The 121,896-nt window shown below is 40.5% G+C and overlaps 1 long non-coding RNA gene across 7 annotated transcripts; it reads right to left on the bottom strand.

The window, feature by feature from the left end:
- Positions 1 to 1,163: 1,163 nt before the first annotated feature.
- On the bottom strand, positions 1,164 to 109,275 carry LOC142456857 (uncharacterized). Of its 7 annotated transcripts, none has more exons than XR_012786107.1 (5): positions 109,063 to 109,275; positions 70,100 to 70,238; positions 27,614 to 27,743; positions 3,775 to 8,019; positions 1,164 to 3,540 (listed from the first exon to the last, which is right to left on the bottom strand). It is a non-coding gene; the product is annotated as an uncharacterized LOC142456857 (long non-coding RNA). The 7 variants fall into 7 exon arrangements; XR_012786106.1 differs by lacking the exon at positions 27,614 to 27,743 and adding an exon at positions 21,328 to 21,471; XR_012786108.1 differs by lacking the exon at positions 27,614 to 27,743 and having other exon boundaries at positions 1,165 to 3,540; positions 3,775 to 3,902; positions 4,269 to 8,019.
- Between the last annotated feature and the right edge of the window lie 12,621 nt (positions 109,276 to 121,896).

Below are 121,896 nucleotides of genomic sequence, written 5' to 3'. Positions count from 1 at the left end.
CAGGAGAAGCTCACTAGTTTAAGGCCTCTCCTTTAAAAAGCACAGTTAGGGGAGGAGATAGATGGGAGGGCAAAAGTATTCAATATTTAGTTGGCACTTCAATGGAATAGGAATTTAGGGACACATTCACTCCTTGGTCTGTAGGGTAAGGATGAGAGGAAAGAAGTAAACCTGTTTCCAAAAAGATATACACTCTGTGGGACTGTTTTGTTACACTTCGTTTTTTACCCAACTCAACAATTGTTGATGCCTACTCACAATGACCTAGACAGACAATTGAGACAATGAACCAATATATGGGTGGGTTGAGGTTTGTTCTTTAGGGGGTGGTGGTGGTGGGGTGGTTATTTTGCCTCAAGTCTGGGTTTGAGCCCCATCTCTCTAGTGCAGGGGTCCTCCAACTATGGCCTGCTGGCAACATGCCACCTGTCGAGGATATTTATCCAGGCAGCGGGTGTTTATGCCCCATTTTGTTTTTTACTTCAAAATAAGATCTGTGCAGTGTGCATAGGAATTTATTCATAGTTCTTTGTAAACTATAGTCCGGCCCTCCAACAGTCTGAGGGACAGTGAACTGGCCCCTGTTTTAAAAGTTTGAGGACGCCTGCTCTAGGCTATAGTACTTTCAAAATGGCATGCATTGTCATCTTCCTTTTAGATGTGGAAAAGCTTTGCTGAAAGTCCTGGGTTCAAACTCGGTTATAGAGTTTCAGTTCTTGGTTCTCCTTATCTCGCATAAACTGAGCTCTGATCAATTATGGTATTTGGTTTTTGTCCCATAGCCCAACATGCTCAAGATTGATTCTCTCTAATCTTTCCTGATTACAAATCCATTTCTGCTCCTTAGAGATATTCACTTTGATTTTGGCCCCAGCTATGTCTTTTGTATTTTTCCTTTTTACATGTTTGTTTGTATATGTTTGGAGTGAAAGGTATATGCCAAGAAAGTGTTATCCCATGACACCTAAAACCATCAACAAAGTGTGATTTGCCAGAGTGACTAAAAGCAGCCTGTCCTATTCCCAGACCTCATTTCCCCAATGTCTTTATAGGGCAAAGTTTACTTCTTCCTTTCTCTACTTACGAACTGTAATTCTTCTATCTGAATTGATCTAATAGAAATCATCCTATGTATCATTATTAGACCATTGTTATATGTTTATTAAGATTGGTGCTTGGTATCTTATGTACATCATCTTTTCTTCTTAACAGTTTTGCAAATTCCTTGAGTACAGAGATCCTAGATTTTGTGTTTCTTAGTAACTGGAAAGCAATAGATATTTGACTAACAAAACTTGTTTTTTACATAGTGTCCTATATTTGGTATGCTGTTCTGCAGTTCTTTTAGAAATGTCTTTTTCCTTTTTAATCATTTTAATTGGGGGCTCATAAAATTCTTTTTAAAATTGTTTTATTAGGGGCTCATACAACTCTTATCACAATCCATACATATATCAATTGTGTAAAGCACATTTGTACATTCTCATCATTCTCGAAACATTTGCTCTCCACCTAAGCCCCTGGCATTAGCTCCTCATTTTTCCCCTCCCTGCCCACTCTCCTCTCCCTCATGAACCCTTGATAATTTATAAATTATTATTTTGTCATATCTTGCCCTGTCCAACATATCCCTTCTCCCACGTTTCTGTTGTCTATCCCTCAGGGAGGTGGTCACATGTTGATCCTTGTAATTAGTTCCCCCTTCCCAACCTACCCTACCTCCCACCCCCCAGTATCGCCACTCACAACACTGGTCCTGCAGGGATCATCCACCCTGGATCCCGTGTGTTTCCAGTTTCTATCTGTACCAGTGTACATCCTCTGGCCTAGCCAGATTTGTAAGGTAGAATTGGAATCATGATAGTGGGGGGCCAAGGAAGCATTTAGGAACTAGAGGAAAGTTGTATGTTTCATTGTTGCTACATCGCACCCTCACTGGCTTGTGTCCTCCCCAACACCCTTCTGTAAGGGGATGTCCAGTGGCCTACAAATGGGCTTTGGGTGTCCACTCTGCACTCCCCCCACTCATTCACTATGATATAATATTTTGTTCTGATGATACGTGATACCTGATACCTTCGACACCTTGTGATCACAGGACTGGTGTGTCTCTTCCATGTGGGCTTTGTTGCTTCACAGCTAGATGGCCACTTGTTTACTTTCAAGCTTTTAAGACCCCAGATGCTATATCTTTTGATAGCCAGGCACCATCAACTTTCTTCGCCACATTTGCTTATGCACCCATTTGTCTTCAGCGATCGTATCAGGGAGGTGAGCACAGAAAGATATGATTTTTTTGTTCTTTGATGTCTGATAACTGATCCTATCGGCACATCGTGATCACACAGGCTGGTGTGCTTCTTCCATGTGGGCTTTCTTGCGTCTGAGCTAGATGTCCGCTTGTTTACCTTCAAGCTTTTAAGACCCCAGGTGCTATATCTTTTGATAGCTGGCCACCACAAGCTTTCTTCACCACATTTGCTTATTCACCCACTTTGTCTTAAGTGGTTGTGTCAGGAAGGTGAGCATCATAGAATGCCAATTTAATAAAAGAAGATATTCTTGCATTGAGGGAGTACTTGACTGGGGGCCCAAAGTCCTTCTGATACCTTAATACTAAACCTATAAATATATGCACATAGATTTATTTCCTCATCTTCATATATAAATAGATTTGCATATGTATATGCCTTTACTTAGACCTCTATATATGTCCTTTGCCTCCTAGTTGTTAACATCACTTCCTTTCCCCCCACCTCCCCCTCTCCCATGCCCTCCCAGAACTATTGGTCCCATTGTTTTATCCTCCAGATTGTTCATCCAGCCTATTTAGACAGACCTGCAGAGATAATAACATGCACAAAAACAAAACAGAGCAAAACCAAGCAACAATATACAACAACAACAAACCAAATGACAAAAAACAAAACAAAAACAAAGCACAACAAGAAAAAAAACTTGTAGTTAGTTCAAGGACTGTTTGTTGGCCTTTAGTTGTGTTTTCCAGTCCAGTCTGTAAGGGCACCATGCCCTGGCCCCAAAGTCCACCTTCAGCATTCCCTGGGGACTTCGTTATTCCATTCCCTTCCTGTTCTGTTTCACCTCCTTAGTGTTTTGCCTCAGTGTGACGGGATCATATCAGATGCAATTCCTATGCTGTGTCTCCGGTGTTGTCCTTTGTAGGGCTATGGGTCAGTGAGGGACGTCATGTCTCCTAGTGGGGCCGGCCATGTGGTCCTCTCTGTGGACTGCTCTAATCGGGAACATCGTCCTCAAGGCCTGGTGGGCCAGGATGTGCTCCACTCTCTCCTCCTCCCCCTTCATCTACTCCCATGTGCTCCGATTAGATTTGTCCCTCTCCCGGAGCTGCAGATTCAATGCTGTCCTTTGAAATAAATTCTTCTGGGGGGAGGGGCAGGTGTCCACATAGTAGTTGGGATTGGGGCTGGCCCCTCAGACCTCTCTATTGGTTCCCTGCTTCATGCCAGCATGTTGCATTCACATCTTGGAGCATCAGGTTGAAGTCTGGTCCCTCTTTCCCTGTGGAGATATAAAAAATACCCTCCTCTTGGGTGGGTTAGTGCCCTGTTCCCCTGCTACCCATTCTTTCTTTCTTTTTCTCCCTTTCTCCTCCCCCCCTCGTTTTAAGTTGGTTACCATATATATCCCTGGATTTGGTCTGGCCACTGCCACATTACCTGGTCCTCACCCCAGAAATGTTTGTATTCAGTAGCTTTTCCCCTATGTCCCTTTTGCATATTTTTAAAAGCTTACCTCAGTGGATTCATGTTGTACTTGTCCTTTTGTGCTTAGCTGACTTTGCTTACTATAATTTCCTGCAGTTCTTCCCATGCGGCAATGTGCTTCATATGTTCATCAAAGCTTTTTAGCAATGCATCGTACTTCATTGTATGTATATACCAAAGTTTAAAAAAAATAATTTTATTGGGGCTCATACAACTCTTATCACAATCCATACATACATCAATTGTGTAAAGCACACTTATACATTCATTGCCCTCATCATTCTCAAAATTCACTTTCCACTTGGGTTCCTGGAATCAGCTCCTCATTTCCCTTTTCCCTCCTCCTCCCTCATGAATCCTTACTAATTTATAAATTATTATTTTATCTTATCTTACACTGCCAGGCGTCTCTCTTCACCCACTTTTCTGTTGCCCATCCCCAGAGAGGAAGTTATATGTAGATCCTTGTGATTGGTTCCTGCTTTCTAGCCCCCCCTTCCCTCCTGGTATCACCACTCTCACCACTGGTCCTGAGGGGTTCATCTGTCCTGGATTCCCTGTTTCCAGTTCCCATCTGTACCGCTGGGCATCATCAGGTTATCCAGGTTTGCAAGGTAGAATAGGGATCATGATAGTTGAGGGGAGAAAGCGTTTAAGAACTAGAAGAAGGTTGTGATTTCATTGTTGCTACACTGAACCCTGAGTGACTCATCTCCTTCCCACTACCCCTCTGAAAGGGATGTCCAGTTGTCTGTAACATTGAAATGTGTCTCCTGTAGGCAGCAGATTGATGAGCTGTGTTCTCTAAGACAGTCTGCTAGCCTCAGTCTTTTAATGCCTGAGTTCAGTCCATTAATATTCAAGGTTATTATTTCCACCTCTGGACTCTGTGATGTTATCTTATACCTTTTGTGTTGGGTGTTTTCCTACTTTCCTTTCTCATTAGTGTTTTGTGTGTGTGTTTGTGTGTGTGTATCATTCTTGACCTCTTTCCACCCTTAAGCCAATGCTTTCTTGGAGGCTGTTTTCTCTTTGTTCCCCTCTGAGTGAGGTTTTCTACATGGTGGGCTCTTATTTATGCTTGGTGAGTGCTATTTTTCAGCCCATACTGGGTTGACAAGGACCTTTTGTAGGGCTGGATTTCTTCTAATGTATTCTTTGAGTTTTTCCCTGTCCAGGAAGACTTAATTCTCCATCTATCTTGATAGATAATATGGCCGCATAGAGTATTCTTAGGTGTATGTTACTTTCTTTCCTTTTTTGGAATATGTTACTCCACTCTCTCCTCTTCTTCATAGTGACTGTTGATAGGTCTGAGAATATTATTTGGGAGCCTGTATATGTGATTGCATGTTTTTCCCTAGCTGCTCTCATGATTTTCTCCCTTTCCTCATTGTTGGGTAGTGTAACTATTATGTGCACGGGTGACTTCTTGGGATTCAATCTAGCTGATGTTCTTTCAGCCTCCTGAGTAGATGCCTGGTTTTCATTCATTAAACTGGGGAAATTTCTTTCAAGAATTCTCAGATGACTTCTTTCTCATGTCTTCCTCCGGTAATCCAATTATTCTGATGTTGTGCCTCTTCATAGTGTCAGACATAGTTTTTTGGTTTTCTTCAGTTTCACTGATAATCTTATTAAATTTGGTTTGCATTTGGTAAAGTCTGTTTGGCTGTCCTCTAGGTGACAGTGCAGTTCTCTGCTTTCTCCAGTCAATTTTTGAGTTCTATGATTCTGCTACTAGTTTTGTTATCTCCTCCACAAGCTCTTGTATTTCCCTTTGGTGTAAGGGCTTTATCTCCTTTATCATTTCATCCTTTTTCTGTATTGTTTCCCTCATATCCTGTATAACTCCAAGCAGAATTCTGAAAATTTCTTTCTGTGGTATATCAATGTCTGCCTCTTTTATGCATGCTGTTAGGTTCAGGACATCTTCTTGACACTGCCTTTTGTTTATCCTGTTTTTTCATTGAGGTCATTGGGGCTTATTGCTTTTTTTGTGTGTTGTTTTAGAGGAGCCAGATGCCATTTTCCAAGAAGTTGAAATGCACAAGCTGTTTCTGGGAGACTCGGAGGGATGCTTCTTCGAACTGCCTGCAGCTAATTTCACTATGGAATTGGCCTACCACATTATCCTCCTGTGCCTTCACCCTTTCCTTAGTCAACCAGTATTCTTTTATTTGGAGGACAGGTTGGATGTTCCTCTCAGGGGATGCTAGTTGGGTTATTGTGGACCCATGAAGATGGTGCTGTACTGGGTGATCTCACAAGAAGTCGTGATGATGTGGCCCACAGCAGCTTGGGGTGCTACAGAGGGCATGCGGGGGTTCCCACTGCAAGGGTGTGCCACAGAATGCTGGTGGTTTGCCTGCTTTGGTGTAGAGCACTGAGAATGGTGAGCTGAATTGCTCTGGTCAGGTAAATCACTGCAATGGTTGGCCAGAGGTTCCTGCTGCAGTGTGGAACATTGGCAAGTGTTAGCTGAGCTGCTGTAGGCTGTGTGAGACACTACGGCAGGTGGCAAGAACTTCCTTCAGTCACGCGGGACCACGGAGGATGGATAAGAGCACCCCTCGCCACACAGGCAGGAATTCTCTGGGCAGAAGTTGGGCAGAATATCCCCTGGTAGAGGACAGGTGGGCTTTCCCCAGCCTTGGGCTACTCTGCACATGGTTTAGCTCTCCCAGCTGGTTGGGGTGCAGGCGTAATGCCCTTGGCTAAGGGCGTGGTCTGGTGGAGGGCAGTGGCATGTGAGAGAAAATGGAAGAGACAAAGAGGAGGGAATAAAACTAAGCCCGCTGAGATGGTGGGGATAGATAAAAGAGAGGGAAATAAAAGTAATAATATAGCTGATCCCTAAGCCATGACCATGGGGCTACAAAGGTTTAATCCCTGTCCCGAGACAGTGGAAAGCTGTAGTTGTGTTGAGATAAACCCCTGCGCGATCTCCAAATGATCCCGGCTCCAGCCGGGATATTGGCGAGGCTAAGGTAAAACCCTAGCCAGCCTCCACTGTGGTAAACCAAAAGCCCCCATCCCTTGAAAACCTTGTCGATATGCCTACTTATCTTTACTATGCTCCTCCTGCTATCCAGCAGTGTTGAATTTCCCTCTTAGTAACTCGCCTGTGCTGATTTCTGCAGTCCCTCTGGTATGTTTCACTCAGTCGCCATCTTCCTTCCTTTTCATTCTTATTCAACTTAAAATTCATCTGCAAAAATGTCATGTGTATCTGAATTCTAGCTGTGTTTTGATTTTGTTTCAAATTGCAGTAACCTAGTCATAGTATGTCTATAACTAAGATAGTGAAATTTTGGAGCATTTGCTTGAATAGTTATTTTATTCATTGGATAATGACTAGGTTTTCTTCATTTTGTTTTCTCATTGGTTATTCTCCAGGCAACAAAAAATGCTGGAAGATGAGCATTTTCTATACAGGAAACAGCAATGCAACTCTTGAACAACACAAATAATGTTTGCATGTATTTCTTCACAGAACTCATAAGCATCACCTCAACAATGTTTTAGTGTGATTATTATCCCAACTTATTGAGGCTTAATTTAACTATATAAAAACTAAAATATTACTTGAGCAAAATCAGTCCTATTTAGATTTGCTTATTTCCCCACCTTTAATCACTTAAACAATTATTAGAATGTATTAGTTACTTTCCAATATTTTAGGGCAGACCATGAAGATTAACAGCAGGAATGTTTGAGTTTTAATTCTACCCAGCATTCTTCCTTTAGCCAGTGATGCCTTCATTCCCATTTTGAAGACTAAAGAAATGACTAATGTGTTTACCTACTCTATAGAGCAAAACACAGACATACATACCTTCCAACAGATTTACTTCTGGAAAGAAATTCCCTGGTGATCTTGAAGGTCTTGCTCCTGCCCTATGATGTTGCATAATTGATTAAATATCAATGCGTTTCTCTGGGTTGACTGTAGAAACAAAATCATAGATACTCATATGTGTGTAAGAGAAAACTTCATATCAAAGAGCAATTATACATTAAGAAAAGATCCCAGCCAGGTTCAGATCAAGTCCATAATTCTGATGTTACCCCATATGTCAATACTAGTCCATAAATTCTTCTTTAGAGTTACGCAGCCATGCAATGGCGCCAAATGCAGGAATATCACAGGCCAGTGGTGGAAATTCTTGTGGATCCAGTAGTAGTGGAAGTATCTCAGCACTGGCATGGGTTTCCCCATGGCTCCTCCAGCTCCAGGGTTCTGTCTCTATCAGCATAGCTCCAAGAATGTCTAAGAAGCAAGTCAAGCAGAGAGTTTGTCAGTCCTCCAGTGAGCTATTAATTTCCTTTGCTCCTCCAACTGAGGTCATCAAACTGTGGATTTCCTGATTGACAGCTTAACTCCACTCCCCCACTCTTATTAGCCTCAAGTTGACACCAGATTACGTAACTACCACAACCAATAAAAAAATAGTTTTTATTGTTTTCCATTTATTTAACTCGTGTTAGTCCTTGTTCTTGCAAACTTTCCAGCATAACTCTCTTTCTAAGGAAATTGCTAACCATGATTGTATTCCAAGAAGTTGCAAGATAGATCACTGAAGCAACAGTAGTTGGTGACTTTTACCATCATCCCATATTGATATCACTTGCATTGGAATGCAGCCACAAATAGATTTAGTGTCAAATCTGGCATTAACCCTGTTCCTCCTTTAATATAAATTGCCCAACCAACAGTGGTGCCCATTACATTATTGCCCTGTGAAAATTATAAAGAACAAATAACCCCCAAAAGGACATACTTAATATTTCACTTGTACTTCCTGAACCAACATTTCTCATAGTGGTCTCTGCAATTTCTTTAACATCTAAAATTTAAAATGTATATATTTTGTGTCCATACTAAAATATATAGCTATTGTGACCATGGAGTATTTTATTCAGATATGAGTTTACTATTCATTATTTATGCAGAAGTTATTGTACAAAATAACATCAGTTATTTGCAAGAAGAACTCAATTAATATCATGGACACCATGCTCCATTTTGCTTTCAAGTCTAAACAATAATGTTGAAAACCAGAAAAGGTATTTCACAGTGCATAAACATTTCAGATGACATAAACACATTCTAAATTCCATGCATCTAAAAGGTTTCAGAAATTTAGAAAATTTGTTCTTTAGTGGCAATAAATAAATTCTTTGTTTTTATGCTTGAGTCCATTGTTTCAGCCACTGTCAATTTATCTCATTGACAGTCTTCCTCTTTTTGCTGCCCCTCCACTTTACCAAGCATGATGTCCTTCTCCAAGGACTGATCTCTCCTCACAATATGGCCAAGGTATGTAAGATGAAGTCTCAGCATACTCTAAGGAGTACTCTCGCTATACTTCTTCCAAGACATACTTTTTTGTCCTTTTAGCAGTCCATGGTACTTTCAATATTCTTCTCTAGCACCAGAAATCAAATACATAAATTATTTTTATTCCTTATTCAATGTCAATCTTTCAGATGCATTTGAGGCCATTGAAAATACCATGGCTTGAGTCAGGTGCACTCCAGTCCTCACAGTTACATCTTTACTTTTTAACTCTCAAAATAGGGCTTGTACAGCAGATCTATCCAATGCAGTGGGCCATTTAATCTCTTGAGTGTTGATTCCATGAACATTGATTGGGGATAAAAGCAATTCCAAATCCTTGACAACTTCAATCTTTTCTCCATTTATCATGATGTTACTTATTCATCCATTAATGAGGATTCAGGTCTTCTTGACATTGAATTTTAATCCATGCTGAAGGACAGCCTTGATCTTTATTGGCAAGTGCTTCAAGCGCTCCTTGCTTTCAGCAAGCAAAGTTATGTCAATTGCATATCATGGGTTGCTAATAAGCTTTCCTCCGATCTTTGATGCCATATTTTCTTCATATAATTCAGTTTCTCTTATTAATTGCTCAGTATACAGATGGAACAACTATAATGAGAGAATACTTACCTGACAAACACTTTTTCTGATTTTACACTAGTAGTATTCCCTTGTTCTTTGCACAACTCCCTCTTGATTCATGTAAAATACAGTGTTCTGGAATTCCCATTCTTCTCAAGGCTATCCACAGATTTTTATGAGCTTCCCAGACAAATGCCTTGGTATTGTCAATAAAACATAAGCATACATATTTTTGGTCAGATTCATCTGACATCAGTAATATCACTGATTCATGTTCTCTTCTGAACCTTGTTGGAACTTAAAGTAGCTCCCTGTCAATGCGGGACTGCAGTTGATATTGCATAATCTTTAGGAAAATTTTATTTGCATGTGATATCAGTGACATTGGTCTACATTTTTAGTATTCTATTGGATCACCTTTCATAGGAAAGAGTACAAAAATGGATCTCTTCCAGTCAGTTGGCTAAGTAGCTTCTTCCAAATTTCCTGGCACAGATGAGTAAGAGCTTCTAATGCTTCATCAGCTTTTAAAAACATTTCTACTGTTATTCTATCCCTTTCTGGAGCCTTGATTTTGACTAATGCCTTCATTTCAGCTTAGACTTTTTCCTTCAGCACCATTGTTTCTTGCCCATATGTTACAAATGGTTTAATGGCTACTAGTTTAATGGCTGAAATGGTTTAATGGCTACAAGTTCTTTTTTGGTACAGTGACTGTTTTTTATTTCCATCTTCTTTTGATGCTTTCTGATCATGTTATATTTTGTCCATAGTATAGCTTGGGGATTGACTTTTTTATATCAAGTTCTTTTAGTTTAAGATATGCTGAGCAAGTTCTTCATGTTCAGTTTTCTATTTCTGCGGCTGGGCACATATCCTTATATTTTTTACTCTGTCTTCTTGAGCTGCCCTTAGAAATTTTCTGTTAAGATTTTTGAGTTCATCATTTCTTCCATTTGCCTGAGCTCTCTATGATTGAGAGCATGTTTCAGAGTCTCTTCTGACATTAACTTTGATTTTTTTTCTTTTCTATTTTTATTTTAAATTTCTCAATCAACATAAATTCCATCAAAACCTGGAAACTTTGGTAATCTATAATACCAGTAATTTCATTCATCCATGCAGAATAAAGGATTCTGGAAATTGAACAATGCCTCGGCAGGTTTTTACATTATTAACAGAAGGAAAATGGGTGCACTTTAAGATTTTTTTTAAGTTAAAGATATAAAAAGTAGTCAGAAAGAGCCAAACTAGGACAATAAGCTAGGTGTCTAAATATTTTACATCAAAACACTTGCAAATTTACCTTTGTTTAATAAAAGAAATAAGTAGGAACATTGCTATGACGGAGAAGGACTATGGTGAAGTATTCCAAGACTTTTTTTCCTGCTAAACATCTGGCTTTCTTAAAGTAATGTCACAATAAACACGTTACCATTCTTTGACCCTCTAGAACAGTGGTTCTCAACCTTTCTAATGCTGTGACCCTTTAATACAGTTCATGTTGTGATGATCCCCCAACCATAAAATTATTTTTGTTGCTACTTCATAACTGTAATTTTGCTACTGTTATGAATTGGGTAACCCCCAAAGGGGTCATGACCCCCAGGTTAAGAACCACTGCTCTAGAAAATCAACAAGCGAAATAACTTATCAAAAACAAAATAAAACCCAAAACTATTGCTACGACCTTGATTCTGAACAGTTTCCCTTAGCTTTGACCAGACTACTTTTGTCATTTGGAAATCATTCTTTTGATGATTCTTTGTCTTTGGGGTTGTACTAATATCACCACATATTATCTTTTGCTACAATTCTTTCAAGAAATGCTTCAGTCCCAAGATCTCAGTTATTTAAAATTCCCACTGAAACCTCTGCTCTTCACTATAACTTCTTTGGTTATCAAAAATTTGGTCCACATTGAGCAGAAAATTTACTCACTTTTAATTTTTCAATCAGAATTTTGTAAGCTGAACCCATTGATGTGTCTATGGTATTTGCGATTGTTTCTTCTTTTTATATTAGACATCTTCAATTAAGGCACTGGTAAGAATACTGCTTCATCCAAAATTGATATGGATTGTCTGCCATTGTGGACATTCTCTTATGTTTTCCCCTTCTTAAAACCTGACATTCATTTGTAAAGTGCTGAATTCCTTGAAAGCACAGTCTCCTAAAACATTTTGCAAGACATTAATGAATTCACTATTCTTCCACCTAAGATTCACCATAAATTTGATGTTTGTTCTTGTTTAGATTTTAGCAGAATTTATGTTATTCAAATAGGGGATCTTTTAAACTGATACATTATCATTTGTACCTCAAAAGAGACCCTATTCCAATGTTTTATAACAAGTTAGACAAGTTTATTTTGCTATGTAAACATAATTTTGTTATTTTGCAATACACATTCTCCATGAACTTTTGCACACTCTTTTTATGATACATGAACTTAGAGAACCCCAAATGTCTTTTTCTCATGTTTGTTTGCCAAACCTTCCCAATGTTACTCAGGTTTCTAGATATTGTCTCCTTAATCATACTTTCCATAATTAAATGTTGTTTTTTTGTTATTTTAAGATATCCTACGATGCCAGCACATTATTCTTTCCAAGAACTTGAGTGCATCAATACAGAACCATGTACACATATTTTAGTGCATGTACACCATCAAGAACATATTTACATTGCTAAATGTCTGGTAACTCAAATAAGCAGGCAAGTCCAAAAAGCATTAGTCTACCACAGGTTTTTAAAGCTAAATGTGAACGTTCAGAAAATTAGAGTGTTAAAAACTGGTATGCACACACAAGGTATTAGGAAATATCATCATTATGGGTTACTATACGTAAATATGAATTCCAACTCAAAACCCCAAAGAGGCTTGGTAGCGTGGCAGGTTATTAGTTGGCCTGCTTACAATTCAGTCAGCACTTCCAAAGCCTCAGCCATTTCTTGCAGGATGAGAATGTCTACTCCCATAAATATTCAGTTTCAGGTTTACTATGAATTGTAATTAACTTGATGTCAGTAAATTAGTGACTCATCACCCCATGGTATTAGTTCATGTTAAATTTTTTAATGGATTCAAAATATTTGGAAATGGTTTGAGGATCTTGAATGACTTCAAACTGGAGTAAAGTTTTCCAATTCTAAGTTAAATGACTACACTCATTTCCCTCCGTTTATTTGTCTGAAAACCCAACTCTTCTGCATTCAGTTCAATTTCATTTACGTTCCTTCCTTGTTTCCAGATATAGAATGAAGGTAGGGAATTGACTAACCCCATCCCCTTTCCTTTACTGGGCATTTTGTGCAAATAATATCCAGTACAACACAATGTCCTCAGAAGGAATCTCCACACTACATTATGTGTATCCTTCAATGATAAACAACTCTCTCTCTCTCTCTTTCATCTTCTCCCTCTCCCTCTCCCTCTCTTTTTCTCTCTCTCACACACAGACACACACGCATAGTCAGGAAAACAGTATTTTTTCCTGGACAAGCAGCACCTTTGTGCCAAGGTCTAGGTCGGTATAAAAAAAGAACTTCAATGTCAAGAAAGTGATTCACAATTCAATGGGAAGTAGGTGGGTGAGTAGGCCCTTCCTGGGCTGATGACAGGGTTTCATGTTCACTTTTGACAGTGAGCATAGGAGGGTTCCATATGTTTGTTAGGTAGCAGAGTCCGGCTTCAGCTTTTGGAAATGTTTCTACCCAAAACTGCCCCACCCCTGATAATTTTAGAATTTAAGGATCTCTCTTTTAGGCATATTTCTAGGTGAATCATAGAGAGATAAGTATATTTCCAGTTTCTTAGTAATGGACAAGAAGAAATTAATCAAATCAGTGGGACTATATTTTAAGAATCAACGGCACTTTTTCTGAGTATTCCACAGAAGGAAAAAAATATTATTCTGCTTCCACAACCCTGGGCTGTCAGTGACTTCTTCTTCAGGGTGTATCATTTCTAAATTTACTGAATTATTAATTAGTTGAGTTAATCCCACATGTGCATATCATGAAAATTTTATTTTCATATATATTTATTTGTGTCCAGAAGTCTGCTAGATCCTTGCTGACTGCTGCAGTGGAGACTATCACATAATCTCCGGCTCACTAAGGAAGAGCCTATTCTACCCTAATTCTGCAACTTAATGAGATGGAGATGGTCTGGTCTCTCCTCTCCCCTTCAATTAATGCATTTCTTGGGGGGATAATAACCTCCAAGTAGATAGCTTTAGAATATATATTCAGTCCTTGCTTATATGAATAAAAAGAATTGTCTCTAGAGGAGCTAATGCTTTCTTATCAAACAATAAGGATTATGTAACTGATCATATATCCTTTTTTGTTTCAACTGTAAAGGGTCTTAAAGACAAATTTAACCATGTTTTAACCACGTAGGCCCATATGACCTGTGTATTTCCATTCCTTTATTCATGCTCATATTTTTCTTTATTAGTTTGATTTTAGTCCTATATTCATCATATACTATAAAAATGAGGTCAAGTATGAATTAATAATAAAAATAGAACAGTACTTGGAGTTACAAAAATATATAAGATTGTTTCAGTTCAGTGAACAACACCCAGAGCCTAAAGAATTTTTTGATTAAAGGCTCTAGAATGGCCAGAAAAAGAATTCAGAAAAATGATATTTAGGCTACTTTAGCAAATGGAGCAAGAGTTTCAGGGGGTATCAAAGAATAGAAAAACTAGAAAACTTACATTAATAATAGAAAACTGGAAAGCTTACATTAAATTGAAATACAAAAGGTAAATAATAAAATTAGACAACACTTTAAAAGAAAATAATAATAGTGTTAGTCTGTGTTGACTAGAGAAACAAATTCATAGACACTCATGTGTGTACAAGAACGAGCTTTATCTACAAGAGCAGTTGACTATTGAGAAAATATCCTAGCCCAGTCCAGCTCAAGTTCATAAGTCTGATATTAGCCCATATGTCCGATACCAATGTATAAATTCCTCTTCAGATTGACACAGCACATGCTATGACACTGAATGCAGGAAGATCACAGGCCAGTGGGTGGAAAGTCTTGTGGGTCCAATGGCAGTGTAAGCATCTCAGGGCTGGCATGGCTCTCTATGTAGCATCTCTAGCTCCAGGGCTCATTGCTCCATGTGTCTTGTCATCAGAAATACCAAGCACAGAGTCTATGTGACCCCCCTCCAGCAAGCTATTTATCTCAATAGTGCCTCCAGATGAGGTCATCAAGCTGTGACCTGATCGACAGGCTAAACTCCACCCCTTCACTCCTGATACTTTACTTTGGCAACAGATTATGGAACTACTGCAGTAATACAATTGAAGAAATGAACAGTTGAATTAGCTACCTTGAAGACAAATTGCCCAACTCCAATATATGATAAGAATAAAAACTAAAATAGCAAAGGAGTCTGAAAAATATCTAACAATTATGTAGGACACCATCAAGAGGAACAACTAGTTTCTCATTGAGATTCAAGAACAGGAAGAAATAATAATCTACAGGAAAAAATAGTATAAGAAATTATGAGAAAAAAATTCCTTAAGAAATTTTCATAACAGAGAATAAAATAACTGTAAAGGAAACTAAGAGAACCCCCAACACAATTTGATCTAAAAAAAAAAAAAGAAATCACATAGTCAAATGTTCCAATATCAAGGTCAGTGGGAGAACCTTGAGAGCAAGTAGGGAAAAAAGGAAACATTTTCAGCAGAATTATTCCTTAAATATGAGAGAGGAATAAGGGTATTCCCATACAAGAACAAATTCAAGGACGCTGTCAAACCAACATTACATAAAATAAAAAAGGAGTCCTCTCTGGACAGCAGTACAGTGTATACTAAACACCACCCAGAAATCAACTTACATAAAACAGTATCCAAAAGAGCAAATCCCTGTTAGCCTTGTGACTATCTCTATGTTCTTTTTTGTGTGGTGTTTTTCTATACAAGATAAAAAGGATAAGCAATCTTATGGAGACAGCAACTGGACTGACAATTCCTGGGGCCCTGGGAGGGAGAGAGGCAGGTGGAGGTAAGTGGTGAGCCAACAGTGATGGGTACAGGAGAGTACTAAGTATTCTAAAATTTATGGTAAGGAGGCTGGAGCCTTTCTGGTCATGTTTTATCAATCGAATTGTATTAGAGATGAATTAATGAGAGTTGAATGATGGGTAAACATGATAGTAGGGAATGAAGAGAAAAAAAGATGAAAGAAGAAAAAATCTATGTATACATGAAAATATATAAATATATGTATGCTTGCTTACATTTGTATCGGGGGTGCCCCTATAGAAAGTGGAATTGCACTAGGTGGAACAGAGTTTTGTAATTTACATTTTTTCCCCCCTGTTAGGTGAGCATTGAGCAACTCACTCTAAGTTAGTGCACCAAGTGGCTTCTCCTGGAAAAGCTTTCTCTTTGAATTTTTTCTTTGTGAATTTTCAAGTTTATCTTGAATTTTTTTGTGAAAGCAATTTCTCTTGAGCCTTGTTTTTGTGATGGACGATGTAAGTAAGTGCGCTAATGGGAAATTTTGTTTCCTGTCCAGGAAAAATGCAACAAACCTGTTGTGATTTTGAACACAGCTTACAAGAACAACATTATGAGAAAAACTCAAGTGTATGCATGAGTGGTTTTTTCGTATAAAAGGGGTGAGATATTGATTGATGACAAACCTCATTCTGGATGTCTGCCAACTTTCCAAACATGAAAATGTCGACTCCTAATGCATTTGGAATTTGTTTCACCAGGTCAGACTATTCATCAAGCTTTCTATTTAAAGATTCTGAAAAGATTGTGTAACAGTGTGTGACAAAAAAGGCCTGACGTGGCAGGTGAGAGACTGGTTTTTCCACCATGATAATTCACCTGCTCACACAGCCATCTTAGTGCAACAGTGTTGGCAAAAAAACAGCATACCTTTCTTGCAGCATACACATTACTCTCCTGACCATGCTCTGTGTGACTTCTTTTTGTGTCTGTGAATGCAGAGGGGCATGAAAAGACTGCGATTTGACAACATAGAAAAGGTGAAGACAAAAATGAGGGAAATTCTGTCAGCCATGCAAACATATGAGTTTGAAAAGTGTTTCTAAGAATACAATCACAGATTTGACAAATGTATTAAGTGTAATGAGAGTACTTTGAAGGTGATAATGCTGTTTTGTAAAAAAAAGTTTAAATACATGGCTTTGAAGAAAATATTCCATTTGTTTAGGGTGTGTATATATATATATATATATACATATATATATGCAACAAGGAAGCAGATGGACTTTGTGCTTGTACATAAATCAAACCAAGAATGGTTTGTTCTAATAATGTGGCATTGTATGATACTCACATCCTGACACAATTGCTGAAGACGAAAAAGGTACATAAGCAAATGTGGTAAAGAAAACAATGGTGCAATCCCTCTGTTAAGTATTTATTCTAACAAAAAATAAGAGTCAAAACATGAACATAATATGTAGACATCAATGTTCATCATAGTGCCATTCACAATGGCAAGAAGATGGAAATAACCTAGATGGCCACCAACAGAAAATGGATTAAAAAAAACATTGGTACATACTACAATGGATTATTATAAGGCTATTTGTTTTACTTTTTAATCATATAATATTTGCATATATTCATTTGTATATTTAAGGTTGATCAGTACAGAATAGTTAAGTTACATAATCCTGTAGAAACAGCAGCAGGAGTTATGGTTCCCTGAGGATACAGAAACAGAGGGTGATGCAGGAACATCACAGGTTGGTGAGTGCAAAGTTTTATGGATCTAATGGTTGGTGGTGGACGCACTCCGGGGCTCATGCAGGTCTCAGTACAGCTCACAGGCATGAAGGAGAAGGCAAAGAGACAGAGTGACCCAACTCCAGTGAGCCATTTATCTCGATAACACTTTCAAATGAGGTAAACAAATTGCGACTTGATTGACAAGCTAAACTCCACCTATATCTTCTTACAGATGCCATGTTGGCACAAAATACCTATCAGTCAGTGTGCCTGACCCAAGCCATGGTATTTCTCATTGCCTTATAAGTATATGAAAATTGGATAGTGAATAAGTAAGACTAGGCATTTGAATTATAATGCCAGAGAATGAAAGTACCATGGAGTGCTAACTGAAAAAACTGGTCTTTCTCAGAACAGCCAGATTTTTCGTTAGAAATAAGGAAGGCACAGGTCTGTCTGAATAGGACAGGCTGGATGAACTATCTGGAGGAAAAACAACGGGACCGACAGTTCCAGGGACAAGGGAAAAACATGGGACCCCAAAGGGTAGAGAAGGGGGAGTGGCAGGCCTGGTGGGAAATGATCAAGGGTAAGGTTGCTTAGAGAAGAGGTATACTCTAGCCCAGGTGGCAATGAAGCATGGTAGTAGGGCAGGAGGAAGGTCAAGGGAGATGGAGGAAAGAGCTAGGAGTCAAAGGGCATTCATGGAGGTCTAGACAAAGACATGGACATGCAAATATATATAGGAGGTTGGGGAAATAGATCTTTGTGTCTATATTTATAGGTCAAGTATTAAGGTGGCGGAAGGACCTTGGGCCTCTACTCAAACACTCCCTCTATGCATGAATACCTTCTTTTATTAAATTGGAACTCTATGATGCTCACTCTCCCGACACAACAGCTGGAGCCAACATGGGTGAACAAGTAAATGTGGTGAAGAAAGCTGATGGTGCCCGGCTATCAAAAGTGATAGTGACTGGGGTCTTAAAGGCTTGAAGATAAACAAGCGGCCATCTAGCTCAGAAGCAACAAAGTCCACATGGAAGAACACACCAGCCTGTGTGATCGAGTGGTCCCAAAGGGATCAGTTACCAGGCATCAAAGAACAAAAAATCATATCATTGACTGCACACCTCCATGATAGGATCGCTGAAGACAAATGGGTGCATAAGCAAATGTGGTGAAGAAAGCTGATGGTGCCCGGCTATCAAAAGAGATAGTGTCTGGGGTCTTAAAGGCTTGAAGGTGAACAAGCGGCCATCTCGCTCAGAAACAAATAAGCCCACATGGAAGAAGCACACCGGCCAGTGCGATCACGAGGTGCCCAAGGGACCAGGTATAAGGCATCATGCAAAAAAAAAAAAAAAGATATAAGTGTGTGTATGTATGTGTATTTATGTGTATATGTATATATGTATGTGTATATATATATTATATTAAATGAAGGGGGAAGTGCAGAGTGGAGACCCAAGGCCCAAGTGTCAGCCAATGGAGATCCCCTCATAGAGGGGCTTAGGAGAGGAGATGGGTTAATTAGGGTGTGAGGTAGTATCGATGAAGAACACAGCTTTCCCCCAGATCCTGGATGCTTCCTCCCCCCAACTACCATGATCCGAATTCTACCTTGCAGGGCTGGATAGGACAGAGGCTGTACACTGGTACATAGGAGGGTTGGAGATACAGGGAATCCAGGGTGGATGATACCTCCAGGACCAAGGGAGTGAGGGACGATGCTGGGAGAGTGGAGGGTGAGTGGGTTGGATAGGGGGAACTGATTACAAGGAGCCACATGTGACCTCTTCCCTGGGAGAGGGACAGCAGAGAAGGGGGGAAGGGAGACCCCGAATAGGGCAAGATATGACAAAATAACGAGGTATAAATTACCAAGGGCATATGAGGGAGGGGGGAAAAGGGAGGGAGGGGGGAAAAAAAAGGAGGACCTGATGCAAGGGGCTTAGGTGAAGAGCAAATGCCTTGAGAGTGTTTGGGACAGGGAGTGTATGGGTGTGCTTTGTACAATTGATGTATGTATATGTATGGATTGTGGTAAGAGTTGTTGGAGTCCCTAATAAAATGTAAAAGAAGAAAAAAAAAAAAGAAAATGATTAGGGCAAAATATGTACAGATGTGCTTTATACAATTGATGTATGTCTATGTATGGATTGTGATAAGTGTTGTATGAGCCCCTAATAAAATGTTTAAAAAAAAAAAAAAAAAAAAGAAATAAGGAAGGCAAGACTTCATCTTACCTACTTTGGACATATTGGGAGAGACCAGTCTCTGGAGAAGGATATCATGCCAAGTTAAGTGGAGGGGCAGTGAAAACGAAGACCCCTGATGAGATGGATTGACACGGTAGCTGCAGCAATGGGCTCAGGCATAAGAACAACTGTGAGGCTGGTGCAGAACTGGGCACTGTTTTATTCTGTTGTGCATAGGGTCACTATGGGTCAGAACTGACTCAATGGCACCGAACAACAACAGCAATGATAATAGCTTAGTTTCAAATACCACAGGTTAGAGTTTCTTTCCATTGTCATTTCCTTCTTTTCTGCACCACCATCATATTACTCTGGATATATACATATACATACATGTATATACATGTACATACACTCTCACTCACATGTATATATTCTGCATTCCTATTTGTATAAACATGAAATTATTCAATGTGAAATGGGCAATATTAACGAGACAAAACTGTGCTTGTAGTTTATATTTTAATTCTGAAGAACCTAAAGCTACCTTCAAGGGTAAACAGACCCTATGGATTCTGCAGAGATCTTGCAAGTGATAAAACTAAATGGATAACTAGTTGAGAGCCAGGGTTCTGGCGGATATGGAGAGAGACACCACACAATGAGGAAGGAGAGAGATAACTGGTGGTGATGATCTGATGAGGAATTTCCATTGAGTGAGAAAGTGAAAACAAATTAATAAGCAACAAACTTGTGATGCTCATTAATCATCCTCTGGCTATATATTAGTGATTTCTTATAATAAATTGTACTAATATTCCTTCACAGGTTAATAGCTTCATTAAAATCTTGATGTGGCAGTTACATAATCTCCTGTCAACTTGAGCGAAGGTAGGGAGTCTAGCCTGTCAATCAAGTCATAGCCAATGAGACCACTGTGTGGGCATGGCCTTCTCCAGAGGATTCTGGCGGCTCCTGTCTTTCTCCCTGGAGAAAGGACATGCACAATTTCTTTGCCTTCCCTTTCCTGCTGTTGAGACATGTGGAGACTCATAACAGTGCTGAGAGGCTTCCACTGCCACTGGACCCATAAAACCTTCTACTCCCTGGCCTGTGAGTTTCCTGCATTTGGCATCATTGCATGTGTAGCGCGAGTTGAAAGAGGATTTTTATGGACTTGTATTGGACATCTGGACTAATATTGGACTTATGGAGTTGATCTGGACTAGATCGGGATATTTTCTCAATATACAATTGTTCTTTTTTATAAAGCTCTTTCTTATACACTTATGAGTGTGTATGAATATGTTTCTCTAGTCAATGTAGACCTAACTTAAACATCTGAATAGTATACTGTCATATTGGAAAAGGATTCCTGGATTGGTTAAAAGAGCTCCTAAAAGATATAGTGAAGGAAAAAAAAAGTGAAACTCTTCTTTCTAGTGACTTTTGTAACAAGGCCAGAGATATTTAATTTACCTCCTAGTCTATTTTCCAGAGATATTTAATTGTGAATTCATCAAAATTCAGTTTTTCCCACTTTTCACATATTTTAGAAAAATTGATTCTTACCAGCATGTAACCCTGAGTTTGGCAACAGACAATCTTCTTTGAATTCAATGTCTTTACAACACCATTTAAAAATTGCTTAACTTTGTTTTGTTTTGTTACCCAAATGACATGGACACCGACCCACCCTATGTTCTCTTCCATTACCACAGAGGCTATGTTGTCCAAGACCGGATTCTCAACCTCTTCTGCACAGGGCAGAGCCCAGTCTCACCAGCATGGAAAAGTTTCTGGCAGGATTCCAAGGACAGGGATGTTATCCTTGTCCCAGCTGGAAAAGAGCAAGTTGAGATTGGATCCTGAAGTATTATTATAAGTCACCAATTTCTTATGTCAGTAATGAGAGAATCACAGAATCTCCATTAAATGAATAACACAAGGACCAAATGTCTCAGCACAGATCACATTTCATAGGAAACTGATAACCAGATCCTTTCCCACCCAAGCAATTACAATTTCACACCCAAGCAATTACAAATAAAATAACCTCTTTCCTGCTTCCAAATCTCACATACCCTTATCTTCAATGAAATAAAAGTTGAATTTGTACTTACTTGTCTAATCCCTTCCTATATAACTTTGAATGTCTTTTCCCAAATTATGGGTATTCCTGGAAATCAAATAATGATGTAGTTGCATACAATAACCACAAAGTGCTCACTAATTTTTCTTCCCTAATATCCAAAACCAAACTTACTGCCATTGAGTCAATGCTGACTCAAAGCCACCTCCTGTGGGTTTCTGAGACTGTAACAGTTTACAGGAGTAGAAAGCTCAATCTTTCTCACTTGGAGTGGCTGGTGGTTTTGAACTGTTGACTATGAAGACCCAACTCATAAACACTCCATCACCAGTAATGCCTAAAAATTTAACAAGTATATGAAGGGAAACTGGGCATAAGGCATATTTCTTATCTATGCAACACAATGCTAATTTTGTTGCTACATTATATATAGTCAGTTTTAACTCATAATGGCTTCGTGAACAACAGAAGAATAGAACAGATCCGTCCTTCCACATCCTCACAATTGTTGCTCTTTTGGGGCACATATTGAAGACACAATGTCAATACATCTCATTAAAGGTTAACCAGAATGAAACACTGCCTACTCCTGCGCCATCTTCACCAATTTTCCTACAGCTGGTCTCGTTGCAGCCACAGTGTCAATCCATGTCACTGAGACCTCCCTCTTTTTCTCTGACCCTCCACTTTCGCAAAATGGTGTCCTTCTCCAGAGACTGGCCTCTCCTGACACTATGTCCAAAGTAGGTAAGATGAAGTCTTGCCAGCCTTGCCTCTGGCCGTGCTTTTTCCAAGGCAGACAGTTTGTCCTTTTAGCAGGCCTTGGTACTTTCAGTGCTCTTCAGCAGCACCATTAAAATGCACTGTTTTGGGGGTTTCTTTTTAGTCTTCCTTTTTTCAAGGTCCAACTTTCACATGCTACGAGGTCATGGAAAATACCAAGGCTTGAGTCAGGCAAAGTAACCTCCCTTCGTTGAGTTCTCAAAGTCACCTTCCTTCTTTTCAAAAGTTTAAAAAGGTGTCGCACAGCAGATTCACCCAGTGCAAAATGTCTTTGGATCTTTTGACTTCTGTTTCCATGAACAATGATTGTGGATCCAAGCAAGACAGAAGGCTTGACCACTTCAGCTTGTTCTCATTTATCATGATGTTACCTATCAGTCCATTTACAAATTTTGGTCTTCTTTACATTGAATTTTATTCCATACTTAAGACTACAAGCTTTGATCTTAATTAGCTAGTGCTTGAAGTCTTCTGCAGGTTCAGCAAGCAAAGTTGTGTCAGTATGCTCTTGAAGCCAAAAGTTGAATCATATTAGAGAACAAAGCTATGTTGATACTATTTGTGTTAGGTACTACCAGATTGGTTAGAACTGATAGCAACTCCAAATACAATAGCACAAAATATCACTCAGTCTTCACAGTATATGAAAATGATGTTTTTGTAGATTATATTGTTGGGTTCCAAGCAGAAATGTTATCTTGGAAAGGCAGTAGCAATAACTTTCCAAAGGAGCTGACAGTTGAAATGAGCATTTTTTTTTCTGACATGTTGGGGATGCAGTGGTAAATATATAAAGTGTAATCAAGTCAGTATAAATTAATTCCAGGAGAAGAATTAGGTTGAAATAAGTAAGCTTGGCAAGACCAAAGGAGAGAGATTTTGGTGGACCTTGCAAATTGGGCCATTTTGTAGGCCCTGACACTGAAAATACTGAAACATTTTCAACAAAGTTGTAATATGCACTGACTTTTGTTCTTAACATTTATCATAACACTAGAGCTTCAAATGGATTGGAGAATATAAAATGAAGACAGAGAGACCAGTTCAGGGATTATTGCAATATACAAGAAATTACTGATGAGTGCCTAGAATCAGACCAGGGCAGTGAAATGAGCTGGAAGTGATGTATGAAAGAGATTTAAATGGAATCAATGTGGAGACGGATTCTCAGAAGTCATGACTGAATTATGGTATAATTCATAGAGGTAAGAGGTTCTTCTAATAGTCAATAAGACACAAAACATATTAGCACCATAAGGAACAAACATTGCTATTGAATCAACCACAGACTCTGGTCGAGAGTCTTCCTCTTTTTTACCGCCACTCTATTTTACCAAACAATGTCCTTCTCCAGGGACTGGCATCTCCTGACAATATGTCCAAAATATGTAAGATGAAGTCTTTTCATCTTTGCTCTGAGGAGCACGCTGGCCTTACTGCTGCCATTTTTTTTCCTTTTAGCAGTCTGTGGCCTTTACAATCTCCTTCTCCAGCCCCACAATTCAATCGCCTTGATTCTTATATGGATCCTTATTCAATGTCCAAATTTCACATGCATATGATGCAATGGAGAAGCCAATATTATGGCTTGGGTCAGGCACACGTTAGTCCTCACAGTAAGATTCTTGCTCTGCAATACTCTAAATAAGCCTTTGACAGCAGATTTACCTAAGTGACCCAATGATCTCTTGACTTCTCCTTCCATGAGCATTGATTATGGATTCAAGTAAGACAAAATCCTTGACCACTTCAACCTTTTCACCATTGAAAATGGTGCAGTTGTGAGGATTGTAGTCATCCTTACTCTGAGTGGTAGTTTATACGGAAGCTGAAATCCTTGGTCTTCATCAGCAAGTGCTTTAGTTCTTTTCACTTTGAGCAAGCAAGCTGTGTCATCTGCATATAGCAGGTTTTTAATAAGCCTTCCTCCAATCCTGATTCCACATTCTTCAAATCACCAAACTTCTCTGATTATTTGCTCAGCACATAGATTGAACAAATATGGTGAAAGGATACAACCCTGATTCACATCTTTCTTGTTAAACCATGCAGTATTCCCTTGCAAAACCTAACATTGCAGTCATTCCAAGACCAAGCATGAAACGAATTAGAAACCAAACCCGTTTGCAGAACTGCTTCTTGATCCATGTACAAGTCCCTTGTGAATACAATGAAATGTTCTGAAATTCCAGTTCTTCTCAAGCTTATCCATAGTTTATTGTGGTTCACCAAGTTGAATACCTTTGCATAGTCAATAAACACAAGTAAACATCTTTCGGATATTCTGTGTTATCAGCCAAGATCTATCTGACATCAGCAATGATATCCCTTGTTACAAATTCTCTTTTGAATCCATCCTGAACTTCTGGCAGTTCCCTATCATTATACTGCTGCAAAAAATTCCATATCCACAGTGGGCCTCCACTCAAGTACTCCCTCAATGCAAGAACAATTTGTTCTACTAACACAGCACTCTGTGATGTTCACCTTCCCTGACATGATCGCTGAAAACAAAATATGGTGAAGAAAGCTGATGGTGCCCAGCTATCAAAAGATATAGCATCTGGGGTCTTAAAGTCTTGAAGATAAATAAGCAGCCATCTAGCTGAGAAGCAACAAAGCCCACATGGAAGAATCACACCAGCCTATGTGTTCATGAGGTGTTGATGGGATCAGGTATCAAAGACCTCCCCTTCCAAAACAAATAAAAATTATATCAATGTGAATGGGCGGGGGGGTGGGAGGGAGAGCGAAGACCATCAGGAGTCAATTGGACATCCTCTGTCAGAAAGGCCTCAAGGAAGAGAAGGGCCAGTCAAGGTGCAGTATAACACCAACAAAACACACAACCTTCCTCTAGTTCTTTAATGCTTCCTCTACCTCCCACTACCATGACTACAATTCTATCTTACAAACCTGGCTAGACCAGATGTGTATATCTGTACAGATAAGAGCTCACAACACAGGGAATCCAGAACAGATAACCCCCTTAGACCAATAAGGGGAGCAGTGATACTAGGAGGGTAAAGGTGGATGGGTGGAGGAGTAAGGGGGAACCAATCATAATGATCAACCTATGGTTCTCCTCCTAGGGGAACGGACAGCAGGAAAGTGGGTGAAAGGAGACAGCAGTTAGTGTCGACTGGAAAATAAAGAGAATAATTTATAAATTATCAAGGGTACATGGGGGAGGGAGGGCAAAACAAAACGAGGAGCTGATGCTAGGGGCTCAAGTAGAAATAAAATGTTTTGGAAAAGATGATGACAACATATGTACAGATGTGTTTGACACAATGGATATATGTATGGATTGTGATAAGAGCTGTAAGAGCCCCCAATAAAACAAAAAAATTTTTAAAAAGATAGAAGAAAATGTTCTAAAATTAATTATGGTAATGATTGAATTATTAAATTGATATGTGATTATGTCCCAATAAAACATTTTTTTAAATTCCATATTCAAGGAAGGGATAGTATCAGAGCCTATATTGTGAACACTCGGTTTCACAACATGTGTGTTGGGGGGGGGAAATGGATGACAACATGTGGAGGGGGAGGGAAGAGGCTTTCTATTCCCATAAACAATTATAGTTTGGAAGCACACAGTGCAGTTCTACTCTGTCCTATAGGGCCACTCTGAGTTGGCATGGACTTGATAGCAACAAATAATGGTTGACAGGGGAAGCTCAAAATCCATTTTCTCTGACCGCACCCAGATTAAACCTCTGGTGAATACTCACCAACCATAGACCAGGGATTTCAATAGTCTTGCTATCATGCAGACTGTAGTGGAAAATAATTAGGTTGAAAATTAACACTTTATCATGTAATCTCCCCTTTGATTAATTTTAAATTTGCTTTTGTGTTTAATATTTTTGTGCTTTCTTTTTTATTGAGGATTTTCTGCATTTTACTTTAGTGGTGTTCTTATTTATATTTTGTTTTGCTTGTTTTTCAGTATATGAACTCTAGGAGCAGTAAAGCTATAGAGACAGTGACTGCGGTGACTTCTTGGAGGGTATATGGGAAACTGATAACAATGAGTACAAAAAAGGATGAAATTGATTGTGGAGATGATTGCACAACTCTTTTAACATAATAGAGCTCTTGAATTGTATGTTATATGAACTATATGCCAATAAAACTGTTTAAAAAGGGTGGTGGTGGAATCCAACTGTATACTCACAGGGAGCTGCCAGGAATTGAAGCCAGATTCAGAACACAGCATGGAATGAGAGATATAATTGCTGATAGTGAGTTGATTTTGGCTGAAAGCAGAAAATAGAATAAAAATGTTTACCTATGTTTTATTGACTATCCAAAAATATTTGGCCATGTGGATCATAATTATAGACAACATTGGAAAGAATAATGATTCGACATCATTGTTTTGTGGAGCCTGTGTGTAGACCAAGAGGCAGCTGTTTGAACAGAACAAGAGGACAAAGACAGCATGGTTTAAAATCAGAATAGATGTATATCATGGCTGTATATTGTCACCCAGTGCATTAAATTTTTATTCTGAGTAAATAATCAGAGAAGATAGATATATTCTTGGTAAAGTAGAAGACGAGCAAAAATGAAGCAAATTATCAAGGAATTGGAGTGACACTGTGACCGCAATAAGAACTCAAACATAACAAATGATTGTGAGGGTAGCATAGTACCAGATAGTGTTTTTGTTAGAGCCAATTCAATACCACCTAACAACAACATTATTAATATCCTACGAATATAGAATTTTACTGAAGATAATTAAAAATTATTTCAGCAATAACACACAAAATTCAAGTAATATTCATAAGAGGATATAGAACTCTGGATATAATTGTTGACACCAGATGGATCTTGGGTGAAAACAGAAATATACTTTATTGATTATGGACATGTATTCAACTATGTGGATCTACAAGGCAGTGAATTATTAAATATGGCTCTTCAAGCCATAACCTTTGGTACATCCACCAAATGACCTTTATCTGATGTGTCTAGGTAAGAGAAGGTGGGCAGATACTAGGATTATATGATCCCATTGTGAGTGGCTGCCATTCTGCTCAGATTATAATGGACCATCTATGAAGCAGGAAGGGGGTAGGGAGGATCTCACCAGCAAATAAGAAGAGCTAGGAATGGAGTGTCTCTTGGACTTCAATCTTCCTGCACCCTGGACATCCTTGATCCAAGTGACAGCTTTGGTAGCTGGAGCGATAGAGGAGCAGCAACTGCCGAACCGGGAGCTAGAGTTGAGAAAGAGCAGTGGAGCAAGGACAGCTGAGTGCTTTGGGGCAGGAGGCTGACTGGAATAGGGTGCCTCAAGCATTTAATTGGGGGAGTTAGGTTTGCTGATCACCCTTAGGCTCAGTCTTATGTTAGAGTGGTATGCCCTTTGGGCATTTATTGGTAGCCCTAAAAGGACTACGTAGCAAACTAAGTATGGCAGAGGCTTTATGGCGAAACAGCCAAAGACCAGAGAGAGGCCTGCCTATGGGCATTGCTGAGAAGAAGTTGGTTTGTCTGGCCCATTGTATCCTAAGCATTTGTAAACTATTAACATCCTTTTTTTAAAATCTTTTTATTGGGGCTCATAAGGCTCTTATCACAGTCTGTACATACATCAAATTAACATCCTTAACAAACCCCATAACTGTGGGTTTTGTCTGTGAGTTCTGTGCAGCAATTGCAATGAATTAGCAAACCCGGCGGAAATGAAGAGTGCCGTGGGAGGAACAGTTGGTTTCAGAATGGATAGGAAAACTGGAAGGGGGTACATTTCTGACCTTAGCCTCACAGGAATGAACCCTGGGCAATACTTATCTGAATATGATTCCACTTCCTCCCTTGTGAGGTTGGAGGAAGTTAGTTGCCAGCCTCACATCATTTGACTTTTACAGGACCCTAACAAAGTATGGCTAACATTGCGAAGATTGGTAATTGCATAGCACTTAATTATTCTCATGTGAAAACTATATGTATAAAAAGAGGTAGTCATTAGGAAAATGTCTTTCTGCATTAGACCCTTTGCCTTACATGTTTGATCTGTATACTGAGCAAATTATTCTGAGAAGATGATCTTATAGATCTTAAGATCTTCTTATAGATCTTATAGATCTATAAGAAGAAGAGTATAGTTTCAAGATTTGAAAAAGATCATTAAGGATCTGTGATATGCAGTTGACACAACATTGCTTGCTAAAACCAAAGTGAACTTGAAGCATTTATTGATGTAAATCAAAGATTACTTTGTAGTCTTAGTATGGATTACAACTCTGTAAAGAAACCAAAGATCCACACAACTGGATCCATTGATAAATGGAGAAAACATTGATGCCAAGAATTTAATTTTACTTGGATTCACAGTTAATATCCATGGAAAAATCACCCCCAAATCCAAATTATATTTTTCATTGGGCAAACCAATTCACAAGGTCTTTTTAAAAATGTAAAATAGCAAACATATCACATTAAAGGTTAAGATGTGTCTGACCCAAACCATGGTATTTTCAATCATCTTATATGCATATGAAAGTTTGACAATAAATAAGGAAGATATTGATGCATTTGAATTATGGTGTTGGAAAAGATTCTCGAAAGGATCGTGAACTTCCAGAAGAACAAGCACAGTTGTCTTGGGGGAAAGTACATCCAGAATGCTCTTTAGAAGGGAGCATGGTGATACTTCATCTTGTACTTGGGCATGCTATCAGGAAACATGACTGCCTGGAGAGGTGCATAATGCTATCTGGGTATGCTTAATAAAATAGAGGGTCAATGAAACAGAATAAGTCCCTCAAAGAGATGTATTGAGCATATGCTTAAATGTGACAACTATGAGGTTGGCAGTATGGGCAATGTTTCATTCTGTTGTAGTGTGCATATGTTGCTTATTTGAGCCAGAGGCAACTCCATGGCATTTAACAACAATAACAGCACAGGGAAAATGACACCATAAACACGAGAGAAAAAGAAGCATTAAAAGAAAGTTGATTCATAAGCCCATAATGTAGAAAGAGTCCCAGGAAATTATTTAATATGAAATAATTAGAAATGTAGTATACATACATAAAGAGAACTATGAAATATCTCTATATTTATATAAACAGAAAATCTATACACATTTATTTATTACCTCCTTTTTCTCCACTCAAAAATGTCATTGTATTATTTTCACATCAATAAATGTACATCCTGAAGTAATTCTAAATGTCTGCAACATACTCTATGTACCATAATTAATTTTTCCTTGGAAGGTACTTGGGGTTCGTTGTGTCTTCTAAATAACACTTTGATAAGTATCAGGTCTGGGATTTTCTATTACTTGATTTACATGCTTCATGTCAGCCTTTTACAGATACAGGCAAAAATATGCTGTTGTTTTTTTATTCAGAGACAAAGGCTTTTATTACAACATAACACATAGTATAAACATTAGCATGTACACTCATTTCCCTTGACCAATTCCCACCAAATGTTATGTCCTGGACTCGGGTGGATGATGTTCATCTAGTGATATAATGAAGAAAAATGAAAAACCTTTTTTAAAAATCAAAACTGAATGATAGGATTAGACCAAGATCTTGGTAAATTAAGCTGGTGCTTGACTGGCTTATCAACAAGATTCAAACAGCTCCTGGTAGCTGGGTATGTTAATTGTTAGAAGCCTTGAAAGATGAAGGAAATGTTTTCTCTGAAATCAAACTAGTATGTGGAAGGAATACACCATAGAGAGGGGATGGTTAAAAGAAATAGATTTATGTTAAATGGCCTTAACCATTCCTTTCATGATTTGGGTACAGAAACAAAGTTCAAGAAAAACCTTGAAAAAAAAAAAAGAAAAACCTTGAATTTTAGACTCGTTTCCTAGACAACCAACAAGATTTCTCTTTAACCAGAAATGTCTGAAGACAGGGCATTAGTGCTCGTTCTAATTACCAGCTCCAGACTCAAAGAATGTTTAGATTAACTTAGACATTTTTATAACCTGCTCTGAAAGTATGTAATTGTATACATGTTATGATTATGAGGGTAAGTTGTGCTGCCTGTCTAAATAGATGTAAGCATTTGGGTCAGTAGAAGATTGTCCCCACTTTTTAACCCTCCTTTGTGTGACCTGCGTCAAAACTAACCACGCCATTGTTTTATTATAACCTCGACCCTTCTTCTCCATCTTGCCCCACTCATGATCCACTCTCTAAGCCACAAGGCTTTCCCCTAGGCAAACTGATGACTTTCCATCTGGAGGTCCTTCTAAGACCAGACAAACCCTCTGAATCTTTAGTTAAGGCCAGAGTCATTTTTCTCCATGTAGGTTTGTAGTGGAGCTTAGGAATACTGAGCTCGGGAAATCCATCTCTTTTCTGTAAGTTGTAGGTAGACTGTTCTTTCTCCCAGGAGAAATTTCTTCATCCTTCAAGATGGCTTTCTTTGAGCATAAATTTGATGTTTGACCTGGGTGAAGAATAGTGACTCTATGTCGTCTTTGTAGACCCCTCAAGATGTGCAGAGACCCATGAGACCCCTTTAAGGTTTATGCCCCATAGCTAAGAATCCTTGTGTATACTTGCTTAGATAGATTTAGGACAAATGTAAAAGAATGAAACTACTGACAGAGGTTTCACTGGTGCATGTACTTAGACTCTAAGTCACTCTCTAAAATTTGCTCCTACAGGCGGATTTTTCTTAAGCCTGTTGAGTCCTTTAGCTTACTAGTCCAGAAATTGCTCTGCTCATTGACTACCCCATACTAGTGGTCTCTGCATGCCCTCGCCCCACCCCAGGGATATGTGCCGTTTGTATTAATGTGAAGGGCATTGTAGTAGAGTCATTTACTGATTGGTGTCAAGTTGAATATAGACTGCTCATCTCCAGTTTAGTGGAAATAGGAATGGTACAATAAGCAACAATATTGCCTTTTCCTGCAGCAGCAGGTTGTGTCTCTTCTTATTTATGTGGTTAGGCATCTGTTTTCTCATTTTATCTATCACTCTGGACAGGTGGTGTGTGTGTGTGTGTGTGTGTGTGTAGGTGAATTTTAATGATATTTCAAGGTATTTTGGGGGGAAAAATTGGATTGCTTTAGTCAAATAATAAAATCATTTGACATGTCTCATTGAAAACAGATGTGGAAATATGTAGTTCTGACTTTTGTACTATCCTTCCCTGGGGGCTCTTGGCTTCTGCCTATCTAAATGTTGATGTTGAATGTTTCAGTGCCTCTCTCTTCCAGGGGTGTTGCCTTTAGTATATAAGAACACTTGGCAAAAACCCCTGAGTAGTAGCTGCCATCATGAAAATAAAGACTGAATAACCAGATTGCTAATTAGGTAGGAAAGATTTGACTCTGACCCAAAGCCTCCCATCTAATAAGATCATGGGGCATATGTCCCTGTAGTGGTTGAACCCAGCTGTTTGGATTGGAAAACTCCACTTTTACCAAAGACTTGTACTTTGACTCCGAAATATTCCCTTCTTTTTTGCTTCCACTTCTTTAAGAGAATGCAATAACTGATCCTGATTTTAATTAGAGCATCACCTGAAATATTCCTTGTTTTCTATTGGTGGGTGAGACACATGGATAGATCATAGACAGTGTATTATATTACGTCTAGAGTTCCACTTGTTCTTTTCCACCCAGGGAGTGAGACTCCATGAGTCTATCCCATCTGTATTCAAGAACATCTCAATAACAGATTTGATTCATTGAACACTAATGATAGAACACCTGATGAGCTGTGGGATGGCATCAAGAAATCATACATGAAGAGACTATAAAGACAGTAAACAAAAATATATGCATATGTAATAAGGTAGTAGATGGTTTGGAGTCTCTACTTGAATCTTTTCTCAGTACAAGAACCATTTGTTCTAGTATTTGGTATGGTACTCACCTTCCTGACATGATAGCTAAAGACAAAAACAGTACATAAGCAAATGTAGTAAAGAAAGTTGATGGTGGTAGGCTATCAAAAGATATAGTGCCTATGGTATTAAAATAGTGTAATTAAACAAGTGGCAATCCAGCAGGGAAGACATGGAAGAAGCACATCAGCCCATGTGATCATGAGGTGTCAAAGGGAAGAGGTATCAGAAGTTCAAAAACATGCAGCCAACTCGATGTGAAGAGGCATGGATGCAATGGAGATCCTAAACTCACCTGCAAGGTAAATTGACAATCCCTCTCAGAAGGGCCACACAGGGTGGATGATAAATCCAGTGTGTGGTATGGCACTGATGAAGCACATGAATAGCCTCTAGTTCTTTTAATATTTCCTCCCCTTACTATGAAGGCTTTTATTTGTTTTATCTCATCAATCACGATAGATTTGCATATGTTTCTTTGTGTATTTAAGTGTCTTCGGTACCGGACAGTCAAGATAGATAAGTTCAGAAACTGTAACAGAAGTAGCAGTTCGCTGAGGGTACAGGAAGAGGAGGCGTGGGGAGGCAGAGCTGATAGTGTTGATGATGGTATAAACTGCTCTATGGGACTGAACAAGAGAGCTGCATGTGAGTGGATGTATCAGATTGTTCAAGATATGTCAATAAAACCATTATTTAAAAAAGAGGACAATATCCAAGTGTATGGGTGTCAGAAGAGATTCTGAAACTTGCTCTTATTCATAGAGTAGCAAAGGTGCAGGGAAGAAATGATAAAACCAAAATGTAAAACAGGAAATTTCACTGGGCAGCTCACAGACAAAATGAAGTGTGATGAAATGTCAAAGACCTAGAGTTAGAATACCAAAAAAGGAAGAACGTGCTCATGACATCTTACACCGAAAGAACTCAAGAAAAAATTCAAGTCTTGAGTCCAACATTGGAAAATTCTATGGACAAAATATTGAAGGAAGCAGGAAACTCCAAAGAAGATGAGAAGAATGCGCACATCCACTGAATCACTCAACATTTACCACTTGAAGAGGTAGCGTGTGAATAGGAACCAATGGACCGAAGGAAGAAGACCAAACTGCACTGAGAGCCTCAGACAAAAAGAATATTCCGGTAATTGATGGAATACAAACTGAAATGTTTCCACAAGTTGATGTAGCCCTGGAAGCATTATCTATGCATGGACATTTGGAAGATACCTGGTTTCCAATGGACGGGAAAAGATCCATATTTGAACCCATTACAAAGAAAAGTGACCCAACAGAGTGTTCAAACTATAACATAATATCAAAATCACAGGCAAGTAATTTTTTTATGAAGATCATTCCACCACAGTTTCATTGACAAGGAGCTGCCAGAGGTTCAGGCTGAATTCAGCAGAGGACATGGAACAAAGGAGACCACTGCTGATATCAGAAGAATCTTGGCTGAAAGCAGAAAATACCCGAAAGATGTTTGCTTTGTTTTATTTAATCTGCCAAGGCATTTGACTGTGTGCACCATCATAAACTATGGGTAGCCTTGAGAAGCATGTTAATGACAGAGCACTACATTGCCCTCATAGGGAACCTCCTGTAAGTGGATCAAACATGAGGCAGTTGTGCAAACAGAACAAAGTAATATTGCATGGTCTAAAATCAGAAAAGGTGTGCATCAGTGTGGCATCCTTTTACCATACTTATTCCATTTCTGTGTTGAGTAAATAATCAGTGCACCTGGACTATTTGAAGAAGTATGCAGCATTAGGATGGGAGGGAGGCTTAGTAACAATCTGAGATATGCAGATGACCTTGCTTGCTGCAAGTGGGAAGGACTTGAAGCACTTTCTGGTGAAAATCAAAGATTGCAGTCTTCAGTGCAGATGACGACTCAATGTAAAAAAGTCTAAAATCTTCACAATTGGACCAATAGATGATGATATCATACTTATTGGAGAAAAGATTGGTGTTGCCAAGGATTTTGTCTAGCTTGGATCCACAATCAGTGCACGTGGAAGCAGATCAAAGGACACGTTGCATTTGGTAAATCTGTTGCACAAGACCTCTTTAAAGTGTTGAAGAGCAAGGTTGTTACTTTGAGTTCTAAGGGGCGCATGACCCAAGCCATAGTTGGTTTTTTTTAATGGCCTCATACACATGGTAAATTTGGACATAGAATAAAGAAAACGAAACAATTGATTTTGAAATATAATTCTGGTGAAGAATATTGAAAGTAATATGGTTTGCCTAAAGGAAAAATCTATCTTGGAAGATATAAAGTCAGCATGCTCCTTAGAGGAAAAGATGGCGAGATTTTGCCTCACGTACTTGAGACATGTTGTTAGGAGAGGTCAGTCCCTGGGGAAGTGCATCATGCTTGGTAAAGTGGAAGGCAAGAAAAATAGAGTAAGAGCTTCAACAATGGATTGAGGCAGTGGCAGCATCCATTAGCTCAAACATAAGAACAATGTTGAGGACGGCACCGGACAGGGCCTTGTCTCATCCTGTTGCTCTTGAAACCATTGCAAAAGCACCTACCAACAACCACAACAAGGGCAACCAGACACTGTTTGTTTTAAGCAAAAGTAGTCGTTGCTTCTGGCTACCGATTAAAGAATACCCCATTCGCAAAGGCTTAAACAAAATGTTGTATTTTTTTCTCTGTGTGTTAAGAAACCCAGAGGTTGCTTGTCCAGGCTATAGCCCTGATTCAAAGATTCTTTAGCTGTAGCCTCTTTTCTTCAATATTTTGTAAATGGTTTCTGCCCCTCCAGGCAGAACATCTGTTTTCCAGTCAGAAAGAAATGGGAAGGGCAAGCCCTTGTTTTTTGGTTTTTCTTGGAACCCATAATCAACCCCAGTGAGTTCTACCTACATTGCCTTGTTCAGAACTTCCTGGCACCGCCACTGAAGGTTCAAGAGCAAGAGAAAGGCAAGAACTCGATTAAAAATGACTATGTAATGAGCCAACCTCTAATATTTTCCACACTATTTTAAGAGGAGGACAATTTTCCCCAAAATTTTCAAAAAAGACTTAAAAAAAAGCAATTTATTTCATTGCCATAGAACATATTCTGTCTCATAATAACTCATGATAACTCTATAAGACAAAGTAAAACAATATCCTTGGATTGATGACACAATAACTATTTACAGGAGTAGACAGACTCTTCTTTCTTCTTTAATGGCTAGTAGGCTTGAACCACTGCGGTTAGAAGCCCAGAACTTAGCCCACAATGCCAGTGGGGGGTCCTTAAAGAATATTTGTAAGGTATATATAAGTATAGCTTTTCAGGCCTTCAACAAGAAGACAGTGCATACATCATGTCCACAGCATGGTCTTTTAATAAGTTCTAAGGATGCCAGGTGTAGCGTCTTTTTGTCCCGCTCTGATAGGCCAACCCAGCATCAAATATCCTATGTGAATCAATCCTGATTATTGGCCGATGGCAGAGCCCACCCAATTGTATTGGTGAGCATTCTGATACGAGGAGGATCATTGTTAGATATAGGGTCTTGAAGAAGATTTTCATACCATTGTAGGTATAGATGGGAATAACAGAGTGAATTCTTCCCAGAAGTCATCTCCCATTTCCTTCAATAACTGCAGGATATTGTATGTAATGATCTTAGAGCACAGAGCTCTGAATTTGGCATCCAGAGAGAGTTGGTCCTGAATCATGACTCTAGGTAAAGCTAAGGTTTGGGCAAACATTTCTTAGACCTCTGTCATTATATCTATAAAGCAAAAATAGAAATACCTATGGATTGAGATGATGGCATAGGCGCATCTAACATCTGAAGCCCTGTAAAAATTTAAGATGGCATAATTTTAACATCTTTGTGGACAACCTTCTACAAACCAGGTACCCCAAATTTAAACCTTAATACAATTCCCTTATCTGGTCTTGGGTTTTACTATATAAAATCCTTGGATTACACAGCTGGTGCGATTTTTCTGGCATTGGCTCACTGAAATTATTACTTGTTTAAAGACAAACTTTTGAGATGCTGGATGGAGTCACATTTCTTTCTGATAGCTGGGCACCCTTTGCCTTCTTCACCACTTGTCTATAGCACCCATATCTAAAGTGGTCCCTTCATGACTATAAGTATCCAACAGAGTTGAACTATAAAAACTGGCTATTCTGAGGTTAGGGCGTATGTTTAAATTGGAGCTCAGGATCCATTCACAGATATAAGGTATTCCACTTTAGTGACAGAATTGTCAGCATTTTAATATAAGTAAATTCCATAGGGCCTTTGGTAATTCTAATAATAGTATCAAACTAACCAATGATATAGGATTTAAAATATTGTGGAGATAAGGGGAATATTCATATATGGGAAAGCTATTTAGACTAGAATACATGGGATATTTACTTATGCATATAAGAAAACTTAAGTGACTTAATTCTATTTAAGAAAACAATGAGTGTTAGGGCACAAAGTTCAATAACACTCATTCATTAATCTAAAGCAAAACTGTATGTGTAGAACTGAGAAATGACTTAAAAGCTCATAACACCTGAAAGTGGCAAATATATGGTAGTCTTAAGTTGTTGGGCCCACTCAAAATGCAGAGGATTGAACCAAAGTTTAATGACTTCAAAATCCATGACCTTAGGATGGCAGTCTTCTTCTCTGACGAGGGCACTAGAGCTTTAAATCCAGAGTTGTGTATCCGTGTCTTTAGACTGCTATAAATATGTTTAAAGTAAAGTCTGGCTCACTTACTGGCTTTCCCAACTCAGATCCTTCTGGTGTGGCCTCTACAGGTTGCAATAGACCTCAAGAAGACAAAATCTAAAGTCCAGGTAGCCCATAGTAGCTAGCCTAGGGCACCAGGCCATTAAAAACAAACAAACAAGCAAACAACTTGGTCAAGAACTCATGAAAATTCACACAGTGTGGAGTGGATTATCTCCCTGGGGAGTCCATAAAAGCAATGTTGAGCCTTCTCCCCAAGGGCAAGCCAATCCCTGCCTCCCACCCCACAACAGAGGTGAGATCATCTTCTTATAGACAGATCCACCCCTCTTCCTCTTAGTCAGGAATCTCCTCCATGGTGTTCTAAGTGTCCTCTTAATAAGAGTGACCATAGGGCACTGTCACATGGCATGGATTATTCCATCCTTTCCCACTGTCCTCCCCACCCCCACCATGATAAACTGTCCCCACCTGAGGTGAGGCCTCCCTTTATGATGTCCAAATAAGGGAGTGTCAAATAAGTTTCAAATGTTAGAGAGGCATACCACCCCATTGCCTGGGAGGCCATATTGAATGAGTACATGACCTGAGAGCCACTTTGTCTTGGGATTGGTCCTTATAATAGTGGTGTCATATAATTGTCTTTTTGTGACTGACTAACTGTGTTCAGTATAATGTTCTCCAGTTCTGATCTTGTTGTGAGTTGCTTTATGGATTCATCATTGTGTTGTCATGATGCATAGTATTCTACTGTGTGTATGTACCAAAGTTTCTTTCCTGTCTACTGATGGGATTGTGGTCTTCTTGCTATTGTGATGACCATGACAGATGTTCGTGCATCTGCTTGTGTTATGCCTCTTACTTCTTTAGGGTATATACCCACCAAAGATTGCATGGAACTTTGATTCCCAGTTGTCTTCAGTAATGTAAAGTGATATGATTTTTATCTTAGGACAGTGACAAGCATGACTACCTTTTTTAGTCGCTGATATGTTTCACACCACTGAATTTGATCTCGTGAACCTAGGCTCTCAGTATTTTCACGAATGATCTTCTTTTCTACAATCCAAGCTTTCTATTTTCTAGGCCCTCATCGCCTTTTATGAGCCATGTTCTCTTCGTGAGTAGCTGTGTAGGTTTATCCGCTGGTACTTCGTTCGATGCCTCATTTGCCGTGTGCATTGAGAAAGCAAAGGCTGATTTCCTTATGTTTATTGATGGCCATGCAGACCTCAGAAGGTTAAAGCAACATTCAGATGAACTTCATATTAAAGTCTCTAACATTCTGTCTAATGAAGTAGTCACTGGGTCCTTGTACTTTCCATGAGGTAATGGTCCCACATGCCTCCTCTTCTTCTTGGTGCTTAAAATATCAATAAAGCATCAGATTTCAGAGTGAACTCTGAATGACCAATTTCAGCTCAAGTAAAGACCCCCCCCCCCGCCCTTCCCTTCAGTTCCCTGACCAGAAAGCTTTCAGCTGATCTCTCTCACAAAGCAGATTGGCCAACAATGTTTTCACCTTCGGTGGTGCCGGCATGAGTGAGGGTGAGGGAGAGTCCTCATAGACATGCAGCCACAGATAGAGAGCCAGGAGTAAGTTTCCGCAGCATCTTCAGACTCTGGCCCATACTCTGGCTACTACTGTGGGTAAGAGACAGGGGAACAAGTTGGAATCTCAGTAGTAGCAGCAAATGCAATAAACCACTTCTTCAAGGGAGTAGCTGACCTGTCCTCCAGAGTGGTACTTAATACAAGGTTAAAGGGACAGGACACTGTTCTGACTACTCTAAAGAGTACAGTGTCGTTTGCAATCCTTCATTTTCTTAGTTGTTTTCTTTTCCACCTTGGGGCAGATTACTCAATGCCTTTGTCTTATGGCATCCTAAAACAACTTTCATATGCGATTTCCTTTTATCCAGATCTGCCTGTAGGACTTGGACAAAATAAATATAAAACTATATATATGTGTGTTTGTGTTCATTTATATTTATATAATATATAAAGACATAAATATGGGATTTAACAAGGCATTCTTTGATGATAAATTTTACAGCAGTAATGGGAAGATGGATAGCCTCACATTTATTAAGGGAACAATTGATTAGAAATAAAGCTACCATGTCCAATAGATGTATTATTTTTAATAAACACCTTCTAGAACTAGTGAGAGTCTAAGGAAATGGGAAAAGGTCTTTTTTGCCTTAGTTCTTTTCATATTCCCACACCTGCCCCGATGAATGAGCGTCAGACTACGTCAGTATTACCTGTTCATACCGACTTGTGTAGACCTCTTCTAGTTCCAACTCATCCCTGCTCCTGGCTAAGAATTTCTAGAGCTACCTCTGTCTATTGTCCTGTGGATATTGTGGTTTGAGGTACCCACAATTTGGCCCCTTGAGTTCATTTTTCTCTTTGTCCCTGATAGAAGTGTCACCAACAGCCAGGTCAGCAGCATACATTCATGTGCGAGGCAGAGAGAAGGCAAGTTAGGAATGAAAAACTGGTCTGTCTCACAGGCCCATTATATGCCCTGATCTCTGTCTACAGATGGACTCTCTAATTAGTCTGCCGACAACAGGGAGTTTCTGTAATCCACACAAAGACACAGCAGGAGTTCACAAGTTCCTGTTAATAAACTCAAGGGGTTTCTGATGTGGTGACTAAAAAGAACTTGAGCCTCAATCTAAACGTGGCCAAGGCTGAGGGAATGTTTCTCAGTGCCTGAACTACATTTCTCTCAAGAGAAATCAGGCAGGGTTCATTCTTCTGTGCTCCTTAGAATCCGGGGTGAGATAACTGAAATGTAGGGACTATCATTCATTCAGCACAAGCTTATTGAACAACCCAAGCTTCAAGCCTGGGGAAGGGGCTAGGGACTCCGTGACGGGACACAATGACAGATGCTATTCCCAGGCATACAGAGCCCACAGTCTGGGTGGGGAACAGGTCGAGTCACATGAACGGTGTGTTATACAGTGTGAGCACCCAGGAAGACAAGCATTCTGAGCAAGAATGAGCCTGGGAATGCAGTGGTCAGAGAGCAGTGACATTTGTGGTGAGAGCAGACTTGTACATGCACAAAGACCATTCAACAGCCAGGAAGCAAGCAAACAAAAACAGAACAACACATCTGATGAATGCAAGGAATTAAAATTACCATGTCACCCGGGACCTAAGAAAAGATCTGTGAGGTAGAATGGAGCCACCAACGGAGAGGATGACTTTTTGAAATGTCCATGGGGCTGATCACTATCCATCAACTCCCTGACCATTTGGTCAATACCTCTTTAAATTTTTTTTTAACTTTTCTTTCCCTCGCAGCTTTACTTAGACAATAATTAATGACATATATTTAAAGTGTGTAATTTGAAAACTTGTGTCATTGAATACAGGAAGAAAACATCAATATGTTCAAGTAGATGAATGAATTTACCTGAAAGGAAGGCACCAGAAGACTTTAGCCCAGAGAATGCCATGCCTTGGAGGGGGCTCTATGATGATCACGTTGGCTGGCACTTCTAGTTACTATAGGGTGGCATTATTTGTTCCTTAATAAACTTCCCTGACTGTGGTTGGGGTCAAAACAGATTCACAGAACCTTGCCCATAATATCCTTCTGTTTGGTCCACCAAAAAGTACTGAACTCAAAAAACTGTAAATATCTTCTTGACTCAACTTCTCCTCTAGAATTTCCTCATTAACAAATACCAGGATTTCCACAAGCCAACATCCATGGTACCCCTTTTCCTACTGGTCTAAGAGAAATGTGGTTTCAACTCTACTCCATACCTGCACGTTAACTCTACCAAGATATAAACCTGGCACAAAACTGCTTGTGAAGTTGACATGTCATTTTTGTTCATCTAAGGACTGAAATGCAGTTTCTCAATGCTCCATCTTTAGGAAGATATTCAACAAGAATTGACATGTTTCTCCAACCATTCGGTTCTTATTAGACCATATAGGTCAGTGGCAACAACGATGTAGCCAGACTCTGGGCTGATGAGCCGGGGCAGCGTGTGTCCTTGTCCTGGAGACCGTGCAGCTGAGCATAAAACCCCAGGGGCCAAGCTGCATCTGGTCAAACTTTATTTCCACACAGGTGTTGGTGATGTGATAGTCAAGTAGAAATGAGCGTTTCACTTGCTTCTGCCCTTCGTGTCTGTCTACACAATTCCATGAGGAAGGAGCCGGGGAAAGCTCCATCTCCTCCCTCAGAGCCGTTTCAGAAGGAAGAATAAATCTCAGTCCCTGGAACCTTCAGTCAGGTTACAATTTTCTCACTCGTGGGTGGATATGGGAAGATGCTGTGACAGCACATAGATTCTTGTTCTCAAAAGGTCTTGTGAGAAAAGAAGAATTATGTTGCTGGTCAAGGGAAATGTCCTAGCATCAGACTTCGGGGGTCAACTATTGCCTGCTGTGATGTGGATGTCCAAGATACTGACTCTCACTGTCAGGTTCTTCGTCTGTAAAACTGAACTAAAATAAAACTAATCTCATCAAGTTTGTTTTCAAACTAAAAAAATTATACACATAAAGCACTTGGCAATGCCAGACCCCAATAAGGACTGGAGACAGGATAGCTATCGTCTTTATTACTGATTTGAAGTCTCCGGAGAGAGGTAACAGTTAATGGAGTTAATATTCTTGGCTGATGAGCAAAAGCTTAGAGATTTGAGTCCACAGAAAAGTTCCTTGGAAGAAAGACCTGGCATTCTACCTACAAAAAACCATCTGTTGGAAAGACTGTGTGGAACACAGTCTGACTCTGCCCTGTGGGTGAAAGGTAACGAGGAGGCACCTGCCAACGTGATCATCATAGACCACCCCCCCCCCCCACCAAGGCATGGCATTCTCCGGGCTAAAGTCTTCTGGTGCCTTCCCTACGGGTAAGGTCATTCATTTGCTTGAACATAGTGATGTTTTCTTCCTGTATTCAATGACACAAGTTTTCAAATTACACACTTTAAATATATGTTGTTTATTATTGTCTGCCAGTTATACCTAAGTAAAGCTGCGAAGGAAAGAAAAGTGAAAAAAAAAAACTTAAAGGTATTGACCAAATGGCCACTGAGTTGATAGACAGTGATCAGCCCCATGGACATTTCAGAAAGAACTAACAACAAAAAATCCACCTTGAAAATGAACACTTTGATAAACAAATTTAAGTCGCTCCTACTTATTTATAATGCTAGTCCCAGCGTATTATCCTGGGAAGCTAGGACCTGACATTGCACCCATACTGAAATGGAAAAGCCTTACTTGATTCTTCGCCAAGGCAGTGAATACTGTTACCTGCTTTACAAACACAAACTCAGAACTCGTTAGAGATACAGACTCTTGAACCCTTTTTAACACAGCCCATTGAATGAGCGCTCCAGGGGAAGAGCCTCACGCGGTTTTGATTAACCGCCCATGTTGAGAACCACTGCCCGAGGGACTTTCAGAACAGGCCACCGAGTCATCATTTCTCTCCCTTGGCTTTTATGAAGTGTCTAGCGATCACTCTATTTTAATGGGTTTGCTCCCTTTGAGTTTCGGTCAGAATGTTATCCTGCCTATGTTCCTCAAGTTGTGCAACATATTCCCTTAGGGTGGGGCTCGGGGAAGTTTTCTGCTTCGGCTGATGTTTGTGGCCCAAGGCCTCCCCTCCCCTTGTTGACTGCTACTGCACACACCATCCACTTTGCAGCCCTCAACTCTAACAGACAGGCCTCAGGCCTCCCTACTGACTTATACTGTATTGTATTGTATTACCTTTGCGTTCCCCCCCCCTTTCTTGGTGATTTAAGGAGCTGTTTTAGGAGCCAACACATCTATCATATATTTCCCTCCAACTTAAAAACACTGGAAAATCACTAGCTACTTAGCACATATGCCTACCTGCATTCGATGGCCATTTTGTTTGTAAATAGCTCTCCTGCTCTTCTGCTCTCCCTTTAAGGTTTAGACCCTTAAACTCAGAGGAGACGGTCATTCCTCTCAGTCTAAAGTTTCGGGTATAATTGGCTGATCGTGTGCAGTTAAGTAAACTTTGTGGTTTAGACACGGTTCCCCATCTCTATGGGTCTGCTCTTGCTCTCTGACCGTAGAAAATGGAGCCATGGTTGTAACGGAGGAAGTAACACTGCAAAGTACGTTAGCAGCGGAAGAACAATGAGGGAACTGGAAAGGATTGTACTGCCTCCATTAGAACTATATCTATAATAAGTATCTTACCAGTCAGAAATAACAGAAATCAATTTTGTTTAACCCAAGGAAAAAAGGAAAGGGGTGGGATGGGGGTAGGAGTAGTCTGTGGAGGGGATGGTGGTAGATTTCCTGGAAAGACATCAGAGGACTTTCAGAAAAAGCAGAGCCAGAATGCATATAGAAACCAAGTGAGTGCTTGCAGCTGGGTCTGCTGGCTGCAAGCACTCAGGGCAGGAGCCTGGTCAGAACAGCCTAGAGTCACTTCTGGAGGCTAAACTGGAAGCGGAAGTTCTGATTGGTCCAGTTCAGGTTGAGTGACCCCTTTCTGGCTTCCAGGAATCTTCCTCTGGTTCTCCATGGTTGAAAGTGGACATTCTTTTGAGGTTTTTCCCAAAGATTAAGAAAAATTGGATGCTGTATAACTGCTAATGATGAAAATTCATCCCGACCATGATTCATATTTCTAATTTTCCACTGTAAAATAATAATAATAATATATTATTGATTTCATCATTCATTGATGACTTATTTTTATTAGGCACAGTAATAGATACTCCTTATGTGGAATCTCTACTACTCACACAACTTTCCAAACAACATAGTAGTATGTGTTTTTTTTTTCTTGTTTCTTGAACTGTCTGTATTTTTTTAAAACATGTTATTAGGGGCTCATACAACTCTTATCACAATCCGTACATATACATACATCAATTGTATAAAGCACATCCGCACATTCCCTGCCCCAATCATTCTCAAAGCATTTGCTCTCCACTTAAGCCCTTTGCATCAAGTCCTCTTTTTTTCCCCTCCCTCTCCACTTCCCCCTCCCTCATGTGCCCTTGGTAATTTATACATTGTTATTTTGTCATATCTTGCCCTATCCGGAGTCTCCATTACCCCCCTTCTCTGCCGTCCATCTCCCAGGGTGGAGGTTACATGTGGATCCTTATAATCAGTTCCCCCTTTCCAACCCACTCACCCTCCACTCTCCCAGCATCGCCCCTCAAACCCTTGGTCCTGAAGGTATCATCTACCCTGGATTCCCTGTGCCTCCAGCCCCCATATGCACCAGTGACAACCTCTGCCCTATGCAGTCCTGCAAGGTAGAATTCGGATCATGGTGGTTGGGGGGAGGAAGCATCTAGGATCTGGGGGAAAGCTGTGTTCTTCATTGGTACTACCCCTCACCCTGACTGACCCATCTCCTCTCCTAAACCCTTCTATGAGGGGATCTCCAGTGGCCTACACTTGGGCCTTGGGTCTCCACTCTGCACTTCCCCCTTCATTCAATATGGTATATATATATATATATATATATATATATATATATATATATATATATATATACACACACACACACACATATATATATCTTTTTTTTTGCATGATGCCTTATACCTGGTCCCTTTGGCACATCGTGATTGCACTGGCTGGTGTGCTTCTTACTTGTGGACTTTTTTGCTTCTGAGCTAGATGGCCGCTTGTTCACCTTCAAGCCTTTAAGACCCCAGACACTATCTCTTTCGATAGACGGGCACCATCAGCTTTCTTCACCACATTTGCTTATCCACCCATTTGTCTTCAGCGATCCTATCATGGAAGTGTGCAGCCAATGATATGATTTTTTGTTCTTTGATGCCTGATAACTGATCCCTTCGGGACCACGCGATCACACAGGCTGGTGTGTTTTTTCACGTGGGCTTTGTTGCTTCTGAGCTAGATGGCTGCTTGTTTATCTTCAAACCTTTAAGACCCCAGACACTATCTCTTTTGATAGCCGGGCACCATCAGCTTTCTTCACCACATTTACTTGTTCACCCACTTTGGTTCCAGCAGTTGTGTCAGGAGAGTGAGCATCATAGAGTTCCAATTTAGTAAAAGAAAATATTCATGCATTGAGGGAGTGTTTGAGTAGAGGCCCAATGTCCTTCCGCCACCTTAATACTTAACCTATAAATATGGACACATAGATCTATTTCCCCATCCTCCTATATATATTTGCATGTACATGTCTTTGTCTAGACCTCCATAAATGCTCTTTGACTCCTAGCTCTTTCCTCCATCTCCCTCGACTTTCCTCCTGCCATATTACCATGCTCCGTCACCACCTGGGCTACTGATATACCTCTTCTCTACGCAACCTTACCCTTGATCATTCCCCACCAGGCCTGCCACTCCCCCCTCTCTACCATTTTGGGTCCCATGTTGTACCCTTGTCCCTGTGTTTGTTAACACCACTTCCTTAACCCCCTACCCCCCCACCCTAATTCCCCCCGGAACTGTTGGTCCCGTTATTTTTCCTCCATATAGTTCATCCAGCCTGTCCTATTCAGACAGACCTGTGGAGACACTAACATGCAGGAAAACAAGACAGAGGAAAACAAAGCAACAGTATACAACCAGACAACAAAATAACAAAAACAAACCACTGACAACAAAACAAAACAGTTCACAAGAGAAAAGCTTGTAGTTAGTTCAAGGATCGTTTGCTGGCCAATGTGGTAGTCAATGAAGAAAAGACTAACACAATCTCACTGAAAAAAGGGTCTAGACAAGGATGTCCCTTGTCCCCTCTCTTATTTAATATAGTGCTGGAGGTTTTAGGTAACAGCATAAGGCAAAGAAGAAACATCAAACGTATTTGTCTGGGGAAGGAAGAAGTGAAACTATAGTTATTTGCAGATGATATGATTTTATATATGGAAAATCCCAAAAGTTCCACAAGGGGAGTACTAGAAGCAATAAAGGAGTTTGGCAGAGTGGCAGGATAAAAGATCAACAAACAGAAATCTGCAGGACTATTATACACATCGGATAAGACCATAGAAGAGCACTAGCTCTCTCTGGGAGATTTGTAGGAATGCTTCTTTGAACTGCCTACAGCTAGTTTCACTATGGAATTAACCTACCACTTTATCCTCCTTTAGCTTCCCTCTCAGGGGAGTGCCCCCAAAGGCTGGTGGGTTGCCTGTTTTGGTGTTACAGTGGTTGGTCAGAGGTTCCTGCAGCAGCTTGAAATGTTGATGAGTGTTGGCCGAGCTGCCTTAGGGCCCCAGGCACACAGGCAGGAATTTCCTGGTAAGAAGTTGGGCAGAGTATCCCCTGGTGGAGGTCAGCAGGGCTTTCCCCAGTCTTGGGCTATCTACACAGGGTGGAGCTCACCTATCTGGGTGTTGTGCAGGTGTAAATGCTCTAGGCTAAGGGGAGTGGTCTGGAGGTCTGCAGTGGAATGTGAGAGAACAGGAAAGAGACAAAGAGGAGAAAATAAAATTTAAAAGTAAGCCCACTAGCCTGTGCGGGGATATAGTGAAGAGAAAGAAACAAAAGCAACAATGTAGTTGTGTCCCGATCCCTGCTGTAGAGCTGCAAGGGTTTAATCCCTGTCCTGAGGTGGAGGTGGCAAGCTATGGCTGTGTTGAAAAAAAGCCTCCGTGCATCCCTCCAAGACCGTGGGGAGACAGAGATATGGAAACAAAAGCATCAATGTAGCTGAACCCCAATCCCTGCCCGTGGAGCTGCATGAGTCCAGTCCCGTCCCCAGGCAGGCAGTGGCAAACCATGGATGTGATAAGACCAAGCCTTCCCATGGGCTCCAAACTGTCCCCACTCCGGCAGAATAGTGGTGGTCAAGCACCAGCTGGCCTCCACTGAGGTAAGCCAAAAGTGCCCAGCCCCTCATCACCCCGTGGGTCTGTGCCTACTTATCTTTATGATGCTCCTCCTGTGTTCCAGCAGTGTTAAATTTCCCTGTAAGTAACTCTCCTGGGCTGAATACTGTGGAGTCCCTCTGGTATGTGTCACTCCATTGCCATCTTCCTGGAAGTCCATATTGAAACACCTCATGGGACACTCACACTGCACTTTCTCCAAGAATGTTTTCTTATATCCTCTCATAGTATGTCCACCTCAGGCTTTCATGTTTTAAAAAGCAAGTAGATTAGGCAAATGGGCCTTTCTTCTTAGCTACTATTTACACATATTAAGAATAAAGGATATTGGCAAAATTATCTCTAAGCTTCTGTCATTTTATGTCCCTGTACTATATCTCTATTTTAAAATGATACTGAGTATATAAGGTACAGAGCAGATTTGATGATGTTGGTAGAACCATTAACATTATTAAGTATAGTGCTTTTTTTTTTTTTTTTGGTCTTAGGCAGCTTTTCCTGAAAGATCATACTTCTCCTGCCCCTGAAATCTGTTTGGAAACTAAATTCAGGTCAATATCCTCATGGAAATGTCTGCCAAACACATAATTCCTGACGTCTGCTTGGTGACATGCTAATCACCCATTTGCTCTTCTACATAAGTACATTTTTATCAGAGACTCAAGGAACATCCTCAGAGAGGAAAGTCTGTGTGGTCATTATTTTTATGTGGATACAGTGAGGGGTGGTAGTCAGATAATCAACCCGGATAGTCTCTTGAACATATGTGGCTTAACTACAGGCTAACTAACTACTCAGACACTTTCGTAGAATCACTAGCTTGGCTTCAATTTGGAATGCCTGTCTGGAACTGCAACGTGAAACAGCATATTAAAAGACATATATTCTGGATGGTCTACTCCCTCATCGGGGAAGTTTGTGATTCATTTCTTCAATTGCACTGTAAATGGATATTAATAGAGCACTTTCTTGGGGTCAAGTTTTCCACTCAGTGTTGAACTTCCAATTGTGAAAAAGGCAAAATCTTTGCGGAGAAGACAGGCATGAGTGATTAATAGGGTTGAACTACCAACATTACTGTTACCAGCCCAACACTTCTCCTATAGTATTTCCAGGGCTCCTTATTTTTTCTTATTGGCATAAAATATTTTTTAAAAGACAGTAAGCCATACCATATAACTTGACTTCATAAATTTTACATACTCAAAAAACCACAGTCAGATCATTGAGTTTTCATAGCATGGATCTAATTGTGCCCTCTACTTCATAAAATGATTACTAACAAAATCCTTGATTATGGGAGCTAAAGAGTTATTTAAAATTGTTGTTGTTAAATTGTGATGTTGACTACAACCCATGCTGACCCTAGACATACATCATCTTCAAAATAAGTGCAATGTTTAAGACCACCATTGTGGTTGCTATGCCGATGCCTTCCTTTATGGGTCTTCCTTGCCCTCATGGATCCTTCAAGTAATCAAGAATGCTGCACCCTACAGATTTAGTCCTCTTGATGACTTATCTAAAGTAAATATATCAGCCAATGTTCTAGTATAACCTAAAAAATTTCCATTGGTTAATTTTTGAAATAGATCACCACGTCTTTCTTCCTAGCTTGTTTTAGTCTAAAATCTCTGTTGGCTTTGGAATAGTGGTAGCAGAGCTTCCAGCCCTATAGTAACATGCAATCCCCGCAGTACTGACTGACAGGAGGTGGGCTTTGTTTTTGTTGTTTAACAAAGAATATTGTGCCTGCTGTGATATTTTCATGTGATCTGTTTAGCCACTGCCTATTTAACTTCCAATGCTATGTTCAAGATCAACTTTTGAACATCTTTCATATATCACTGAGCTACATCAGATGTGAATATACACTGCTTCAAGCCCCGTCAAAATGAAAAAGTATTTTAGTAAGCTGCTCTATTTCTAATGCAAGCCAGTGAGAAAACAATGAGCAAGTCTCCAGTGTTAAGATGGGAAAACACGAAAACCGTCCCAGGTTCCTCCACTCATCCCCATGGTTTCATCATCTATTACCCAGTAAAACAAACACAGCCACTGACTCTAGCCCTTAATGAGCATATGGGACTCCCATAATATTTATCGGGTTTATTTGTTTGAGGCCAAATGAAATGAAAAGAAAACAGTACAGCATTGGGTCATTAGTCTCTTCTGACATGTGCTGTAATTCTAAGGAAAACATTAGTAGCCTATTTTTAGCAAGTACCTTTATCCACTAAAGTGATAATGGCCAAAGAAGTAATCCCTGGGATAGAAAACAGAAATTCCCAGAATTAAACTTTCTTACTCATCTGTCCTATGGTCATAGGAAGTCTATCAGCACCGTCATTTATCATCAACATCGAGATAAATTTTCCCCAATTTTCCCCAACTACAATGCCTTTTTCCATCATCTCTGCTAGTCATGGCTTTTCCAGCTAATATTAAATTTTTAAAAGTCACTTCCTTCAAGAAGTCTCCCTATTTTAACTCTTGCTAGTAGATCCTATATTAAATCTGTGCTAGTAGTCCTAAAACAATGACATAACTGGTATTTCTACATTCAAGGTATTTATATTATTTGTGATTGTTAATTTATGCTTCTTAGAGAGTATCCCTACTCTTTTCCCAGTGGAGAATAATTCTGCTATATTGTGAAATGCCTTACATGAGAGACATGGCAAATATACAAAAATAATTCTAGAGCTTTGGGGAGGGAGCCTAAAAAGAAATCTTGTGGAAGAGGTTAATTATGAGTCGAGAAAGCAGTGGTGAAAGAGAGCTTCCAACTGTGAGCCAAAAGATGAATGGAGAGTAGTTGCGCATTTCTTCTTTACTGTTGTAACATGAATTCCAGTATTTTCTGGGTATTCCCTTTGGAAATGGTGAATTTTTTAGAACAGAAACCTTAATTTTATATGTTATTTATTACCCCCAAAGAGAAGCCAATTGAAATAAAATAAATACTGTTGTTGAATATTTGGGGCCTAAGCAGAAGTTGTTCTTACAACTGAGAGCTTGGCAGCTACCCTGTGAGACTGCTTGCATTAATGCTAAAGATGGGAAGCAAGTGTGGAAAAACCGTGGGCAGACCGGAAGTAAAGAGAAGCCCTTTCCTTTCTGGACAGTTTCACTTATGTGAGCTCCAATCTACATATCTTACAGAATATACTGCCATCAAGTCAACACTCACTCCTAGTGGCCCTCTATCGGACAGGGCAGAACTGCCCTGTGAGTCTCTGAGGCTGTAACTATTTGTGTGAGCAGAAAGCCCCATCTTTCTCCCTGAGAGAACATAGTTTGTGTTAAATAATACAACCAAACCATGTGCCATTGAATATATGTCAAAGCAGAACAGTTCAATAAACAAAATTAACTATCATCAAATCACTGCTGACTCATCATGACCCTACAAGACAGTATAACATTGATCCCTGTAGGTTTCTGAGACTCTAACTGTTTATGGGAGTACAAAACCTAGTGTTTCCCCCTCAAGGAGGTTGATGTTTTCAAACCTCAAACCTTTTGAATCATAGCCCAACTCATAACCATTAAGCCACCAGAGCTCTTTGACATACTCAACAGGGTTCTCAGCAGCAAAGTTGTTTTGGAATTAGCTCACCAGTCCTTTTCCTTGAGGTGTCTCTAAATAACCTCCAACTTCTAATCTTTCGGTTAGTAGTGACACACCACCAGAGACTCCTAGCTGTGTGATTCATAGTAGAGAATCTATTATATAAAATAAGCTTTTTATTTTATTTTTTCCAATATATATTTAGCTATCCAACATGGCTTGATTAAATATGTGCAACTATGGAAACTGGGAGATGAGAGTGAAATAAAACATTGTGTTGGCAACACCCATGGAAAGGAAGTTAGGCTCTTCTGGTTTATGACCCTCACCATAATCTACTTCCTCTTGTGCTACAGGTTCTGGGTTTCATTTTTCTTAAAGATGTTCATTCCTTGAAGAAGTCTCTTGAAGAATACCAACGCTACTGAGTTAAGGTCACAAGGGGATGTTTAAACAAAATTCATGGCATACAATTTTGTAAAGCTGTATAAGCCTATAATGTAGCTATTAATTTTGAGGATAAAAATTATAATAAAGGGAAAATGTGTGCATAGAATATTTTAAGTAGCTCACAAATCTTGTATGTTAATTATAGAGAAAAACATAGAATAATTAGTACAATAAAATAATTTTTCTTAAGCCTTTATATTTATATGTATGTTGTTATTGTTGTCAGGTACCCAAGTTGGTTCTGAAACGTAGCAACCCTATGCACAATAGAATGAAACACCACCTAATCCTGCGCCATTTTTACAATAGTTGTTGTATTTGAGTTCATTGCTGCAGCCATCATGTCGAACCATCTCATTGCTGCCCTACTACTCTAACCCTTCTAGAGACAGATCTTTCCTGACAACATGTCCAAAGGATGTGAGATGAAGTCTTACCACCCTCACTTTTAAGAAGCACTGTGGAATCACTACTTCCAGGACAGAACGGTTTGTTCTTTTGACAGTCCGTGGTACTTTCAAGACTCTTTCCTAACACCGTAACTCAATGCATCCGTTCTTCATTGGTGGCTCTTATTCGATGGCCAGCGTTACATGTATGTGAGGCAATTGAAAATACCACGGCTTGGGTCAGGCCCACTGTAGTCCTCGGAGTAACATCCTTGTTCTTCAACACTCTACGGAGAACTTGTGCAGCTGCTGTGCCCAATGCAATATGACATTTGGATTTTTGACCGCTGTATCATGAGCAGTGGTTGTGCATCCAAGCAAGATGACGCCCTGACAAGGTAAATCTTGTTTGGTGAGATATTCTAGCATGTACTTAATTTTTGTGGAGAGTTTGCTTTTCTCTCTTAGTATATATGTTCCTCTCTCATCAGGGATTGCATACTGGTTTATTTGTGAGGGGGCCTTACTATGTGATTAGATGGAAAGACTCCCCATCTACAGATCTAAATGCGTCTCCAATTAGTTTAAAGCTATCCGCATTTTCACCCTTTACCCTTATGATTGGTCCAAGAGTGAGCATAAAATAATTTGAGTCAATGCAATATAAGAGCTCTCTGGAGAGCAGAGACTAACAAAATGAACAAAAAATCCTCTCATTTTGTGGATAGTGTTAAATGTGGTGAAGTGACATGGTTCTTCTACCCATGTCTCTGTAACTCCCACCAAATGATTGGTTGTGACCATATACACAGAGGGTATTTGAAGCCCTAATATGAGAGATTGGTCAGTTTTAGTTGCCGGTCTCCTGGCTATGACAAAATAGTAATTTATAAATTATCAAGGGTTCATGAGGGAGGGGAGAAGAGGGAGGGAGTGGGAAAATGAGGAGCTGATGCCAGGGGCTTACGTGGAGAGCAAAAGTTTTGAGAATGATGAGGGTAACAAATGTACAAATGTGCTTTACACAATTGATGTATGTATGGATTGTGATAAAAGTTGTATGAGCCCCCAATAAAATGATTTAAAAACAAAAAAGAATGAGTCACATACGAAGTAGAAACAGGTAGTTCCAAGATCACAGGAATCTACATATGGCCTCTTCCCTGGGGGAGGGATGGCAGAGAAGAGGTCAGGGGGAGACATCAGACAGTGTAATATATGACAAAATAATAATAACATATGAATGATGAAGGGTTCATGAGGTAGAGGGGAGTAGGGGGGGAAATGAGCAGCAGATATTAAGGGCTCAAGTAGAAGGCAAATGTTTTGAGAATGATGATGGCAACAAATGTACATATGTTCTTGACACAATGGATGTATGTATGAATTGTGATGGGAATTGTACGAGCCCCCAATAAAATGATTTTTTTAAAAGAATAAAGGATGACTTTGCATTAAAAAAAGAGAAAGAAATAGATAGTTCCTGTGACCACCAAATAAGAGTCATTTGTCTGAGATCCCTGCTCTAAGTGGCAGAAGTAGTAGGGGCCATCCCACACTGATTCCAGAGAGAGAAGAAAGGAGCTATGCTAAGTCAGAGCAGAGGGCCTGTTCCCAAGACCAGGAGACAATGATGCGGAGAGACAGGCAGGCCACTTGACCAACAGAGGCAGAAGCCAAAGGATCATCTGGCTGAGAGTGACTGCTGCCTGGGAAAAGGGACTGATGTAGATCAACGCATTCATACTGCTTACAGGGCCTAATTTGTGGCAACCTGTCCATTTCACTATAAACCCCTTATTGTGAGCTTTAGCTTAGAGTTCTGCGTGGCCATTGAAAAGGATTCTTGAAGCCAGCATGAAAGTAGAGCACTATGGGAGGAAGGATCTGTGTTAGAATCGGGGAAAGGAGGAGGGAGCGTGGAAGCCTGACGGACCTCTATGTCACCGCAATCAGCGTTGTGCCCTTGAGGGGTTGAATTCTTCTGCCTTGTATAGTCAGGGGAGGTCAGCTGGGGCCTTTGACCCATTTTCTCAAATGAAAACCTTAACTTTTCCTATTGGGCCAGTAGAGTGGATGAAACCTGTTTTTTTTCCTCTGTTGCTTCACCTAGGAACGTGGATCACAGAAGCTCTGGATAGCATGGCGCCGTTATCATGAGAAAAGATTTAGTTACAGTTAGTTGCAGTTCCATCTTCATTTTCTTTAAACTTCAATTTTGTTTCTTCCAAAGCAGGGACAAGAAAACATACCTACAAACTTATGGGGAGAATATAAGGAGTGTATTTAATAGCAAAGTATTATTAGATTGGGGTGTTGGCAGAAAAGAAAGGCAGATACAGAAGAAAGGAGAAAGGGAGAGAGTGGGGGATGTTGAGAGGTTTTGTCAAAACACCCCAAACCAAACCCATTGCTACAGAGTCCATTTCAAGTCACTGTAGAGCAGAGTAGAAGTGTCTCACATGGTTTACAAGACTGTAATCTTTATGTAAGGAGCCCTACTAGTAACTTTTTGGGCTTCTAACAAGGGCAACAGGTGGAAACCACCAGCCACACTGCGGGAAAAAGATGCAGCTTTCTACCCCCATCAAGATTTACAATCTCAGAAAGTCACAGGGACACTTCTAGCTTGTCCTATAGAGTCACTATGAGTCAGAATCTACTTGATGGCAATGAGTTTGAGTTTTTGAATTTGAATCTACCAGAGTGCTACATCTTTCCGTAATGTAATAGCTGGGGAGTTTGAACCACTGAACTTTTGGTTTGCAGCATAGGCTTAAGCACTGAGCCACCAGGCCTTCTTCTTGACACACTAGGTGGAAACTGATGGTGTTAGAGCTGGAATTTTTTTGGTATGGCAGTAATGTAATCTCTTGTCAACTTGTCAAGGGGTAGAGTCTAGCCTGTCAATCAGGTCATAGCCACTAATGTTTGTTTGTGGGCATGGCTTTCTCCTGAGGATTCTGGGAACTCAGGTGTTCCTCCCTGGAGGTGGGACACACATACTCTGCAACACATTCCTCTTGAATAGTCACATAGTCCGATAGAGCCAGAGCCTGGAACTGGAGGAGCCATGTGAAAACCCACACCAGTGCTGAGATGCTTCTACCACCACTGGAGCCACAAGACTTTCCAACCACTGGCCTGTGACCTTCCTGCAGTCTGCGTCATTGCATGTGTTGTGTGAGTCGGAAGATGAATTTACAGACAGGTATTGAACATATGAACTAATATTGAACTTATGGACTTGATCTGGACTGGGCTGGGATGTTTTCTCAATGTACAATTACTCTTTATATAAAGCTCTTTCATATAGACAGATGAGTATCTGGATTTGTTCCTCCAGTCAACACAGACTAACACAGGCATCAAGGAGAATCAGTTCCCCCTGACAATATTCTCAAATGGGATGTGCACACAAATCACTTTGGCTTCAGTTTCTGCCTTTCGAACTTGCTCCCAGGTGACACGTCTCTGTAAGGCGGTGAAATACAAGGGTAGCAATATTGCAGAATACCCATGATGATGTCAAGGATTTCATTTTGCTTGGATCCACAATCAATGTTCATGGAAACAGCAATGAAAAAAAAATCAAACAGTGTAATGCATTGGGTCAATTTGTTGCATAAGACCCTTTTAAAGGGCAAAGGAGTAAGTGTGCTGGTTTGAGGACTACTGTGGCCCTGACATAATTCATAGTATTTTCAATGGTCTCATGGGCGTGTGAAAGTTGAACAATGAATAAGGGAGCCTACAGAATAACAAATGCTTTTAAATTATGGTTTTGACTAAGGGTATTGGGAGAACCATGCAGAGAAGGAAAGCCTGAATGCTTCTTCAAAGTGAGGCAAGGTTTTATCTCCAGTGCTTTGGACACCTTATAAATAAAGTCTAGTCCTTGGGAAGTGGTATCATGCTTGGTAGAGTACAGGTTCAGTGAGAAAGAGGAAGACCATCAATGAGATGGGCTGACACAATGGCCCCAACAGTAGGCTCAAACCTCACAATTGTGAGGGTGATGAAAGACCAGGCCCTGCTTTATTCTGTTGTACGTGGGGCCGCTTTAAGCTTGGACCAACTTGATGGTCCCTCACAACAAAAAGCGTAATGATTGACTTTTCTGGTCTGATGTGTTCCCTAGAAAGTCTCTCTCTGCTATTCCATTAAGTGGGAGGCTCACTCAGAGAAGTCCTAGAAGTGCTCCGATGTGTTTGGTGTGTGTGTGTGTTCACTATATAACAAAAGGAAAAGAGGCAAAGGGGATGTTCACAATCACATCTTCTTATCCTGCAGATCTTAACTGGAGAGTCCTTTAAAGTGGAACTCAGCTCATAAATCAGAGCGCACCGGGGAAACCATGAGCCAGGCCTGGGTGGAGGTTGCTTGGATGGGAAGATGGGAAGTGGAAGACTCTCAGAGTCATCAATTCTCTCCATTGTTGGATATTCACATCTCACTGCAGCGGAAACAGCTTCATCTGCAGTTTCCTTCATGAGACCAAGAAGAGCACATTGCCTCTTTTATACACAGTGGGTAAGGAGGTGAATTTTTTCCCATTGGCAAGCATTTTCCATGTGGCCAGAATCCAATTTCTGGGTTCTGCACACTCAAGGTGAAATTGAAGAGCAGTAGATTTGAAGTCAGAAGAATTGGATTCCATTCAGAGATCTAGGATTGCCTGCTTAGGCTCTTTAGCAAGTTATACAAACTTTATGTAATTCAGATTATACATCTGTAAAATGATGATCAAATAGCACCTGCTTTCTATCAGCACTTCTTCTAAGGATTTAATGAGAAAATGTGTGAAATAAATTTCTTTATTTTAAAAGATATTTTAGACATTGTAAAGGGCTATGGAGACAGGAATTCAAGGCAGCCTAGCTATGTAATTTCCTAACTGTAGATTTATGCCTAGAACAGCGGTTCTCGACCTGTGGGTCACGACCCCTTTGGGAGGTTGAATGACCCTTTCACAGGGGTCACCTGATTCATAACAGTGGCAAAATTACAGTTATGAAGTAGCAATTAAAATAATTGTATGGTTGGGGGGGAAGGGTCACCACAACATGAGGAACTGTATTATAGGGTCATGGCATTAGGAAGGCTGTGAACTACTGCTCTAGAACTTACTACATGTTGGCAGCTTAAAGCCACTCAGAACAGTACCAGAACAAAAGTTTAGTGATCTGCCTCTGAAAGATTATAGCTTTGAAACTGTATGCAAAATAGTTCTAATAACCATGGGATTTCCATGGATCAGAAGAAACTCAACAACAGGGGGATTATTTTGAATTGTAATTGTGTCTGTGAAGTTCTTGAATGATTGAAATGTTGCTAACTAAACTTTGGAGGTTAGGGCTCACCCAGAGGCACCTCAGAAGACATTAATATGCCATTAAATTCCACAAACCATAAAGAACTATTACATTTCCAAAATGCATTTGTATAGTCCTATTAATTTAGGAATAGGAAAAAGTATATATACATATATACACACACACCTTTGTGAAGCTGTCTACCAATAACTAAGACATCAGAAATATGTAAGTCACTATAAAATTTGGAAAATTCTGAACTTAGAAAAAGAAGCAGGTGAAGTATGTCATATTGTCTTAAATAAAGTTCTCTAATTTCTCTCTAAGGGATTTCATATTCATTGCCATGGATACAAGAACTATCAGGCAAAATTCATGATGAAAGTGTTTATTAAGGAAGTTAACAAGTTGTTATACCTGGCAGAAATGCTCAGAGTTGAATTGTTTATCAGGACATGCTACAAACTTCTGTCAAGTCTGCTAGTAAATGTCCAAAGGGCATACCAGTCTGCTATAAGCCTCAACTCAGGCATTCAGCAAACTCAGTTTCCTGAATTAAGTGCCCAGAGGCACCTGACTCCATTAAGTCTAGACCCAAAGGCACATTCAGCTTCACTGTGTAGATCAGCAAGTCCTATTTCCCCACTTTAAGTGCCCAGAGGCATCCCACTCTGCAAGCCAGCCTCCTGCATATGAGCACCCATTTTAATTGGCTCTGTGGGTTAGGGAATTCATGACTGTTCCATCCTCGATCTCCATGCCGCTGCTCCTCCTCTGATGTTGTAGCCTGGAGCCGGAGATTCCCAGGGAGGCTCAGGGAGCCACAGCTCTAGAGGATGTCCTTCACTCCTGGCTCTTGTGGGTAATGAGATTCCCTCCTCTGGTGATGAGTGGTCACTCTATTGGGCTGTGATATGCATGACTGACAGTTCGAAACCACAAGCAGCTCCTCGGAAGAAAGACTGGACTTTCTACCCCCATAAACAGTTACAGTCTTGGAAACCCACTGGGGCTCCCGATCAGTCAGCATTGACTCCATGGCAGAGAGGTTGTGGGTTTTTTCGTTTTGTTTTTACTTCTCAGAAGGCTCATTTGATACTCAACAGGATGGCACTCCAGGAAGTCCTCTTTACAACGAATCACAGGGGAATCCTATCTGTATCTTCCTCCACTCTTCACTCCACACATGCAGGGAAAGATCAGTTGCTGGAGTTAGAGATTTTCAAAAGTTGGTCATTGTAACCCTCTGAACGGATTTCTTTCTTGGAATTTAACCTGCTCAGTAGGTACCTTTGGAAGCTGCTGTTGTGGTTGAACTTGCTCTTTGAATAATATTGGGAAACTTAAGACTTGTTCTCATAATTCCCCCCCCCCCCATAGAATTGGCTTTATTGACTGATCTTTCTTAAGACTGATGGAAAGATCAGCTCTTTGAACTCGTTAAGCTTCGTGGAGGAGCCCGGGTGCTGTCGTGGTTATAGTCTTTCTGCTCCTATAAACTCTGACAGTCTCGGGAACCCACAGGGGGTGGCGAGGAGTCAGCCATGATGACAAGGAGGGTTTTCAAGTTGTCACTTTTGCGTAGGGCTTTTGGCACCCATGGAGCCTGAGACTTGTTAAGGTCCAGATGTTCACTTAAAAGTAAAAATGCTGAACTTCGTGAAGTCCCAATTTCAGTAGGTACTTCTCTGGTCTTTCCCCAGTTTCTGGGCTTCAGTCGCAGCCTGTTCAGTCATAGAAGCTGATGGCCTTCTTTTCCTTGGCTCATCTTTGAGGTGTTCCTGACCTTCTTTAAAATGCGGACCCAACTAAAAACTATGATTTTATGTGAGGACGATTTTAGCATCCCTATCAAATTGTTGTAAAGTTTCTATGATTTGGAAAAATGTTTACTTGAGTTTTACTGAAAGCCTGACATTAGCTCTGATCTGGAAATTGTTTTTGTTTTCAGTGGCACAGAACGTTTTTTAAGGCACGCTCCTGAGAGTTGTCTGAGTGCGTTGCAGACACAGTTTGTCTGCACCCATCCACTGATCACAGAGACGTGTTTGAACATGTGTTGTTTGGAATAAACATGTGCACGTGGATCCCTAATAGCAATAGCATTTGACCTCCTCTCATACAAACCACGGATTTCTACTCTCTCATCAGGAAGAGATGGAGACAAAGAATCTTTCTATAGTCTTTTATTCCCTTTGAACATTGGAAGTCTGCTGAAGCTGTGCCCCAGCCAACAACCTCAGGCCCCAGGGACAAAGGACTGGTGCTAGCTGTGAGCTGTATGTGGTCAAGTCTACATCCTAACGCCTGCAGTTATAGGTAATCACTTGAAATCTAAAGATTTTTTTGGTATTTTCACATTCTTTTAATTAATTAATTGATTTCAACATTTTATTAGGGACTCATACAACTCTTATCACAATCCATACATCCATCAATTGTGTAAAGCACATCTGTACATTCTTTGCCCTCATCATTTCCAAAGCATTTGCTCTCCATTTAAACCCTTTTGAATTTAACGTGAAACTATACTTGTTAATTCTGATTTTTTTGGTCCTAAACATTCATTATGAAGTCTCATGCCCATCTCTTATGATAACAACTTAACAATAAGCCATATGAGTTCATGCATGATGCTGCTGAGTAGCTCTCTATTCATTTCTAAGATTAAAAGCATACATGGCATCAACTTGCAAAAAACAACCATTAAAGCCAAGTAGAGTGCAGATTTACTCTGTCACATGTGGGGTTGCTATGAGATCAGATGTATCACACATAGCAACTGATAGTTAACTCTACGGCAAGGAGGGAGACCCCCTGGGGGTCGCAGAGAAAAAAATGCATAAGCTGCTCATGGAAATCCAGTCTCTACAGTGCACCAAGATCATTCATCTAGTGTTGCAATTTATACCCTCAAGGTCAAAATGCAGGGTCAGTCAGAGCAGGATCCTAATGTAAAACTTGATGGCCCACTGGTGGTGTGAAGCCTTTAGTTTGAAGTTGAAGAGATCTTAATTTAGTAAAGCAAATTTGGGCACTAGGATGGAATCTAGCTGCTCCCATACCACTGTTAAGAGAAAATACTTCTGAACTCCAAAACTAGGAAAAAAACAAAGAAAGTATCTCCACCTTGATAGGAGTTACGTACAATCTGGAAGCCTGCCCACCTCCTTACACTGGTCTCTCCCAACTCTTTGGTCCAGGCCTGTTTTCTGAAGAGATTAGAATCTATGCTACGAATAGGTTTCCTGAGTCTGGGAGGAAGCAGAGACCACTCCGAAACCATTAACATATAAAGGAGGAGGTCTCATCAGAGCAGGAAGCCAATTTAGGTCATCTTAGTTCACATGACCCAATATTCTCAAGACCTTCCCTTACACATCAGACACAGTATGATCCTGGCAGACGGTGAAGCTGAGCATGGTGAAAGTGAAGGGGAGGACAACAAATCTCTGGGTTCATGGAATAGAAGCAATGAGGAAGCAAGAGGATCAACTTCTGTCTTCAAATGACTCTTTCATTTCACTGCTGCTGCTGTTAGTTGCCATCGAGTCAGTTCTGACCCATAGCCACTTTATGCACAACAGAACACAACGCGGTCCCGTCCTCTGCCATCTTCACGATGGTTCCCATGTGTGAGCCCATTGTGGCTGCTACTGTCGATCCGCTCCTTGGTGGCGTCTTGTCCATTGTCCCTCTACTTTACCAAACAGGATGTCTTTCTCCAGGGACTGGTCTTTCCTGATAACATGGCCAAAGCAGGTAAGATGAAGTCTTGACATCCTTGCCTCTAAGGAAAACTCTGGCTGTATTTCTTCCACGACAGATCGATTTGTCCCTTAAGCAGTCCATGAAACTCAGTATTCTTCCCCAGCACCACACAATTCAAATGTCTCAATTCTCCTCTGAATCGGATTGAATTTCATCACTGGTTTCTTCTCAAATTTTATGCTGTTTGTATATATTTTTGGACATCCATTAAACAAGTAGCAGCCTCCTCCAAAATAAGTATCCACATCATCCCCTCATCTCCTCTCTGTCAGCACTTTAACATCCTATACAGGTCTCTAGCACCCCGTTTTCTCTCTTCAACACTATAATGTAAAGTTTCATGAGAATTTTCATCACTTCATGTACTATTAGATCTCCACCACTTAGAATGGCATGAAACATTCTATTTATGAATGTTTATGATTTCTTGGTATCAGTGTTCCCGAAGAGTCACATCTTACATCCATTGACTCTTTTTCTACTTTCTTCTTCTTCTCACCTCCTTCAGTGTTGTCATCCACCTGTCTTTCTATTGTCATGGCAATAATGATCATAATCATTATCACCATCGTGTAAAATTGGTTTCATTTGTACACATGGAGACTTTGAAAGCCCAAGACTTTCTCTGATGATGGCTTCTGGTAACACACTGCTTCACAGAGTTTGCTTCTTCCTAGGACATTTATGAAACGGAACCATTTTAATTGGATAAATGTCATAAAATGGCTTTCTTAGTGATATACCTTAGAGCCACGTGGTGTGCTGATAATCCCACGACTGTGGCATCATTGCAGGAAATGTGCCCTTCTAGTATGAGTAATTTTGTCACAGAGAGGAGAAATACCTTTGGAAAGGGTACCACATAAAGCAGGTGCTCAACTCTTTTTGGAAGAATGCACGGACGAAATCCCCTTATTAGCTGCTCTCTTTTCCTCTCCTACGTTGGTGGCTTGAATTTTGAGGATTTGTGGTCGAGTTAAGTCTGTGTCCATATTTTTTTTTCCTGAAGCCCAGCTGTCACTGTGCAGCCTCTGTCTTCCTGTACATAAAACATTCCCTGTGCATCTGGAGATTCCGAGAAAGGACTCCAGCAGTCTGTGCATGAGATTTGCAGCACACAGCTTCTGCACCTGTGGGATGAGCACTCTGCAATATATTAGCATTTCCCAGCCGCAGTTGCAGCAGGGGGATGTGACCTCTCGAAGGCCGTGGTTTGTTGAGAGCCTGTTCTTTTTTCTTGTACATCATGTGCATGCCACAAGAGTTGGACACCTCTGCCTACCGACGGCTTAAGAATGTGTCTGGAAGCCAAGTCTAGACAGAATTCTGACTCGAGGGAATCAGCGGGGACAAGGTAACTTACCACAGGGTTCATGCCAACTTTCCATCCTAGAGTTTCACCATTTTTGTGTTTCTGGCATCGAGCCAACTTGAAGATTTTTTGTGTCAAGAATGACCATAACAAGGGGGTTGGAGTTTCCACTGGAGGTTACTTTAAATGTCCCACCTTCCTTCAGCTCCTCATTTAGAGTGTATTACAGTTCCCCGGGCAGCCTCGCCGCCTTCCTAGGCTCTGGTTGACTATGGGCAGGAGCAAGGGGAGGCCAAGCTCTTCTGTCATTGCTCAGTATTAGCCACCTGTAATCAATCATCTGATGAGTGAGGATGTAAGAAAACAATTGACTTAGGAAAGTACTAATTCCAACTGTCAATGTGATGAGTCAAATACAGAATAATCTTTCCACCTCATTATCTGCAGATGCCCAATCCAGCATAACAACTCCACGCTAAGCCAGCCTGAGCCAGGCAGTTGGAACCCCATTCAAGGTAGCTCATCCGAACCCTTCTATGGTTTATATCCTTGACCTTGAACTGCCTGGCTCCCCCCATGTCAAACTCCATCTCTTGTAGGCAACTTATTCTCTCGGCCTCTGACACTTGTCTACTGTCCTCTCACCCAGCCCACACATAAAAGCAGCCATGAAATAACTTCTGATTTGATGCTTGTCATACATATCCATCACCACCACCTGCATTTACCACCAGCCCTCTCCATCACTGGCCTGGGCACTCGCAGAAACCTTCATTTGTCCCTGCTGTAGCCCCTGTTCTACGCTGTTTTGTGATGGCATGTGAGGGAGGTGCCAGGAAGATGAAGAAGGTGTGGGTTCTTCCCCACTGGGTAGATGCTCCAGCAGGAGGAAAGTTAAAACGAGAAGTCCAGGAAGGTAAGGCATATTTGGAAACTGATTACGGAAGCAATTGTATAATTCTGTTTCATGTGATTGAACTATGGAACGTTATAACATAAGTATTAACTCTGAAGTTACAGCAAAAAGAAAAAAAAAGCATAGATCTAGGAATGGGTTTGGGGCTTGCACTATATCCTAGCTCCAACTTAAGAACAATTAGTTCTTACATCATGGCCCTGCTCGATATTGACCCTCAGGAAGGGAACACAGATTATATGGGTGCTATAGCAAAACGTAGTGAAGAATCTAGATGGTGCCCGGCTATCAGATAAAATATCATCTGGGGCTCTTAAAGGCTTATCTCCAAACAAGCAGCCATGCAAGTCTCATGTCAACTAAGTCCACATGGACAAAGCACACCATCATCAGTGACTGAAGGATGGAAATCCATATAATCCAAAGGTAACAGAGGGTTTAGTATCAGAGCCTAAATTGTGAGACTCCACTGTGCAGAAGGCGATGGATGGCAGTGGGAACCCAAGATTCATTTATAGAACTACATAGGAAATAAGCCTCCGGAGAACTCCCCCTGTCTGAAATTGAGGCAAGGGAGGAAAGTGGTACTAAACAGAGTGCTTGGGAAAGAGGAGCATAGAAGATCATAGACATCAATCTGACTTGAACTTGTGTCAGTAGATTCCCCCCTATGCTGTGGACTGGACCTGATCTAGTTTGGGAATTTTTGTTTATTTTTGTTTTATATTGTTTTCTTCAGTTTTTGTTTGTTCATATTAGAGAGGTGCTATGCCAGTGGAGATCACACTCTTAAAGCTGCGACATGCTTTTCCTTTTTTTTGGTATCTGAAACCTAGGATCGAGGAACCTATAGGGACAGCAAGTAGAATAAGGGGCTCAGGACTCAGGGGTACCGGGATGGAGGTGGGTGAAAGGGAGATGATGTCAAGAAAAAGAATGCTTGGAAACTGATTGTGGCAGCAATTGTACATTCTACTTGACATGTTGGAAATTTGGAGTGATATATGTGATATAATAATATACACGATAGAAACACATAAATGGGATTAAAAAAGTGACCCTTGATGGCATTTTACTTCAGCACCTGAAAGGAATTCAGTTCTTTCTTGCCAGACCTGGGAACTCACCACGGACTTATATGTGGACATGGTTAGGTAGTCAGAAAACAGGAGGTGGGGGGCTGTGGGTGGGAGGACGGAGAGGTAGAGTGAGGAAAGAAAATAGTGCGGGGGGGGGGTCAGTGGAAAATGATGTTCAGGAGAAAGAGGTGTTTCAAAGCAGAGTCTTTGGAGGAAAACATATATGGGTTAAAATGTGGATTCTCTACTATCCAGGTGACTATATTGATTGTAAGGCGAGCTTCTTCTATTTTCTTGCTTATAATAAGTTATAACAAAAAGATATTATTGGTTGGTTGTTACTATTTCATGCTTCTGAGAGAGTGTCCTTACCCCTTCCCTACCCAACCCTACTTTCTACCCCATTCTACCCAAGGCAGCCAGAATCCTCAATATAATACATGAATGTAATCTGGCCCTTCCTTCTCACATGCTATTCTTTGATCATCCCAGACATTCCATGCTCCCCGCCCCCCACTTTTGCCCGGCACACACATGCCCACAAATGTGGTACCATGATTTTGTGTCTTTGTTCTCTCTGAAATTTCATTCCTAATTTATTTTACTTGGAAAACATTTACTTCTCAAGAGTTAGATAAGGCTTTATTTCATGGAAGTCTTCGCAAAGATTTAGCTTGGATTGAATCTCCCTCTCATTCAGTTGATACATTTTCATGTGATATTGAACTGATCTATTTGAAGACATCATTGTCTTAAACCCCTAGAGAGCAGATTGTACCTATCGTCCTAGGCCACCACTTAGAACCAAATAAACAAACACCATCAGCCTTCATTTCTCCTCAGACCAGTTCTCATAGCATTGGTCCCTCGATTGGCTCTACTTTCTACTTGACAATGAGGCAGACTATCCCTCGGGCGAGGCAGCCTTAGTGTGTTGGCGAAAATCTCGCCCAAGCCAACCAACTACACCTACAAGTTCGACTTCAGCCTGGGTTTCTCAGTTGCCTCTTTGCACTTGTAATGAGCATTGGATCCTTGATATAAATTATGGATGGCAAGAAAGGAAGATATCTGAAGAGGCTATCAAAATTATTATTTTGGCAGTTAGAGGTGGCTATCAAATGGAGTAGATACTTGCCTTTAGAATTTCAGAGAGATTGGAAATATTTATTGCATTACTGTTAAATATGAAAGGCATGTGAGGTCAGGGGCCTGGGTGAAATAAGTAAGTCAAAGAGTACAAGATGGAACAGAACCGGACTATAAGGGAGCTCTTGGGGTGGGCACGTCAACTTTTAAAGTTTAATTAGAGGAAAGCAGGTGAGGGGAGAGTCAAATTAGGAGAGGGTGGTATCACAGAAACCCAGAAAGAAACCAGGTCAAGTAAAAATTCACTAAAGTTTACTGAGACATAAGGTGATGAAACAGGTCATCAAGGGATGAGGTAGCAAGACGGTCTTTGATAACGTTGACAAAGGCAGATTCGGAGGTGTGGTACCAGTAGTAAAACATATTGGGCTGAGTTGTGGACAGAACAGGGACAAGTCCCCCTAGAAGTCTGGCGACAGAAGAATAGCGGGCAGAAGAATGGGGAGATAATTGGAGAGGGTGGTGGTGACAAGGCAGAGATATTTTCAGGTTGCATGTTTATGTGATGATGGCGGTGATCCAGGAGAAAGGAAGAGCTTGCTTTATCAAAGGCAGAGACAGCTGCGAGAGCCCCGTATTTGAAAGGACATCAGAAACGAGATCTGAGGGTATAAGTGGAACAGTTACCCTGACCTGTGCAGGGGGAGCTGGAGCCATATCGCAGTAGGGAGGACAGAGAACAGGCAAGGCAGTAATATGAAAGCTCCTGCCTGTATTCTCATTTTCTCAATAATGAGGCAGCAGCAGTGGCAGCTTCAGGTGGAGGTGGGAAGGAGGCAGAGAAAGAGATGACAACATCATGAGAAGTACTTGTTTGGGACTGGGTAAACGTGAACACGAAAGGCAAATGCCCAGCTAAGTAGGAAGGCTGGCAGTGTGGACTGTGCACGTGAGGACTATGGAAGGACATGTTATGTCACCATGCAGCCGAGGACAGTGTATGCCCAGTAATGCTTGGCTATGCTGGAACGAAAGCAGTGGCTAGTATTACAGAATGTCCGACGTAAGAACAACTCCTATTTGCCCTTGATTTGCATGGCTTGAAACTGAGCCTGGTGATGGCAACAAGAATGGAGAAAATGACAGGAGGAAGCCCTAGATTGGGAGACTTGGACGAGGTGCACAGGCCCTTTCAGGAGTCTGCTGTGTGAGACTAGACTCTCAGCAGGGACTACGGAGAGCCACACACTCAAAGAGGCCCAGGTGTCCACCATCTGCCTGGGGCGTGCCACCATCTCTGAAGCTGTGCTTTAATGGTATGTACAACCTCTCTGACTTTGAAGCAATGAAACCAAACTCTCAAAACCAACACCAAACAAAACGTTGATTGCCATCGAGGGGATTCTGACTCTTGGTGGCCTTTTAAGACAGGGCAGAACTGCCCCTGTGAGTGTCCATGGCTGTCACTGTAGACGAAGAAGCCTCCTCTTTCTCCCGCAGAGCAGCTGATGGTTTCGACTTGCTGGTTTTGTGGCCAGCAGCCTCATGCACTACTATGCACCTAGTAGGGGCTCCTAACAAAAAGAGTCAAAACCTCACTGCCATGGAGTCAATGCTGACTCACAGGAAGCCCGCTGCCTGTGGGTTCCCAAGACTCTATCTGTTTATGGGAGCAGATCGCCCAGTCTTTCTCCCGTGGAGCTTCTGGTAGTTTCTAACTCCCAACCATGCGGATTGCCGCCCAGCATGAAACCATTGACACCATCAGGGTCCTGGTAGTAGAGCTCTTAGAGACTCTATAGAGGCTGGAAACATTTATGGGCACCAGTGGTCTCCTCTTTGTTCCCCTTGGAGTGGCCGTCGGGTTGGACTCACCTACCTAGAAGTTACCAGTGCAGTGCTTACCAACCGCACGAAAGCCGTGGCTGACACAGTCGCCTTTACTTGCTGTAGACACAAATGTCAACTCACTGGAAAGGCTTTGAACATTTCCTTGTACTCTCAGGGTAAATCAGAACCATGCACACCTGTTCCAACTCAACTACAAATTGTTAAGGACAGGAGCAGGTCTCATTCATAACCCTGAGTCTGCCTTCATTGATAAAAAGCTGGTATGTATTTGAATGCTTACTGTGTTTTCGACACCTTAAAATCAGTCTCGAAGTGTTTTTAGTTATTCCATACAATTATTTCCTGAAGTATGTGCTAGTATCCCTCTAGAGGAGACACTTGAAGCAAAGACACGTTAAGTAAGTTAAGCTCATACAGGTATTACAGATCCTGGGAGCGAGACATGAAGGCCCACATAATTTACACCACATGTGTCACCGATGGTAGGCAGAGGATGTAGTATAGTATCCTGCCCACAGGTGTCATTCAGTGAATGATAGCTAATCTTACAGATAGCAGCAATATACAAGGAATAATTTCTACGCCATTTTTTGGCCAAGATTAAAAGAGCTAGAATGCATGACTTTCTGAACCTGAAACTGAGCAAAGCTGAGGTGCTTCTACTCTGTTCCCCACTAAAAAATACAAAGGCAGTTTTGAAACCTATGTTCATGGTCATTTAGTTACTGAGATTGTGTTCCCAGGAGAGGCCACCTGGTGGTGCCACTAACAAGTATGTTTGGCTCATTTACCTTTAAAGCTTTAGCTCAGGTGCAGGTGCGCAAGCCCAAGCTGGGCCTTGAACGCGAAAAGAAGAGTTGACACCAAGAAATCATCAGCTAGATGGAGAGATAAGCTTGCATGTAAATGTTCTATGTGGACAAGAAATGAAACGAAGAACTTGTATGTCCAAAGCGACTGTAAATTGGTAAGCAGGCCTCAGGAAAGGGTTAATGCAAATTTCTGGGCTGAAGTTAAATGAGGGAGAAATCTTGCCTGCTTTCTTAAAACGATGCAAACCTCACAAACGGCTAAGGTCATGGGTTGGGCATAAACAGTGGCATGAGCATGTATTGTTCATGCATGCTTCCAGCACAGGTGAGGTGATGTCATGCAGGGCTGTAACGCAATCAGTTCTATGGCCCCATCCCCCATCATTGGCCCAGCCTGAACTGTAACCTGATAGCTTCTCCCTACCTGCCTACTCCATCCAGAGCCAGCCAATGAAAACAGCTAGTGGGAGGAGGGCCGTTGCCTCATAAGGATACTATGCCTGGTATCTTACTGTGTACACCACCTGCCTTCCAGGCATTTCTTTCTGAATAGCAACCACCGCCTGTTTTTAACCTTTCTTCCCTTCAGAGCAGTGATGTGATGGAGATCTGTTTCCGTGCATTCTATTCTCACCAATAGCTCCCTGACGGATAGTCCAGAAAAGGTATCAACAAACCAAAAGCGCAAACCCGCGACTGTGGCGTCGATTCCGAATCAGAGAGTGTTAGGCTGAGATTTTTAGGGGGGAAAAAGCAGGGACCTGCATCTAGGTACAAGAAAGAACTTTACAGCAAGAAAGAATTTTATATCAATAAAATGTCCCAGCCAAGTCCAACTCAAGTCTATGGGTCCAATGCTAACCGGAGAGTCTTGGCCTCACTAAGCATGCAGTGGGTGAGACAGGAGGCACAGTGGGACACTGGGAGATCACAGGCATGTGCTTGCCAAGTTGCAGGATTGAAGATCTGTCGAAACATGACAGAGCACCCCAGCTTCCAGGGTTGGCAGGCCACATGGGCTGCCAGCCCCAGAGCCAGACATGGCATGTAGGTATGAAGGAAGGCAAAGGTAGAAAGAGAGACTTTTTCAGTAGTCTCTCTTACTGCCCCTACAATGAGGCGTCCTCAGGTTGTGACCTGCTTCATAGGTTGTACTCCCCGCATACTTCCACCTGGGCCCGTCAAGTTGACATAAACTCTCACCCTCACACATGCATCCTGGTAGGACAGAGTGGTCCTGGCCCTGGGCTGTCAACGTGAAGGGAGCAGCTAGCCAGGGTGTTTGTTCTAGAGAATGGTTGGTGGGTCTCAACAGCTGATCTTTCTGTTAGCAGCTGAGTCCTTAAGAACTGAGCCACTGAACAAGTCTAGGTAAAATTTTAAATAAATTCATAAAAACCCACTCCACCACATTCTAATCACCTCTGACTGCTTTTTGCTTCTTCTGCCATGCCCACGCCTGGCTATCCTTCTTTCTCTCTATTGCTCTCTAGATCAGCGCCATTCAAGCCATCTGCATCTGCTTGTAGCTGGTGCAATTGAACTCCCCGAACACAGATTCCCATGAAAACTGAACAAAAGATGAGAGCAAGGCAGAGCCTGTTAAGTGTCTCATTAGACTTTATGTCTGATTCTCATTAGATCCGCTGACTGCTTCTCATTAGGCCCATTACCTCAACTTCTTTCAGGCCTTGGATATGTAGGCCAGTACTTATTGTCATGGTTAGTCAAGAAGATCCATTTCATTTAGGCATAAATCTAATATGGCTTCTGAAAAGTCCCAGGCAATTTCTTTTGGCAAAATTAAGGTTGGGTTTATTGTTATTTCTTGAGCTATTCGAAGCAAAGATGAACAGAAGAAAGAATTTTTAAATCCCAGTAAAAAACTTTCAAACAATTCTGCAAAATTGGGACATTGTAAAATAACTGTTAGCACTCAGAGACCAGCCCCAGGTACAAGTATCTGCATTTGGTGACACTGTGGGCAAACTCACAGTTACCAGGGGGTACAGAGGCAACCATTGCAGGTGTATAAAGATGTCCAGTACATGGAGCATAGAAAGGGAGCACTGTCAGGGCCCATTATTAAGTTGCAACCTCTGTCTTCCCTACCGTCTGAGAACAGCTGTACCGTGTATTAAATTAAGGTCCAGATGATAACATAGAAAAATCCCTAGATAGCCGAAGAGTGCACGAATTATGTGAGTGATACGTTGCCCTCGTAAAAAGAAATTCTTCTTCTTTCTAAAACACATGCTTGGCCCTCTCCCTCCCCTGGGAAGAATGCTTCTGAGACAGGGCAGGCGTTTAATAGACCCTACAGATGACCAGAGTCCTCCCGTGATGCAACCGGTTAATGGACTCAGCTCCTAACTATCCGATTGGGGGTGCACATCGATCGCAAGACTCCATCTTCTAAGAGCTTGGCAATCTACTGCCAAAAAATCAGCCTTTAAAACCATGTGGCACATGTGGTGTCTCATGAGTCAGAGTCAACTAGACAACAAGATATAAGATTTTGAAAAAGACATTAGTGGTCATGACACTGACATGTCACCAAGTACACTTATCCCCAAGTGTAAAAGCAGATACTGACATGCACTTGTCCCCAGAGCAGTAACGGAACGCATGCTTTCCATTCTCTCCTTTGGTTCTTGTTTCTCTCTTGATGGTTGAGTCTTCTCATTTAGTGAATGGGATGTGGACCCGAGATGACCTTGAGAGGCATCTGGTGCCTAAAATCAGAGAGATGATTCACATAAGAAATTGCATTATTTTTCCTGGACAGTAAAACTTGACGGAGGAGATTTGGTAACCTTTGGAAAGAAAATATTTCCTCTTCAAGGGACTGTGTGATCTCTGTTTGAGATAGACACGAAGAAGGAAGTCACACTGTCCAAGAGAAACATTCGTGGACCTTGATGTCATGGTAAGACTTGAAACTTGCCCCGCCCTGCTGCCCCACGCCAGTGGAAAGCAGAGGTGTCTCCATATAAAGCCTGTCTCGTTCGGGAAGCCAGGTGAGTCTTCCCCAGGGACGAGGAGGGCTCTGAGTCACCAGGAAGGCAGCAGGTGGGGTCCCTTTCAGACACGCTCCAGCTGCTCCGAACGCCAGAGAGAGATGGTCATGCTCCTTATAGTGTGTGGAAGTTTGCAAACTCCCTTTTGGAGGCGGCACAGGAATCACATTTTGATCCTGTGCTATGTGAACCATTTCAGCCAAATCAATAACATCACATATTTTAAGGTTATTAAAAACACAAAACCTCAATTACCTACCTGAAGAGTTCCTGCTTGGCACAAATGATGGAACCTTTGAACACTGGCCAAAAGATCGGCCCTTTAAACCTACCCAGAAGTGCTTTGGAAGACATGGTTGTTGATATGCTTATAAAAGGTCACAACCTTGACAACCTTCTGAAGAAGTTTTTCTGTGCACACATGCAGTCACCAAGAGTCATAAGCAAGTTCATGGCCACTAACAACAACAAGAAATAAATTCTGTAAAATCGAACCCTTGGAGAGATTAGTGGGTGGAGTTTGCTGGTACGAAAGAAAATGGCCATTCCCAGGATGCTTTGATGAAGATTTGGGCTTGTGTGTTTGCTTTTTGTGAATATTATTTTTTTCTTCCAATATTGACTTCTCAGCATGTTTCAGCATCCTCTACGAGCAGGCCCTGCCCTTTGGGAGGCACTTTCTCTTTGGGGAACTTAATCTCTGAGCATCGCAGGCACTGTGCACCCTGGACTGAAGCAGTCATTCAAGCATCCCTGCTCCAAAAGATTTTTGCCCAACTGACTCACAGAGTATGCTGTCTTCTAAAGCTCTTCTGATGTTATGTCTAACATTTATGTCTATACATGGCAGGCCTCTGTGCATTTATATCTGCAAGAGGCCATTGTATTGGCGCTGTAAGCCATGGCTGTGGAGCTGAGAAATATTTTGGCTCCAAATCTCTTTTGCCAAAAGCCCAGTTCAGAGACAGGCTAGATCAATGGGCTGAAAATGACCTTGGCCTTTCATGTGCTCTATCCTATCCAAAGTTTGAGTGCAAGAACCTGATCTCCCAGAAAGTATTCATTTTATTGCCAACCCTAGAGAATCACTGACAGAACTAATTAAAGAAGTTGAACCTCATTCTCTCTTTTGTACCTGATCCTCAACCAGGGGCTGAACTTGAAACAAAACCACGCTGAGGCAACAAGATAGAGAAAGGGCGGCCCTCGGAAGAGGGGAAAGAGCTACGTACTCTCACAGTCTTCTCTTCAATTGAGAAGGGCTACTGCAGTGCAACGCACTTCACTATTTTTTTAAAGCAATGGAGAAAGCTTTAGGTTGCCATCAAAAATAATAAAGTTTGAAGTTTCTGAAAGCTATTCATTTATTGGACTGGACTTTCCACCCTCTCCTTAAATTCCAGGAGCCAGGTCGGAGAGTGAGATCTCATGGAAAATTAAGCACTTGTGCAAAGGTGCTTAGAGAAATATGCTTGTTTCAGATTTCAGACTCTCAAGAGGATAATGGTCCTTGATTTCCACGCTTAGGACAATGATAAAGACTTCCAGATATGAATGGGTTTATATGGAATCCAGCCAGTCTCTCTGAGAGGCCTCGAGCCGTAAACGCTTGGCCCCTTCTCAGTTCCTGGATATTTACTCTTCTCATCCCTCTTTTTTTCGTTTCCCCCCCCTCCCCACTCTTTCCTACATTTTAAGATTGTATCGTTTCGCAAGCATGGTCACGATCCCACAGAATGGCATTTATTGATTGAATATCTGGGTTGATTGAAAAAGAAGAACTATTTAAAAAATTTGAAGTGATTTCTGAAAGTTACAGATTAATTAGTGCAGAAGCAAGGTGATCTACTATATCTTCATTCAGGTCAATTAGACAATTGACATAAATTAAAGAAAGACTCTCAGGGACATTGCTACAAATCTTTTTTATGTTTGTTGATGTGAAATTAGAGATCCGTATTCCTTTTGATTAAGGAGATAGATCACAAATGCTACTTTATTTTTAAATGTACTTTGTTTCCATTTTAACTTTCGTGAAAATAAATAGACTTGTTTGGCATAAAAGTCATTATATTGAAATAAAAAGTGGGTTTCCTTTCTGCCATTGTACTCTGACCAGATTTATTGTTACGTTATTGATCAATCAAAATAATCCTGTGTGGTCACTTGAGATTGGCCTCATTGAACAAGTTTTCTAAAACCATTTAACTTCAAGTTAGTCGGGTCTTTTTTCTTTTTCTAATTGCTTGGGATTAATACATATATGAAGTCATTCCATAGTTCAGTCACATCCAGCAGAACTGTACATTTACTACCACAATCAGTTTCCAGACATTCTTTTTTCTTCTACACCCAGAGTGAAGCTAAGCATAGGGGGCTGTTGAAGCTTCAGTGGTCGACTTCTTGCTTTCTAAGTGAGAGCCCTGGGCTGGGCTCAATGTACTACAAATGCAGCCACCACCTGTCTGTCTGTGCAGGCTTGGTGTGTTAGTCAGGGGAGACTAGAGAAACAAATGCATAGACACTCATGTGTGTATGAGAAATAAGTTTATATACAAGAGTGATTGAATATTGAGAAGACTTCCCAGCCCAGTCCAATTCAAGTCCATAAGTTTGATATTAGCCCTTAGGTCTGATATCACTCTATAATGTCCTCTTCAGACTCATGAAATAGGTGCAATGATGCTGAGTGCAGAAGGATCATAGGCCAGTGGGTGGGAAGTCTCGTGGATCCAGTGGCATTGTGCGTATCTCAGTCCTGGCAGGGGTCTCTATGTGGCTGCTCTGGCTTCAGAGGTCTGGTTGCATCAGGGAAGGTCCATGTGGTTTCTCCCACTCCCAGTAGAGGATCTTCAAGGAATTGACCTGAGAGAGAGCGTCACCTGCCTCCAGGGAGGAAATCCAGGAGTCCCCAGGGTTCTCGGGAGGCCATACCCATGGAGGGGCCTCATTGGCTATGACCCAACTGACAGACTAGATTCTCAGATTCCAAACTGACACCAGATTATGTAACTACCACACTGACCTATTACTATGATGTTGAAGTTTCAGCAGTGTTTCCAGATCATGAAAAACTAGGAAGAAAGGCCTGGTGATCACTCTTTTCTTTTTGGATCACACTGGTCTGACTGGCAATTCATTATTTCCGGCTCCTAATGCTACTGTAACAGAAATATCACAGATGGAAGATTATAAAGAGCAGGAATGTGTTTTACTTCAGAAGGCTAGAAGTCTCTCTGTCAAACACAAACACACATGCGCACCACGCTAACCCCAGAGAGGGGGTTCTCAACCTGTGGGTCGTGACCCCTTCAGGGGTCAAACGACCTTTTCACAGGGGTCATCTGATTCATAACAGTAGCAAAAGTATAGTTCTGAATTAGCAACAATGATAATTTTAAGGTTGGGGGGTTCACCACAATATGAGGAATTATATTATAGGGGCATGGTATTGGGAAGGTTGAGAACCACCGATCTTGAGGAAGATACTTAGCATCAATCACTCCAGCCTTCTTCAGTTCCTTGACAAGCTCTAGGAGTCCTGGTAGCACAGTGGGCTCTGTATTGGGACAGCATTTAAAAACCACCAGCTACTCAAAGGGAGAAAGAGAAGGCTTTCTGCTCTGTAAAGCTGGACCATCTCAGAGAGGCAGGTCTACTGTGCCCTATAGGATCTCTATGGATCAGAATGGATTTGATGGTAGTGAGTTTAGTTTTGATCTGAGTATTGACTGTCTCTAAGTGGCACGTACAAGGGTATTTCAAAAAGTTTGTTTACAACTTCCATCTTTTCATTTCATTTTCCACAACTTTTTTGCAGCCCCCTGGTATGTTGTTCCCAATTTGGGCTAATTTGTTCTGTGTTTATGTTGTTCTGTATGTCACTCAGAAGTGATTTGGAACAGGAAATACTCTGTACAGATAGGGTATCATTAGCACGACAGAGAAACCCCTGGTTTAAAAACAGGAATGCATCCATTTTTTGAGGGCCACAACAATAACTAGTCCTAGGGTTGGCACAGGATAGGGCAGTGTTTTGTTCCGTTATGCATGGAGTTGCAGAGTTGGGGGCTGACTTCAGGACAGATGACAACACACAATCCAAGTTACCCGTACACAAGAGTGGCTAAGTATAAACAAGACTAGGTGTCACTTTGTGTGTTTTCCTAGTGGAAGCCCATGTGCTCTTCGGAGCCTGGCTCAGAAGGTTGGTCATGTTGTGTGCATGCCGAGAATGTCTCCCAGGGAACCGGATGCAGTGCTTTGGCAATCCATCTACTTCCTTACTCTGGAGACCCAGTCATCAGTGCCAAATACACATTCTCTTGCAAGTGACCAAATACATAACATTGAGCTTTTGATGAAAGATTTAATGTGGGGTGTTCAATGGATGAAGCTATGTTATGCAATCTCAGAAATATGCAAAAGTAAAGTAGAGAAAGAAAAGGGAAATTAAAATTCTTGGATTATTTGGCCATGAGAGAAGGCATGGAATTCACTTCTAAGTAAATGCTTTTATTACAATAGGATCTTGAAGTAATGACAAGTAAATAAAAATGAAATGTTTTTTTAAAATCACTGCTTTCAATTGTGTTAGGTAGAATCCACTGTTTTTTCTTCCCTTAACAACATCTTGGAAATATTCCATATACTCACTGCTGACATTTGGTAATTAAAACTTAGTGTGGCTTAATTTAAGCCTTTAATTACCTATCCAATTTAAAGTGAGAGCTGTGAGTGGCTGTTTAGAAAGATGAGGGTGGGGCACAATCTGGCTCCAGATCAAAGTTAATCCCTCAGTCTCCTAAATCCAGGCTGTCCACTGTCTGGAGCTTGGAGCAGGACTAGGAGACTGAGAGAGAACCTTCCTTAAGGGATCACTTGCCTATGGGGGGAATGTGCCTCTGGCATTGCTGTGATTATGGTTTCCGCATAAATGATGTATATGTGTCCTTGGGGGTGGGGTGGATAGTGGTGTGACATTTCCGTCACCATCCTCAATAGAGCCTTGCCTACCATGGTGACATCTCAGACTGGATTTGGTAGTAACTGGGTGAACCCTTTTGCTTGAGCAACTCCCCTGATGTTTGGGGTCATTTGTGGTTGAAGCCACTAAAAGCCTGGGATCCTCCTTCAGATCATCTGAACATAGAAGAAAAGGGAATGGTCTGGAATCACCTACTCTTCTTCCGTAGTCCAGATATAGTCCCTTGAAGTTCCAATACTCATGTCTTCAGACGTCCCTAGACTAAAAGTGGGCCATAGTTCTTGGGGGAGCTTGATTCTGGGCTTGCAACCCTGTGCCACGCCTGAGGGACATATATCAAGATCCCCCAAGAACTCTGGCATCTACTTTTCTGTTATGGTACCATGAGAACCTGTGGCTTGGGAAGCTTGGAAGGGCCTTCAGTCAAGAACAGATACCAATTTCTCTTTGTTACAGGTACCTCCAGTCACTGTGAATGACTCTCCTGGAACTGCCACAATCGATGTTAAAGAAGGTACACATGCTCCCCACCCTTTCGGGTGAGAAGAGATTCTTATACATTAACTAGGCTGAGGAAGGATTGTTAAAATGGTTCTTGGGACAGTGAGACCCTCCTGTTGCCTTCCAGACCGTCCAAGGGACAGTGACTAGCCCCATTGCATGGTATCTTCTGGGTGGGTTTTGTTAGAATACGAAGATAGATTTGTTTCTAGTAGTATGAAACTTCCTGTTTGATTAGCAATGAGTTAAAAGTGAAATACATGGGGAAATGTGGTTCTAAAAACGCAATTTATATGATGACCCTTTTAATTGAATTAAATATTACATTGCATACTGCTCATTTTAATTTGTTATTTTTATACCTAGAGCTCAAAGACTAAATTTGCCTCATGAAAATCAGAAGGAGGAGGTGAAACTGAGCTTACTTTCCAAAAATCACAGACACAAATTGCAAAGAAGGTAACCTGTTATGGACACATATGTTGTATTATAGCCCCACTTTTAAATATTCTGCTGTGAATTTTACGGCACCATTAAAACTCCAAGATTGTTGGTGCTGTTGTTGTTCAAGTTAGTTCCAAATCCCTGCGGCACTCTGTGCAAGAGAATGAGGCACCGACCAGCCCTGCACCTGACAGTTGTTCTAATATTTGAGCCCATTATTGCAGCTATTGTATCAATCCATCTTGTCAGAGATCTTTTACTTTTCTCAGGCCCTTAACTTTACCAACCCTGATGTCCTTTTCAAATTGCTCCAAACATTAGTGGAGGGTTCTCCCGATAGCCATGAAGGTTCTGGTACTTGTGCCCCTCTACTTCGACCAGCATGTGGTCTCTCCGGGTAACGTACACACGGTGTGCATGTTATCTCCAAAGGTCATGAGATGCAGTGTAGCCACCCTTGCGTCTTTTTTTTTTTTTTTTTTTAGCCGCCCTTGCTTCTAAGGAGCATTCTGGCTCTACTTCCTTCAGGAAAGATTTGTTTGTTCTTTTGGCAGTCCATAATACTTTCAATATTCTTCACCAGCACCATAAATTAAATGCATTGACTCTCCTTCAGTCTTCCTTTCACATGGATATTATGCAATTGAAAATACTATGGCTTCATAAGGTGCACCTTAGGCTTTAAAGTGACAGCCTTGCTATTGAATACTTTAAAGAGACCTGGTGCAGCAGATGCACGCAAATAAATGTGTCATTTGGTCTCTTGTCTGCCACTTCCATGAGCCCTGATTGTGGTTACTGGCAAAACAGTCTTTGACAACTTGAATCTTATTTCTGTTTATCATGATGTTAGCTATTGGTAAAGTTGTGAGGATTTTTCTTTTATTTTCATTGATTCATGGTCCATACTGAAAGCTGTGATCTTTCACCTTCTTCAGTAAGTGCTTCAAATCCTTCTCCCTTCCAGCAAGGCAGGTTGTGTCATGTGTATATCACAGGGTATTAATAAGCCTTCTTTATCTATCTATCTATCTATCTATCTATCTATCTATCTATCTATCTATCTATCTATCATCTATCCATTCATTCACCCATCCATAAATTTGAGTGTCATCCCTTAAAGGGTCACAATACAACGTTTCTGCTAAGTGGGCCAAGGGGGAATTATCGGAGGTATTTTTTTTAACAAGTACTCTGATATGTTGGATAGACATTGGAGTCAGAGGAACTTTGGGCTACCATGAGCACTAAAGAGTGGTATCTTCACTCGAATAAAACCAGAGCTCAGTCTTCTCAGTGATATTCTCCAAGCATCACCGGGCCCATGTAGACCCTTTCTTTAGGCTATGTTTTACATATGTTATCCACTTGAAAATGATAATGTGCATGTTTCATTCAAGTGAGTCTATAGTATTTGTCCCATACATAGATGATTTCTTAAAGTGAATTCAGTGATGGAGTTTCAGATAAAAATAAGCCACTGATAACTCTTTAAATTTAATTTTAACAGTTTTGTTGGCATAAAATTCAAGTCAGTGTTTAAGTATTTTTAAAAAGTTGTGCATTAATCACCCCAATTGATTTTAGAATATTTTCATTCTCATATCAATTACTATTAGCCCTCTGTCTTCCCACAGCCTCCTCTGTCTTAACCCTAATAAACCATTAATATAGTTTCTGTCTCTATATATTTGTCTATCCTGAGTTTTAATAAAGAAAATAATTCAAGGAAAAATTTTTTAAAAGGACAAAAACAGCCCAGCAACTACAAGAGAAGAAAGCAACAAAAACCTCAATCCAAAATATAACAAAATGTAATGACATTAGAACAAGTTGAAAATCATTTAAATGGAAAAATGTAATGGCAAGATGGTACATTTTCCCCTAATTGTATCTGTGTTTGTAATTGTGTCCACAGTGTAATTCTCTCTCTGGGGGGAAGACTATTGCTATCATTGTTCGATGTATCTCGGGAATTCTATGGAGACTTAGTCCATGTGAAAGTTCTAGGAAAGGCTTTGGGGCCTACACTGCCATCCATAACCTTCTGCAAACTGAGTGCTCAGAATGAAGCTCAGATACAGTCTCCCCTCTGGCATTGTATTTTACTGCTCAGGATTCTTTGGTGGACTTAGCTGACACCTCACTTAGATGACTGTTTATTTTAAGACAATTCTTTGGGACTCCCAACTGTACTCTACGATAGCTGAGCATATTCACATGAATTCACCACATTCTTCTACAGCATCCAGACTTTTCTGTGGCACTCTTCGGTGATCTCTTCATGAGGATGAGTATTGAGCAGGTTCACATCATAGGAAGTAATTGTTCTTGGATTAGGTTTTAGGAGTAAGTGTGAGCTCAAAATCTGTTTATATCACTACGGTTCATGTATAACCTTGGTCCATTTTAGAGACAGATGTATCTTGTTATTGGGAAATATTATAAACAATACTAATGGGGAAGATGATACTTCGATTAATAGTATCATTAGTTTGAACAACTGTAGAAATTTTAAGGTACTGTTGAGAAAAGAAAAGTGGAAATACTTTCCTCTAAAATTATTAGGTTGGTTGCTTTGTTTATTGTTCAGTATATATATATTCTCAAACTTGGATATAAAACTCTAATATAAACTCTAATATTATATCAAACTCATCTGTTTGTTCACTGCTGAATCCCAGCATCAAGATTGCTGGCTGGTCCATAGTAAGCTAGTATCTGCTGAGTCCCTGGATTATATGAATGCTGTGATAGTTAGGGTTTATGCTAAATAGACACTTCTGGTAAGGGTATGTGCTAGTCTGGGTACTTTAAGAAACAAATCCACAAAAACTCGGGTGTAAGAGAGAGTTTTATATAAAGGCTAAGTGTACATCAAGAAACTATCCCAACCAAGTGCTGCCCAAATCCACAAGTCCAACATTAATCCATATGTCCGACACCAATCCACAAAGTCCTCCTCTATCTCACAAAACACATGCAATGATGCCGACTGCAGGAGGAAAGCCAAATCAGTGAATGTGTAAGCATCTCAGTGCTGGCAGGGGTCTCCACATGGGTTCCCCAGCACCAAGGGCTGCATTGGGATAGGTCCATGTGGCTTCTCCTTAGGGATGTCTTGTAGGAAGTAAGCCTTGCAAGCTGAAGCAGGGAATTGCTAAGGCAACCATCACAAAGCAAGAGACCCGAGAACTAGAAAGGCGAAGTTCACCGAGTCATTTATCCTTCTGCCCTTCAATTAACCCCACATGTGTTTATCAACCAGGTTAGCACAATAAACTAACTCAGGGTAGGTGCAGAGCCCAAACTATCGACTGGGTCAAAGCATGATGATTCCTTCTTGGTGTCATAAGCCTTTTTTGTATAAGAGAGAGAGACCAAGTAGAATAGAATTCTCTTTGGCCCTTTGCCTTCTGCTGGAACTGGATCTTGTATCTGGTTCCTCAATCTCCTGCTGTATCACTGCAGAACGCAGGAGCTGTTAATGGACTCCAATGATGGATTCATTTCACTTAGGCATCCACCAGCCTGTGCCCTCTACTCTTTCTGTTTTGTCATCCTGCTTCCTGTTCATCAGCTTCCATGAGTCAGGAGAAGCCTGTACTGGGCTTACTACTTCTACAGCTTTGTAATTAACCATTTCTTGATGTGAATGTCTTTATATATATAAATGTCACTGAGTTTGCTTCTTTGGAGAATCCAACCTAATCCAAATGACTAATATGCTTGACTGGTAACCAAAAGGTTGGAAGTTAGAGTCCACTTAAGGGTACCTCAAAAATTGGTGTGGCAATCTACTTATAAAAATCAGCTATCGAACAGAGTTATACTCTGACACCCATAAAGGCACCATGAGTGGGAATGCATTACCTGGCGACTGGTTTTTGTTTGGTATCCGTTAATGACTCAATGAGCCACAGAAATATGGATGTATAAAATTTGGTTTGCTAAAACAATGTGAAGGCACTGAGGCAAATTGAGCGTTGAAGGATTAGGGAAAAGGCACAATTAATCTTCCAGATCTTCTTGGGATTATTGAGCTTTAGCTGAAACATGAAAACCTTTTTGAAATGTCTAAGAAATGAAAAATATATACGTGTTCCTCATCTATGGACCAGTTTAGGAACCTCTTAGCTGAAATTGAGAAAGGAGTTCACAAAAATAAGAAGCCCAGCCTGACTGGAACAGAGAGCCTCTGGAGAGAAGTAATCAATGAGAGTGGTGATAAGTAGAGGAGGGGTTAGGATACACAGAGTTCGAAGGCAATGGTCAAAAGTTTATATTTGGTCCAGATGGTAATAGGAAGCCACTGGAGGGCCATGTTTACACATTTTCAAAATCCAATTAGGATACCACATGTTTTTATGGTCTAATCACCCATTTTGGGACTATCAAATAAATTGGTTGAAAGAGGAAAACAAAGGAAAAAAATAAAGCTATGTGTTATTTGATAGCATTAGCAAATCATGAGATAAATGTGTTAAACTGGAATGTTTGATCTGGAACCCACATTAATCCAAATATGGTCTTGATAACTGAGCCTTAAATCACACTAAGGCCCACAGTTTATGCTTGAAAGAATGAGAGGTTAAAAGAAGAAGAGAAAGAAAGAAATGAGGGGATTTTGATGAGGAAAATAGGCATCTGTCTCCTTTGGATGGTTTAGACATTTACTGGCTGAGGGCGGAAGGTTAGGCCAGCTGATTTCTCATGCTTGATTCCAAGTCTAGATTCTAACAATTCTATAAGAACACTGGTTGAGACACACGAGGAGGAAGCAGCTGTTTCAGTGGAATTCCCTCTGGAGAGGAAGGAAGTCCAACCCTGCAGATGGGATCAGCAGACGGAGGAGGTTAAGAGAGAAAGAACAGGCCCTGGGAAGGGAGCGAGATCAACAAGCCTGAGATTTGGGTCTGCACCTACTGTATATCTCCACTTAGCCACCAATCAGAACGTACAGCAAATGGATTGGATATCCCCTCCCCCAAAAAAAAGAGGAGAGAGAGGGGGAAAAAAAGATATTTATTTTCCGAGAGAGAGTAAATATCCTCATTCATTTGTGCTAGGAGATTTTATTTTCTAGAACACTACCATTCAAAGAGGTGGACTCCCAACGAGGGGCATCTACAACCACTGGGACTTTAATGGAAATATGAGTATTTTAACAATATTCTTCAAGTGGTTCCCAAGCACATTGGCATTTGAGAAGCACTGTCTCAGAGGATTTACAGCAGAGTAGATAAGATAAAATTAGACATGAGAAAAGTTAGCAATCTATAATTCCGTAGGACAGAAAGCACTCTAAGTAGTCTCTCCTCCCCAGTTGAACCAGTATAAGTTCTAAGAATTACTACAGAGATCCTTAATACTTCCAACCATAAAACTTCAGTCTCACAAATGGACAAAAATATACAAATAGAAGTTGCCGGAAAGGCCTTCATGGGAGAATTTCTGCTATACCTATCCAAATCAACTTGATTTTCCTTTACAATGTGGCCTTAGGGTTTCTGACTTTTCCTTGAATTATACCCAGTTCCCTTCATCAACTCTACTTTATGTTCTCTTTCTATGTTCATATTCCACTTTTGTATCTTTCTCAGATACAGTCCCAGCTTAACCAATAACCCAGGAAGCCAAATCGAGGCAGTCAGAACTGTGATCATTTGCCATTCAGCTGGAAAAATGATCCCCTGGTTTCTCAAGTGTGGAAATTTCCCGAAACCTCATTAGTTCCAGTGAATTTTCCCTCACTCTGAAGTCTTTTTTTATACTACCCTTGAGTTTCCAGCTCTGAGTAGCTCATACTTTAGTATACTTTTTCACCTTACCTCTCACTGTATTATCTTTCACTATGAAGTTGTAGCCTTTAGAAGTTCTTTGGTATGACAATTGTGGGTTTCAGCCCAGCCCCACTACTCTCTATGCCAGGTTAAATTACTACAGCTCTCAGAGTGCACTTTCTGTATCTGTTAAATATGAGTAGTTATATCTCTTGCATAAGATACCACTTGTCTGTTCGTTTGCTGTACAGCGATGGGCCTTTTTCCTCCATTAGACCGCTCGCTCCTTCTTCCTAGTCCATCTTCATCTGGAAGCTCTAATGAATCAATCCACTTTGAATGACTTTATTGATGTTTTCAATAGTTCTGGCATAGCTATTCGCTTCACAGTAACACAGTATGACAAATTGACAAATGGGTGGTAGATAAAGTTGTTGACCTGTGTTTTACTGGCTCTGAAAAGGCATTTCTGACTGTGTGGATCAGAGTGAATTATGGATTATATTGTGAAGAATGGGAATCCAGAATAGTTCAATGTTCTCATGCAGAGCCTATACATAGACCATTAAGTTGTTGTTTAAATAAACAAGTGTATACTAAATGGTTTAGATGAAGGAAAGCTGTTTGTCAGGGTTGTAACCTCTTACCATACCCATTCAATCTACATGCTATTAATTCAAGTTGCTGTACTACATAAGAATATGACGTCAGGATTGGAGGAAGACACATTAACAACCTGATATATACTTAGTACTGCTGGATAAGTGTTGCCCTCATTGAAGTCCACTAGGTGCATCCTGGGAGGAAGATGAGACTGCCTGATTCCCATAAAGATTGTCACTATGAGTTAGAATGGACTTGATGGCCGGTTGCTTCTCTAAATATGTAGATGACACAACTTTGCTTGCTGGTAGCTAAGAGGACTCGAATGCTTATTGATGGTGATCAAAGACATAAAGAAAATAAAAACATCACAAATGGAACAATAATCAACATTATGATAAACATAAAATAATGAATTTGAAAAGGATTTTATTTTACTTAGCTCCACAATCAATATTCATGGGAAAAAACAGCCAAAAAATCAAATGACATATTATATTGGGAAATTCTCCCATAAAGGACTTCTTTAAATAATTTAAAAGCAAAGATGTCACTTTGAGGGCAAAGGTGTAACTAACTCAAACTATGGTATTTTTAATCCCTTGAAAATTTTAATCACATAAAGCTATACAATGAATATCGAATATGTAAGCACAAATGATGCATTTGAATTATGATGTTGGTGAAAAATATTGACTCTGCCAAGTCTTCGAGAACCATCAAATCAGTCCTGGTAGAAGTCTTGTGAGAATGCTCCATTGAAGTGAGGGCAGTCAGACTTTTGTCCTACGTCTTTGGATGTATGCTTAGAGAAGTATAACATGCTTGACAAAGTAGACGGTCAGCAAAAAAAGGAAAAAGAAGAAAACCCGAAGGGATGGATAGACACAGCACAGAAATAATATCTTTTAGAAAAATTAACACAAGACTAGTCCCAAGTAGATGGAAGTTAAATATACCCCAATGCCCTAGTTTTCTAAACTGCTGTATCACCCATGCACCTCTGATATCAACTACTACCTTCTCCCCTTAGTATCTTCCCTTACATTGAAGGGTTCTGCAATCCACTCTAATGGCCATCCAGAACTCACAACAGAAAGGAAAATGTCTCACGTTTTGTGATGCTAAGTCCCAAATCCAAAATTCAGGTCTTCTTCATTCTCAAGGGGATGGGAGCTGATGAGATCAGGCCAAGTGATGGGCACAACTCACATTCTAAGAGCAGGTGCTTCAGCAGGGAAAGGTAAACCAGATTCACTCCCAGCTCACCGCTCTTGTTGGCAGTAAACCCCTGCCACCTGCAGCTGAATTATACCATACAATCAGTATCTTCCCCAACCTTCTTACCCAGACCTATCCGGAAAAGTCGTTTGGTGGGAATAACAAAAACTAACTCTGGCTAGAAGAGGCAAAATCAAGTCACTGCACTACACATAGTGACGGCAACAGCGCTCAAAGAGCAATCAAATGTTCTGATGATGGGGTAGGACTGAGCAACATTTTGATCTGTCAAACACGGGTTTGCTAAGAACCAGAATTAAATGGAGGGCATCTACCAGCAACTGGATAGAAATTTATCAATCTCAAAGATTGTTGCCTATGCTTCCCAGAAAGCTACCTTCAATAGGAAATGATCAATGGTAGCTAGCTCTGGGATCTTTAACAGTAAATTCATCAGGTAATCATGACTTGCACTCCTGGGGTAGGTTAACACTCACTGCTTATCAAAGTTTAGAGATTGATGTTCACCCAGAGGCAATGCAGAAGAAAAACCTGGTTATCTATTTAAAAACAAAACCAAATGCCATTAAAATCTCTGTAAAGCACAGTTCTGTTGTCACCAGGAGTCAACAACATAGAAACTAGTTGAATAAAGTTTATGAGAAGTACTAATATAACCAAATGCCTCACTCTATTGTGACTGTATAAGACTCTCCTAAGATTCATGTAGGATTTAGTAGTGGAGACAACTACTTATACTAATAATTATAAGGAGAAATTGGAAGAAAAAGGAAAATAATTTTGTTGCCTGCAAAACCAGGTAACGTTTCATAATAAAGCTATGGGTGTACTTTTTAACTCTCGGGGACTGTGATGAAAATTATAAATGAAAAGCCAAAGATCTTGACCTTGTTAAGTGTTTCCACATTCAGGACTCATGTAAAATTCCGGGTAGGTGAATTACATGTCTCCAGCACAACGGCACCAGCTGCAAGTAAGTCGCCCTTGATAGCCAAGTAAAGAATCTATGATAAAGTCTTATAGTGTGATCATCATTATTGCTTTTTTCCCCACTTATATGTTTGCAGAAAATTTGGTCCAAGCAATCCACTGTGCTGTTTCAGAACAATGATAAATACAAATGGCATTTCACTTCAAACTGCGGAAACAATGCATGATTTCTGTTCCGTTGGCTTACCAGTCATTTATCACAGGTCATTTACATAGAACTGGACAGCTTGGTAAACTAATCACTGTGCTCTTTCATGTGGGAATGTGTTCCTCTTAGTACATCATGTGAAATTAGTTTGCTGATTTCAGCTTCTTCTCTTGGGAGTCATAACCTAATTCATAGAGGAACCACAAGCAATTTGGCTGAACTCCCCAGCTTGGGTGCACAGAGCGGGCAGCTGTATCTTGATCTTGGGTCGCTGATAGCCAGTGAGTCAGTTATGATTTCTAAGAGGAAAGCTTTAGTGAAGGGCATAGATAAAAAAGGATCACGGTTAAAACACACACAAAATTGGAGTAGGTGTGTGCACCTTTCTAACTTTGTGCAGGTGTGCATGTCTGAGGATCCCTAGTAGTATAGTGGCTAAGTACTGAGTTCGAACCTACCAGCTGCTTCTCAGGGGAAATTCGAGGCAGTCTTGCTTCTATAAAGATTTCGATCCTTGGAAACTGTAGGGCACAGTTCAACACTGTCCTAGAGGGTCACTATGCATAGAAGTCGACTCCTTGGCAATATTTTTTTTGTTTTCATGTGAATTGTATATGCATTGTGTACACACACACATATGCATGTATGGGAGGGCAAATATTCCTAGTGAATTTCATGTAGCTATTTAATAAAATTTGTTCATGACAGAAACTAACTTTGGATATAGGGTTGCTGAGTTTGAATTGACATAATGATAGTGATTTTGAGTTTGAGAAGCTTTTAAATATTTTTAATACACCCTTAAAGACTTTTTAAAAACAATATCTTTAGATATTCTCATGGATTTATTTAGTACCCTAGTGACTCAAGGGACTGTTTCTGAAACTATATGCTTTTTGAGAATCTTGTTGCTCCTTCAGGAGATGGGGTCCAACTCTTCTCCCTTTGAAATGAGTGTCTTTGTGACTTTTTTCAACAAATAAAATGTTGAATAATAAGACGGCATGACTCCCATAGCTAACAGCACGTGCATAGTCTCTCGGCAGTCCCCACCCTCTTACCGCAACACTCACTTGCCTTGGTACACCTGACTGATGTGAAAGGAGTCTAGTTTCTTTAAATGTGCCGTGCTGGCTGCATGGCGGGGTGAGACCAAATAGCAAAAGAGAAATGCTTGCCAAGCCTCAGGCATTGCAGCCCCTGGTCCTTTGAGACGCCCTAGACCAGCACCAGACATGCCTTGATGGAGGGAGCTTTCAGAAGGTCCCTGTTTCCAGCCCTCAAGTTGACCTAGCTGGCAACCGGGGGAGCCAGCCTGCAAGCCCCCACGGCGTACATTGCCCCATTGACTAGAGTAGACCCACCAATCCTGATTTGTGAGTAAAACAACGCTACTGTTTTTCATTGCAATATTTGGGGTGGTTTGTTACACAGCAAAAGAGAAGTGAAACATGCTTCATATCATGTGAAATTAGTTGGGTCATATCATTTTCTTTGGGTAAAACCATAGCCAGAACCAAAGATGAACCCAAACACTTTAACTTAACTACCAAGTCTGGCCTCGCATAGGCTGGGGGCCAGGGGAGGAGATCATGGAACTTGCTGTTGATTTAGTGAAAGGTAGTGAGTCAATGTTGGCTTGTGAAAAGGAGACTTTGGCTGGGGAAACAGATAATAAGGTTTTGTAAAGTGTGTCTAACACATTGTACTGATGCCAATTTCCTGTTTTTGATCATGTGCTATAATTACATAAGATGATACCATTGGGGCAGACTGAGTGGAAGGTAGACTGGACCACTCTATGGGATCTTGATAACTTCATTTAAACCTAAATTATTTTATAATTAAAAGTTTCCTTTCAGTGTACCTATCTGTCTGTGTAAGTGTGCCATGAATGGAGTGATTAGGAAGACTAATATGCTGATGGAATTTCCAGTGCCTACTTAATAAGATTGTATAAGATTAATATGGTCTTTCCCTGAGACTCACTCACCACCCCAATGTCTACTTCCTTTATCTGACTTCATCTAAAATCATAATGTTTGTAAAAAAAATTCTAGCCTCACTTTTATACTAACATGCTTTCAGCCCCTTTATAAATATGAGTTAAAGAGATGAAAACTATAAAGTTATTTTGTTACACAAACACACCTACACATAAGTACACAAACTCTCCGAAGCTTTCAATCTAGTTTCCACTGGGATCACTATTTTTAGATTTTTCATGCCATAAAATCTATAAATATCTATTAATATCAATAACATATGCAAAATCTTATTGCCATCATATTTTGTACCATCTCATCCTAAAATATTATCTATTGAGTTTGTCAAATATATTTTGAAAGTTCACCAAATTATAGTAGAGCAGGATTTTAGAAAAATATTAATCCATAATACTATGCACTAAAATATTTCTTAAAATTAGTAAACTATTCTCCATGGTCATATGTTTGGAAAGCACATCATTCCATAACACAATTCTGCAGAAACATGTAGTTATGTAGAAGAAACTCCCACAAGAAGTAGATGTCTCGCATTTGGTTTAATCCAAAATTGCCCTGTAATCTGCTGCTGCTTCTTCCTTTCTCCTTTGTCACTCAATTATTCATTAACTTTTCATGAAACTGGTGAGTATATATATGTATGTATGTATATCTATATGTATGCATGTATATGAGAGAGAGAATATATACAGAGAGAGAGCTAAGGAATCATCTCACAATTTGGAGATTTGGCAAGTCTGAAATCTATAAATCAGGCAGTAGGTTTTGAAATCTTACAGCACCAAATTTTTAGATCCAGTTTAATCTGGATACTTTAGAGAAACAAATCCACAAAACTTATGATAAGAGAGAGTTTTTTTATAAAAAGGTTAAGTACACATCAAGAAAACATCCCAACCCAGTGCTGCCCAAGCCCACAGTCCAACATTAACCCATTAACCCATATGTCCAACACCAATCCACAGTCCTCATCCATCTCACAAAACACATGCAATGATGCCGACTGCAGGAGGCAAGCTGAGTCAGTGAACGTGTAAATATCTCAGCGCTGGCAGGAGTCTCCACACGGCTGCTTCAGCACCCAGGGCTGCATCGGGGCAGATAGGTCCATGTTGCTTCTCCTTGGAGATGTCTTGCAGGAAGTGAGCTTTGCCAGCTGAAGCAGGGAACTGGCTAAGGCAGCTCCAACCTGGTCCGACCATCACAAAGCAAGAGACCCAAGAACTCAAAAGACAAGGCTCACTGAGCCATTTATCTCTCTGCTCTTCAATTAACCTCACATGCGTTTCTCTACCAAGTTTTCACAATAAACGAACTACCTCATTAATCAAAAATTCTGAACTTGGACAAGTAGAAGTGAAGTGGTTTCTTAGAAGTCAATATTTGAGGCTCTGGGAAAGGAAACAAGGTAGGAAGTGAGAGAGTAGGTAAGGGTCCCAAAGAGCAAGACCACAGTCTTGGTACTCACTTTTGCAGCCAACGTTGGCTGATGATTAACTACGTTCTGAGCCCTACGGTAAGCGCTTGCACGCACTGCTTAAGTGATTGTTCCCAATAACCCAGGAGACAGGCATTCTGCTGTCCCTTATTTTACAAATAAAGGAGGTTAAGAAAGCTGCCCATATGAGCCATGTCAATGGTGATTCCATGATTTACCTTCTGGCAATCAAACTACAAATCCAAACCTCTTAACCACTATAATATCTGGCTGTCATTTCTACCAATCTAAAGTTTCTATGTTGGATTGTTTAAAATTGTGACAGACCTCTCCTCTATTTTTACTCCTCCTCCTTCCTTTCCTTTCACTGTCTGGTTAGATAACCTTGGTACGGAAAAATCTACTTTGCTGACTCCTTTATAGGAAAGTACCTGTGTACTCCGTCCTGACACAATTTCTGATCAAAGTGGTGGATAAGACCACCTGTCGACCAAGAAACAGCTCAGCTCTCCAAGTACTGGTTCCCTGGGAAGAGCTATTGCTTATGAGCATCTCCTGCCTTGCAAAAAACCTTATCCCTTCATACCTAGAAGCTCTGATACCAGCTCCCCTCTACCATTGAAGGCCCTGCCCTTTATGCAACCATCCTCCACCGTTCATGAAACCACTGAGGACATGCTAGGGAACATGACATGGGGGAAGTTCTGCAAAACTCAGAGAGCAATTGCCAGGTGGGAACCTGAGGCTCAGCCCCACCAATCTGCAGCATGCTATTTCTGTGGGATAGAATGTTTCCCATTGCAAACATCCACCTCCAGCCATATTTTATGGAGAACCGTTGATAAGGCCAAGGTGCATCCTGGGAAATGTGGCTTGCTTTCCAGAAGTCTCATCAGGGAGTATTTTTCTTCTTGAAGTTACCACAGATTAATTTTTGTTAGTTAGTTTTCCTTGCTCTTTTGGGAAATAACATTTTCAATTTTATTTTTTATTATTTGCTGAGTGAATTCAAGCTGGTACGTGTGAACTAATTTTATGGAGATTGATGTAGACATAAATAAGATATAAATATATCATTTATATTAAGAAATGTAACTGCCAACCCGACTTACTTCCTTCTGAATTATATATGTTCTCATTTGTTAATCCTTTAAACACACGTGTATTTTTTTTCTTAATTGCAAAAGCTTGGTAGAAAATCTAAGAAACATGTATTAGCAACATAAATAAATAAATAACAATGAAGAATAAAATAATGATACCTTGTAATCCTACTACCCAGCAATAACCACAGCTAACATATTCCAGACATTTTAATATGAATACCTATATGTATAAGCCAGATGTCAACTGGGTCTCTCTGCTCCTTATTATCTAGATAAGATGGCTTGGTCCTTCATTTCATTGCTCTCCTTAAGATTCTGGCAAATTCCCAGGGCTCACATTCCGATGATCACCTGTGGCTCTGACATCCTGCTTCTTCTCAATTCCGTGTTCCACTCCTCAGCCAACATCTGTTCCTTTATTTTTGTTTTGGCCATAGACACAAATGTGGAAATCAAGTTCTTCCCTTGATTCAAAAGTTACAACAAATCACCCATGCAAGGGTTTCTCGGTTCGTAGCTGACTTAACTGAATGTTTCAGGATGTGAAGACGATTACACTTGAATGTTAGACATCCCTTTCCGTAGAATTCTTTGGTGTTTAAGCCATAATATATAGTAATTCACTCTCTCTGCTTCTCGATTTCTTCTCATTTTCTCTCTCTGGACAAAAATGTGCTTCCTTTTCTCTCTCAAAGAAATGAGAGGGTCTCACTTAAAGTTTAACTCCAAATCAACTTCCTAGACACAGAGTTGCACTGTGCCTTTTAAAGGAACCTGGACTATTGAATGAAAAGCCTATAGTATTTTCCTATGTGGACTGAACTTTCCCCAGAGGTATTCTGAGAGTTATCCACAGAGGTGCCACAGAGGGACCCTCAGAGGTAGTCCTCAGTACTTGGCACATCTGTATTGAGAAAGCTGGAGAGAAGATATGAGGTGGGAATTGGAATGGAGATACTAGACATTGATTTTACCCATTGGGCTGCTAACCCAAATATCAGTAGTTCGAACCCACTGCACAATTCTGCAGGAGAAAAATGAGCTTTCTACTCACATAGTTACTCTATTGGAAATCTATGGGGCAGTTCCACCCTATCTTGCAGGGTGCCTATGAGTCAAAACTGACTCAATGGCAGTGAATTTGGTTTTTGGAGAAGCATCTTCGTTGCATCAAGGATATAAGAGGAACATGAATGGGGATTAGGAAGGAATTTCATTTACTTATTTATTGGGAGTTAATACATGAATCAAATCATTCGGCAACTTAATCGCATACAGCAGTGTGGCACAGCTGCTACCACAATCGGTTTCAAACATTCTTTCCCTTCCTCGGCTCTTCCTGGACTAGAGTTCTTTTTAAAAAACTAGGAGTGCAGTTTGGTTTCCATGTCATTTTTCTGCAAATGGACATTCAATTTCCCCTGCATCACTTACGGAAGACTACCCCTGGTCTATCAGTTTGTCATATTGTGGTGGCTTGTGTGTTGCTGAGTTGCTAGAAGCTATGTCGCTGGTATTTCAAATGCTAACATCACCCAAAGTGAACAGGCTCCTGTCAGGGGAGGCCAGCCCCTAACACGTTATTACGGGCCCGGTAGGCGCAATTGTACAGCAATAATAAGTAAAGATCACCGTAAAGTTATAGAGAGCATGAGAGATAGAAGAGAAATATTGAAATAAATGGAGTCAGACACAATTCATGGTCGCATGCTCACCTCAGCCCCACTTGGTGGTCCCCGTGGAGGGAGAGAGATTTAATGCTAGCCCAGGCTTTTTTCCCCCCTCTGGGGACATGCAAGCCCCTAATTACAGGTGAGGACAAACATCACAGGAAGGGGTTGTGCTATAGGTAGTACAGTAATGAGAGGAGGTGGTCTAGGGACGTACACATAATAGGAAGAAGAGGGATTGGGGGTATACATGTGACAAGAAGGGCGGACCCTAGATTCATGATGGCAGCCTAACCTTGGTCACCCTTGGGTGGGTTTGACCTCTCGGGTCTCCTTCAAGGAAACAGACAACCAGTAACCTTATCAGAAGGGAGTGGGCCCTACTTGTTGTGGGATAAACAGTAGTGACTGCTTGCTCTAGGTGGCTGATAACCCTTATAGAGAATGACCCCTGATCTACTCCTGATGACCTCCAAGTGTATAGTCATTCGCAAGCAGCTAAGTTTGGCATATATTTCGGGGAGACAGCTTGGGAGAAATCCTTCTGTTTACCACAGGCTTCAGCAGAACATCCAGACTGAGAACAGACAAAGAGAAGGACTAGGTTCCCCACTTCAGAAGAAGTCCTATGCAGAGCTCTGAAACATTGTCAGGGACTGAAGGCCTAGTAAATGGAACCAAACCATGGTGGGAGATAGGTCTCTCTCTCCGGGACTAGATTTCAGCCTCGGTCCTTGGCTACACGCGAGAAAAATTTCACGCCGAAGCCGGGCTCGTGATCCAAGTGAATTTAATGAAAGTTCAAAAAAGCATCAGGTTTTACGCGGCACCCATAGGATTCCTTTGACCGTGCGGCCTGGCAGAGACTGCTCAGGGTCCCGCAAGGATCTCTCTCCTCCCAAGAAGACGACCAGACCACCAAGCAAGACAAGAGAAGACCCCTCTCCCTCTCGGTCCCTGCCCTTTCAAGGGTTCCTGGGGGAGGTGTGGTGAACGACCCCAGGTCGATCCCATTGGCTGAATTGCAATCACCTGGCCCAGGTGGGCTGCTCCAGGTGTAACGCCCATCTGGGCCCACCCGCGGGAAAATCCAGCTTTTGTCCTTTGCTGGCTCTCCTGGGCATGCGTAAATGGACTTCCCAATTCCCTGGGCTAAGCTACCTAACAGACAGAACCATCTGGTTGGAAGGCACTTGAACAGTGACTGCGGAGTTGCTGATTTCTTGGAGTGGAGTTGACGGGGGAACAAGAGTCTGGTAAAGCGTGTGAGAGTAGAGCATTTGGGATCTGCATTTGCTGATGTGAGTGCCCTGTTTCCCCGAAAGCCAGGCATCCCCCGAAAATAAGACCTACTTACAGTTTTGCCTCTCGCTGAAATATAAGTCACCCCCGAAAACAAGGCCCCCCGAAGCTACCATAACTCTGGACTGTAGTGGTGGGTGCCGCCACGCAGCTCACTGTTGGCTGCAGTGCAGCCAGAGCAGACAGGAAGTGCAAGGGCTCTTTTAATAAATAATAAATATGTACTGTATTTTTCTTCATGGAAAAATAGGACATCCTCTGAAAATAAGACCTAGTGAACCTTTGGGAGCAAAAACTAATATAAGACACTGTCTTGTTTTGGGGGAAACAGTGTATTAAAAAGCAAGGATATTACTTTGAGGACTCAGGTGCTCCTGAGCCAAGCCCTGGTATTTTCCATTGCCTCATGTGAGTTGGAGATTGAATAAAGAAGACTGAAGAAGAATCAATGCATTTGAATTGTGGTTCTGAAAACACCATGAACTGTCTTAGAAGAAGTATGGTCAGACTGCACCTTAGGGGCAAGGACAGCAAGACTGTCTCACATCTATCCTACATATTGTCCAGTCCCCGGAGAAGGAGGACACCAGGCTTGGTGGATTAGTCTGAGTAGACTAGAAAAACAAATTCAGACACTCATATGTATATAAGAAAGCAATTAAATTATATACATTATATATTGCAATATATGCAATAGCAATTAAAAATTGAGAAAACATCCCAACCCAGTCAAGATTAAGTCCATAAGTCCAATATTAGCCCATATGTCTGATACCAATCTATAAAGTCCTCTCCATACTCATGAAATGCATGCAATGATAGCGAATGCAGGATGCTCACAGGCCAGTGGGTGCAAAGTCTTTCGGATCCAGTGTCAGTAGAAGCATCTCAGCACTAACAGGGGTCCCCACGTGGCTCCTCCAGTTCCCAGGGAATGGGGTGCATCAGCGTAGTGACATCTGTCTTGCCAGTAGAGTGTCTCTCAGGGAGTGAGTCTTGTCATTAGAAAGTCTTCAAGGGAGTAAGCAGAGAGAGAGTGTGTGTGTGTCTCCTGCCTCCATGGAGAAATACAGGAGTTCCTAGAATTCTCAGGAGAAGGCATGCCCACACAGAGGCCTCATTGGCTATAACCCAATTGACAAACTAGACTCCACCCCTTCACTCTTAATCCTCTCAAATCCCAAATTGACACCAGATTATGTAACTACCACACTTGGTAAAGTGGAGGGGATTGAAAAAGAGGACATTCCTCAAAGTTGCTACACCAATGAGCTCAGGCATCAGAACAATTGTGAGGATGGTGCATGGCCATATAATATTTTGTTTGTGGTGTATAGGGTCACTATGGGTTGGAACTGACTTGTGGGCATCTAACAACAATATTTATTGGAGAAACTATCTCTTCCCCAGAAAAAGTAGTTGGGAACTTTGTCAAAAATCAGTAATCTTAGAGAGTGGATTTAGTTTGAGTTCTTTATTCTGTTTTATTGGTCTCAGTATCTATATCCTTGTACTTTTGGAACTACCATGGCTGTGTAGTCGGTTTTGAGTTTGGAGAGTGAGTGGCTTTCTCTTGTGTTCTTCTTTAATAGTGCCTTGCTTCTCTTGGGCCTATTTCCTTTCCATATAAAGTGGGTGATAATTTTTTCCACTCTGTGAAAGAACGATGCTGGGATCTAGATTCGAAATATGTTATATTTATAAATTTATTTGAATGGAATTGATATTTGAACAATGTTAAGTCTTCCTATTCATGAATATAGAACATTCTTCCACTTATGTAGGTCTCTGTTTCTTTCGTGTAGTAATGTGTTATAATTTTCTTTGTACAATTTTTTGTTTTAGTGAGGTTTATTCTTAAGCATTTCATTGATGTGTGTGGCTTTTGTAAATGGTGCTGTTTCCTTGATTTCCCTTTTTGCAGCTCTCTTTCTTAGTATACAAGAATCTAACAGATATTTGTATTTTGATTCATTGCCACAGTGTTTAAACTTTCAATCATTTCTAACAATTTTCTTGTTGAGGCTTTGGGGTTTTCTAAATATAAAACAATATCGTCTGAAAATATAAAGTTTTCATTATTATTTTGGATGCTTTTGAATTCTTTTTGCTGTCTCTTGGTTCTAACTAAGGCTTCTAGCACAATCTTGAATAAGAATGTCGTCCAGTTTGCAAGGGGGGAATGCCCTCAGGGTCTTCTCATTAAGTGAGATAATGGCCATTGGTTTTATGTGTATGATCTTTATTGTGCTGCAGAAGTTCCCTTCTATTCCTATTTTTCTGAGATTTCAAAAATCAGGAATGGATATTGGATTTTGTCAAATGCCTTTTCTATATCAATTGATATAATCATGTAGTTCTTTTCCTTTGTTTTATGTATAGGGGGGATTACGTGGAGTGTTTTTCTCAAGTTGGACCATCCTTTCCTTGCATTCCTAATATGAATCCCACTTGATAAGAGTATATATTTTTAGATTATATTGCCTAGTATTTTGCAATAAACAGCTTGGGAGGTCATATAGGACCTCTTCCGGCTTCCCAATTACCAGAAGGCAGAGGTCAGACATGCCTCCACTCTGCATCTTCCTTTACCTACTCTGACACCAAGTGTCCCTCCCATGGCACTCTCCATCTCTGCTGGATTCCATTATTCATTGGCATGGCCGCACAAAACTCACAGGTAGTACTCACAATTATGGGAGCCTATTAGGGAAGTTAATAGGTCACCACAGGTTAGGATCAGTAAGCAATAAGGAGGCCGTCATTAGTCCACAGCTACCTCTTGTCAGCCAGCAACCAAGTCTTTCTTTGCACCCCAGCCTCTCAGCTATGTGGTCCTGTGGCTTCTGCATCTGTGGACCAAGAAACCTGCTTGCTGCTGCCTCACTGTCCCATAATGTCAGCACTGCTCCCCTTGATCTCTCCTCTAGTCTCCATGCCATAGTCTCTGATCTCCGATCTCCGATCTCGGTGTTCACCACTTCAGATGTAGATCTGCAATGTGCTCCTGTGATCCTCTATGGCTTCTCTTTCTACTGTTTCAAAGATGGAAAATTTACCAGAGCCCTTTATTAGCATTCCACATGCCTTATTTTTTATGATACCATATTAAGAATTGTCACTCCACTACAGGTTCTATTGAGAAATCTTGCATAAGAGATAATGATCTGTGGCTTTTATATTCCAGTTGTTTGCTTAGTTTTTGTCTCAGGCTTATACTTCCTATATAAAATGTGTTTGGGAGTTTGCCGTCCTTTTCTACATACTGTAATAGTTGATGCAGAATTGGTGTCAACTATCTCTGAATGCTTGGCAGAATTCATCCTTGAAGTCATTTTGTCTTGAACTTTATCTTGTGTGAGCTTTTTAATGACTTAGTCTATAAATTATTTTTATGGGTATTGTGAGATTTTCTACATCAGCCTTTGCATATTTAGGTAGGTGCTTTCTTTCAAGAAATTTGTATACTTCTTTTAGGTTTTCAAATATGTTAGAAGATAATGCGTCAAAGTGTTGTTTATTTTATTTCAGTTGGTTTTGTTGTGATACCACTCTTTTCATTTCTTGCTTTTGCTCTTTGTTCTTTTTTCCTTTGTTAATTTTTACAGTGCTTTGTCAATTTTGTTAATGCTTTCAAGTAACCAAATTCTCATCTTATTACTTTTATTGTTTCATTTATTCTTATTCTGTTGTTTTCTGTTTTCAGATTAATTTATTTCTACTCTAACCTTTGTTCTTCCTTCTGGTGACTAAAGACTTGCTTTGCTGCTCTTGTTCTAATTGTTGAAGATGCTGGGTTAAGATGTGGATTTTGGATTTCCTTTTTTGCCATGTGTTATAATTGCACTGAGTTGTCCTCTGAATACTGCTATTGCTATGTCTCGAGGCTTTTGTGTGTTTTGTTTTCATTTTCATTTGTTTCAAGGAATTTAAAAAATAGTATTCCTTATTTCTTCAAATACACTGTAGTTTTTAAGCAGAGTGTTGTTCAGTTTCCAAGTATTTAGTTCCTCCCTCTTAATCTTCCTATTGTTGATGTTTTTATATATAGTTTTATGATCTGAGAAAATATTTTGTAATATCTCTCTGGTTTCAAATTTTATGAAGGTTTGCTTTGTGGCTATTAGATGGTCTACTCTGGAAACTTTCCTGTGAACTTCAAAAGATAAGAGGTCAAGTTGATTGTGTTATTTAGTTTTTCTATGTCTTTACCTATTTTCTTTACCACATTTCTGTCATTCTTGAAAGTGGTTTGTTGAAGTCTTCTATTATGCTAGTGCTATGTATTTCTCTCTTCAACTTTATAAGAGTTTGATTAATATATTTTGAGTGTCTTTCATTGGGTGCATGGTTATTGGGTGCGTTATTATAGATATGTCTTCTTGTTGAAATATCACTTGAATCAGTATGTAATGCGCTTCTTTGTCGCTCCATATGTAATTTGCCTTGAAGTATGCTTATCAGAAACTAATATTTCCATTCCTGCTTTTATTGATTGCCACTAGTTTGATATATTTGCTTCATCTTTTAATTTTAATTTTATTTTTGTCTGTATGTTTAAGGTGTGTTTCTTGTAAGAAGCATAGTATGGATCCTGTTTTCTTAAAAATTATGTTTCTCATTTACTCTTGTCTGGTGCATTTACCCATTTACATTCGGCATAATTATTGGTAAGTATGAATCAATTACTGTCATTTTGCTCTGTGTGTGTGTGTGTGTTTCTATTCCTGTCTTTCCTCCTCATGACTTCCTATGTTGAGTGAATTTTGTTAGAATATTTTTTGTCATTTTAATCCTGGATTTTAATTTACTATTTAATTTACTATTTAGGTCTTGGTAATTTTCCTCTTTTTAATTTAATTTGGGTTTTCTCATTTTTTAGATTACCTTGTTAATTGTTATTTTATTCCCAAGTTTAAGACAATTTGATCTCTCACAAACTACTTGACTTCCTCAAAAATAGAATGTTTGTATCTACATAATTCATTCAATTACTATTTAATTGTCTTCATTGTGGAATGAATCTACTTTTTTTTTTTCCTTTGAGGACTGCTTGAGATGACTTGATTTCTACAACTGTCCCTGTTGTTGAGCCCCTGCCTAAAGAAGGCCCTTAATCCTTTTGCAATTTTGGTCTTTTTTTTTTTTTAACAAATTTCTTACATTTTCCTTGTCCAGAAATGCCCTTATTTCTACCTCATTTGAAGAATAAATGTGCTTGATTTAAGATTCTTGTTTGCCAGTTTTTCCTTTCAATTTTATATAGATATAGTTCTGCTTTGTTCTTGGTTACACTGTATCTGCTTAAATATCTGAGCTTAGTCTTATTGGTTTCTTTTTTGCTAATTTTATTTTTTTTCCTGAGCTGCTATTGGGCTGCTTTCCTGGTCATTAATATCAGAAAACTTGATTATGACATGTTGGGGTTGTTTTCTTTTGGGAATCTACCCTGCTTGAAATTCTTACCATTTCTTGAATGATTATTTCCTCTTTTTTAATGTGTTGGGGAAGTTTTTTCCCCACAGTTCATGGACTCTTCTTTATAGATTTTTAATTTTTTTGCCTATTCTTGAATACTAATGATGAGTAAGTTATCCATCATGAATGTGGCCAACCTAAGTCTTAGACTTGTTTGGGTTTTTTTGTTCTGTTTATTGATTGTTCATATCATAGGTTTCTCTTGAAAATTTTGTCTTCAAAGTCACTAATTTGTCCTATTTCTTCAATTCTACTGTTTTACTTTTTCAAAGTGTTATATAAATGTCATCACTTAGTATGAAACTTCTGGACTTCCATTTGGAGCTTTTATAGGCTTTCTTGTTGTTGTGTTTTTGTCCTATTTCCCTGTGGTGTTTTTCTACCTCCGTCAATATTTTTTCTGTTCTCTCTTTTCCATAGATTTCTTGCTCATTTTCTCTGTCTATTGAAATTACCTGAACATAACTCTCCTGAATTTCCTTTTTGGTATATCCAGTGCCTTTTCTCCCTCAATGAGTCCTTTGGGTCTGTGCCTTCATCACTTACCTGTGTCATTCTATATTGTTGCTGTGTGTGAACAAAAGTTGCTGTCTCTGAGACATCGTGTTATTATTTTTATAACTCGTTGGTCTGGTGGTGATGGGATGGGTAGTGGCCCTTGCACATTAGCTGTAGCTGTTGAGACATCAGGGTGCAGATGAGGGAATGGTACCTGAATGGTGACTCCATTGAATGGAATAGGAAAGTAACAAAAGCTCAAATGCTACACTAAGAGCCAGAGTAAGCTAACAAATGTGATAGTTTCATAATCTGGTGTCAATTTGAGAGGATTATGTGTGGAGTATGGCCTGTCAATCAAGATGTAATCAACGAGGCCTCTGTGTGGGCATGACCTTCTCCTTAGTATTCTGGGAACTCCCATATTGCCTTTTGGAGGTGGCAGACACTTCTTTTCCTCTGCTCACTCCGTGAGAGACACTCTACTGAAAAGGCACATGGTGCTACACCCTGGGAGCTGGAGAAGTCACATGGATCTACCCTGATGTAACCAGACCTCTGGAGACCCTTGCCAGTGCTGAGATTCTTACAACGCCACTGGATCCAGAAGACTTACAACCCACTGGCCTATGATCCTCTTGCATTCAGCATCATTGCATGTATTTTGTGAGTCTAAAGAGGACTTTAGAGATTGGCATTGGACATGTTGGCTAATATTGGACTTATGGACTTGATCTGGATTGGGCTGGGACATTTTCTCAATATTTAATTGCAATTGTATATAAACTTCTTTCTTATATACATATGTGTCTCTGAATTTGTTTCTCTAGTCTACCCAGACTAACACACAACCAACACCCCTCCCCCCACACACATACATACACACAAACAACAAAGTTGGAATCAACAGTTGCATTCTCTGTCTTGGACACCATTGCGTACTTATCACCAGATTGTCACAGTGCAGCCTCGGTACATCATGGTGAGGATTGGCGGTATATCTGGTTGTGTTAAATGCATAATCTGGTGTCAACATGAGACTTGAGAGGATTAAGAATGAAGGAGTGGAGTCTCCTATATCAATCAGGTCATAGCCAATAAGGCCTCTGTGTGGGCATGCCTTCTCCTAGGATCTCCTGGATTTCATCCTTGGAGAAGAGATACACTCTCTCCCTCTATGGTCACTCCCTGAGAGATGCTCTACTGACAAGACAGATGTCACTATACTGATAGACCCTGTGCCCTGGGAACTGGAGGAGTCACGTGGAGACACCTGCCAGCCCGGAAATGCTTACAATGCCACTGGATCCACAAGACTTTACACCCACTGGGCTTTGATCTTCATTGCATGTGTTTCATGAATCTGAAGAGGACTTTATAGATTGATATCATATATATGGGCTAATATCGGACTTACGAATTTGATTTGGACTGGGCTGGGATGTTTTTTCAATATTCAACTGCTCTTGTATATAAAGATCTGTCTTTTTTCCCCTCTATCTCTCTTTTAAATCATTTTATTGGGGGCTCCTACAACGCTTATCACAGGCCATACATACATCCATTGTGTAAAGCACATTTGTACATTTGTTGCCATCATCATTCTCAAAACATTTGCTTTCTACTTGAGCACTTGGTGACATCTCCTCATTTTTCCCCTCCCTCCCTGACCTCCTCCCTCATGAAACCTTGATAATTTATAAATTATTATTATGTCATGTATTATACTATCTGATGTCTCCCTTTACCCAGTTTTCTGTTGTCCATCCCTCAGGGAGGGGCTTATATGTAGATCATTGTGATTGGTTCCCCCTTTCTATCCCACCTTCTCCTTCCCCTCCTAGTATCGATACTCCCATTATTGGTCCTGGACTCCCTGTGTTTCCAGTTCCTATCTGTACCAGTGTACATCCTCTGGATTTGTAAGTTAGAATTAGGATCATGATAGTGGGCGGGGAGGGGGGGAGCATTAAAGAACTAGAGGAAAGTTGAATGTTTCATCATTGCTGTACTGCACCCTGACTGGCTCATCTCCTCCCTTTGACCCTTCTGTAAGGGGATGTCAAGTTGCCTACAGATGGGCTTTGGGTCCCCACTCTGCACTCCCCCTGTTCACAATGATATGATTTTTTGTTCTGATGATGCTTGATACCTGATCCCATTGACACCTTGTGATCACACAGGTTGGTGAGCTTCTTCCATGTGAGCTTTGTTGCTTCTCAGCTAGATGGCCGCTTGTTTATCTTCAAGCCTTTAAGGCCCCAGATGCTATATCTTTTGATAGCCAGCCACCATCAGCTTTCTTCAGCATATTTGCTTATGCACCTACTTTATCTTCAGTGAGAATGTCTGGAAGGTGAACATCATAGAATGTCAGTTTAATAGAACAAAGTGTCGTTGCATTGAGAGAGTACTCATGTAGAGGCCCAATGTCCATCTGCTACCTTAATACTAAACCTATAAATATATGAACATAGATCTATTTCCCCATCATCATATATAAATATATTTACATATGTACATGCCTGTATGTATCCTTTATAAATGCCCTTTGATTCCTATTTCCTTCCTCTGTTTCCTTCTGCCCCACTATCATGCTCAGCCTTCATTTGGGTTTCAGAAATTCTTCTCGGTTACATTGCCCTTGATCAAGCCCTCGCCATTGATTTTAGATTACTTATTGTTCTCTTGTCCCTGAGTTTTTTAACATCCACTTCCTTTCCCCCACCTCCCCTCCTTCTATGTCCCTCTGGAAACATCAGTCCAGTTGTTTGCTCCTCCAAATTGTTTATCCTGCCTATCTTATCTAGATAGACCTGCAGAGATAAAAATATGCAGAAAAGCAAGACAGAGCAAAACTAAGCAGCAAAAGAAAATAAAACAACAACCCAAATGACAAAAAAAAGGAAAAGACTGTAAATAGTTCAAGGTCTGTTTGTTGATATTTAGGGGTGTTTTCTGGTCAAGCCTGATGGGGTGACACACTCTGGCCCCAAAGTTTATATTTGGTATTCCCTCGGGACTTCCTTGCTCTGTTCCCCTTGCTGTTCTGTTGCATGCCCTTAGTGTTCTGCCTTGGTGTGGTGGAGTCAGATTGGGCACATTTCCCACACTGTGTCTCCAGTGTTGTCCTCTGTAGGGCTATGGGTCAGTGAGGGATGTTGTGTTTCATAGTGGGGCCGGCCCTATGGTCCTCTCTGTGCATTGGCTGCTCTGAGCAGTGATATCATCCTCAATGTTTGGTGGGCCAGGATGTGTTCCACTCTCTCTTCCTTCCCCTTCATTTGCTCCTGTGTGCTCTGGTCAGCCATGTCCCTCTCCCTGAGTCATAGCTTCATGCTATCCTCTGAAGTAAATTCTTCTGGGGGTAAGGGGTGCTTTCCACATAGTTGGGATTGGGGCAGCCCCTCAGACCTCTCTATTGGTTCCCAGCTTCATGCTGGTATGTTGCATTCACATCTTGAAGCACCAGGTTGAAGTATGGTCCCTCTTTCCCTGTCTTATATACATATGAGTGTCTATAAAAATTTGTTTCTCTAGTCTTTCTGGTCTAACACACTGGTCTACCCACTGTTGCGTGTAGTTAGAGCTGATTTCACTCTCTTTGTCCTGTGTCCCTCAGCCTCTGGCTTATCAAAGAAATGAAATAATTGGGGGGGGGGACAGGGGGCAGATAAACACCAAAACTCAAAGACAGGAGTGGCTGCTGCCTCTTTCAAGACCCCTTTTCTGATCTCTGCAGTTGCCAGGGATTGATTGTAGATGCCAGGAGTGGTCCTGTTCTTTTGTGTTGGTGTTATTATTTCAAAGGCCTGAAGGATAGAACACACAAAAACACCCACTTATATATATGAGAGAAAGGAAAAAAATCAAAAAGGAGGGGGTGAAAAAACTGTCACTGGACATGGAACTACTTTAGCCCCAGGCTAAAATGAAAAATCTGTCTCCCCTGGAACTGTGTGGGAGCTGAGGTCTAGTGATAATTGCAGCTGCCACCTCCACCTATCCAAGTGCCAATGTATGGGCCTGTATTCTCTCTAAGCCCAGTGCATGTGGAAACGTAGTATAATTCCGCAATACCCCAGGTGCGCTCACATATTTTTTCATTCCTCAGAGTTTCAGGTCCTCATAGATTTCTTCTGTGTCTGTTTTCTCTACAACTCTGTTGAATAGGATCATGCAGGGCATCTGTCTAAGGCCCCTCTTCTGCCAGAAGTTCCTGTCACCTCATTTTTTTTCCTCAACTAATGACTGTATTTCTGAAATCCAACCCGTTTCCATATCCCGTATTAGTTTCCATATTTCCTTTATAGTCTTTATTATTACAAGTTGGAACAGAAAGCGCCCTTTATGTGTATCTCTTCAGCAGATTACTTGTCCTTGGATTGAGAGAGCTTAGCCAGTGGATCTAAAGCTGTAATTGGGGTGGATTGGGAGTTTTGAAGAAGGACCACAAGAGATTTTTGAGTATTTTGTCTTCAGCGAAATCAGCATCAACAACACAAAAGCCTAAGAAAGATTTCAAAACGCGAATGCAAAGAGCAGTAATTCCTTTTGTTTCTGCTTATCGATGAGGTGACTTCCCGGGAAATATATCTCTTACCTGAACGCCACTTGCTTGTATGTGGTATACAACAGCAGAAAAGTTCTATTTTGCCAATTCCCCAAACTTCATTTTCATGCTTAGTCATTTTATTATTGATTTTAAAATGAAAATAACACTCAGGTATCAAGAGGAAGTAATGCATTGTAAATAAGGAATGCTATCTCACAGACTGAAACTCATAACATGCTATGTTATGACTTTTCCAGGACTCACAAAATATCAAATATATGAGCCTTAAAGGAGAAAAGTCTCTTTAGTGATATATGAAAAACTCCTATATTCCAGAAGAGTGAGTGGACAGAGGACATATGTATATGTCATTTCCTTGGTTTTGTAAGAGAAAAAAAGTATAGTAGCTTAAAGTGAGGGTGCAGTACAGTGAATTATTTAATGTGGCTATTTTAGCCCTACTCTTTGTTACTCCCAGCAAACAACTTTCATTTTTCTGGTGGGTTGGATAAGAAGGTGGGGAAAGATACTACCATCAAGAAAGGAGATCCAGAAGTGGAGTGTGCCCTTCAGATGACAAGATCCATGCGTGTTCAGAAGACAGCTTTGACACCAGAGAAATGGTAGAGGATGTGCAGCAGCAGAACCAGGATCCAGACTAAACAGCTGAGTAGTGGACATCCTGGTCCACAGAACAAGTAAAGCTGAGTGCTTTGGGGAAAGAGGCTTGGCTTGTTAAGTGAAGTTCCTCCAGACGTTTATTTGGGAGAGGTGAGTTGCTGACCCAAGGAACTAGAATTGAGTGCCTTCATGTTGAGGTTTGTAGTGGAGTAGAATACCCTTTGGACATTTATTGGCAGCCAAAAATGAACTTTGTAACATTGTCTGAGCAGAGCAGAAACCAAGCCAAGAGGCTGAGGATCAGAGACAGCAATACCTGTGGGCATGGCAGAGAATAAACAATCTTCTTGACTGAATAATAGTCTCCCGAGCATTTCTCACCTAAATTGCAACGTGTTAACTTTCACAATAAGTTTTAAAACTGTGAGTGTCACCTGTATGTTTTGTGGATACTGCAATGAATTAAGGAAATCATATAAGAAATAGAAAGTAATGTTGGCAGGACAGTTGGCATCAGAATAAATAATTCAGCAACGTGTTTTTCTATGTAATTTGGAAAAGTTTACTTGGATCAGTTATCAGGCACCAAAGAACAGAAAATCATATCATTGTGTGCTCACCGCCCTGATACGATCCTAAAGACAAGTGGGTGCATAAGCAAATGTGGTGAAGAAAGCTGATGGGGCCCGGCTATCAAAAGATATAGCATCTGGGGTCTTAAAGGCTTGAAGGTAAACAAGTGGCCATCTAGCTCAGAAGCAACAAAGCCCACATGGAATAAGCACACCAGCCTGTATCATCATGAGGTGTCGAAGGGATGAGGTATCAGGTATCAAAGAACAAAAAAACCATATCATAGTGAATGAGGAGGGGAGTGCGGAGTGGAGACCCAAAGCCCATTTGTTGGCCACTGGATATCTCCTTACAGAAGGGTCCCGGGGAGGAGACGAGCCAGTCAGGGTGCGATGTATCAACAATGAAATATACAACTTTCCTCTAGTACCTAAATGCTTCCCCCCTTCTCCAACTATCATGATCTCAATTCTATCTTACAAATCTGGCTAGACCAGAGGATGTACACTGGTACAGGTAGGAACTGGAAACACAGGGAATCCAGGGAGGATGATCACTTCAGGACCAAAGGTGTGAGTGGCGATACTGGGATGGTGGAGGGAGGGTGGGTTGGAAAGGGGGATCTGATTACAAGGATGTACATATAACCTCCTCCCTGAGGGACAGACAACAGAAAAGTGGGTGAAGGGAGATGTCGGACAGGGAAAGATATGACAAAATAATAATTTATAAATTATCAAGGGTTCATGAGGGAGGGGGGAGCAGGGAGAGAGGGGAAAAATGAGGAGCTGATGCCAGAGTCTTAAGTGCAGAGCAAATGTTTTGAGAATGATGAGGGGAATGAATGTACAAATGTGCTTTACATAATTGATCTATGTATGGATTGTGATCAGAATTTTATGAGCCCCTAATAAAATGATTTAAAAATAACAATAATAATTTTTTTTAAAAAATGCATACTTGAAATGGTGTTACCACAGATTGAGATGCCAAAAATACATGTAACTGGTATAATGGAGGATATTTTGCCTACTTAGAGGTGGAGCTGTTATTCTAGCTCATCATCTATGCATTTTCAGGTTTCCTCATTAGGTAAATTTAATTGAACTTTCATGGAATTCATAGATATATTTTAAAACTTGTTTCATTGTTATAGTTCTTATCTTTTTGTCTGTGTATTGTTAGTTGAAGGTGGATCTGGAATAGTTCGGCCATTCTTGTTGCTGGAAAGGGGCAGTGGATTACTTTCTATGTCACTCTCCATTCAGGTAAAAGCAGAAACAAAAACTGAGACTGAGCAAGATCTGTTTGTAGGAACAAATGTTCGTTAATTGTTTAAGGACATCAATTCTTCTATATAGGTAGCCCAGTGAATCCTAATCAAGATATATTTTTAAAAAATCATCTAGACATATTGTCATGTGTCTAAATGTTTAAAGAAAAAGAGATGTCAGCAACACGAAAAAAAAGAGAGATGTATTTGAAACAAAACATGGGGATAATAAAAACAGGTAAGAAATTTATCCCCCCAAACATAAGACAATAAGACCATAAGACAATAGAATACCATCTTTAATGTGCTGAATAACTTTATATTGGAAATAATTGTCATGTAATTATTATAATTAGCTAAGTTCCCATTCAAGCGAGAAAGGGGGAAAAAAGGTTTTTTGAGACAAACGATGTTTGGGAGTGTTTTCTTTATGGAAAGAACTACTTAAGCATGTAATTAAGCAAGAAGAGAATGAACTCAGAGTTAAGGAATAGGTAGCAAAAGGCAATGCTGAAGAAACGATTTATGAAATGTTGAACAAATATAAACAGCATCTACTGTTAAAGTTATCACAAGCCATTATTGTGAAGAGAAGGCACCCTGGCGGTGCAGTGGTTACAGTTGGGATGCTCACCGCCATCTCAGCAGCTCAAACTCATAAAAAGTTACTCCCCTAAAGAGTTACTGTCTCAGAAACCCACAGAGCTTATATGCTATAGTGTCCTAAAAGGTCGCTATGAGTTGACATCAACTTGAGGGCAGTGAGTTTTTAAATTTTTTCTAAAAACACAGTAGAACTAGAGTAATAGCAAATAATACAACAAATACGGAGACCCTTCGCAGCGAACAAATGTGAAGTTCCTTATCATGTTGGAAGGAGTCCGGGCAGTGCAGTGATGACTTTGGCTGCTAACCACAAGACCAGCAATTCGAAACCAGCCCTTCTCCGCGAGGAAATGATGGGGCTTTCCATTCCCATAAAGAGTGAATCTCGGAAACCCACAGGGGCAGTTCTATCCTGTTCCATAGGGAGTCGGAAGGGCTCGCTGACGGTGCGTTTGGTTTAGAGATTTTTAAAACAATCTTTGTGGAGCCAAGGGAGTGCAGTGACTAATCCTGTCCTTGAGAAACAAAAGGCCTGTGGTTTAAACTCATCAGCAGTTGCATGGTTGGAAAATGTGGCACTCTGCATCTGAAAAGATGTATAACTTCGAACACCCTGAAGAGCTCGAACTTATACATGTATTTAACTCTGTCAAGAGTTACAGCCTGGAAAACTCACAGGGGGAAATTCTTCTCTGTCTCACAGGGTCACTGAGTCAGAATTGACTAGACGGCAATGAGTTTGTTGTACAGACTCTGTAATGTTGGGGGCGAGAGTGCAACTATTGATTTGTTGTATTATATGTACTTAATAAAACTGTAAGAGAGGCATGTAAAATAGAAATAAAAGATAGACTCTTTTTTGTAGTAGAAGAGATTAAAGTCGAAAACAGGATTTATAATAGATGAGAGGAAAAGAATATGAAAATATAGATAGAAAAATAAAATCCAGGAAAGTCAATACCACAAATTATTTTGCAAATGTGAACGACTGTTGGAAAGATGTAAATATTATATATTTTTAGTAAATATAAGTATGTTTACTCAAAACTCACTGCCATCGAGTCAATACTGATTCATAGTGACCCATAGGACAGGGTAGAACTGCCCCTGGGTTTCCAAGGCTGTAACTCTGAGGGAGTAGGGACCCTCACTTTTCTCCTCAAAAGCTGCTGGTAAATTTGAACTGTTGACCTGGAGGTTAGCAGCCAATCATTATCACTATGCCACCTAGACTCCTGCATCAGTATGTGTAGTATGTATAAATGTTTATAATAAATCGAAGGAGCCCTGGTCTCCGAAGGTTAAGCACTTCCGTGCTGACGGGAGGGCTCAGACAGCAGCAGCTCCAGGGTCGGCTTCCTTAAAGTTTCACAGCCTGGAAGCCATAGGGAATGCCTTTTATTCTGTCCGACAGGCCACCATAGTCAGAAACAACATAATAGGAAAGGGTTTTATAGTGAGTAGAAATAGATTTATCATTTAATAGAGTGTCTCACATTGCATTTTATCTTAACTCTTTAAATATCTATTGTTGTAGTTTTTATTGTTGTATCCTTGATATTTTTTATTCTTTTTCTGAACATGTGGTTTCGATGGAAGTTGCCAGCCCACTGTGTATGTAACTTGTTTTGACAAATTTTATGTGAGTTCATGCTGATGTGTGCTACTTTGGGGTGGAAATGTTAACATCCAGCGTATAACTTACCAAGTTTTCTCTTTTCTCCTATTACAACCACTGGCAATGTTGTGCGGGATGTCTGCTTTGAGTCCCAGAGTACCTGTGTGGAGCTTAACTCCCAGCAAACGCTTTAGGGCATCCAGAGAGAGAAAGAAATCTTTGATGTTTTGAACTATTGAAAAGTAGAAGGTGTTTTTTTTTTAAACCAAAGAATAAGATAGCTCATCCTCAATGATGTTACAAGAAGAATCTATGAAGCATGTAAAAATAGACTTTAATAAAAATAAAGAATGGGAAAATAAGATGCATAAAAGCATTAATCGGTAGAAAACCAGCACATCAATATTATCTGGCTAAATAATCTTTTTGATAGAGAATTATTAATGATAAAGAAAATCACTTTCCTAGCGAAAGAAATTATTTCGAAGGGAGATATAACATCCTGGATGTTTATACATCCAACATACAGGGCCCACAAATATAGAAAGTCAAAATTAATTCAAAATCCAATGCGAGAGGAAGTGGTGAGACTCAGAATAAGCCAATCCTTGCACTCTCACTTCCCTTTTCCAGTCCACGCTGCCGAGGACTACCCAAGAGACCTACTACTTGGCTACAGCATTCAAGAAGCAATGTACCAGGTATGATGAGAAAGAAATACACACATTTTTCTTAATAAAGGAGAATAGATAAAGAGCGCACAGTTCTTCACTTCCAGATTTTATGAGGATGAAATGTATGAGTGACCAGGGCCATCTTACTAGAGATTTCTTATTATATTGTTGTTGTTATTGTTGTTTGGTGCCATCAATTCTTTTCTGACTCTGCGCAACCCAATGAACAACAGAAGAAAACACTGCCCTGTCCTCTCCATCCTCTTCCTTGCTGAGTTTTTAAGCCCATTGTTGCAGCCGCTTCCTCGATGCATCCTTCCTCTTTACCCATGACCTTCTAAACATGATGTCCTTTCTATGAACACCAGCCATCGTGGGCTTACAGGTGAGGAAATTGAGAATTGGAGATGTTAGTTAACTTACTCAGAGACAGAAGACATGGCGACCACTGGGATGACACAGCTTTGGACTCGTTCAGCTTCAGCGCATGTGATACTATCATGAAGGCCACAAGTATGGGACGTTTAAGTAGATCAAAGATAAATTTAAAATTTTTCCATATCAGAGACTTTTTGCGGTCTTTAGATGACATTAAAAAATTAAGTGTGTCCCTGTTATGTCTACTTTCTCTAATGTTTTCCCAATGGAAGTCTGAGACTTTTCCACCAGAGAAGACTGGTTTATATTCTCCAGGAGCCAAGTGGAATGCCATGAATGAGAATGTCATTGCCCTGAATACCTTCGGTTCCCTCATAACCACAGATCCAGTAAGTCTAAAACAGACATGCAAACTTCCTGCTTATTTGACCCGTCCATTCCGGGCATGCTTCTTGTACCACAAAACGTTATTCATCTGTAGGAATTAAAGAGATTTCTTCAAAAAGAGACATCTCCACCCCTACCACCAATATAATATAGCCTTCAACTTAGCACTACCAATGAACTTTCATAGTTCTGTTTACGGATTTCACAGAACTACCAAAGAGAGAAGACACCAAGACCTTGGAGCAGGCCACACAGCTGCCTGGACAAGGTATCTTTTTCTGGAGCTGGTCTTCCCTACGCATGCTGCTCAGAGCCCCCCACCCCCACCCCCTTTCCTGGGAACCTTACCCTGAAAATTCTGCAGACATCGGTGGCAGGCAACAATGAAGGACGAGGCTGGGAAGTTGACAGTTTCAGTTTGAAGGTCCTGGGAAGAAGCTCTGAACTTTGTTCAAATTTCTTCAGCCTTACGTAGTCTCTTAGGATTGTTGAAGTACCACAAACTCGGTGATTTGCAAACATTGGGGTGTTTTCTCTCCTAGTTCTGGAAACTACCCTAGGTGTCCAAGTTCAAGAGAACCTACTTTTTCATGTCCACAAACTACTAATAACCCCAGACTTTCTTAGCCTTGTAGATGCAGTTTCACATGGCCATTAGCTATTTGTCAGTATCTTTTTCCCCTCTTGTGTTAAGATGCTGGTCTAATTGATTCTGGTTGGAGTAGGACCCCTCACTACTCTAGAAGATCCTCACTGGAACGTATTTTCTTTGAAGATTCCGTGTCTGCATAAGGTCACAATCACAGGTATCAGTATTCAACTTCTTTTTGAAGACACAGTTCAATCCATAAACCCATCCCAAAACAATAGGAAATCAACTGTTTCTGTCTGGGTTCTAGAAGATTGATGTGCTGTTGTTTTTAAAATTTTAAATCTAAATCTAAATACCAAGTATCAAATAATTCATACCTCTAAAAGTCTACAGTAAGCAGTTGTCTTTGATATGTATAAGCATTTTTAATGTAGGTATACACCTCAGCCAGTGCATATACTCAAAACCTCATGACTATCAAGTCAATTCTACTCACACCCACCCACTCGGCCACTGTAGAACTGCACATCTTTACGAGAGCACAGAGTCTCCTCTTTCTCAGGAGGCTGGCGAGCAGATTCACACTGTTGATCTTCCAGTTAGAAGCCCTATGTGTATCTCCCTTCTCTACCAGGGCCCCTTATGTGCATGTTAATGTTGCGTAAAGTCACATTTCTTCTTCAATTCATTCTGGCTGAGATATCTAGCTGCAATTCTCCTTGCATTTACTTAAAGTTGAGCTGTTAGTTTTATTGCACATTAATAGAATTAATGCCGAGACATTGAAATGAAAATAAACGTATGCTTTGGGACTGCACATCCCAAGTGCCACAGAGCATTTCTCAACCCTTGCGATGATGGTTGTGGTTCATGTCTTATGGAGGAAACCCTCCAGTTGAAGTCTAGAGAGTTCTTCAATGAACTCTTCAGAATATTTTAAAATTTTACTCTCTACCTTGCTGTCTTTCATATTCCTGGAATGTCACTTTCTAGCTGGGGTGAGATTGTTGGTGGCGGTACCTGTGGAGTTGACTCTGACTCATGGCAACCCCATCTGTGAGAGGAGGATTTCTCTGTAAGGTGTTCAGAGCTGTGTGACCTTTCAGAAGCAGATTACCAGCTCTAGCTTCCAAACCTTTGCAAGTGTGTTTGAATCTCCAACCTTCGGCCTAACAGAGCCTTTAGCCATGTGCATCACTCAATGATATATATATATATACTGAATCAAGTTTTCCCAGGACCATTGACTTACTATGACACTCTGTCTTCAGTAGCATAGCCACTTCTGTCATATACCAAAAGGCAGCTTTTCTCCAGGAACAATTTAGGGCCACTGTGATGTCTCAATCAGATCAAAGCAGTCAAGACAACAAACTCAGATGCTGGCAAGGGCTGGCAAGTGAAGTTAGGGGTGATTCCATTTAAGAGAGTAGTAAATGTGGTCATTGCCTGCTTAACAGAGGGAAATCGCCATTCGGAGTGACCATGAAGAGGAGCAGCTGTACAATTCGTGGGACCCAGTACAAAATGAGAAGGGCTCATCACGATGGCAATGACAGAGCCTCAAAGCACAGATGGGACTTTTCTGAGCATAGGGAATCTCGAGGCTACAGGGGTTGTACACCCATGAAGTTGGCCTTGGACAAGAGGGAATGTGGGCTCAGTGTTAACGGGAGCAGCAGCTACTCAGTGTGATCCCAGAAAACTCAGGATGAGAGCCTCAATGGGTGCTGTCAGAGGTGTGTTGCCTCCAGAGGGTCCATCTCTTAAAGACCCCACCCCTCTGCTACCTCTCCCAGGGCCCACCCTCTACCACTTTGACAAGCTCCTAGAGAGGACTCAGAAGTACAATCGCAAACATATTCAGAGCAGCAGAGGGTAGCTTCGCAAACTGCCAAGGAGTTTGCAGACAGCTGTGAGCACATCATTGGACTCTGAGTGGTTGTTATCTTGCCCTTGAGTCAGTTACAACTCGTGATGATCCCATAAAACAACAGAACACATTCTTGGCTGGTCTTGTGCCAATTTAATGACGAATGAAATGCTTGAGTTCCTTGTTTCAGCAACTGTGTTTTGAGTGCTTTCCCACCTAAGAAGTTGATTCTCTGGTGCTCTGTATTACATTGTGATCACAGAGCTTTCATTGACTGACTTTGAGGAGTAGATTTCCAGGCCTTTCTTCCAAGTCTGTCTGGAAGCTCTGCTAAAAATTTTCGCCATGAGTAACTGGGCTGCTATTGGAAGAATGGGTAGGTAGCATTGTTTCCGGCATCATAGCAACGCAAAAGTTACCACAGTAACATGGACTGATAGCCAGGTGGTGGAGGCTCAGAGTAAATCTCTAGTTAATGGAACCCTTCCATTTATTTTACCCTTTCGCTTCTTTCTATTCTAAAACCGAGTGAATGTGTTTTACTGAACTGTGATACATAAATATCCTTCACTTCTATTCATTTTAAAATTTAATTTATAAATGTCTACATGTTGATTATATTTCAACTATAAGCAGTAAGTAATTGCATTTTAAATGCACTAAACATAATGTATATGTACTCAACTATATCAAACCCTGGACTTACTATTAGCATTTTGACATATTTCTTCCAAATAATTTTGTTTGTATGAAAGAAGAAATTATTACAGGTATATTTGAAAAGTTCATATAATCCCTTTCCTTCACCTTCAGAATTAGCCACCAAGTTGAAGCTCTTATAAATTTCCTATCGATGGTTTTATAGTTTTAACTTAAGTAAATATATAGAATTCTTTTATTTATGTTTAGCAAAAATTATGTATTTGTAAGTTTTATCCCAACACATTCAAAATAAATTAATTTTATGTAAATACATATGTGATTTTTAATTACTGTATAGTAACTTTCTTTTTGTATATAGGATGATTTGGTCATATGTCATAAATGAATCCTTATACTTCTGATTTATATTGCAATGTGCAGCAAAGATTGTTGTGTATATGTATAGGCAAGTCTCTCAAGGTTGTACATAGGTTGTAAAGTATCTTCAAGTTGTTAGTATTTTGAAAATATACACTCCAGGAAATATAATAACTGTTATACCCACAATTAGTATTTGAGTATTCCCATTGTTTACATCTTATATTACTCAAATTTAATGAGCTATTAGGTTTTTTTTAAACTGATGAGTATTAAGTAGTGTGTCATTGCTGACCTATTTTATTCTCCCTGGTTATTGATGACATTGTATTCTCATTATTAGGTTTTTTTTTTAATTCTGTGAAGTACACATTTACATATTTTGCAATGATTTTTAAGTTAGAAATTAGATAGTCTATTGACATAATGGAATTCTTCATATATTCTGGGTATAGATTCTTGTGAGTTGTAAGTTTAGCAAATATCTTCTCTGATTCTATAGCTGTTTTTTCCACATTCATTGCTTTACAGAAAATTTTGATTTCAATGTAGCTAAATATATCATCTTTAGCTTTTATGATTTGTGGTTTATATGTCTTGTTTCATAAATCTTTTTTTCACACTAAGCTTATAAATATATATTAAATATATAATTATAAATACTTTTTAAAGTTTTACTCTCCATATTTGTTTTTAACCTTCTGGGATGTAGTTTATGTTTGGTGCAAGGTAGGATTTTTTAACGTTTTGATTTTTTCTAAATGAAATTTTTCTAGGGCCACTTAATAGTACCTTCTGCCTCTGCTTACTTGAAGCTACTTCTGTTTTCTGCCAAGTTTGTATATGTATGTTCTAGTCCATCAGATTGATTTGTCTTCTCCTTTGCTAATAATACGAAAAACCCTGGGGATACCATGGCTAAAGAGCTTGTCTACTAACTGAACAGTCAGTGGCCAAATGCAATTTGAACCTACCAGCCCTTTCCGGAGACAGATATTGCCGTCTGATTCTGCAACAATGTACAGCCTTAGAGACACTGTGACATGGTTCTTCTCCGACCTATATGATCTCTAGTCGTTGTAATCTATTCAACAATATTTTTCATTTATATTATAATAATTGATCATAATTATTGGTAGCAAATAAAGCCCATTTATTTTGTGCATTTTTGGATGCTTGAGACTCCAATGAACACTGCTAATAAAAGAGTGGTTTTGTGATGTACCATATAATAAGGAAGACAGCAGAAGAACTGATGCATTTTAATTATGATACTGGAGAAGACGATTGAAAATACTCTAGACCGCTAACAGGACAAACAAATCTGTCATGGAAGAACATTGCTTAAATGCTTCTTAGAAGCAAGGATGGCAAGATTTCTTACATATTTTGGGAAGCGATCAGTCCATGCAAAAGGACATAACACTTGGGAAAGTAGAGGGTTACTCCAAAAGAGCAAGACCCTCAGTGAGACAGATGGACAGACACCATGACTGCACCTCAAAGCACCAAACGAGAACGTGGTTTGGAGATTTGATAATACTCGTCATAAAAAATGTGCCCAGGAAGCGATCAGTGGATGATAACAATGACTATAAACACAAGCAAGTATTCAGATAGTGCCTCTACTATCTGTACCCTATCTATTATCCCTAAACCCAATCCGGGGACAACCGTGCTTCTGCAATAGGCCTAGATGTAGTGAGAAGGAAGAAGGACTGTTTCTGTTTTTCTGAGGCTGAGACCTTAGATCGTCAGGAATACTGTTGTCTGGTGCCATCAAGTTAACTCCGACTCATGGGAACCCCATGCGCTGCAGAGAAGAACCATGCTCCGTAGGATTTGCAATGGTGTGATTGTTTAAATTGTATGTGTGTGTATGTATATGAGGATATATTTATAGCAGTCAACTCCATGACGTGATCTTCTGTGAAGTAATCAAATGGTTAATCTGGTCACAGTCTTGATATGATTGAGGGAGAGTTCATTCAGGGTGTGGCCTACTCTTGGTGTAGATTAATAACAGGTAGAAGCTAGCTCACTTCGATGGCTGGATCTGGATCTGGTTTGTTATCTTCCTGTTGTGTCACCTGCTGACCCCAGATGCCATCAGCAGATTGCCAATGCTGGGTTCATTCAATTTTGCATCCACCAGCCTGTGGCCTCCCTGCTTCATCTTCTTGTTTCCTGTTTGCCAGACCCTACAACCACTTGAAGTCAAGAAAAGTCTTCAACTTACCTCTGATCTGGGAACTTGGACAAGCCCGGACTTACCTATTTCGACAACTATGTGAGACATTTCTTGATAAAAATCTCTTTCTCTATATAGACACATATACGAGTCGCTGGTTATTCTTTTCTGGAGAACCCAGCCTACCACAAATATCTCTACGTTTGATGGGAAACTTGGTGATGATTCCTGAAGATGATTGCTTTGTTGCTGTTAGATAAATACCAACTAAGAACTCACTGCAGTGGGGTGGATGCTACTCCTAGTAGCCCCGGAGGACAGCAGAACTGCCCCTGTGAGTTTCCAAGACAGTCATTGTTTACAGGAATAAGAAGGCCCATTTTTTTTGCCTGCAGAGTGACTGGCAGTTCTGAAATGATGACCTTCCAGATCTCAGTCCAACTGGTAATCACGATGCCACCGGGTGCCTTCTAACGAATAACAGCTCTGTAGTGTAGAGCAGATTTGCCCCATTCGTCGGCACAACTTTTACCAGCACAACAGCTGGTGGGTGCAAATCGTCACCATTTTGGTTAGCAGCTCATCAACCAAGGCTGAACATCACAGGACACAGTTACTGTAATTGCTGTCACTTGATTGTACATGTGCGGAATGTTGAATTCTCAAAAGTTGCATTGTCATATATATGAAGATAAGTAAAAGAGTATTGCTACAAAATTACCAAAATCTTCATTAAATAAAGGTATCAAAATGGAAAGATATTGGTTCTTGCCACATTTTCCATCGAGATTTGTACATTTCTTAAGGTAGTGTCTCCTCTTTAATTCCACCGCAAATAATTCTGCATTCTTTGATTCACACCACGTCAAACTGGCAGTTTTGGTAAAGTGTCTGCTCCTTTTCATGTTTTATACTTTGAGTTGGGGGAACCAAGAGAAGTCTAAAGGAGAAAGATAAGCTGCAAGGTTGATGGGGTGAGGTCTGATTTTCATTGAGCGAGGAGGTACCTTTGCTTCCCTTAAAGAATGAGCTGATGCGTTGTTGTGATGGAAAATTAAATTTCAGCATAGTTTCCTCTCTTATTCTCACCAATGGCATTTTCGTTTTCTTACCATTTTCTCATAACAATTACCTATTATCTTCCTCTCTCCTTAAAGAAAGTATATTACGATGACTCTCTTTGGCATCCCCCCAAACAGTCTCCACCCGACAGCATTCTCAGCTGATGGCTGCCTTAAGTGTAATTGGTCCGCAGATCCCGTTGGAAGATGTTGCTTTGAGGGGATCTTTTGGGGAAGGCACCCTAAGGAACCTCATATAAACAGAGAAGTGTCACTGACAGACTTTATCAACTGGTCACAGATGATCATAGGTTTGAAATAAACCTGTGCATGTATGCACTGAAACTCTAGGACCAACAGGTTTTAAAATTTATCTGCACAAGCACACACCTGTGATGGTGTATGTATCTGTGTGACAACAATACAGACAAATAAAAGTGTTTGGATTGACTACTTCTTTGAAACATCCTTGAGAAGCTTGAAGGCATCCCTGTTTATCATTGGTCACTAACATGGAAAACTACATACTGCCTGATGAAAGACAGGCACAGCCAAGGCATTCTGACTTAGTGCTTTGGGGCATGGTGCTTCGCCTCTGTAAGCCAGGTTTATTACCTGTAAAATGGGAATGTCTATTGTGCCTCCCCCTTGGGAATTTTAGAAGGTTAACTTTTTACTTTTGGGGAGCATTAGCTGTTTTATTTTATTTTTAATATGCCCCCAGGGGAGAACTATGATTAAGAGGATCAGATGGCACCGCAATCACATCTCTGGTGTGTTTTTCTGACAAAGGATAAAGGCATCATTTCTCCGTGCTTAAAACCCCACTCAGTCAACTTTTCCTTTTCCCTCCTCTCCTAAGGGTGTGGGAGCCCTCCTGAGAACTTTCCAGCAAGCCAGCCTACATTCCCTGTGATTACCTGAATGCTGTCATGCGCACACTGTCAGGCTGGATCACCTCACTGCACAAGGCAAGTGCTACTGTTTGCACAGACAACGGGGCGTTGACTATGTAAGATCATTGTAAAAGTTTGTAGTTATGTATGAGTCAGATCATCCCAAAATTAGAAAGGAGAGTCTACCTTCAGATTTTATACATAATATCTAGAACTCCCAAATGGATAGTTTTAGGGGGCAAGGGCACAGGCATGTGATTGAGTGTTACTTCATGAAACAGTTCCTTTGGCCCTTAAAAAATTGTAGCCTAAAATTCCCTTTCTTCCTCCCAGAAGAGCTCATCCAAGTGGATTTTAAAAATATGTATATATATATATATCCTGCCTCCGCAGTGGCTTTTAATATATATATATTATTTACTAGATGCCACAAAGTCAGTTCTGAGTCCGCATACACTTGAACTTCTGATTATTTCATTGGCAGCTGAGCATGTTAACCATTTGTTAACCACAGGACACTTTTCATTAAGAATCCCAAATGAATTCTAGGACTTTGGGTAGAATTTCATTTTTCTTAGAGATTATTCCCCAAGGTACTCACATTTGAAAATAGACGAGTGATGTAGGCTTATGTCCTTTAGTCAACCCCTCTGAGCTTCTTTTGTTCACCACTAGAGGAGTAATAGAGAAAGACTGTGCACTGCTTATGAAAACGTTGGCAACACAATCATTCCTAGAGTTTGGGGGCTTGTAGCTGCATCTGCCGTATGTACCAGTCTTCCAATGGTGTCCTTCCTTTGTGTGTGTCACTGGTCTTTTTATAATTCAGGTGTGATTAGGTTTAGAGCCCACCACACCCTGGTTAAATGTCATGAATGTAACAAAAAATAAATCCTATTTTTTACACAAGGTATTATGCACAGATACAGAGGTGATGACTCAGTACATTCTTGGGTGAACATAATCCCACCACACTGATTTTGGTTAATCACACATATATTCTGAATGTACATTTGAACTTGTACTTGGGCTCTGTACTTTGATGAATAGAGAAACAGGTTAATTCCAAGGTGAATCTCCTTTGGCTGGAAGTATTGTTGCCTCGTGCCTTGTGGGAGGAGTAGAGGGTGGCAAGGGAGAAAACTGGAGGTTGTGGGAGGGAGATGGCACAATAATCAGGGGGTTGCTGCATTGTTTACTTTTACCTGGAGGATAGCTTAATGCGTCACAACACAGTCAGTTAGAAGTAACAGATAATTATTTAAATCAAGAATTATCCCTCTCCTATACCAATATTGTATACCACGTCTTAATGGGAAACATCTATAAGTAACAGTCTTAGGTGCCATCAGTCAGAGAGGATAATAGAAACCTGGCCTGGTCTCTTTGAATCATAAACCTTTAGGGTTGTGTCTGTACAATACTGTTGTAAGATGTTGAAAATCAAAAGCATTAGTTCTCAAATCTGTTTGTTACAAATGACTGCAAAAATCCATGAGAATGAAATTCTTGAATGTGTTGGTCAAAGACAATGAAACTGTGTCCAAAGAAACCACCAGAATGGAGTGGAGAGTCAAGATTGCTTGTGACTGTCTATTACCACCTGTAACTTCTGCTTCAAATCCTTCATGACGTCCTTGTATTTTTAGACAAAGTTTCCGTGATGTGTCCCAGGCCTTCCTGACTTGAGCTCCCCTGTCTTTATTTCACAGCTGCTGGTCATTGCTCATAGAATGTCGGACCCTCCCGTCCCCATTATTCTCTTCCATAACTATTCTCTGAGAACAGTCTTCAAAGCCCCAAATTTGTGTTGGATCTTTGATAATATAGTGTGTACTTCCACTATTTTCTTCTTTATCCTGGTACTCTTCACTCCAACATGTACTTAGCTGTTCACGGGTATAATTCACATGGCTTAAATGCAGGATTCATTAAAACTGGAGTTGGCATCCATCATACTCATATGATCTGAACTACTGCCCGGAACCTGGCAGTCTCAACAAATATTAGTTGAACAATGAATAATGTAATGTAAAATTAAAAACAAAAATAATGAAATTAAAAGTCCACTATTATTAAGTTGATTTTGACTCACAGCGACACTATAGGATGGAACAGGACTTCTCTGTAGAATATTTTGAGGCTGAAATGTTTCAATCTTTGTGGAAGCAGTTTGCCTCTTGTGGACTTGAACCACCAACCTTTACCTTAGTAGCCCAATGCTTACCTCACTGTGCCACTAGGGAGTCTTAAGAATCATAAAGCAAATGTGAAAAGCTGGAGACTTTGAAGAAGGAAGCAACTTTGTATCACCATTGCTCACATCCTTATTCTAAGAACCATCAAATGAAATGGACAGATATACGAAACAAAATTTTCTGTAAGTTGGAAGTCAGAAATACCTGCTATTTCTTCTATTATTTTTACCAATTTTGAAACTTGCCATTACTCCACATCTCTGCTAGTTTTGATAATTTGTTGCAGTGTGTAACACAGAGCTCACAGACCATACTCACAGTTATGGGCCTTAATAGGGACCTAACAGATTACAACACAGGATCAGGACCAACAGAGTGGCAAAACTAAACAATCCGCTCAGTGTTCATACACAGTATTTTCACAGCCCCATCCTAACAACAGTCCTGTACATGCTATTTGCATTTTGAGTACATTGTCCAATCCCCTTGGTGTGCTCCAAACATCTTATTTGCATCACCCAACCCAATCACTTTGTGAGAGTCACAAGATCATGGCAGAAAATGACACATTAAGTGTTTTGCTGCACTGCACCCTAAACTGTGGAAAACTGTCAGAGAAGGGAAACTCACATTATTTTCCACTAAAAGAACCAAAACCAAATTTACTGCCTTCAAGTTGATTCTGATTCAAAGTGCCTTGATAGCACTGAGTAGAACTACTCCTATGGGCTTCTAAGACTGTAAATCTTTATGGAGGTAGAAAGTCTCATATTTCTCCCAAGGAGTGGCTGGTAGTTTTGAATTGCTAACCTTGTAGTTAGTAGCCCAACACATAACCTTCTATGCCACCAGGGAATCTCCACTAAAATGATGTATGATATAAAACAGTAAGACTAAATCCAATGAAAGATGGGAAACTTGGCATACCTGGAAAAGTAAGGTAATTCCATTGAGTTCTGGCTATCACAGAGTTTACTAAATAAGCTGCAGTAGCCTGATTTGTATTCCAATCAATCTCTAAATGGCACATAGTTTCCTTCTCAAGCTTGTAATGCGTACATTTGAATATAATTAAAAACGCAGATTTGAACTCCTGTACTATGGGGTATGATGTATACAGGACAAGGGAAACTAGCAAGGCCAAAATATTTGGTGATTTCACACTCCAATTATGTGTCTTCAGGAACTATCCATCCTGCCAGGATGGAACACCCAAACAATCCAATGTGTTTAGCTGTTGAGTATATTGGATCAACAAGCACATACTTTTGCTTTTGTTTTCATTCCTTCTTTCTAATCTTGCTCTGCAGATTGACTTCTGCTGTCCATTCTCTTACCATCCCAAGCCTCCCATTGGCCCCTTGTCTGATGAATGATAGCCACGGGAGGATTTCACTTCTCTGCTGGAGAGGGAATTGTACAGGGGACACATCTAACTTCCTCCAGCTGCACCAGGGAGTAGTAGAATCCAACTCTACATCTGCCCAAGGATGGTTCCTATGAGGCAGAGGCCACACATGTCTCCACCCTCCAGTTTATCCTCTTCAGATACCAACCATCCCTTCCATAAAAGGCAACTTTTCTACTGGATGTTATAATCCATTGCAATGGCCACAGAAGCCTCAAAGACAATGCTTTCAATTATGAGGTTTATAGAAGTAAGATAACACGTTATGAACCTGGATCAAAATAAATAAGGATCTAGTCCTTTTGACTCCAGTGTCTATTCTCACAGCCTCTCGACCACATGGGCCCTTGGTCTCTATCCTGCTTGGTCAAGTTTTACAAAGCACCTTTAGCATTGATAAATGGCCAAAGGCATCCTATTTATTTGTTCTGTGTCCTGGGAAGTTCATTTCTCTGTCTCATAGGCTCGAAGCTCCAGCTTTTGGTACCTCTGTTGCCAGTATCACTTTACACAAGAATCTCACATACTCCCACTTATTGACTCTTCTTTCTTGAGGGTCATGGGATTCTCGAGTTGCTATTATGAAATGACCCCGTTCGTACCTTAGGGAATGGGAAAACCGATCAATCCTCTAAACCTTTCTTGAATACTCCCACCCAATTATTTGGTGGGAATTACAAAGACAATAAATAAGAAAGCCAAGTCAAATAATGTCACTTCACTGCAACTGGCTTTTCCAGAGGGCAACCATCACTCACTGGAGAAGAACTCACATACAATAGAATCTCTATGACGCAAACATCTTTTGACATCCCAGCTGAGACATTGGTTTAGAGTACGGTCTGGGGATCTTTGAGTATTTATGGTTTTCAGCTTCTCTGAAGACTCTAAAAGGTTTAATACACTATGCAAGTGATATTTTCATTTTGATTGTGCAATTGTATGTGTGTCCATCACTTGTATGTCAGTCTGTCATGCTGTAGTAACTCATGCACTGCTGTGATGTTTGCAGATATGATACTGGTATTTCAAATGCCAGCAGAGTACACATTTCAGTGGAACTTCCAGACTAAGCACAGACAACAAAGACTCAGTCCCCAATTCAGAAGAAGAGGCAACTGGATACTTTATGCATACCTTCAAACCATTGTTGGGTAATGGAGGTCTACTGGATGGAAACAGAACCTTGTGGGAGACGGGACCCATGGATCAGCAGGCACTCAACTGTGACAGACGAGAAGCTAATTTCTCAG

Source organism: Tenrec ecaudatus, chromosome 9, assembly GCF_050624435.1.
Source record: "Tenrec ecaudatus isolate mTenEca1 chromosome 9, mTenEca1.hap1, whole genome shotgun sequence".
Taxonomy (NCBI): Eukaryota; Metazoa; Chordata; class Mammalia; order Afrosoricida; family Tenrecidae; genus Tenrec; species Tenrec ecaudatus.
The sequence above is the reverse complement of the archived record's forward strand: the minus strand, read 5'-3'. Positions and strand labels throughout refer to the sequence as shown.